This window comes from Dipteris shenzhenensis, chromosome 20 (assembly GCF_047967505.1).
Source record: "Dipteris shenzhenensis isolate YYH24624 ecotype China chromosome 20, Dip_SZ_1.0, whole genome shotgun sequence".
Classification (NCBI taxonomy): Eukaryota; Viridiplantae; Streptophyta; class Polypodiopsida; order Gleicheniales; family Dipteridaceae; genus Dipteris; species Dipteris shenzhenensis.
The window spans coordinates 13619910-13763975 of record NC_141615.1 but is presented as its reverse complement, the minus strand read 5'-3'; the positions used below and the strand labels follow the sequence as shown (position 1 = coordinate 13763975).

At 41.9% G+C, this 144066-nt stretch overlaps 3 protein-coding genes and 1 long non-coding RNA gene across 7 annotated transcripts; 1 reads left to right on the top strand and 3 right to left on the bottom strand.

The window, feature by feature from the left end:
• Positions 1 to 13797: 13797 nt before the first annotated feature.
• LOC147889307 (pentatricopeptide repeat-containing protein At5g13270, chloroplastic-like) lies at positions 13798 to 16050 on the bottom strand. The gene is made up of 4 exons (XM_087392041.1): positions 15530 to 16050; positions 15285 to 15412; positions 14940 to 15065; positions 13798 to 14396 (listed from the first exon to the last, which is right to left on the bottom strand). Exons 1-4 carry the CDS (start codon positions 16048 to 16050, stop codon positions 13798 to 13800), a joined length of 1374 nt encoding a protein of 457 aa, XP_087248167.1.
• A 45354-nt stretch (positions 16051 to 61404) lies between these two features.
• LOC147889306 (uncharacterized) lies at positions 61405 to 83888 on the top strand. Of its 3 annotated transcripts, none has more exons than XM_087392100.1 (7): positions 61405 to 67235; positions 67483 to 67763; positions 67902 to 68037; positions 68250 to 68454; positions 68576 to 68959; positions 69161 to 69906; positions 83023 to 83888. In XM_087392100.1, exons 1-7 carry the CDS (start codon positions 61962 to 61964, stop codon positions 83764 to 83766), a joined length of 7770 nt encoding a protein of 2589 aa, XP_087248226.1. In that variant the 5' UTR covers positions 61405 to 61961; the 3' UTR covers positions 83767 to 83888. The 3 variants fall into 3 exon arrangements, with proteins under 3 accessions (XP_087248226.1, XP_087248225.1, XP_087248224.1); XM_087392099.1 differs by having other exon boundaries at positions 68232 to 68454; XM_087392098.1 differs by having other exon boundaries at positions 68229 to 68454.
• A 16834-nt stretch (positions 83889 to 100722) lies between these two features.
• Positions 100723 to 130293, bottom strand: LOC147889304 (uncharacterized). Its single transcript, XM_087392040.1, has 8 exons — positions 130158 to 130293; positions 129923 to 129986; positions 129234 to 129423; positions 129000 to 129062; positions 128584 to 128843; positions 128315 to 128386; positions 126963 to 128154; positions 100723 to 103809 (listed from the first exon to the last, which is right to left on the bottom strand). The coding sequence occupies exons 1-8, from the start codon at positions 130291 to 130293 to the stop codon at positions 101167 to 101169; spliced, it is 4620 nt and encodes a 1539-aa protein (XP_087248166.1). The 3' UTR covers positions 100723 to 101166.
• On the bottom strand, positions 103789 to 104536 carry LOC147889305 (uncharacterized). Of its 2 annotated transcripts, none has more exons than XR_015542895.1 (2): positions 104044 to 104536; positions 103789 to 103962 (listed from the first exon to the last, which is right to left on the bottom strand). It is a non-coding gene; the product is annotated as an uncharacterized LOC147889305 (long non-coding RNA). The 2 variants fall into 2 exon arrangements; XR_015542896.1 differs by having other exon boundaries at positions 104068 to 104536.
• Positions 130294 to 144066: the final 13773 nt, after the last annotated feature.

Genomic DNA, 144066 nt, shown 5'->3' with positions numbered 1-144066 from the left:
GTCTTTTAAAATTTGAAGACTAATTTCCAAAACTTGCCATTCACCTCACATAAACCTCAGTTTTTCATGGCACTCTCCAAAATTGCAATCTCTTTGAATTACAGGTCGCTTATTTGAATCACGAGTCGCTTATAAAAAATGATGCTCCACAAACTGATCTCCCTTGTAGGTCTCTTCAACTCTAGGAGCTGAGCTATAAATGTCTCCTTCCTCCTCCCCATGCCATGGAGGAGTCTGAAAGGGCCCTTCCTTACTTCTTGATCCCTCAAAATGAGGATCACTTTCTATTTTGTCTACAAGTTTGCATGACCCGCCTCTCATTACAACCACTACGCGACGCAAGTGTGTGTTTTTGTGTGCATGTATACACGTGGGTATGTGTTGCGTACACGTGCTCATATGTGTATGTGTGTGGTAGTCCAAGAGCTTGTGCTAATTGATGAGTCCGAAGGGTGGTAATCCAAGACGTAGTGATAGTCTAAGAGTCCAAGGGTGGCATGTGGCATAATCAAGAGCTTGTCATAGTCTAAGAGTCCAAGGGTGGTAGTCCGAGAGGGGTGGTAGTCCAAGGCTTGTGATAGTGCATGAGTCTGTACAAGTCCAAGAGTCCAAGGGTGGCAATCCATGAGGTGTGATAGTCCATGAGTCCAAGGGCGAAACATGGTAGAATTTCCTAAGCTCTTTTCTTCTAAGCTATGATATTGTTAAAACATGTCATCGTTTTTTTGTCCATGGGTAATAGGTATAATAGATTTTGGATGGCTGTTTTCATGGTTCTTTACCACACAAACGGGAGGAATTATAATTTCTGATTCATGAAATTGTTAAGTGTTTGGCATTTAACCTACTAAAATTTGGAATAGAGTCTACCATTTGGGCATCGATGACATAGGAGTCAGTATGTCTGGGTAATCCACGATTAGCTACACCTTCGGGTCTCTATTATATAAGTCCTTGAAGCCATAGTCATAGTCCGCTTGCCATTTTTCTAGATAGAAGGGCCTCGTCCAAGCCCTTCACTACTCCTCAATCTAAAAGTGGGATCCCTTTGTAGTTTTCCACCTCCTTGAGCTTAGAATTTAGGATGGGAGAGAATCCATTGTAGATCACTTGGTCTACCACGAGAATAATGATGGGCATTTTATCCTCATCTCATCTATGTTCCATCCGTGTGCTAACCACCTTGGAAAAAACTAATGACAAGCAGCAACCCTTTAACTCACAAAAATAATGCATGGGTTTTGATAAATGACAAAAGCCTTACTTAACACCATTATTATACTAATGAAAGGTAAAAATAGCCACTTTTCTGATGAACTTATGCCCCAGGATGGAGGGAAAAGAAATGTAGTTTCTTTTACTCTAGCCAATTAGTTTACAATGTGATTACAGATAAATGCTTATCCCAGTTCAGAATGGGGTTAGAGTTAGAACTCTTAAATCATGTCAATCCCAAAGCAACGTAAACCATGTTTATGAATGTTGAAATGGGTACTAAGTTGTAGTTCACATCACTATTGGAAACTCAAAAAATGTTGATTACTTCTTAATATTATCTGGCAAGATTAATAGAGTCAATGGATGGGAGCAAAATGATTTTCAACAAGAGTTTTAGAGTTCTTATTAGTATTTATTACAAAAAAAAGCTAAATTTTAAATAGCAATATTATACGTTACTTAGTGATGCACCTAGGCTTATTGTCCATGTTGAAGCTACCTTCAATATCATGTTTAATATGGGGGGGGAAAAGAACCCATTGTGTGAGGGATGAGAACATGGGAGCAACGTAGTGTACTCCATCTCAACAAAGGTGCATGGCATAATAATGGAAACCCTTCCTAATTTTGAATTCTGACACTCCCTTCTCTAAGCATGATTTGTGACACATGCTAGAAATAGATGTATCAAATGCATGTCCTCACACTGTGGGAGAAACTAGTACATGTACTAAATCTTTTTAGGAAACCCACTTTTCTTAGTAGGAGTTCCACTATTACAAGAGTTTTGGTTTTTTAATCTAAGTTTAAATAGATATATCATGATGTTCTCTAATAATAAGGCTTACTTTAATTGCATAGTATAAAAAGTGTGTCAATAAGTGATTATCCATGAATATGTTATATACAAGTGAGTACAATATTTATTACTAGGTACTAATTGCTAATGGGTATTAGGAGCATAGTTGTTATTAGGACTAATTGTAAGTATGCTAAAAGTAGATTTATCATTGTATTTTAATTATTGTTTAGACTATTAAACCACTTTGGAGTATTAAATATCGTCATGCATTTATAGAGGTATATTTATTGATCCCATTTGAGACATGATGTTGAAAATTTCATCAAATCTTGTGCCTCTTGCCAAGAGAACAAGAATAGGAGGTGCCCTAGGGTATATACTCTCCTCTTCCAATCCTTCTATCAAATCTTATGCCTCTTGCCAAGGAACAAGAACAGGAGGTGCCCTAGGGATTATACTCTCCTCTTTCGATTATTCTTGGAATTGTGAACATGTTTCTCATCACTAAATGGGACAGGACTACATTTATGTGGTTATTGATAGACTCTCCAAAATTGTAAAGTAGCCCAACTATTCTTCAAGCATGTCTTGGTACTTTTTGGTTTGCCCACCTCCACTGTTGCTAATATAGTGTGTTTACTTTGTAGATCACATTGTGGCAATCTATGGAGATTCATCTCAAGAGTTCCACAAGTTGACATCCACCCACTAATGGTCATACACAGGTTGTTAATAGAGTTTTAATTTAGCTCATCAAGTTTTATGATGAACATAAGCTCAAGACTTGGGATCCCTATCTTCCACACACGTAGCATGCCTACAATAGAGTTCCTCATGCTTCCATTGGTAAACGTCCCTTTGACATTTGTCATTGCTTCTAGCCATGCACTAAGCGAAGAATGGTGTTCTTTCACTAATTGTAATCTCTTGTGTAGTCAAGGTAGAGTTGAACATTACCTTCAATAGGATGCTACACCATCCAATAAATATGGGCAAAATCCTCATCACTAGAAAAGAGGGTACCTACTCAAAAACTACAAGAATCTATAGATCTATTTAGAAAGAATTTCATGCATGGATATTATGCTTGCTTGGACTAACATCCAAGTTTGCATTTGATTAATGAGGTGAATGCATAAACTATTATATAATTCAAACAATGTAAAAAAAGGAAATGAACAGTTATGATCTAAAGGACACACTGATTCGTGCAAACGCTATGTAATCAGGAATTTATCTAATATGACGTAATAAGGTTTACCCTATCAAATTTCTATAGGTGGTGTTGGCGACATTCCCATGCCAATTAGGAGCAAGACAAGGCCTACATCGTCGATCAGTTGTCTTTGGATGTCATGGAGGTCAAAGGTTTTCATGCAAAGGAAACGTCTTACGACAAGTTTTGTAGTCGAACATGGGTTGGACGAGGGGCACGCGTGAGGACGATTTGTGCCTAATATTGGCACTGTTGAAATAAAAAAAGCTAGTGGGACCTGCGTGGCATCTGCAAGGTAGATAGGGTAGGGACGGAGGCTATGGTAGTAGCGTTTCAGGGACTCAAGGAGTGGGGGAGGCAAGACGCACACACACACACACACACAGGCGGGAGGGAGACAGAGGAGGGGAGAGGAGATGAGGGAGGGAGAGGAACGACATATGTATGTGAGAGAGAGAGAGAGAGAGAGACAGACAGACAGACATACACGGAAGGGAGACAGAGGAGGGGAGAGGACATGAGGGAGGGAGAGGAATGACATACGCATGTGAGAGAGAGAGAGAGAGAGAGAGAGAGAGAGAGAGAGAGAGAGAGAGAGAGAGAGAGAGAGGCAGGAGGGAGGGAGGGAGAGATGAGAGGAGAGGAGAGGAGGGAGGGAGGGAGAGAGGAGAGGAGGAGAGGAGGAGAGAAGGAGTCAGAGAGGCAAGAAAGAGACATAGAGAGAGACGTGGGAGGGAGAGAGAGGAGGGAAGAGGAGATGAGGGAGGGAGAGGAACGACATACGCATGTGTGCTACAATTGATGGCCCAATTGAAGCTCCAATAGAAAATTTTGGATAAAGATATTGCATAGCCTAGTGGCCAGTGCAGAGAATAACCTGTATAAATGACTAAGTGCTTAGAATGAAGCAATAGTATCTTTCTCATAGGTGGGATAGTTCATAGATTTTGCTCTTGACTATTGCCATGCTATTGTGAAAATGACCTTCGCTCTTTGATGCATTCATAAAATTCTTTATGGGAAAAAGTGTCTTTGTATAATTTAAAGAAAAAGTTATACATGATATATAAAGCTTCAACATTAGTACCCATGCGCAGATGATCTTGCAAACAAGAGAGAAAACATATGTAGAAACTTGGTAGATGGATAGGTAGCTCAATGGGAGCCAATTGATAGGTAACCAATAAGATCCAATTGGTAGACAAAATCCATGTATAGAGAGGTAGCCAAAAACATGGCCAAGTTGTAGGTGTGCAGCATCCAAAACTACTATGTATGTTGCCTATAAAAGGACTAGCTTAGTAGGTTATACTAGAAGGATAGCAGTAGTAACTGTAAGGACAAAAGCAATAATAGCACCTCGAGGTCTGCAAAATTTTCTTTGTTATCACAATGCTGCAGTTTGATGTCACCAAGGAACACTCTTCCTCTGATGAAGAGCTCTCTGACATCAATGTGCTTTGTCCTGGAGTGATATATGGGATTCTTGAGCCAATTGATTTTTACAGTGATTTTTACAGTATATTGTTGTTGGCTTTGATTCATCAAAGTTATCTGTTTCTGACAACAGTCTTCTGACCCATATAGCCTCGCATGCACCTATAGTGAGTGTTGAGGCTTAGGGGAGAGGGTGAGAGAGGGGGAAGGGTTAGGGAAGAGGAGGTAGGGGAGGGGGGGCAGACTAGGCTGGGGGAGAGGGTGGGGAGGGGAGGAGGGTAAGAGGAGGGAAGGGGGCAAGAGATGAGGGGAAGAGGGAGGCGAGGTGGGGAGGTTGAGGGAAGGGGGGCAAGGCGGGGAGGGAGGACCTTTTGTAGCATATCTAGCTACTTGTTCCACAATTAGCATTTGCTATTGCAATGGCATATTGTGTTGGTACTCTTTGGTGTTTCTGCTTGGTAAGGACTTTTGGTCTTCCTTTCCGCTTGATGGACCTCTTGTGCTTGTTGCATCAACACTCATTGGTCATGTTGCTCGAGCAATTAGAAATGTTGCATTATTTGCTTAACTGACACTCATTTGTCGTATGGCAATCAACCTTGCAATTGTGGCACCATTCTTCACCTTTCTTGGGGCATGTGAGAATATCACCTTTGTCCTTCTGTAGGTTTGTTGATCCCTTTCTTGATTGCAATTGATTTGTGGAGTAATTCATCATATGTCTCTATTGGCAGGTCATCTCCATGTTGCACAACTCCATGCCACTGGTGAGACTACTCAACTACCAAGATCACAATGCTATTTTGTCTTGCACATTCTATAGCTGATTGATTAGCATATGCACATGCACCCCAGAATCGTACACTAATGCACTTGGATTTAGTAGAGCTTCAACATGATGTCTTCCTTGCTAAACTCATTCTTCCTTCAATTCATTCCATGTGGTAAAGTGCTTATCAAGGTATTGATCAAGCCACTCAATGGCTTTGTCTAAGAACATGGTGGGGAAGTACATCAGGTACTCTTCCTCCTTATTTACTTGTAATAATGATCACTTCCATTCACAAAAATAATTCTAGATGATTGGGGATTCTCTTCCTCTTGTCTCATGCATGTTTGAAACTTTATCCTTATCTTTGGTCCTCTTGTTTCCTCTACATCTCTATGAAGACTTTGCGGTGGCCTTGTACCAAACTCTCCATTGCAACTCATATTGATGAACTTAGACTTTGCCTTGTGAGGATCCACTTTTTTATTCTTACCCAAAAATCGCTTGAATCTTCTTAAGGTGGGGGATATTGTCTTCCCCCCTTTGTTCAGTGTCATCCTTGTTAAATTGTAGCTCAATCCCTCTAGTCTGGGTCTCTCTTGTTTGGCTACTTCACATTGGGCTTCTATTATTGCTATTCACTTATCTCTTTGTTGTTGGGATTTCATATGCATGGGCTCATGCATCCCTTGTTTCTATCATTCATTGCAAGTTGATTTGCAATGTTCCCATTGTAAGCTTTTCCAGTGCAAATCACACTTCATTCCCAAGTAGAATCACCAAACTGTTATTCCTGGAACATAGTTGTGTGTAGGTGATTTAATTCATCTATTTGTGTGGCACCTTTGCATGTGCTCTAGGTGTGGAGTGCAAATAGAAATTTCTAGACCATAAAGCCCTTATCTTTGTCTTCTTCATTATGCCTTCAATCCCATTGCCCTTACTCTTGCTGTGGCTTCTTCATCTCTGAACCAGAACAGTATCAGACCCATTGTCAGAAAGCTTCTCCCTTGCATTTGAGCTCCCCAAATAGCAACTATGCTCAAGCACAACAAACTACATTAGTTTGCAAAGCTTCCATGGGAGGAAACGTGGAATGTAGTAGCCAAGGAAGAGATGATCAAATAATATGTGGTATGTGGCTACTGATCATAGAATTCTCATCAACAACCAGCACATTTAGATTAGCAAATCACTATTATAGGAGGTGTTCTTACTAGCTCTCAGCCCAAGAATGCTCTAAAGATGATGCCCGTGACAAGCAATGCTCACTGTGATTGCTACTTTGAAGATAGAAGCTATTCAACTTTGCAGGGTTGCTTAATCAATAAGACCTTGGACCAAGACACTCGTCCATTCGTTAGATTCCTCTCTGAGTTCATTGGTCTTAAGAAGAGTATTGTTTGTCACATAGCCATTACATCTAATGATGCATTATTAATTAACAACTGCATTTCAACCAAGGCCCAAGACCACTAGACAAAGGCTAGGTAGTAAAGCAAATGGAGGAACAAAGGGTTGGCTCAAAAGAAGCATGAAGTGAAGCACAATGCAAGTGGGAGGTGACCCCTTCATAGAAGTCAACACCATCTTCCCTTAAATGAATCCAAGATGACAGTTGTAACTTGTTGCAAAACAACAAGACAAGAATGGTGACACAACGATGAAAAGATTTGATGGCCATGCTAGGAGAGTCAGGATAGTTTTGGTGCTCAAGTAATGGCACCTATCCTTCTAACTAGTAATGGGTAGGTGCAAATGGTTGTAAATATGTGGTGGATAGCACCCACCATGCACTAATAGACCTCATGTATATAAGGTCATAGATGTTAGGACTCAGAAGTTAGGATCATCTTATTGCTAGAGTGAAGACCTAATTGTATATTTTCATTTTCCCATAGAGGCTAAGTAATGCTCCAACTCGTTGTGTACCTTTCTCTCTTTCCTTGCTTTTCATTTTATTCCTAAGTAACTTGCTACCCCTTTTCTCTATGTTTCATTTCTTCACTATGTACAATTAGCACTCATTCCTTGGAAAGCACACCGCCACTTGGCACAAGAGGCTTAAAAAAACACTAGAAAGTGTAGTACAAAGACTTTTCTTATTTATGAGGAACAACGACTAGTTGAGATGGATGTGCTATTGAAATTATTGTTGCATATTATGCCTGAACTCTAATCAACTACATGTCTTTTGTATGGTGGCACCTAGTTATGGCTGGATTTATATCCTTCATGTGGCAATTCCTCTTACATGCATCGTCTGAGTACTGTGATTAAATAGGTTGATGCTTGGTAAGGTTTTGCTTGGATCCCATTAAAGAGATCGGCTATTTGCAAGATGCATTGTTTCATTACTATAGACCTTGATGGGCTTGTAGGGACCATTCCAACCAAGCTTGAGATTTCGTTTTAGTGGACCTAGCTTATAAGGTGAGCATTCCCTTCTTTAAATGCTTTGGGATGATGTGTCAGTCATGCGAAGGTTTTCTTCTCCTTTGAATCACTTGCTGTAAGCAAGCTGCTTGAATCCTTAATTCATCTTATTCAATGAGTTCTTGCAATGTCAATTGATCACCTTAGGTTCTCCAAGTTGATGCTCAGTTGTGCTATTTGGAGACTCAAGACAAAAATTCTGGAGGCATCACAACTTCTAAGCAGAATGCCATACTAAAGGGAGCTAGATTTGTGGTTATCTTATATGTTATACGATATGCCCACAAGGCAACGTGCAGCTTGGTGTCCCAATCCCAACGATGCATGCCTATGAATGATATTCTCATAGATGAACTTCTGGAACCAAGTTATCACATATTTCCTTGGCTTCTGCGCACTTGGTATCATAATCCATGGCCATAATAATGTACTTGTTTTGTGTAAATTGAGCCACATTCTTGAATGGACCAATATAGTCTAAGCCCTATCTCTAGAATTCTTCCCATGGTTAGCTCAGTTGAAATGGCATGGCAAACATCGCTATCAACACCACACCATTCACGCGAATCTCATAATAGAGCACTCCATGCAAACTACTTGCAAAAATTTCCAAGTTGTAAGCTCTCCGTTGAAACTTGAAAGGGCCTCCAACAAGTGTGGTATGTGCCTCATTGAGTATTGTTGCTCATTCATCATAGCACCCAGCATTTTAAGGCCCCATCCCTTCCCTTGTGATACAACTAACCTCCAAACAAGCTATATTTCCAAGCTTTCAAAGCCAATTTCTTGAGTCCATTGCACACGCTCCAATGCTAGCATGTGTGTATGACAAGATGTATTATCCTTGGGCTACGGAGCATTATTGAAATCCCCACAAAGAAATGCATTTTGCCTAAGGATACTTTTGCATAGCCTACTGGATTAATGCTCTACAATGCAATGATTATGGGGCATAGACAAAGGCAAACTCAATTATCTCTCTTTGTAGAAGATGTTACATGACACATTAACCTTCTTAGTCATTGAAGACCACGATAGGCTAAAGGGCATGTTTCATAAGAACTTCCACATTGTTGTCACCTCATATAATATGTCGCCATGTCCTGCTCGCGTAACGGTGCCAATTATGCAAGGTGACTATATCATGGTGTAATATATTGACATACGCCCATACAATTTACCATTTTTGTAGATCACATAACCGATGTACATTGTAAGTCATACATTTTATTTGTGCCAGCGTATTAAATATATGCACACACTCTATCACACATCAAGATTTCATATCAAGATCCAAGACATGATCTTGATGTGACACCACATCCTATTGACCATGAAATATTAAGGCAACTTTAATTCCAAGAAAAGAGTATTATTTACATCATTGCAACCCAAGTAATGCCAATGCCAAAATTCTCAACAAGGGCATGTCTATTCGAGGATGCACCAATCAATGTACGAGATGGAAGGGTGCTCGTAAATGAGAGAATTTTTCTTGGAGTTTGCCAACCTTCATTGGAAATATTTTCGTCATGTTTTGCTTGAGGTGTAGAAGGCATTGGGCCATTACCATTACTAGTAGGAGTGACCTTGGCCTTTCCTTTGTCTTGGACAGCAATAGCTAGTTTATTGACTTTATTCTTAAGCCTAGAGGTGCTAGGGGCATCCTTGTTTTGCACTGAGGCAAGCATTACTTATCGAGGCATCTTGCGCGAAGCCAAGGGATAATGTGAAGCCATGCGGCCAAAATTTTAGTATTCAAAACAAGCACCTGCAAAGCGATCCCTTTTAAGCTAATAAAAAGCATTGCCCATTGCAACACTATTCATAGTAACTGGATAAGATTCTAGTGTGGGGGCATCCATGTCCCACAATATGCAAAATCTATTGGAGTTTCCATTTTGCTGGGGTAGACACTCCACCTTTCAAAAGATTCTCCATGTACCATAAAGAGGAGAATGTTCCAAAAGCACTTGCTTATTGATCATCTACGATAATAACTTCAAAAGACCTCTTGGCTATATAGTGCACTTTCTGTTCAAAGCAACTTGTCCACATCAACCAATTTCCCACATCTGCTGTAGTAGGCATTTGACCTGGGAAGAAGATAATAACAATATTTTTGGCATATTCCCTAAGCGTATCAACAATTTCATCAACCTCAACTATGATGCTCACTAGAGTGGCTCGAATCTTTCCTGGTATCTTCGAAGCCCATGCATCACCTCAAAAACTAGCTACGCCTCATTTGATGCATGAACAAGGCCTTCTTGGACCACTAGATACTTTTTTTTCTTATTTGGGAGATTCTTTCCCTGCTGTAAGTCTTGTCTATCTGATTGGCGACCATGTTGACACAGCAAACAAAAGCGATAGCAACTTGGTGGCAAAGGCTGTGGACAAACACAACAAGTGAGTACAAGTACTCGTGAGCACTACCTTCGATTGGTTTTGTCAAAGGAAACGATTGTCAAGATGAATGAATGATTAATTTGCAACACCTGTGATGTAAGGCCATGTATAGGAAAGTTCGAATGATTTGCAAACTCCGTGAGGGGGAGAGAGAGAGAGAGAGAGAGAGAGAGAGAGAACCAAAATAGTAGGGGGCCACATGGCGAAAAATGGGGTGGGACACTTTTTTAAGAAAAGTGTAACGATAGCTCTGCCTAGAAGGTAGTGCTAACAAACAAAAGTGAGTGATATGAACATCAAGAGCAAAGCAAGCAACAAGGGCTATGGATAGTACAACAAAAGTGAGGGAAAATGAACAACAAGAGTAGCCACACACATACACCATGGGCAATGGCAAGAGTAGAAGAGAAAAAGGCAACGAGAAGAGGGCAAATAAGAACACATAGGAGGAGATGGAGAATCGTGTGATAGAAAATGGCCTCCACAATTGGACAGCGTGCAACCCTAGGGGGGTTGTGGACCAACCCTAGGGGGGTTGTGGACATGAATGCATCAAAGGAGAAGGCCTTGAGGTGCTGCGGGACAATAGCAATGACTTGTCAAGGGGATAGTCATGCTGTAGGATCCCAAAGGGGCAAAAGAGTAGGGTTGCACGCAAGGGAGATCGGTTCTCCTTAGCTCTCCATCCTCTCCATGCCATCATCCCCCCCCCCCCACCCACACACACACACAAGGGAAGCCAATAGGGGAAGAGGATGATCCTCAACCATTGTTGGGCCGGGAGCTAGTAGGCGAGGGCAAAGAGTTAGCTTCATTGGACTATCTCCACCTTTTCACCTAAGAAATCCATGGAATTTCTCCCAAAAAATCAATTGAATTTCTCCATTGACACTCACAAATTGGTCTTTCTCAAAGTTTGATTCAAACTAGTGCCTCCATTCAAAGAGGATGATGGTGATTAGTTATGTGATCTTATCTTGGCAAGAGGGAAGGTGTAGAGTTTAAGAGACTAGCTTTGGTCTGTTGCATTCCTTCCGACTTATATTTGGATTTGTAGATCCACTAGGTTCCAATCACCTTCCACTTCGCTGGTCTTGGCACCGAATCCCACGTGCAGTTCTTACGATGGCAGCTATCTCAGTCTCCATTGCTTCTTACCACTCACGGACGTCCTTCGTCTCTTCGAAAGTCTTTGACTCATGAATCATCTTGATTTTAAGCCATTATCACGTACTTTACTGTTATCGCCTAATACTTACGTATGCTGCTGGCACTAATAGTTATCTTCCGCTCAACTTCTTCCATGACATGACCAGGATAGTTGGCACTAGGTGTCTATGGCCTGTTTATGGGCACACATGCAATAGTGTAGCTTATCAATAGCATACCCACCATGTTCACAACATTATTTATGAGCAAATGCTTGCCTCAATACTTGTTTCATGTGTATCCTTATATATCTAATACTTACATATGCTAGCACTGATTATATCCTTTCCTACTTACAAAAATGATGTCAACTCTCAATTTGTCTATCATCTAACGATATGTCTCTCTATATACTATCATCTAACGATATGTCTCTCTATATACATATTTCATGCTTGGTACTCACATGCCTATGTGTTGATATTAGTAGAGACATCCTCCAAGAACACCTCAAGTGCATCCCTTTATTAAGGAGTGGCCATACATTTGCAGAACACTGTATGTGATTGGCTTAAAACATGGATTTGCTTCCTATATTCGTATCTCTACTCAAGGGGATAAGCAGTATTTCTTGGTTTTATATTTTCATGAGTATTTGTGGCATGCATAGACCATACGTATTACTCACACTATGCTATGAATGTATTTAGATTTGCATAAGCGCTTGCGTGAATTACGTTATAATTTGGAAAGCATCCAGGTTTTCAACAGTCCTCAAATCGTTTTGAGGGTTATTCTATGAAGTTTATGCAAGTTTGCACAAGCGTTCGTGTGAATTATATTTATAATTTGAAGGGCATGCAGGGTTGCGTAAGCAATTGGATGAATCACATTATGCTATGAAGCGTAGTAGGTTTGCCTAAGTATTCAATTCGTGATGTATACTAAGAAAGCATTATGGGCTCGAAGATGGTGGAGCATGCATTGGTCTACTTGATCCTGACAACATATGGTTGTGCTGCTCCGACTATGTCATCAACATGACCAGGACAACCAAGAGGCTCACTGTTTTCTATTAAACCTCTATTCTTTCAAATAAACTTTTATCACTTGTGCCATTTCGGTGACAGGTCTCTCAAAGATGAGCATGATATTATTATTTTGGATTTGTGAAGATGCATATTTGCTTATGTTTTATGATAAGACTCTGAGGCTGGAATTTTCCTTCTTTGGTCCACTTTCTTGTTTGCTGAAGGCACCTTTGGAATAGGTTTTGAGGAGTTGTTCTAGAATTGTTCTTTGTTTCAAATCTCTCCAATTACTCATTGGCATGTGGCACAAAATTGTGCCAACACATGTAATAGATTCCATATCGAGTTTGTTGCATAAGAGTAGCTTTGAGAACTTTGGTGGTTGATTCATCTTACCCATCACACCTTTAGTAGTAGGTGGTTGCATTTCTATGCAGCACCTTGAAGTTTATGGGATTATATTTGAAAGACTTTATTCATGAAGTCCATAGCTTGATCATTTACAAACGCGATAGGGCAGCCAAAGAAACAAATAATGTTTTTAAATGTAAGTTAGACTATACTTTGGGCCAAACTATCTCAGAGCTCTTGTGTAGTCCATTTGGTAGCATAGCTACTTATTTCAAAGGAGAAACCATGAATTGGTTTGTGTAATATGGAAACTTCCATTTGGAAAGTTGGAATGCTTTGGTGGACAGGGAAGGTCGTGATGCTCCAACTTATCCTCACCATCTCCACTACAATCCGGTTCTTTCGTTTAACTACTCCATTCTCTGAACAAGACCTGGTGTTGGCCAACTCCCGCACCCTCCTTTGTACAGAATCTCACAAAAGCATTGAAAGAGAACTCTCCTCCTTTGTCAGCCCAAACAGTCTGCACTGAACAATTCAGATTCCTTTTCCACCATAGCACACCAGTCCTTGAATCAAGCAAAGGCTTGGTCCTTATGGACAGAAAGTACACCCATGTAAACTTGCCACAATCATCCACAATTAGCATGAAGTACAAGGCTCCACCCAGTGAAGGGGTCTGCATAGGCCCACGCATACGGGTATGAACCCACTCTAGTGGGTGTGAGGCCTGCTTGGTAGCCTAATTCGGAATGGACTCCCTCTGCTGCTTCCTATCTATGTACCCATTTTTCTTTGTAGCATTAGATTCTCCTGTGACACACAATGCAATCCTGGGACAAACACTTCCCCACAGTATTTGAGGGGAAGGTCTTCTACTTTGCATATGTGTTAGCTTTGGGAATGCCTTGTATCCCCCTCCGCACAGGTTTCCACATTTCATCAAATTTAGTCCACACCTGTCTTCAGTTCATCTCTATCCTGGCTTCTGCCATGCTTGTTCTTTCAATCTCATTACCTCGGCCTTCTCATCCGCCTGCATGTAAGCACCTGCATAGATGTTAGACATCAACACATAGGAAGCAGCATCCTTCTCATCCAATTGCATCACATGTTCAAAAGCCTGCCTTCCAATATTCACGTTACCCCACTTTTGACAAGCACCCAACACAGTATGCCACACTGCAGGACTAGACTGGAAGGGCATCTTCTTTGCCATCAACACTGCCACCTCTAATTGGCCTGCACGGGTAACAAGATCTACAACACAATTGTGGTGTCCAATGCTTGGAGTGATGCCATAGTCATTGCTCATGGCCTCGAAATACTTCAGGCCTTTATTCACTAGACCCACGTGACTGCATACAGTAAGAACAGTAAGAAATGTGACCTCGTCTGGTCTAACACCATCACCTCTCATTTCCTCAAGCATGTGGAAAACAATCTCACTTTCTCCTAGCTGGGCATATCCCATGATTACTGCATTCCAAGAGACTACATTCGGAGACAGGCCATCCTGTTGCATTCGCTTAAAACAGTTCAGAGCTTCCCCAGCAAGCCCATGTTGGGCATACCCTGCGATAAGTGTATTCCATGAGAACACACCTCGAACTGGAAGCTTGTCAAACACTTCCTGTGCTTTTGCAAGCAGGGCACATTTGGCATACATCTCAATCAAGATGTTGCCAACAAAAAGATCCCTTTCCAAGCCAGTTCTAGCAACCTCAGAATGTATTTCTCGGCCCTTGTCTACAGCTCCAATGCTACCACAAGCTTTCAAGCTACAAACAAATGTGACAACATCTGGTGACACACCCTCCAATTGCATGTGTTCAAAACAGTGCAGTGCTTCCTCACCAAGCTTGTGTTCAGCATATCCTGCAATTAGTGCAGTCCATGAGACTATATCCCGAACTGGAAGATTATCAAACACTTCCCGTGCTTTTGCAAGTGAGCCACATTTGGCATACATATCAACCAAGGCACTGCCAACGCAAGGATCTCTTTCCAACCCCTTTCTAGCAACCTCAGCATGTATTTCTCGGCCCTTGTCTATAGCTCTCATGCAGCCACAAGCTTTCAAGCTGCAGACAAGCGTGACAGCATTTGGAGAGACACCTTCCCGTTGCATCCAGTGAAAACAGTTCAGTGCTTCCTCCCCAAGCCCATGCTGGGTATATCCTGCAATTACTGCATTCCATAAAACTATATTTCGTACTGGAAGCTTGTTAAACACTTCCAGTGCTTTTGCAAACAAGCCACATTTAGCATACATGTCAACCAAAGTGGTGCCAACAAAGAGCACACTTTCCAATCCTCTTCTAGCAATCTCAGCATGTATTTCATAGCCCTTGTCTATGGCTTCTATGTTGCCACAAGCTTTCAAGCCACAAACAAAGGTGACAGCATTTGGAGACACTCCCTCCACTTGCATCTGTTCGAAACAGTTCAGAGCTTCCTTACCAAGCCTATATTCACCGTAACCCGCTATGAGTGCAGTCCACAATACTACATTTCGAACATGAAGCTTTTCAAACACTTCTCGTGCTCTTGCAAGTGAGCCACATTTGGCGTACATGTCGACCAAGGTACTGCAAAGGAAAGGAACTCTTTCCCACCCCTTTCTGGCAATCTCAGCATGTATTTCACGACCTCTTTCCACAAATTTCAGCCTAGCACAAGCCTTCAGTAGGGCCACAAAGGTATACTTGCTAGGATGTACGAAATCTTCTTGCATCTTCGGGTAAATCTTGAAGGCGTGCAGTGATTCCCCGCATTCAATATAACCCCTGATGAGAGCAGTCCAAGCATGCTCATTGGGATTAACCAACTTGTTAAAAACCTGCTGAGCATCGCACACGGTTCCACATTCCACCAACATTGGGACAAGGTGGTTCCCTAGAGGTCTATGCGCTTCCAACCCACTTTTGCACATGTAGGCATGCAAACGTTTAGCATACGCTAAATTTTTCTCCTTTCGGCAGTTCTGTAAAATGCACGTAACGTTCTCGACCAAAGGCAGATCAGGCATCCGTTCCAAAGAAGTGATCGCCTCATCTAAGCTCAGCATATTCCAGTTTCTATTCTCTCGCAGTTGTTGTGTCTTGAATCCATTCACCTGTATTCCAGACCGAACATTAGCCTTGCAGATGCTGACACTCTCTACCAAGCTCCGATCTTCAAAGTTAGAACGGCCTTGACTGCTTCTGAAATCCTTATTCTCCAGCATGTCTTTAACCTGTTCTGGACTATAGCAGCCGTATTTTTATCTGAATCCCTTCTGTTAGCTAACATGACTACAGCTGTACGTGGGCAAATCATTCGGTTGCACACTCATGTCCCACAGCTGGGACGGGTACGTGGAGTGTACACTTGCCATAAGCACTCTGAGGGTAAGCTAGCTGGGAAGCATGAGGTCTGTCCTTCGGACATTTTGTCTGCCTCAATCAATAGGATAGCAAATCTTCTCGCATGCGCATCATCGCCGCCCACAAGCATTGCTTCAAGATTTGGGTCAACCACGGCGGACCGCGGGACTCGAGGGAGAATACATATCAGAGGTGGCATCGACGTGACTGCTTTGCATTGGGAAACACACCACTGCCAAGCATGCTTCTGTTGCTGCCCAACGCCATCCATTGTTGTACAACAATAATGTCCAATGATTACTTTGCCTGTGTATAGGAAAGTTCTAATGATTTACAAATTGTGTGTGTGTGTGTATGAGAGAGAGAGAGAGAGAAAGTTCTTAGTAAAAGAAAGTGTGTGTGAGTGAGTGGACAGAGAGAACCAAAATAGAAAGGGGGACACTTTTTAATAAAAATGTAACTAGAGCGCTTCCTGAGGTTGAAAGGGAGTGCTAACAAAGGTGTGAGGATCTCTTTTGTTTCACTTGGTTATAATGCAAGGCACAATACAACTGGTCTTTGGTAGGCCGCACAACTAGAGAGATGTAACTTTATCAATGGAAAATAAGATGAATGCTCATAAATCATTCATAAGGCTTGCAAAATAGCGAGAAAGAAGAATTGGATGTGAAGCGTGGAAAAGAGGATGGAAAGTTGAGAGAGAGAGTGGTTGCGCGGAAAAGGGGGCTAAGAAAGAGAGAGAAGAAAAAGAAGAAGAAGGAGGGAGAGAGAGAGAGAGAGAGAGAGAGAGGGGGGGGGGGGGGGGGGGGAGGGGGAAGAGAGATGGAGGAATTCAAGGGATGCAAATAGCAAGTGCAACTTAGCCCAATCATAAAAATCCAAATGAGAATTTCAAAAAATCAACATTTTTTATCTTCTCAAAGGAACCTTTTCCCATGGGCAGGCCAAAAACACATCCTCTACTTAAATTCCTCTGTGTCTAAGTTAACATCTAGTAGTTGGCTTCACTAAGAAGCTCATATCTAGTACTTGGCCGCCTTCTCATATGGGGGCTCACATGTGGGGAATTGATCTCCCACATCTTAACCTAACAAAGAACAAGAACTTTTTTGTATCAACATCAATCTTTGTCCTCCATTGTAGCATTGGATTCAACATTAAATGTAGCACTAATAGCATTATTTCCCTTTCCTTGGTTGGAATAGCAATTTGAAGCTTATGGCCTTTCTTATGGCACTCAAGACACCTTTCCTATAGGCCGAGGAGTATATTTCCAAACAAGGTCATCGAATCAAATGATGAATAATTTTCACTACCTTAACCTAAATTTGTGCACCATTATTGACAAGTTATGCAAGTGATAATTAATCATACTAAAAAGGATGTCGGAAAAAATGAAGCATCTTCACTTTTTTTAAAATGTGTACTTTCTAAAAGGGCATATGAAATGGTTGTTTATTTATAAAAATAAAAGACGTTTTAAAGAAAAATACATATATGAATTTGCTCTCAATTTGCTAAAAATTTTATTGGGCAATGCTTAGCAGCTGGTAGATGTTTTTCTAATTAGCAATGCTCACCTGTTGCTCACTCAAGGAGCTCCTCACTTTGAGTGTGAAGATTCATTAAAGGCACTTACTGAATGTGTGGGGTAAGACATGCCTAACCAACATTGGCATTATCTAGGGGCTAAGAACCATTCCTTTAAACAAGCTGTTGGTAGAGTTTAGGAGAAGATAGTAAAATTACCTCTCAAGTCCAATTGGTGATATCTTTGAGCTACATACAAGGATAGAGAGAGATCTTCTCTACTACCGTTTGGCACTCGTGTGGATGCTTTTGGGGGAGCCTATCCCTCTAGCTCTTATTTTTCAACTCTATTTCAACAGAATGGCTATGAGGGGAGTTCATCTCCATATGCGAATTTCATTGTCTTGATAATTATTGATGTAGAGTACATGTACATGATGGAGTTCAAATAAATGCTTATCTAAGATTGTGACTCTACGTAAATGTATAGAGGTGGAATTTAAATCAAATTTAAATATGTATGGACTACATTCCTTGCACATGTTGTATGGGCTCTACTAAAGTTAATCGCTCTTAAAGCATCCTCCACCCTAATACCCTATAAAGTACAACGTTGATTGCACTTTGACATCCTTTTGTTTCAATTACTCCAATTGTCCTTACTCTAATATTTTGTAATGTGCCTCATACTTCATGGACATGTGGCATCTACAATGAAGATGCTCTCTCTCTCTCTCTCTCTCTCTCTCTCTCTCTCTCTCTCTCTCTCTCTCTCACTCTCTCTCTCTCTCTCTCTCTCTTTCCTTCACTTTACACTTGTTTTCCCCTCCCCTTCCTCTTTGTTCTGCTAATTCCACCCACTCCTTCCTAATATGCCCGATCCCCTTGCTTACAATGACGAAGTGCAACATCATCATATAAGTAAGTGCATTATAATAGTGTAATGACATAGTATGTACAACCAATTCAAGGCTTCATGTTTTACACATTAATTTAACATTTATGCTTGATTCAAATATACGACCCACAACACATCCATACTAATTATGCTAGACAATAAATTTAAATTAGATAACACATGCAACCATTTTATATGCATGGTACACAAATATTAGAAGCCGAATAAATGACTAAGTGTCAAAGCCTAGATAATTACATTTAACAATATAAAATATGACAACATCTAAAGTTGAATAACGACCAAGAGTTGAAGCCTAGACTATTATATTTTATGAGATGAGCTTGAATTTCCGTCCTTGTCCTTGTCATGGGCAACAAATGCCTGATCATTGCCAGGCATGGAGGTAGATTTTAGCAGACACCTTGGCAGAAGTTGCAATCTGCAACAGGCATTGCATCTGGTGTGTTTTTCTCTGGCAGGTGCTGGATGCACTGGTATAGGCCCTAGCTGGTGACCATTTCTTCTGGCAAGCTCCGGAAGCTCTTGGTAATATGCGATTTTGCTCTAACAGCACCTAGCAGCTCACAACTGATGATCTGGCTCCTTCTGGAACTGATTTGGTCAAATAAGAGCTCTGGGCCCTTTTTGTACTTCTGGCCTTTCTTTGTAACACAACTCTTGCATTCTAATACATCTCCACATTTTGATGTTCTCTTCTCACTCCCATTCCGAGTAGGTCGGTTGGTCGAACTTGGTTTGCCAAGTTTATGGCTGGAATGGCACATTGTTATGAGGAAGTGTGAAATGTTTCATTCACATAAGGCAAATTTTACCCATTTTACACAACATGTCAAAATATAAAGACTATAAATCACCAAAACAATCTAAGTTTGGGATTTGAATGCATGACCCATCCTTTAAAACTTTAGGTTCCATGACATAAACCACTACCTAAATGTCCATATCGCATGTTGGGAGATTATGAAACTTTTTAAATATAAAACACCTTTTGTGTATTAACCTTTAGGTCTTAATTTACTTCCTTATGTATATATAAATCCATAAGTAATGGAATTGATAAAAACCCATCTATTGAACTCTCATCTAGATGGTTCTCTCTTTCGATAGAGAGTCAAGATTTCAGGTAGACAGGGCCAGTGCAGGATGTGAGAGCACTTTCCTGGGAGGGAAGCCATAGGAATGCAATGAGTGGCCAGAAGGACACTAGCTACTTTTTCAATGGCTTCTTGACTAGAAATGTGCAATTGGAGCACTTTTTCGATCATCGAGGGCTAGTGAGAGGGGTTTTTACTAGGGACAATAGCGCTTTACCGAGCTTTACTATGGTAGTAGCGTGGTTGATTATGACATGGTCTACAATGGCAAGCATAGATGTCACAGATGCACATAGAGCTAATGAGAGCAAACGTAGCCAAACACAAGTAGCTGACACGTGAAGTGCAATTGATGGGAAAACGAGTAGAGGACGCTACAAATGGGGATAGACATGTGTGGCATGAAGAGAGCACTGTAGATGGGGGCAAACAAAGGGCAATTGTAGCTAGGGGCAACATATGTATTTCTTATTATAATATATGAAATTCAAAAACCTTTATGTGCCCACAAAATAGAACCTAGAAAACTTCCTATTTCTTCCTTTGGAAGTCATAATATTCTTACAACCTAAAGAACAAACTTCTCTTTTTTTAACTTCATTTTCAAAATTTTCGTGAACACTAGAGGATCTAACGACGCCTGATCACAAATTCAAATTATTGTGAACCACTTCATATACATATTTGTAGGGACTGAGATTTTGCTCTCTCACTCAAAATAGTGGCCTTCACCTTCATTCAATTTTCTTGAGCTATTGGTGCATGGGTCGCTTCGATGTGCGGCTTAACGACTTGCACATGGAGCTATTTTCCCTAACCACGATGGTAGCTTTGTTTGTACTCTTTAGTAATACGTGTGCTCATGGGTTGGAATCACAGAGCTCATTCGTTGTTGCCGGATGTTGAGAAAGGTAGCATGGGTCCCTAGAAATGATGAAAAAGTCTCCAGATCAAATGCCTTGGATGAGCACACCTTGTTTCCCTTGATTGCATAAATCAGGTATCCTCTTGCCTAACCTCACGTCATAGTAGTGAGTTGCAATCGTCAAGAAATAGGTTGAGTTATGATTGCTAGCATCTCATTTGAGAAATCAACATTTAATTTCTATGCATGAGAGCCCCCTCGGTGCTCTGCCAAGTATTCTTCCGTACTCCCCATTTTCTTAGGCGTTGCATCCATAATGGGTATGGTGTTAGCAGTGATGCAAAATAAACTTTACGGATATTCATAGGCACATCAATGGAGCTAGACTCACCTCATAGATATGGAAAGTAGCTCCTTATGCAATTGTAAAAGGAGAGTTAGAGTGAATCTTAATGAATCTTGCATCTAGATGCCCTTCTCCTCTGTTTCTAGGGCCGCATCTCTCTTTCAAATGAAAGAGAATCAACACTTTTCACACTTCCTAAGAACAATATTGCTTTATGGCTACATAATTGGAAATTCTTTGCAACAACACTAACCCAAGGATTCGAGGTCATTATCCATCTTTGTGGTTGTGTTTATAAAATGGTCAATTTTATCTTTTGTCATAGGCCTTTCACACATTTCACACTTCCTCAGAACAATGTTCAAAGGGGCCTACACTGGGACCTAGAAAAGGGCTAGTTGTAGGGCAACAATAGGATATGCTTCCCAGGTCAGTGCAGGGGGCTGAGTCGGCCAGTGGAAATGCCCTAGGGCTAGGGCTATAAAAGGTCCTCATTTCCCCCCCCATTCCTCACTCACTCTAGCCAATGAAGTCTGCAAGAGACAATGCCCATTTGGAGTCTTGTGAGGGGAGTTTTGCATTAGATTTTTCCCTCAACTTTGAGGGGCTTTTTATGCTCACATTTAGCTCAGTTTTCCCATAGTTCATGGATGAATATACTCTCAGTTTCTCTCTCTCTTGCTGTCCATATAGATTTCTATCTGTGAGTGTTTCCTAAAGTATTTCTGAGTGTACTTTAAGCTGAAGGTTGAGGAGAGGTGTGAGAGATTCTGTCCTCCTATTTCCAACATGGTATCAGAATGAGATTTAAGAACTTTTGGCACTACCTCAACTCGGGATTACCATCAAGGAGGAGGAGACGACTGAAGAACCCGAGGAGGAGGAGGAGGAGCAGGATGATCCAGTGCTAGCTCCGAAGGCATCTCCAACGAAGGCACCTCCAACAAAGAAGAAACCACCTCAATGGTATTTGAAGACTTTACCAGCCTCACAGATCACTAACATTCCCCATAGTAGTTCCGAAGTGCGGCAGCCTCAATGCAAAGTGAATACAACCTCCGTGAACCATGCAATGGGGGATCAACTTGAGGAGCCTAGATCCTTCAAGGAGGCGAGGGATATCCCAGAATGGCAAGATGCTTTGTAGGCAAAGATCGATGTCATTCTGAAGAACAACACCTAGGATTTGGTGGACAAGCCGCCCCATTCTCTATCTATGAGCCGAAATCTAACCCAGTGACAATGCTTCTGATTGCAATCAACTCCCACCCCTTGATTGTGCTTGAATATTTGAATGGCAAGATGCTTTGTAGGCAAAGATCGATGTCATTCTGAAGAACAACACCTAGGATTTGGTGGACAAGCCGCCCCATTCTCTATCTATGAGCCGAAATCTAACCCAGTGACAATGCTTCTGATTGCAATCAACTCCCACCCCTTGATTGTGCTTGAATATTTGTAAAGTAGATTTTGCATTTTCCAATTCTTTAAGGAATCATCGGCTTCAATGAGTGCGTACATCGCTTAAACACGTACCCAAGGAGTCACCTTACCATAGGTGTCATGTATCAGTGCCATTTCTTACAAATTGGCATCGGGTGGATAAGCCGACTCTACAAGTTGCTATTGGCTAGTCAACTTCTGTGGAGCTTCCTCTCCATCCCTTGCGATCTCGTAGTAGGGATCAATATCTCTCCAAGCTTGTTAGATGATCGAACAGTTATGTGTTTTGAGAGATGATGTTGCAATGGGTGGTAGCTTTTGGATTCCGTAAGCATATCTATTGTAGACGCACAATCATCCTCCGACACTATAAGCCCAAGCCTACGATTCGGGTTCGTATTATGTGGGACTTGTCCTTGGAGCCAGCATGATCCACTCATAGCAAGAGGGAGTTTGCTATAGTCAAGCATGCCTGGTGAAGTCACTATCGCCTGCTTGTCTCGAGATTTGTAGGAGCTAAACGGGGGAGCAGCAGGGTTTTGGTCCCAAGAAGACGTTTCAGGGGAGCGTCCCTATTAGAGCTGACAAGCTCTGTCGTCGTCAAGTACTTAAGGCTGCACGCATGTGGGGAGTTCTTGTTGTTCATGGGGGGACGAAATTCGAATACCTATAGAGGATGAGTTTCCTCTTTGCACCGTTGTACCTTACGTGATTTCACATTCATAAGGCCGCGGGTTTTTTCAAGCCTCAGTCGCCTCTGAGGTGGAGATGGGTTTTGTCGTGTGCATTCGGTTACAAGGGCAATCTCGTGCATTCTCTTCCATGCAGTGCCACTTTTTCAGTTGCGGAGGTTCTTTAACACCATTGTCTAGTGTGGATTCATTTTCTTGGTCTTAGTGAGTTGCTGATCCATGATGTTGAGACCATCACGGTGGCGATTCTAGGCAGAGTGCTCTATGTCCCTCGTGCTTAGCCTAAGGGCATGCATCTTATGGGACCGCTGTCCCCCTCTCACCTTGACCTCACGTTAATTGAGGGATGCGAGATTGCTATTGCTATCAAGTTCGGTGCTTTCCTCGATGCATACCAATGCAACAAGGTCATGAAGTCCATGATCCCGCTAGGGTGAACCAATCGGTGGAGGTGAGCCAAGAGCCGACAAAAGGGCCAGTTTCTTCAAGAAAGGGTGCAAAGAGAGGTACGAATGTTACTGACAGTGATTCTGGTCAACAAGCAAAAACCTAAGAAGAAAGTTAGAGCCAAGAAAACCACAAATGACATTGATGCTGTTGACAATGACAATGATACCAAGGGGGGGAAGCCATAATGTGGAAGGATTATTGGGTCATTAGCTTAATCCACGAGCGTGGTGACTTAAACGATGAGTTCAAGAAGCCAAAAAAATAAGGGATGGATCTATGGAGTAAAATTGCAAACAAGCTAGCGGCCACATACTCTGACTTCGACAAGGACAGTGAAGCGTGCCGTAAGAAGTGGGATCGTGTCTATGACCAATACAAAGCCGATCAACTTCATAATTCAATCTCAAGAAATGATGTTCAAAGGACATGCAAGTGGTTTCATGTTGTGGACGGGTACATGCATGCCCGTGCACATGTCACATTATATAGTCATGCCTCGGCCATTGGTGATGGGGTCCAAATGGATGATTCTCAGCTAATTCCTGGTTCACCAAAGGAAGGCAACTTGTCCACCCCTTCACAACAGAGTACACCTGCACTACCCCCGAGCACACACAATCGAGGTGGTAGAAAAGATGCACAAATGGATGTGTTCATCTCCCAAGTAACAACGAATGGGCATGGGATTCTCACTCATCTTGAACAATCTACAACGAGGAGGGAGGCAGCAGAGACTTGGAGGGAAGCCACTGAAAATAGAAGATTGGACATCTTAGAGACTCTTGGTTCTGTATTGGTTTGTTTTTTGGATTAGGCATCATAGAATTGAAACATTTTGCTTGTTGCGTACATGCAACAAAGTCTTTGATCATGTCATGAGTTGTAGATGGATGTAATGAACTGGTGCATTTTCCTCACTGCAGCAGCCAGTGAAGTCTTTGATCATGTATTCGATTCTTGAGTGGAAGATATTCAATGATGCTTTTTCCTTGCTTCGTACATCTTTAGGCATGCACTGGATTATTATGTTAAGTATTTGTGATAGTAATGAATTCTTAATGGCTGTGATGAATTCTTATGGTAAGTTTTAATGGTTGTAATGAATTATACATGGGTATAATGAATGATGGTGTGAGGTCTTTATGGTTAGGCTGTATGTACTGAAGTCTTTATGGCTGTTCTTATGGTTGGGCTATACGTATTGAAGATTTTATGGCTATAGAAAATGGTTTGTATGAATTTTTGTGTCTAATTTTTCCTGGTTGGGCTGCATGATTGTACAACACTATGCTACAGTAAATAGGACAGCTTGAAGCTCTGTAGGTTTGTTGCTTTGTGGGCAGCAAGATTCATGTGTTCAGCAAGTAAATAGGACAGACTAAGTCAGCTGAATTGGCAGGGCATTAAACCCTTTATCAAGAGCCCTGGGCATGGGCAGCTCTTATTCAATGTTTGGGAAATTCTAAAACCTGAGTTTGGGCTACCTATCCAGCAGCCCCTATGGTCCAGGAACACCTACATATCAGGATGCCATTATAACAGCAATGAGGACATGAATCACCATTGTTTGGGTTGCCTACCCAGCAGCAGGGAGGTCCAGGAACACCTACATATCAAGCTGCCATTACAACAGCATGGGGGCAATTGGCCAAAGCATGCCAAGGTTGCTCCCACCTTGTTTGGCTGCTCTGACCTTGTTGGAAACTAGATGGATGTGTACAAGTTGAGGCATGCTTTTGTCCCTCCCTTCCATTGGAGCTGAAATAGACTAGGGGACGTGGAAGGCTCCCTTGTAAGCTGCAAGAAGGTGAGGACAAGCAGGGGGAAATCCTCCTCAACCCAAGGTGCCTCTTGTGTAATGAATTCTCATGTAAAAATTGTTTACATGGTCTCCACTTTCCAGGTGCTTGTAGATTGGTAGGTAATTCTTAATGGCTGTATGGATGCAATTAAAAAATACTTACATGGTCTCCGCTTTCCAGGTGCTTGAAGATTGGTGATGGAGTTAACAAAGGAGGTGGCTATGCTTTGTGCCAACCTTTGTGTAGTGTTGATTGTATTGACCGCTTCGGTGGATCAACAGCATGAGATTGCTAGTTTGTCACAATGCAGGAAAATACTCCGGGCTCGACATAGGCACATCAACCATGCTTCTTGGGCATATGCCCGTCCATAAAATTACATGGAAAGATGCTTGTTTGGCTCTGACAATGAGGTGATGTTCAAGAGGGGTATGCGGGTGAGCAGGCAGACCTTTGAGTTCATTTGTAGCAAGGTTGCTCCACATATGATGCGACAAACCACATGGATGCGGAATGCATTTCACTGGAGAAGCATGTCTGCATTGCTCTTCATAGATTTGCCACAGGATCACACCTTGAGGTTATCGGTGACTTTTACGAGTGTGCTACTAGTACTGCGTGTGGCATTGTTCGTTCTTTCTGTAATGCAATTAAGGATTGTGTCCTTCATGACATGTATATCAAGTGGCCGGATGAAAGAGGGATGACCAAGATAGCAGCAGCTTTTGAGGCACTTAGGGGGATTCCTTTTGTGGTAGGTGCAATCGATGGTTCTCACATACCCATTATAGCTCCCAAGATTTTCCATGCTGACTACTACTACCGCAAGGGGTTTCATTCAGTTTTGCTTCAAACGACAGTCATGGTAGATTGCCGAGTGTGGGATTATGATGTTGGATGGGCCAGTTCCATACATGACTCAGTATTATTTTCACGTAGTACTCTTGGTAAAACATGCCAATCAATTGGGCTGGGCAAGTACTGCCTACTTGGTGATTGTGCGTATCTAGCAAGGCAAGTTGTAATCATCCAATTACATCGGAAGGGAGAAAGACAGTTGGATGGTTTCTCCCTCTTGAGGTTTAGCTAACTTACATGAAATGTTATAAGAGTAATATTATAGACATCCACATCAATTCCTTGGTGTGGAACTGAAACAAAGAAAACTAAAGCTGATTTTTTGAAGTGTCATAATCTACATGATATTAAACATGGACATGGAAATTTAAATAAATGAATATTAATTATACAAAGTTCTTTATGTTTCTATTTTTGCCTTGAGAACAATCATGGCTCTAGAGAAACAAGGTCAAAATTTTGCAAAGGCACATGATTATGTTATGTTCAGAACTAGTACAAAGTGAAAATGCAACATTTGCCCTGAAGACTATACAGGTTCAGGCACTGAAATGCGAAAGCGCTTCTTAGGAAATCCTCAAAAGAAAATAGGAAATTTTAAAGGGCCAAGAGTTGAGAGAATTGTTGCCATTATAGTTGGAGAGGCACTATAGCATGGCTCTTGAGATACACGGTTGAATTCTGACAAAGGCACAGGATTTTGTTACCATGTTAGTTGGCTGGCATTGAAGGTGCAAGAGTCATCAAGAAGAGTACACTTGTTCAAGTATGAGAATCAGAGCGCACTTCTTCGATGATATTCTTGAATTCGAAAGATATAGAGGGCAAGGTGTCGAGTTCAAACATTTTAAACAAAGAATCCAAGGGAATAGTTTCTTGTCATTTTCTCCAATTGTAAAAACCATAAGAAAACTTCTGAATTGATAAAGCTTTAACCTAGTTCACTGTATATGGGAATCCTTAATGACAACTCTTGGGCAATAAATCATTCTGTATTTCACACCTTGAAAATACTTTTCTATCTCCCCCCCCCCCCCAAAAAAAACAAAATTATAAGCAAGACATATTCGAAAGGCATAATAAGTTTGTAGTATCTTGTTCTCCCATCATCATGCCGATATCCCCACCATCAATAACTGGAAATCCATCATGACTACCTTATGCGTCTTCAAAAAACCCGGCCCTGCATAGATCAATCATTTAGAAGCAAACCTTCCGTCTCTCATGACATAGAGGAGATATTAAAGACTTGAAAAGGATAGTCAATTAGAGCAAAAGGTTTTCTCAATGTCATAGGCTCCTCGACATGTGTAAAACCAAACGGTTTTCTCAATGTAAGACCCACTAAAAGCACAAGTAGAAGATACCTCACCGAGCCATAAATCTGAAATATAAAGAAATCAAAAAGTCACACATCCTTAGCTCCTAGAAAGATTTTCCTACATAGAGGTCCCTATCCTATCTCATGATTCTTCTTGTAAAAAGAATATAATGTAGATGAAGCCTTTCACGATGAAGGGATCGATGTAAAACAATGTCATTTTAAGTCTTAAATGACTAGCCACAATCTGGTATAAAGGATTCTATAAACTTCAACTATCTAGGATTCTCCCACGAATCTTGACCCATAAGAAGATCATGTGGACCACTCATTGCAGCCTTCATTTCGAGGTATGTTGACTAAGGGTGTTCATGACTAATGAGAGATGTGGGGAATGTTTGTGCTTGCAACAACAAGCACTCTTAATACTTCATAGTTTTTTTCTCTTGGATGTACATCAATCCCCATGTTGGTATAGCTGTGTCTCCCTCCCTCTCTATTGCTATCTCCCTATTTTGCATGAATGCCTATAGCTTTTGCATGAGGAAAGACATATTGCACTGACAAGAAAAAGTAGTGTGCAGGTAAAAGATCATGTAAAGACAAAAATGGCATCATGATTTTTGCTGATACTACAATTAGGAATTTTTTTCGGAAGGGTAGCAACTCCTTTGTTACCAAGCTGCACAATGGACCAGTGCAAGTCAAAGCTAATAATGTGGTATCCAACATTTGACACACTCTCACACAAGTCAACTTGCCAAGGTCGGTGGATGGTTCTTTTTTAAAATATCAGCTCTAATAATGATTGGTAATTTTGACAATAGGCAAATTGAAGTGTGCATTGTTAATAATCGGCTAGAGCTATAGAGCTATTGGGGTTCATAGATGATGTGTGCGCTCTACAATGTCATGATTGTCACATGAAGAAGATAGGGTTTTTCCATTACACACTTGCCAAAAAGCAAAACACTGGAAGCACTATCACCCATGAGATCTAAGACAGGTTTGGATTACAAACCTGGGTCTCTCAAAAAAAAAAGATGTGTGTTAGCACCATAGAATAGGAACATCTGCATATATGGAGCATCTTGTTCATCCCTTGATGAGCCTCAAGTATGTTATTTTTTTGCAATACGAAGATGTCTTTGCTTTTGGAGCTACATGTTCCACCAAAGATATGTCAACATAAAGTTTCATTGATTTTGGATGCCAATTCAATTTGTCAACAACAATACAGGATAAATCCAAATTATGCCAAGCCCATCAAAGTTGAGCTTGATCAATCAATTTGAACAGGCTTTGTTTATGCAATCGGTTGGAGCAATTGGCTATTCCAAATCATGTTGGTGCCAAAGAAGAATGGAAAGCTCCGAGAATGTGTTGATTATAGGAAGGCTCAATGCTCAAACATTGTTGTATCCATTTCCATTCCCTTTTGCTGATGGTATCCTAAACCAAGTTGCAAGACACGAGATATACTTTTATGGATGATTACAATGGACACAATCAGATTTCATTGCTACCTAAGGATGAACAAAAGACTACATTCATTACAAAGTAGGGGGCATATGCCTGCAAAGGTATATCATTTAGATTACATAATGTGCCATCATTATTTCAAAGGTTCATGATTAAAAAAATTTGGGAGTACTTTAACCAAGTTCACTCCCATTTACTTGGATGATTTCTGTGTGTATTTGGCAAACCTTGTGCATCTCGCATGTCTTGAAAAGTTTTTGCCACCAGCAAGTGCAGGCATGTAGGAATCTCCTTGAACCTGGCCAAGTGTGTCTTTTGTGTACATCTTGGTATATTTCTTGGTCATGTGATTTCCAAGGAAGGTATTCAGACTGAGCCAAGAAAGATCCAAGCAATCAAGCAAATGCTAGAGCTTGAGAACCTAACACATCTCATATCATTTGTTGGGTTCACCACCTTCTATACGAAGTTTGTGAAAGATTTTGTTAAGATTACAAATCCTCTCTATAAGATGATAAAAAAGGATACTACATTCCAGGGGAGTTTCATGACCTCAAGAAATGAGCGATCGAGACACCACTTTTAAGGAAACCTAGGTAGAATGTGATTTTTCATGTCCATGTCAATGCGTCAAGATATGCCATGGTATCATTTTGGCATAGCCAGATGGTAGATTGGATTACCTAATCTATTATGCTAGTCAGCATATTACACCACCCACGTGCAACTACAACACTCCTAAGCATGATGCTCTTGGGGTGGTTTACAGTGTCCAAAAGTTCAGACACTATTTGTTTGGTAATTCTTTTGACTTTTATGTTAAGCACCAAGCTCTATTATATATGATGAGCAAAACCATCATCCAAGGATGCCTCGTACGATAGATATTGTTGTTCCAAAAATTCAGTCTCAAGATCATACATAAACTAGGGATGCCAGTTCAGGCTGCGTATCATGCCTACCTTCCCTTAGTCAAAACCAAGGAGTTTACAACCAAGCTCCTAGATGCTCAATTGTTTGCTATGGGTCTGTCTAAATTTGAATATGATGAGATCCTCCAGTATTTTTCGCAAGCCATATTTCCTGATCATATGCCCCAAGACAAGCATAGGCAGCTAGCTACCTTTGAAAAGCTTGGAATTGTAGCCAAGATCCAAGGGTAGTTATATTACTAAGGAGGAGATGGGGTCTTACACAGGCCACATGCAACCTTATGGGCATACCGTATGGCATACAAGGTAACCACAAACTTAACTCCATTCTATATGCCATTTGGTTTGGAAACGATAATCCCTTGTTTCAAGTCTACAAGTAGCTACCGAGCATCAAGTCAAAGAGCTAAAATCTATTAGAAGACGTCTGCAATAACTTGTAGATTTGGATAAACTATGAATTTGAGCAGCTTGGTTGCAATAACAAGTCATTCAAAGGAGAAGGAAAGCTTGGCATGTTAGGCACAGTGCTCCTAATTACTTGAAGAAAGGCATGCTCGTCTTGTTGTATAACACCAAGCTACATCCCCTCAAACCCAATCTCACTCTTGAATGGAATGGAGCATACAAACTTATTCAATTCTTTAACAATGGGAAAACACAACTGGAATATTTATAGGGATAAGTCATTCAATGGAAGCCGAGTGAATCCCTTCCAAGCAAAGACATGCCTAGTCATGGTAGCCATACCTTGCCTACCTACACAAAGTCCACATCAAATGACTAGTCTTAATCAAGAAGTATTAGGGGTGATTATGGTGGTGACATGAAGTTCACAAGCTCCAAAGCACCACATGCAACATCGATTTTGGCAGTGCAAATTCCAACATGACCAGTTAAGCTATGCAAACTCAAAAGAGCAATCAATTCTCATTTCCTCTCACTTTCTTGTGTTTTTACCTGCTCTAAAGCCCAAATACTTTTACATTGTCTCCTTAGTCTGCACTTCCATAGTCACACTCACACTTGCCATCTTCAGCCTCCATATTCTTAACCTCCCTACAATTGTAACGTTTGTTCTAATTGCCATGGCTTCTCCTAACCAAATCAACTTGATGTCTAGCAACAGAAGCCATGATCTCTCTTTGTCCCTCCTCACCTATGGACTTCGCATTGGTGAAGACAAAGTTTTTCCTCAAAGACGACCCCATCAGCTCACAAAGCTCCCACGTATGGAAGCATAGAATTTGGCAATGGAAAATGAGGGGATATAAAGTTACACCATTGTAGATCATATTCCATTCGGTATATTCTTCTCACACAGTAGTTCTATCAAAATATTTTAGCATTGTTGCCAGGTCCTAAAAGCACCACTTTACCCAATAATGAGCGTTGTGATGGTTTTTCCCAAGAAGGCAGTTATTTGTCATGATAAGGGTATTTGATTAGCAAGATAGTGAATCTAGAGATTAGGCTATTTTTCATATTTCTCTTAGACTTTATCAGCTTGAAGAAGACTTTTGGAAATATCCCTCAGATGTTTGTTGTGAGGGCACTTGGTGGATGGGAGGATAATGAGTTGACTAACAGGTTGGTTATTTTTGCCAAGAGCTTTGATGCACAGTTGCAAAGTGGTCACCAAGGCCAAGCTCATTGCAAGCTTGGACCCCACCTTTGTATGATTTCTTCCAGCTTTGAGACTATGATGAAGAGGTGAGAGACAGCAAAGAAAATGCAAGCCCTTTGCATCCCTTTACCCATCCACATACCCTTAAAGTATAGTAGGGTGGAAAAGGAGATGTCCATGCCACTAGCAAAGATAACACCACCACCAAGCAACCAAATGGAGAAGAGTGTGTTGCCTCTATGCAACATCATGAGGAAAGAGATACTTCCAAGGAACAAAAGGAAGATGAGAAAAGAGCTACTAAATGAGCAACCAAAGGAAGATGATGCCTCTTCTAGCTACATAATACAATAGGCAAGAGGAAGGCTATCACTAAGCAACCTGAACATTAGGAGTACCCTGAGCACCTATTAACTTAGCAATGAAAGGAAGTTGAGGCACACCAAATACAATAAGCAAGGGAGGATATCACCAAGTAGCCTAAACATTAGGAGAACCCAAGCCTTAGCCCAGAGAGACCTTGCAACAAACACCAGAGTCCTAGTGACAGTAGCCCCTTGTAGAGGAGGCCTTCATTGTTTCCACCACCAAATGTCCCAGCACATGAGTGCCTGAGATATTCATGATATTTGATGTACTCCAAAATGAAGCTTGACTATCCAACACATAGCTCAAAACATCTCTAGTTAGGTAGCATTTAACATACTACAGGTGAAGTATGATTCATTGAAAGTGGCATTTACCACCTTATCAAAGAGCCATGAGAGATTGCAGGTGGAGCATGCCATTCTTGATCTCTAGCTTTAAGAAAACCAAATGGCCATGCAAATTGTTGAATAGAGCTCGCAGTAATGTGAAAGTGGGTTAGGGAGCATAGGCAAATGATCTGAGAACACTAGTTAGCCCCCACTGAAACATTAGCTCCTGTTTCTTTGGAAGAGCTTAATATATATTGAGTCAAACAGGATGCCCTCTAGGATAGGTTGTAGAACTTGGAGTAGATTGAGCAATTATCAAGGTCAACCCGGCATCTAACGAGCCTCCAAGTAAGCTACCATGCCGACGTGGCCTAGATGACAAAGATCATCTAGCGAACCAAGGCTACTCATGGTCTGCTTTATAGAACCCTTCAAAGTCCCACACACCATCAACATCTACTAAGGCAATCAGCTCCAAGATGGCCTCCTCAAAAGGGAGTAAGATAATAGGGACAAAGCAAGTAGGCATCAAGCCCATATCAATAGTAACACCTAATTTCTATGATTGGTAGGCTCATTACCAACATGCTATTTTTGCTCAAATATAAGCCTCTCCCCTCGATGGGTTGTGCCTTGACCCTTGCATTATCCAAATGAATCACCATCATCAAGTTTCCCTTGACCTCATATCCGGTTGTGCCTCTCAACATGAATTCTTCCATAGGATGTCCGTTGTCAAATTTTCCCTCGGTTTCATCTCCCTTTTGCTAATCCCTCCTCTCTTACCAGCATAGATGTTTTACCATTAGACCTTTTGCCCCAATGTGCATTTTGCACGCAATCCTTAGCAAGCAAGAGTTTAATGTGTCTTGTTGCACCTTGAACCTAGCATCAATAGAAGCTCATGGTGAAGCTTTATCTTCCCACCTCCACATGTATTGACCACCTACCTATGTAATCCCTATGATTACCTCTAGCGCAATGTCTCTCTCTACAACTATGCCAACTACAATTTTGATGTGGTAGTTATATGGTGCAATGGCAATGAGTGCGACTTACAAGTCAAAGTGGCATGCCATATTGACCATAGTGTGTGAGCTTCCTCGGCCAATTGTAGTAACTTTGCTTGTGTATGATGTTGAGCTACTCTGACTTGTTGAGCAACTCCTTGTAAGGGCCATCACTAAATCCACTACGATGTGACATAACTTGTTATAAGTCCATAAAAGCCCAATCACCAAGTGAATTGAGCCACATGCGCATCACATAAGATATAAGTACAAGTGCACACACTTGGGCATCATGGATTCCATTGTGCTTGCCATCAAGAGCTCTTGAAGCACAAGGAATGAAGAATTTGAAGCTATCATAGAGATGAAGTTTCTTTCTTAAAATCCAAGACATCCTTTTTATGGGAAGGAAATCATAGGACAATGGCATGGAGGCAAATGGTGGTAGAGTACTCCAACGTTTATGACATACATTATGCAGGTGTGTGCACTTTTATTGATCCTCAATGAAATAGTGAGATAGGTTTGTTACTCAGAGCTCCTTCAATCATTGCACTTAGCTTTGAATCAATAGGAGCAATGCTATTGATTTGACTTTACCAAGGAGAATCGATTTGAATTCAATTGATGAGACTAGACTCATAAGTTGTAACATAACCTACCATTCCAAGCAAGTCACAATAGCACAATCATATACCTTTATGATGAGCCTCATTCTTTATATCTACTAATGCTAGGCATGATTGATAATTCCTTCGAATAATCCACTACTGAAACTACCAAAATGAGTCTGGAATTCAAAGGCAATATTCGAGACCTTGATTCAAAGTTCATCCATACGCCCGAAGTAGATGGTCCACACTTCAACACATGGATCTAATGATCCCAAACTTTAGCATCACGATTCGATTGCCACCTCATAACCAAAATCCATTTGCCAAATCAGAAGCCAAGACCTGATGGTCAAAATTAAGAGGTTAGCTCTGCCATACAAACATTTTCAATGCTGTGATTCAATAATCATTTGTAAAGACCAGATCTAGCTTCCATTTTTGTAGGTACAATTGTTATGGCCAACTTCGAGGTTTGCATTTGATGACTAATGTGCTAAGAACCTATGTCTAGGGAATCAATTGATTTGGATTCTACTAGAACACCCACACACTCATTGTACTAATGGTCTCTAGTGTCCTTATGAACTTTTATCACCAACACACAACACAAATGTTCTCGCATGTACCCCTTCTAAGAACCTAAGGAAGCAAAGGAGGATTCAATAGACTCTTCAGGCATAAAGGGAAAATTTTTGGATCAATCATCAGGCTACATGTTTGAATTGTCAACAAAGGGAGGTTGAAACTATCAACAAAATGTTTGAATCAATCATATGAAGTGTCTGATCGATTGTTTGCCCTTAAAGTCTTTAAGAACACCCTAATGTCAATTTTCACATAATATTAATTTTAATTATTTTACATTGCCAACACATCACACACTTGATTGATGCAAGGTTTGTATTGATCGACATAGGGTTCGAATTGATCCTTGGAATAAAGATTCTAATAGATCAAACCAATGTTTGAATGGTTTCTTGTTTAAACATGGGATGTTGGGTTTAAATGGTTGAAGACAATTAAGACTCGGTGATGATAGCTACCTAAGGCTTGGTGATGGTTTATCCAAATTGGAGGAAACTTGGTGACACTGTTATGAGTCCTTGATGACATATTAGGACTCTATTTCCACACTATAGGGTGGCATTGGATGAGCACACATTTATAGTCAAAAACTTCAAGACACTAGGTAGGGTCATGGGGATAATGTCCCTATCTCTCTCTGTGACTATGCTATTCCCATTGGGGATGATTCATCTTCCCCAATTCATTTGATCAAGAGAGATACAGCCCTTACCGTTCTCTTTGCAACTAGCAAGTTTGATGAGGATGTTGGTGAGCAGCCCGAGGGTCCTTCTACATCCACAAGTCATGGAGCAGGTCCATCAACAAGTGGTGGAGGAGATGACATAAACCTAGACTTAGAGCCTGAGGAGCAAGTTGAAAGTTGAGGAGCAAGTTGAAAGCGAGGTCATCTTATCATCATATCTGACTCGTGCATATCCATCCTCCACCTATAATCTAGATGAGGCAACAACCATCACTTCGATTGATGTAATTAGGATTGAGGGTGAGGAATACCTTACCCTATTAGAAGTGATGGAAGAAACTGGTCTCTGAGAGGATGAGGTGCTATGTCAGCTCTCGACTGACACCTTTGATGATGTCATTGACTTTGATGCTCCAGTCAATCCAGCAATCAATGAGATTGCATGCTTCAATGACTCGAGCCTCACCGATCTCTAGAGGCAATCCAACAAACACAAAAGGCAATCGAGGATGCCACACCAGAGGATGACATGTCCTATGAGGATTTCATGAATTTGCAGAGGGAATTGTTTGGGGATAGAGATGAAGAAGCTGGCACCTCAAGCCAGCATGAAGTTCAAGACCAACCACAGAAGGAAGTCTAGTTGGACACTGTAGGCTGACACACTCCACGATGAGGTAGAAAAGGTATGTAGCTTTGCTAGCTTCATCGTGTGATTCAAAATCATCAGTATAATTCTAGGTTCCATTTTAGCAACAAAAATCATTGCTTTGTCTTCAACTAGTAGGGAATAAAAAATAGGGGTTTAGGGTACAAATCCCAACCAACTTTTTTGATTCTAAACCCAGGCTATCATGCATGCATACCAGGCATGTACATTGATTTTCAACCCAAAATATTCCTTGGAAGCATGATATCCGACATCGTGTGACCAAGGCCCTATTTTGGAAAGGTCGCACGATGTCGGATATCATGCTTCCATGGCATATTTTGGGCTAAAAATCCATGTACATGCCTGGTATGCATGCAGGATAGCCTGGGTTTAAAATCAAAAATTTTGGTTGGGGTTTGTACCATACATTATATTTTTTATTCCTACACTTGAAATTGAATAAATTTGATTCTCCACTCCCACAACCCCCTCCAACTTGCCCCTGCCACTCCATTTGTGGAAAAAATTAGGGTTATGGTTTTCTAACCTAGGGAAAATAATAGGTTTATGGTTTTTATTCAGCCCATAGGGAATATAATTAATTTTAGGGTTTTCTCATAGATGTAAAATACTTTGTTAAAACAATAATTTCTGGGAGACCATTGAGACATAAGGAACCATGTGCATGATTTTAATGCAAAAAAACCACTTGCAAACCCTAAATTTGACATCGTGCGACTAAAGCCCAATTTCTGCACACGATGTCGGATTTAGGGTTTGCAAGGGGTTTTTCTGCATAAAAATCATGCACATGGTTCCTTATGTCTCAATGGCCTCCCATAAATGATTGTTTTAACAGATTATTTTTCTTCCATGAGAAAACCCTAATTCTTATTAATTCCTAAAAAATGATGTTTTCTTAATTTATATAATCTTTGGGGTTTTATGTGATATGTCAGTTGTAGGATATCTTATGGGTTGATGAATATGTTGGACGCAAGGGTGGAACGAGAGGGTCTTCTAGTGGGGGAATGGCTTTGATTGGCCACTACATCAACAGAGTGGCTCAACACATTTTGGACTTCCATCAACAATTATCGTCGAATGGAAAGCTAAATATCATGAAGTTCAAGGTCCTCAGTCGGATGGTGAAGATGAGGCCCATCTGTCCTACTACATATCGTGTTGTTTTGGTTAGGCGTAGTGTAGCTTTATTTTTGTTCTCGGACACATGATTCGGTCCTCTCCATAGTATCATAGGTATTGTAGGGCTACCTAGCGTTACAAATCCCCAAGCTATAGAGAATCAAATTGTGCAACCCTCTTCTTTAGCAAGTAAAAAAGGAATGTGAATCAAGCAAGAAGAAGCGTAGACTAGAGAAGCTTGTGCATTGAAGTGGGTGCTCTTTGCAATACCACTCTATGTCGATAAAGAATACCATTTTTAAATTATTTTCTCTTCTCGCTACAGAACATTGTTTCCTTTTCCATGTTAAATAAAATTGATTATTATTCCTTTTGCATGTTCCATTGAGATTTGATGTTAATTATTCATTTTTCACTTAAGTAAATTGAGATTGCATGTAAGTAAATTAATAAATTGCAAATACAATGAAAACAAATTTGAGATTGCACATACAAAGACAATGCAAAAAATGTGTCCTCTCCCCTGGGGGTGGACGCTGATTCTCTGCTCTTGACTTAGTCCTCTGCTCTATCCTTTGTTGTTGCTCTTCCTCACACTCCTCTATGCTCTCTAAGTCATCGGCCTCTGCATCGTGATCCTCTTGTGCCTTCCTTTGTCCCTTTATCTTCGGGCGCCCCTTGTTCCCTCTCTAGCCTTCAGAATAGTAGTTTCTCCCTTCGATGGGGATCATTGGGGGGAGGGGGGGGGCTATCATTCTCTATCTCTGAGTCTAGAGGTGGGTCTTGCTGTGCCTTGATCTTGGTCCTGGTCATGGGGGATGGAGAGAGTGTGCGAGAGAAAGGGTAAGGGTGTGAGAGAAAGGATAAAATGTCAGCGACAAGTGGGAGGTGGTGTGGGAGTGGAGAGCTCTTCAAAAATGAAATGAAAATGAGGGCCCATTCTTTTATATAGGGCCCCCCTAACTTTTAAAAATATTTAGTTTTAATAAAAAATCTAAAAAAGGTAAAATTGGTGCAACCTTGAGCTAAATACTTTTATCCAATAACTCAAAATTTCTCATTTGTACTGCAACTCATGGCCATTATACATTGGCTTTACTACAAATTAAAATTACAAAGAAATTCACAAACTTATGCACGGGCATCGACATTGGAAGAGTCTATACCATCATTTTCATCTGTCTCCACCCATATGCGCCCTTGTCTATGATGGGTTGCATGCCACCTTGCATGATTCTGTCTTGCATTTCATAAGTTGTATATTCTTCTTCGACATTCCACGTTAACATCTTGCACTGCATGGGACACTAAGGACTCTTTGAATGCTAGTGTTGCAGCTGCTCTTATTTCGATAAGCCTATACCACCATTGGACCAATTGAAACATTGGGCTTGACTTAGTTCTACCATCTCCATGTTGGGTCGCTCTATTATATGCACAACATGCTTGCCAATGCGATCCTTCTATGCCCTGAGTGGACCACACTCTAATGCTATTCCATGCCATGTATGGTGCATGAGCATATAAAATGTGGTGCCAAACAGAAAAACAAATTAGTAAGTATAGGACCATTCAATATGCACATCTCAATGTCCAAGTTAGAGATTACCATGTACTGTGTGAAATGATTATTGCCCGAAGCTATCTCCATATTTTGGCTAAAGTCATTCACAGCATTGATGAAACAAAGTGCATCATCATCTTCGAATCTTTTCTTTTGTAAAGGTACCAAGCTATCAAGAGCTAACCACACTCGAGCCTTTTCTAATCTTTTTTGTCCCTTCCCCCCTCATTCACAAGAGGCATTGTCTAACTTTCTCCATACATCAAACTCATTAGCACGTTTAAGCTTGTCATTCTTCTTCTTTGCAGAAAGGAATTTTAAAGCCTTGACACCACCAAAGCTTGGCTTTCAAGGAACATTTGCCTATTTTTCCAAAACTTTTCTCATCTTTTGTAATCTTTACTTGCCCAGAGTGTAGTCCCATATCTGAAAGAACCTTTTCAATTCTTGCAATCATTCTCTCACTCTCTTGTTGGGGCTTCAAGTTATATGCATCAATAATGTATAGATGCACCAACTTTTCAATTATTCTCACAATAGCATGAAGCACATAAATGTGTACTCGCTCAAGAGAAATTTCAAGAATTGGGCTCCATGATGGATTTTTCCCTGGAGCATCCCTAACCGATGCCTTAGTTTGATCTATCTTTGCAAGTTCAGAGGCCCATTGCTTTTGATTCTTTTTACCACCCTTTGCAAGTACTCTCGTTTGCATGCACACAGTGGATAAGGATGGCTTGCATTTTCTCCATGTGACACATTAAACATACATTTAATAGTCATGAGGTCAGTAGCTAGATGCCATTCTACATGGTAGGATCCATAGCCCTCAATTTCAAGTAGCTCACCATTGTTATGACCTTTGATCACACTTGGGATATCGGTTTGGTCAAAAAACCACTTCAAAATTGAATGTGACTTTTGGCACCTGCAAAAAAAACTCACATGTTATTTTAAAATATTCTAAGTCTTTTTACATTACTGCATTAAAATTCAAATTTCCATCATACCTCAAAGGCAGTCAACCACCAAATCTCCTATTCTGATTGCACACTAAACTGTCTTGCATCATCAAGCTCAACTTCAAGGTCCATAATTCTATTCATCATTGTCAAACTAACTCTTTCTAATTTTTGACCTTTGACCACCTCACTTTCATTAATCTTTAGTACAATCTTTAGAGTACCATTGCATTCCTCCATAGGCATATCATAAAACTTCACCATGGCTTGCAGAACTCTTCGAACATCCATCACAAAGTTGTTGTTAACTATCAATTCCAATTCTTTAGACTCTCAAGCATTTTTGTTCAAAGTTAGTGTACTACATACATGCTGGGGCTCACCAACTAAATCAAGTATGCCCAAATTGAGTGCATGCCTAGCCTCATCAACATTAGTCAGTTTAGGAAGAAGGGCTTTAACTTTTGCTCCCATAGAAAGACATGCTATTTTTAAGCTCTTAAATATGAGCCGATATGCCCTTGTACTTATCCTTATAGGATTACAAACTCCCTGTGTGCTAGTTGCATTGAAATGCTCCACAACTTTGTTCATTGACTCAGATGTTATCTCTGATTTAAGACTTTTGAATTTTGGATGTTGTATAACAAACTCCAACATTTTTTTCATAAACACTTCACCCATAGTACCATAGTGTTCATCATGCATAAACATGAGTTCTGAAACACTCCTATAAGCTCTGACTCAACGCTTCTAGTGACCACTTTTCTTGGATATTTCATCCATTGGACGCAATTTCCTCTTACATAGTCTTGGACCCATTTGATAATGCTTCATGAATGATAATGTTTTTTCTATCTTTTTGATCTCATCCTTCGGAGTTGTGTTTTGCATCTGTAAGTGAATTGCATTTATATTGCTCTCTCCTAATTGAGCATCTAATGTTTGAGCCTTTACCTGTAATTCCTTATTTTTCTTCTCTATGCCATCATATGCAGACATTTGAACACTTGTAGCTTGCATAGATGATACCAAATGTTGATTCCAAGCCTCCAACATTGTGATCCTTTTATCTCTTTTGCTAAGAAAAGATTGTTATTGGCTCTGAAGGCTACTTGCTCCATGACCAATCAACTTCTGACAATATCCTAACAAACCATTCTCACCCTTATACAGAAACTTTATTAAGCTGGTCAATCCATGGAATTGAGGAGTCTAACAAGTTTGTGGATCTACTGGATATATTTTCCCTTCTAACCACAAATCCATATGTGTTTTTCCTTGACTTCGAAGAGCTACTAAATCACTTTCACTTTCTAAGGAGGATTCGTTCCTCTTTAAACATGATGCATTCTCTGCATCAATTTGAAAATGGATATCCACCTTTTTTAAATTCCGAGGGGGTTGCATGATTTCATATACTTTCTGCCTAATATAATATAACATTGACATCAACAAACAATATACAAACATGACATGTTTTAGAAAAGTATCAAACTAAGCAAAATGAAAACCGCAATTGCATGCAAAATCTAACAATTGAAATCTACCAATTCAAAAAAACATTTGTCCTCCTCAATGGTCACTCTTGTAATCCAAGATGTTGAAATTGATGGATTTTTCTTCAAAACTAATTGTATGCTTCCAAACAACTCCAAATCTATTTCAAACCATCTTCTATAAAAAAACCTCAATAGTAAGAGTGTATCTTTTAAAACAAACAAATATTTCTTCCTCTTCAAATCATGTATTAAAAGAAAACAACACAATTACCAAAACAAACTACAAATTAACTGCTTTTTCAAAGTTGCATCATAAAATCTCGTTATTTTCATTGTCTTGCATTGTTCTAAAGGTTTTCTCACCTGAATTTTGATGCAAGTTGCTCTGACAGACCCTAAGTTAGGTTGAAAACTAAAAACATTCTAAAACTACATGAATGAACAGTACCTGATTCTTGGAGCAAGGTACTTTGAAAGAAAAATGTGATCAAACTTGTCCCTCCCAGTGGTCCCAAATGTGTTTTGAGAATGATGAAGTTGATGGTTCTTGCTTCAAAACAAATTATATGCTCTTAAACATCTTGAAATCTATTTCAAGCAATATTATGTAGAAAACTATTGATAGTAAGAGTGGAAAAGACTCATATCTCATGAAATTTCTTACAAAACAAACAAATCTTTCAACGTATTCAAACCATGTAATAAAACAAAACAACACAGCTACACAAAATGAACTATGAACTAACGGTTTCTTCAAAGTTACATCATTAGCAAACAAATCTTGTCATAATCACTGTGTTGCATTGTTCCAAAGATTATCTCACCGAAACCTCCATACAAGCTATCTGGATGGGCCCCAAACCTTCACAAATGGTTCAAAATCACGCACCCTTAGAGATTGCAACAGGGGAAGAGACTAGTATTGAGAGATGGCAAAAGAAAGATTGATTTTTATGCATCAACAAACTATAATGCCTAAAAGTCAATCTTCTTTTATCTTAAAGAATCTCGTCCAGTAGCTCCTTCTAAGCTCCAAACACCTTGAATCATTCATGGTTTACTCAGAACATTGATTGCCTTTTGTCTTCCTGAATGAAATGATTTCATATTGTGGGAGAATCTTTGATGAGAGAGGAAGTGGCAAGATTTGAAGGAGAAGCACCCAAAATAGAGAAAGGAGAAGGTAGGTTGAATCTTGAAAGTTTTGAAAGAATGAGAGTGAAATCGAAGGGAAATTAAGTAGAGAAGAGAAGTGACGAGATTTTGGCATGAGAGTCCATCCCATGAGAGGGAAAATAGAGAAAGAAGCTTCCCACCGCTCAGGAGCCAACAAGAAATTCGAAAAGAGGGTTGGAGCAAAGAAAATTCAAAATGGTGCTTAGAAATGAGGGTGAAGGAAGAGGAATGAGAGAGAATGAGGCCATTCTTCCTTAACATCATCTTCTCGCATTTTCTCAATGTTGTTTATCAATTGGTAGGTCTTGCTAATTACAGGAGCAGTGTGCTCCTTCCAAGAGGGATTCCAATTAGAAAATTCTCGAAGCATTTCCTCCTTGGATGTAATAAAAGCTTTCAAGCCTTCTATCATCACCTTTGGATTTCTTGCTGAATTATTTTATAGGAGCCCATTTTGGATGCATTTCTTTGGGTTATAGTTAAAAAACGTGATGGGAGAGTTGAGGTAGCAAGTGGGTGCTCCACATGATTGTTTGGGCCATTAGATAAAGAAATAGAGGTCAGGCCACTTCCAATATTCTATCTCCCTCCATCAGCCAATATTCTATTGGGTTTTATTCACCTTATTCTTCCATGTCACCAGCCCAAGGGCTCCCCTACAGGGCCCTTTTTGAGTCCAAATTTTTTGTAATGAACTCTCAAGGGGAGGTGATTCACATCCATTGTCACATTTGATCTCACCATTATCAGACCCCCCAGTAAGTGAACTGGAAGTCTTCATGAGATGGACTTGAGGGATATTTGGACAATCTAATTGGTAGTCCCCCTTCTGATTGCAACCATGACAACTTTCCCAATCCACCAATTGCCCATGCAACTCATCAAGTGTCTTCACAAGATCAGGAACTAAAGGAACATCAATAGGGATAGAGGGTGCATACTCTCAAGGAGAAGTAGAAGATAGGGTAAGAAGAGGTTTTGTCAAGGGCAAATCCACCATGAGCCACTTTGACACTTGTTACACAAGGGGAAGGAGGAATGACAACTCGATCACTAGACATTCTATCAAACTTCACTGCAATTGCCTTTGTGTGCTCCATGGTTGTCGAACTCTTCCACTTTAACTTTAGGCAAAACTCATCTGCTGCACTAAACACCATATGGATCAACACAAACTGAGTCATTCTAGCAATGAACCCCTCGTTATCTAGTTGCATAGCTGCTGCTAGGCAATGAAAGAGCCCGGCCTCTTGATCCACATATTGATGTGCCATCTCCCCTTCTTCTTGCCTCAACCTGGTTGTCAATAGATGAAAATTTTCAGGCTCCTCACCCAAAGTACGTGACCAAAGCTGTAGTCAAGTGTGGCTAGCTTTGTCAAACTACAGCAATTTGTTTCTCATACCACACCTTTGCAAAACCATCCAAGAACATAGGAAGCACCAACAACCATCGATCCTCAATGAGAATTAAGAGAAATTTACATCGGCGTTTGAAAGACACTAGGTATTCTTTGGGATTCTCATCCATCCGACCACAAAACATAAGAATATTGGCCATTATAGAAAGGGAAACATGAAAGAGAGGGGGGGGAAGAGAAGTGTGGGTAACCAAACTAGGAAGGAGCCACTATCATGGTACATGGTGTTGCATCAAATTATTCATCAAGAGGAAAGCCAAAACAAATGTAAGGAGTTGTAGATCTTGCACATCACTATCGGCTTCTTCAAGCTCTTGCAACCTCCATGAGATCTCTTCTAACAGGGGGTGGTCTAGCATTGTAACTTCTTCTTGTGGGCAATTCTACAACTTTGTTGATGATCGCCCGAAGTTGGTGAACCCATATGAGATACTCAAAGCATCTGGTCTCACGGTGGCCACAACCTCCATAATATTTATAGATGATGACCCTGATGTGAGCCGTTCGTCTCCATTGGGAGGGTCCCAGTTTTGGCTTCATAAATCACCTTGAGTTGTCTATGTAGGCTAGAATCCCCTTTTGGAAAGGTACAATCTGTTGACTCGCAAAGGGCACAGGCAATGGTATAGGCCACACTATTCTAGGCTCTTGGTATGTGGTGCACTTGGATCTCCTAAAACTCTCGGCAGATTGTGGCATGCTAATGGCATGAGACCAAGGTTTCCTTCACACCTTCTAATCACCACTTACTCGGTGGCAGACTTTGATGATCTGTTGCTTTTTTGCAATCCAAAGATAAGAGCTGAATATTATGCTTGATTGCACGTGTCTGTTGCCACAAGGCTACTATATTAGAATTCCACCCCTTCGGATGAGACAAAGGTCACACTGGCACCTGCTGTTTTGGTTAAGGACTTGAAAACTCTGTCAAAATGCATTACCAATGCTAACATTATCTGAGAACCAAAATGTGTACATCCCAAGCTCCAGGTATTCCAAGAATCAGAAGAATGAGAATGTGGGGTGAAGCGACGAGCCAAGCGCTAAGGATTAAACAAACTTACTATTCTTTGCTAAAAGTTCACCTTGTGGCCAAACAATATTACAATGTGCAATTCATGATGTGGAACAAAAGGTTGGTTTGATACAAAAGGATTTCAAGGCTGGAACATGTAAACCATACAAATGCGTATTATTTCATAGGAATTCAGATAGACCTAGCTTCTTAGCATGACCATAATAGTAGCTCTTGGGTTGTTCTGGTACCTTGCCCTTTTTCTTGACAACCTTCCTCATCTTGATCTTCATCTACACTCAATCTCCCTATGTCCCTTGATAGGAGATCCCATCCATCATTGAGATCAACCTTGGTGGACTACATGGCGCTGCAAGTTAGATGGTAACTCTTGGAATGCATCCCGCCAATTGTTCATAATTACTGGCCTTAAACTTCAGAGGAAGTCCTCAAAATGTGTGGTATCAAACATGCAAACTGGATGATACCAAATTTTTTGAACTGTATTTTGGTGCTATGAAAACAATTTTCAAAATCTGAACTCACAAATGAAAATTATATAAAAGAATGAGAAAAAAATCCAAGGTAAACTTTGCGAGATACGGTCGGTCAAAGTTTGAGGGAGGCACCATTGGCCATCCTCAATGTGAATTGTACCACCTACCCATTTTTTGGTTTTGAATAGCTAGTCATGTAGAGCTCAAGAAGCTGAGCACTTTTCCTTTTTAGAATACTTTGAAATTCTGCAATAGCCAAAAGTTATGACCATTTTAAACGTCCTATAGATAACAATATATTTCTAGCTTCTATAATAACTTTCTTTAATTGATTCATAGCTTGGTGGTAAATCATAAATTTTCCAAAATATAGGTTAAGGATGGAGGCTCCTTAGGGCCACATCATCACTATAAATTGCCACATCACCATTTTGCCATGTCATCAATATTTGCCACATCATCAGCCCGTGACTACCATGTCATTAATAGCCACATCACCAACCTATGACTACCACATCATTGATTGCTACATCATCAACCTATGACTACCACGTCATTTAATTGCCACATCATCAGTTACCGCACTTTGGCAATTACTTCAAACGGCCATAACTTTTGATCCTGAAGGAATTTCGTAGTGGTCCAGAAGTAAAAATGATCAACAGATCATGCTCTACATGGTGAGAACATCATATAGGGACTTGTGGCAGTGCGACAGCGGCAATGCATGTGGTGTTGTATGGAGAGGACACATAGCGGTGCTGCTAGCAAGGTCACATGAGAAGAGAGATACAGAGGTGAGAGAAGAGAGGAGAGCACATTGGGGGGTGGCCGCAAGGTGAGTGAAAGAGAGAGGGAGTGAAATAATGAGTTTTTTTATTTTTGAAGAAAGAGTTTAGTGAGAAGGCGACAAATCAACAATGGAAAGGAGAAATATAAAATAGCGTTGGTGGTGGAGCTATCTTCATTGTGGAGATTCATATCCCAACAGCCACACCACGACTGTTGCAGGACTTGAAAACCTCCAACATGGCATGATTGTGGGGCATTCATGCATACAAACCTCACGATGAGTGCGTAGAAGAGAGAAGATAACTCATCGGGACAATGGAAATTTACAAATGAGATAGGGGGAAAGGGGGAGGGGGAAATTGATGGACAAGAGATCTTATCGAAGAGTAACAAAGAAAGGGAGAACACCGAAATTGTGGGTGCCAACTCACCCAGATCAAGGTAAGCTCTTCTTATGTATGTATGGTACAAAGGAGTATATACTAGGCCATTGGCCTTTACCCCAACAACCTCTGACTTAAAGGCCAATGCACCTTTAAGGGAGAAGATGGGCATCCTAATGTCATTCGACACCCATCAATACTCTACAATGTGCAAACCGCTCTAAGGAAAGACTCTTTGTAAGAAGATCTGCATGGTTCTCATTTGTGTGAACCTTGACAAGCTAGATGTGCTTGTCCTCAATCACCTCTCTGATGAAGTGATACTTCAGATCAATATGCTTTATCTTCGCATGGAAGACAGGATTCCATGCCAACTAGATGGCACTCTGACTATCACAAGGCAAAACTGGAACCTCTCCTACAATGCTCAAGTCTCCCACTAGACGAGTAAGCCATATAGCTTCCTTGCATGCCTTAGTGGCTAAAACATACTCTGCCTCAGTGGTAGACAAAGCCATACATGGCTGCAAATGAGAGACCCATGAAACTGCACCTCCAGTGAATGAGAAAACATATCCTATAGTAGACCTCCTGGTGTCTACATTCCCTACAAAATCAGCATCTGCATATCCAACAACAGATGTGTCCTTCTTCCCAAAGAAAATGCACATGTTCTTTGTACCATTCAAGTATCTCATGATACCTTTCACTGCCTCCTAATGCTTCTTGCTAGGATTTGCCATATACCTGCTAGCAACTCCCACTGCAAAAGCAATATCTGGACGTGTAGCAACCATGGCATACATCAAGCTTCTATTGCAGATGCATAAGGTATCTTTGCCATTTCAGCCTGCTCCTCATCTAACTTAGGACTGTCTACTTGGCTGAGTTTTACATATGGAGGCAAGGGAGTACTTATGGAATTCCCCCTCTCCATATTGAAATGCTCAAGTACCTTGCTAGTGTACTCTTTTTGTGACAAATGAAGGAGTTTCTTGTTCCTATCATGAACAATCCTCATGCCAAGTATGTGACTGGCATCACCTAAATCCTTCATGTCAAATGTCTCATACAACCTTTTCTTCAAGGCATCCACATCCAAAGTAGATTTCCCAGCAATAAGCATGTCTTCAACATATAAAATCAAAATAAGAAGGCTGCCATTTAATGCCTTCTTTGTGTAGAGGCAATGATCTGTCTCCCTCCATGTGTACCCTTGGGATCGCATAAATGCATCAAACTTATGGTACCACTCCTTGGGAGCCTACTTCAGCCCATAAAGGCTTTTTTGAAGCTTGCAAACCATCTGTTCTTTGCCCTGCACAACAAACCCCTCTGGCTGTTGCATATAGATGTTCTCATGAAGATCTCCATGTAAAAAAGCTGTTTTTACATCCATTTGGACAAGCTCCATGTCCTCTCTGGCAACCAATGCAAGCACTATACGAAGGGTAGTCATCTTCACCACTGGGGAAAAGATCTCATCAAAGTCAATACCCTTCACCTGCTTAAAATCCTTGGCTACCAATCTTGCCTCTTATACTTACGCAATGCATCTATTGGAGACATCTTCAGCTTGTAAACCCATTTGTATGGCAATGCATGCTTTTCTTTAAGCAAATAAACCAAATCCCAAGTAGCATTCTTCATCAAAGAATCCATCTTTGACTGCATAGCCTTCTCCCACTTATGCTTGTCATTCCTAGACATAGCATCCTCAAAGCATGAAGGCTCACCATAATCTGTCAACATGACATAATCTAGAGATGGAGCATATCTTTGTGGAGGTCGTGAGACTCTAGTGGAACATCTCAACACTTGCTCACCATGAGCATCTTGCTATCCCAATTGATTTTCCTGCATAACCTGAGGTTGTCCACCTAGATGTGGCTCTCCCACCTCACGATCTATGGGTTGTCCATGCCCTGCATCATGTGGAATAGGTTGTGCATGCCTCTCATATGGTGGTTGTCCATCCTCTTGAAACACCACTCTGCGTATCTCAACAGTCTTTTCTCACTTTTTGTGTATCTTGTCCTCATTAAAGATAATATCATGGCTGCATACTATCTTCCTGGCCTCTGGATCCCATAATCGATACCCCATCTCGCCTGAATCACCATATCCAAGAAAAATGCACTTCCTTGACTTTGGATCAAGCTTGCTGCATTTTCCCTTAGGAATATGAACATAAGCTTCACATCTAAATACACAAAGATGCCCATAAGATGGTGGCTTGCCTGACCAAACCTCCTCTGGCACTTTCCCATCTAGTCCCTTGCTAGGCGATCTATTGATAAGATGTACTGCTATCTTGATAGACTCAGCCCAAAAGCCATGAGGTAGACCGGCATTAGAAAGCATGCTTATATTCCTTTCTTGAATAGTTCTATTCATCTTCTCAGCAACCCCATTCTGAGAAGGATTCTCAAGAGTATTCAACTCTTGCTTGATGCCACGTAGCTCACAAAAATTCTTAAATGCATGAGAGGTATACTCTCCTCCATTATCAGTGCATGAGCATTTGAGCTTCTTGCCTGACTGATTTTCAGTAAATGCTAAGAACTTTTGAAATGCATCAAAGACATCACTCTTCTTCTAGAGAGGATAGACCTACACTTTCCGTGTAGCATCATCAATGAAAGTAGCAAAGTAAGAAGCGACACCCAATGAGACAGTAGGCATAGGTCCACACACATCACTGTGAACCAACTCCAATGGGTTCAAGCCTCTTCTTGCCCAAAGATTTTTTATGTGAAGGCCGTGTTCGCTTCCCATACATGCAATGCTCACACATGCTAAAATCTGAAAAATTAAACACGGGAACATACTGCAAACCAAAAAGTATCTTCATTCCTATCATGCTCATGTGTCCCAACCGACGATGCCACAAAGAGATGGATGGTTACTTGGTCACATTGATTACATTATCTCTTATGCCTGACACATGTATTGAGTACAACATTCCATGCTTGGAGCCTCTAGCAATCACAAGTGACCCTTTGCTAATTTTCCCTGTATTGTTGCCAAAAAACACATGATAGCCATCATCATCAAGCTGTCCCGTACTTATCAAACTCTTTTTCAAATTTGGAACATGCCTAACACTCTTGAGTACAAATGTAGAACCATCAGGAAGAGACAAGTGGATATCTCCCACTCCAATAATGTCACATGGATAATCATTTCCAAGTCTCACGGTTCCTTTCCTTCCTGCATCATAAATGGTAAACCACTCCCTATGTGGAGTGACATGGAAAGATGCTCCTGAGTCTAGTATCCAATTCTGTGACAATGCATCATCACTAGTCACAAGAAAAGCATGCTCAAACATAGAGGCATAAAGAATGTCACCCTCATCACTATCGTTACTTATGGCATTCACTTCCTCTATATTGACCGTGGATTTCTCTTCCTTCTTGGGCTGTACATTAGCTTTGCCTTTGCTTTTATCATTCTTCCATTTGTAGTAATCCTTCTTAAAATGGCCTTTCTTCCCACAATAGAAGCATTCCAAATCCTTTCTGGCATGGGATTTTCCTCTAGATTTGCTTCTAGACTTGCTTGTATTTCTGTCATCGTGGTATTTCCCCCTAGAATATGATGACCTCCCTCTCACATTGAGAGCACTTGAACTTTTAGTTTCAGCATTGTTCTTTCTATTTACCTCCTCAGTGAGAAGGCTACTCTCAACATCACTGCTTGTCAGGTCTCTTGCATGGGCTGAATTGCTTATAGTAGTCCTAAAAGTGTCCCAACTTTCAGGAAGGGTGACTAATAAGAACATTGCCTTAACTGAGTCATTAAAGGCAATTTTCTAAGCTAAAAGTTGACTAAAATTTGTGCTAAACTCATTTAAATGGCTAGACATTGAAGTCCCTTCTTCCATGTGAAGATCTATGAGTTTCTTCAGCCAATACTCTTGACAAGCGGCACTCTGCTTCTCATAAATATCATGCAACTTTGTCCACACACCATGCACCACCTGCAGTATCTTTCACATTGAAATACATCGACTTTGAAAGTGTGAGCATGATCGTGGAGCATGCAAGCTCATCTAATTCCTTCCACTCTTCATCATCTTTCCAATCCTCTTGCTTTATGCCTTTGCATTTTATAGGCTTTACTTGCTTCTTCTACACCATAACATTGTAGATTTACTTCTTCCAAAGGAGAAGTTTGTGCCATCCAACTTTTCAATGTTAAACAATGCATTCTCTGATGCCGAAGCCATCACAATGGATCACAGAACAACAAGGACACACTGCACCAATGTACCAAACTCAAGCCCAAAAAATATCAACTACAATGACAACAGCCGCACTGTCACTGTCACAAATACATGTTCTGTTGTAAGTGACCTTAATCCCTATGTAAGAGAAAAGAATTTTAAACAAATAAGATATCATGTTCCCTATCATTTGACATGTAGAAATGGTATGTACTTTCTTATACTCATTAGACTTGATTTGTACTCAAAAAGTGTCCACAAATGGAGCTTCGCTTTCATGAGAGAAAATCCTATTCCTCCATGTCATGGAAAGGGTGGGTAGATAGTAGGCTAACAAGAATTAATAGCCATTTATATGCTAGGTTGAGGGTAGGCTTGCCATGGGTCATATGCTAGGTCAAGTTTAGGCAAGTTTTGGGTGCGTATGCATGGGAATTAACTTCACATTTATGCCACTTCTCCACCTTACATCTTGTAATATGGTCTAAGGTCTCACATCCTTTTTTAGAACATTGGATCGACTCTTGATCTATTGAGGACCATGGAGGAACATGTGGCTGTGGATCTCAACCATTAGACCTACACTACGATCAAAGGGCTTGCAAATGGTGCCTCTATTGGAGTGTTGATCTACTATCCTAGGGCGGACATAGCTCGCATCTTCTAGAGGATGAGATGTAGAGTTTAGTCCAAGGGTTCCACCCGAGATTATAGCCTTTGTATTTATGAGCCCACACTATGCATCTACCATGACAAACTACCACATGACATTTTGTTAATAGCATTGGATCAAGCAATGATGTAATGGCTACTAGAGCCATAGACCATTAGAAATGAAGTGTATCCATTAGATCATCTATGATCCAATGGCAATTATTGGGGAGATCATGGGGTTTCCAACATTGTATCATGTTTGATTCAACCACCCACAACGCTAAGAAAGCCCCATTACTTTGGTGATTCGAGCAAATTACTTGAGGGGGTTCACTATATAACAACGACCTATATCACATTCATTCAATAGAATGGTTTTGAATAGCCATTATGTAGGTATTTTTTCCAACTCCATGTTTTAAACATGCGCGATATCTTACATATACTTTAGTGAACCTCCCATGATAAGTTAGAGTGGGGCCATTTCTTTCCACCAACAAGTAGGAGGAACATCCTTTTAATGCTTGAGCCTCCTCATTCGCCTAGAGATAATCCATGTTTAGGCCCATGTTTAAACCCCTAATAGAAGATTAGGATTTTGATGAGTTCTAGATTACTAGAGAGAATTCGTGCACTCGTCTAGGCATTCACTATAGAGTTGGAGATCTTGCTCTATATTGGAATGGCCAATGAGACATTAGCTAATGCAATGAAAATTGTACTCTGATAGATATGTATAGGCATTTGATTATGTGTCACTGTGCCATATTTAGCTACTATTAGGTGTAGGTAAGAAAGTGTGTAGCATCTCAAGGAATTTGTGTAATCTTCAGTGGACTCATGTGTCTTGGGGATCTTGAAGGAATGTCGAGGGAACCTCTCCTCTTACTACTCCTTGTGGGAGCAATGCAAATACAAACCATCATCGATTATCACTCTCAAGACTCCTGGATTGTTGCAATATGTTACCATGAGAGAGAAAAGGGGATAGGGGAGATGGGAGAAGAGAGGGGAGGAGGGAAGAGAAGAGGGGAATGAAGGGGGATGGATTGGCAAACACAAGGGCACTATAATGGAGGCAAGAGAAGACTCAAACACCTTGGAGAGAAAGAGAAAGCTCTTAATTCCAAACTTGTTCATACAACAATGAAGACCAAAGTCATCATTTGGCCTTTTAAACATTCCACCTTTTGAAGGGAGGGCCAACCATATTCTCTCTCTCTCTCTCTCTCTCTCTCTCTCTCTCTCTCTCTATCATGACGGTCTTGCAGTGATTAGAGAATTTAAGACAAAACCCAAAGACCCTCAGTCTTAAACTGATGTAATGGCCATCCCATAGCCTAGTACCTAGTTCTTTTTATGTTTTATGTTCTATGTTTTTAGGTTCTATGTGTTTTGTTTTTTGGAGGAATCTGATGATACTCCTAGGGAGGTTGCCTATGGCCCTCTCTGTACTGATGTATAAGTAGGTCTCTTTTGTCCTATAGACCTTTATTAGGTCTCCAGTGGACATTAATAAACTTCTCTCTCTCTCTCTCTCTCTCTCTCTCTCTCTCTCTCTCTCTCTCTCTCTCTCTCTCTCTCTCTCTCTCTCTCTCTCTCTCTCTCTCTCCAAGCACTTGGGCCCATATGGCTCCAAGACGGCGGATCTCCCATTGTCTACCTCTCATCCTCTCATGCTTCTCCGCTTTATCTTGCAAAAAATTTGGCTACTTCTACTTGCATAAACTATTAGCAATGGTAGTTAACACAAATTTTATAGTCCCTTGGACTATAAGAATCTTTGTGCATTTGTTGATATGTTAAACATGGAGACTCTCATCCATACAAACTAAAATGTCTTTTCTTTTTTTTGCTTCTTTTTTCCTAACTTAGATGCACGAGTTGCCCTGATTTGCATTTTGGATGATGGTTGTTGTTGTTCTAGCTCTAGATCCTTCTATGCATGTGGTATTTGTCCTTCACTTGCTAGATGCATCCCTCATCATTGTGTGTGTCTAGTATCACCATTCTAGTGATAGGTTCAATCTGCTCTTACCCTCCTTTGATGCCTTCATGTCCCATGCCTCTAAGCCTCTTCTCACTCATGCTAGGAGAGAAACCAGAGCTCCAATTTAGCCCCTCAAATTCGGCATAGCTTATAGTCTTAGAGAGGATAGGACTTAGTAGACATGTGACTCCTAGATAGTCTACAAATTGGCTAATAGAGATTTCCTCTCTATTTTTTGGACTCATTTGACATGAGTCGCATATAGGAGGGTTTTCTTTGACTAGAACTTATTTTAGTTTTTTGTAGACAATCAAGTGCAATAGAGTATCTGGTTCCTCATTCTAGAGAGGGTCACATTTTTAACTCCACTTTAGGTAGCTTCTACACACATGGGAGTGAGATTTACACTCTAAAGATGATTGATTGTGAGATTTCTCAACAAACCATGCACAAGATGCTGACAGCTACAATTCATTGTCTGGAGGACAACATGAGCAAAGTGTGCTGGGAGGTTCTCAGGCTCTTCTGCTGGTCTTCATGGAGAAGATGCTATATATATTCATCAAGCTCGGGTCCTATGAGGGGACCTTGTGCATCAAGTGGAGGACTAAAAGGATCAGAAGAAGGTGCAGGAGTATCAATATACTCAAGAGGGGGATCATTGTAGTCAAGAGTGAAAGGGGAAGAACATTGATATCTGTAGATCATTCAATAGTGGCTTGAGTACTTTCTTGAGTTATTCACGAGCCGGGGGTGTACAAGAGTCCCATTAATGGTGAGTACCATTTCTATGGCAAAGAATCCAAAAGGAAGATGTCGATTTAGAAAATCATTACCTATGACCATGTCAACCCCTTGAGATTCAAGCTGATAGAAGTTAATGGTGGTAGACTTGCCTCCAAGGGAAATAGGAACTTGGGAGGAAAGGCGCTTGCAAGATATCACACCGCCGCCCATGGTGGAGCCACACATTTGATCATATGCAAGTAATTCAGACCAATAAGTTGGAGGAAGTGCTTTGTGAGTTCCCTGGACAACATGTTTACTTTTTGGGAGGCTACACATTGGGAACAGGAGAGTCAATAGGATATTGCAGCCTTATTTGTCCATTTTGAGAAAGCTTACAATAGAGTTTACAAGAGCTTCTTAGAGGGTACAATGAGGAGGTTGTTGGACTTTAGTGATAGATGGATTTCAAGGGTATCTTCCCTATATTCTCACTCGACCAGCAAGATGATGTTGTGTGGAGGAAGAGGACCTGCATTTTAGTTATCCATATTAGCTCATTAGGGCAATCCTATTGCACCATATATTTTCTTTTTGTGGTTGAGGATATGGGCTACTTTTTGGAGGCTACTAGTCAGGGCACTTTGGGGCTTTCTCTTATGGCATGTTGAAGCAGGAGTTATTGGATATAGAGTTGGCAAATGATACATCAGTGACAATCAAGTGAGATCTGCACAGTATGACTATCACTACTTCTTACATTGATAAGTTATGCCTAGCATCAGGAGGTTCAAATATAGGATTCAACAGGGAGATATTCACAATATACCCATGACTGTTCAGCACTAGCGGGCACATGGGATTACTGAGCAACTCCTAGCAAGGGTTTGGACCCATTTTTGGGAGATCAATAGAGCTAAGAAAGTTTCATAGTCTCTTTGGCTTACCATTCACTAACGCATCTCAGTGAACTCATGGTTACTAGTAGATGTGTAGACTTGCTCTTTGTATGAGATTTCAGCTTGCAAAGGAATCCTATAAGTATTTCTTGTGGAGTTGTCAGATTGCCATGGTGGTTTGGACCAATGTTTTTAAGATTGTTCTTTTATATCACAGCTGAGGCTTTCATTATGACATAGGGAGCAACTATATGGGGCAGAGGGTCTACCGCCTTTGCTTTATATGAGTCTATGGCTGGTGACCATGCTTTCTTTAGCATCATGGATTCGTGGGATTTGTTTTTGATTCCTATTCCAACTCAAGATTCCTTGCCTTCTTCACCAACTCTTTCAACTTGGGAGGTGGTATCCATATACATTGTGGTGGATTTCGTGTTCAAGATGTGCACATGCTTTAGGTGGCCAGCCATCCTATTTTGCTTATATATTGGGTTCTATTGGGTGAACCTTGTTTTCATCATCAGGAGTTAGTGGGAAAGATGTACTGGGCCCTCTGCAATGGTGCAAGAGACATTGGTCTTATTCAAGAGGACTTGGGATTGTTCCCTTTTTTTTCATTTGATGCCAGTTGGGATGTTGTGGCACTTTAGACCACGCCCTTAGCTTTTTAATCATATTATAGAGGTCTGGGATAGAGTTCTTACTCTCCCACCTCTTGTATAACTTGTCTTGAATGGAATATACCACATTTTCTAAACTTTGGAAGAAGGATAGTCAGATCTATTGCCAATGGTTGGATTTGTAAGAGACTGCCCACAAGTAATATCACGGATAAAGGATTGCATTAGGTTTTGAGAGAGGTGTGCAAGGGGAAAGAATGCATCATATGAATCCTATATTAGGTTAGTGATAGATTATTTGAAAAACATGATTGAGGAACTTGAATAAGTGAATATCTCCTTTGAATACATATGTACACATATAAAGATGAATATATTTATTTGTAAAAATATATTTATATACCCATAAGTATGAATACATTTATGCCCATTTTTCGAAGTATTCAAATCTTTGCACACTCGTGTATGCATGTTTATTTACATGTGTAAGATAGACGTGTATTTGTGTACACTAATGTATTCACATATATGTATGCATATCCTAATCTAGGCATATGTATTCACATATATGTATGCATATATCCTAATCTATGTTTTAAAAAATACACACATATATTTGTACATATGTATATATGCACAAGCATATCTATGTATATATTTGTGTGTACATATACATACATAACCCCTCAAACTCTCAACCCCTTGTAGAACTCATTTGCTAATGGAAGAGACTTTATCTTCCATGCTATTCAATAGCATATGTACACATTTACAATAGATTTTCATATAAAAATTGTTCATGCAAGGATGTCATTATCATATATGTAATACAAACACATATGTATATACACGTCCATGTATACAATTATATGAATATATAGTGGAAATAAAATCATATATATGTCGACTGCAAGTGTGGGGGCACACATTAGTAGACCACCATTTGGATGACATTTTAGATGGCCTTTCTACCAAAATGTGATAGATTATTTGAAAAACATGATTGGATAACTTGAATAAGTGAATATCTCCTTTGAATACATATGTACACATATAAAGATGAATATATTTATTTGTAAAAATATATTTATATACCCATAAGTATGAATACATTTATGCCCATTTTTTGAAGTATTTAAATCTTTGCACACGTGTATGCATGTTTATTTACATGTGTAAGATAGACGTGTATCTATGTGTACAACAATGTATTCACATATAATGTATATATTTGTGTGTACATATACATACATAACCCCTCAAACTCTCAACCCCTTGTAAAGCTCATTTGCTAATGGAAGAGACCTCATCTTTCACACTATTCGATAGCATATGTACACATTTACAATAGATTTCCGTATAAAAATCGTTTATACAAGGATGTCATTATCATATATGTAATACAAACACATATGTATATACATGTCTATGTATACATTTATCTAAATATATAGTGGAAATAAAATCATATATATGTCGACTGCAAGTGTGGGGGCACACATTAGTAGACCACCATTTGGATGACATTTTGGATGGCCTTTCTACCAAAATGGACAGCGCGTCAACGCGTTGTCCATTTTGGTGGAAAGGGAAGATAAAATGTTATCCTAATACAAGGCAACTACACAAGATGGCTTGACCTTTGTTACTCTTCATAAACCATGTGGCAGCACAGTAGCTCTTCACCATATGTTAGCTCTACACACGTTAGCCTGGTGTATGTAAACTGTGCCAAGTGTGGGAGCATGTCAATGTACTTATCTTCGACATAGTCCAAGTATTATGGATACATTTTGGATACTAATGTGATGTCCAATTTGAAGGAAAAGGCATCCAAAATGCTACCCGAATGATGGCCTCCTCATGAAGCAAAGAAGAGCCCAACTTTGATGCTTGTCATACCAAAATGGGCAGCGCGTCAATGCGCTGTCTATTTTGGTCTCAGAAGCATCAAAATCGAGGGCCACACATGAAAGACAAAATCGAGGATTTTGGATGCCCTTTCCATTGAAATAGGTAGTGCATCAGCACGTTGCCCATTTCAAAGAAAAGAGTATCTCCTCCAAATGCCTAAGGAAGAGCTCAATGGACGGAGGACAGGAGGGGCTTGGATAAGAGGTGAAGCAAATGCCTGATGCGTAAATGGACGGGAGGTGAAGCCAATGTATACATCTAAGATTAAAAAGGAGCCTTTGATTTGATTACTTTTCATGAAAAAAGGCAGCACGTTGACAAGCTGCCATTTCTCATGGAAAGTATATCAAAGAAGGAGCAAAAGATTTTGATTACTTTTCATGAGAAAGAGCAGCGCGTCACTCAAAGTACATTAAGAAAACGAGCCAGAGCACTTAGGACCTTACCTTGATTTCTTGAGGTCATGAGGCAGAGAAGTGTTTCTTGGACGGGAGAGGAGGAGCTTCGAGGACGAGAAAGGGCACTTCAAGGAGAGGCGTTGCTCCATGGGGAGAGCTAGTCTTCAAGGGCGTTGTTCGTCAAGGGAGCTCGGAAGGGAGGCCGGAGACATGGCATCAAGGGAGTGTGGAGAAGGCTGTTCGTCAAGGGAGCTCGGAAGGGAGGCCGGAGAGATGGCGTGAAGGGATCCCGCAAAGATGCAGAGAGATGGCACGACGTCGAAGGAAGCAAACGATGCTCACAAATAGACAGACGTGCTTAGAGAGAGACAATGCAGAAAGCTCACAGAGAGAGACAGACTATGCTAAAAAATAGACGATGCTCAGAGAGAGACGATGGCTTTCGATGCTCAGAGTAGGATTAGTGTTGGCATGATTACTGTCAGAGCTTGCATGAGAGATCTGAGTGTTGGAGCGCATGACATTTCATTTCCATTTGGCTTTCACAAATCTTTATTTTATTTCCATTCGGCTTTCCTCTGTATATTTTTAAGCTTCCGGTGCTTCAGTGCTAGCAAGTTACAGTTAAGCATTCAAACAATTCTGGCATGCAAACAGTTCTGGCCCTACAAACGTTTTGGAGCGCATGAGAAATCCAAGTGATTGAAGGATTGGGCGATTGAAGGGAATTTACGAGCGTTTGAGCATAGAAGGATTGAGCGATTGAGTGTAGAAGGATTGGGCGTAGAGAGATTGAGCGTAGAAGGATTGGGCATAGAGAGATTGGGCGTAGAGGATTAGACACCTTTCGTTTGCATATCTTTCTTTCGTTTGCACAACCATTTTGTTTCAGTGAGTATTTGCTGCCTGTCGAGACATTTTGTTTCGGTGAGTATTTGCTGCCTGTCGACGGTGAGTATTTTACCATAATTTGTGAGACTCTGGAATCCTATCTTAGTCTCGAAGAGATGTATTGTACAGAGAGAGTTTTGTGACAATCTAAAGCTTTCTTTACAAAGCTCTAAGATTCAACGACTCATCAACAATCGACTACTACAAAGTCTCAAAGGCTTGCAACGGCCAATTGCAGCACCCTACAAAGCTTGCACCAATGGTTGTGCCTCTATCCCAAGCTTACAAGCAACTAAAACTACAACTCCTCCACGAGATCAGTGGCTCCGCAACTGTGACGACGAACACACGATGGGCTCCTTTCAACGCAAGCAGTGTTCAAGGCTACACCCTTTCAGTGAGCCGCCTATCATGACAGAGAGAGTCTAAGAGACATATATTAGAATTTAGTACAATAGCGTACATCTTTGAATCCGTTCATTGCATACTACCACTACCCTTCCGAATCTAGAGGCCCACAGAGTCTCATGCATTGGTGAAGTTGGTACGTGCTTTTTATTTCATCTCTGCGTTACCATGCCTCATCTCATGCAAGATTGCCATGGCTGTGGCGAACGCTTGTAGGGGCAAGAAAATTGTTTGGAAGCTCACTAAGAAAAGCCCATCTTTGATTCTTTCCAAGCCAAGAGTCTTCTTCCACCTAGAGCCCTGTTCAACAGCTAAGTCCCTAGTGCAAGTCAGAATCAGACAAGAAACTATGAATGCCCCCCACTCTTACAACTTGCAAATCTTTTTCTCCCTCCCCTTCCTACTAATTAATGGAATTTTGATTTCACTGCTGAATGTGATTTTATCGTTTAACTCGATGAAAGGTATTACACAACCTCACCTGTGTAAAAGTCTTCAAAGCATTTCCCGGAGAAATCCAACTAATGCGGTCATGACTAGTTAGAGCTACGTTTGCAGCACATACATAGCCTACATAAGCCAAGCCATGTGTATCCATTGCAAGTTTATCGACAAAAACGGCTCTGTCGATGGTTTCTTCGGCTTTGTTGATAGTTTCTTTCAGTTGATGGCTACAAACTTTTTCGGGCATAGCACCAATGGAGCCCTAGGCTGCAAACTATTTCGAGCATAGGACTGTCAGGGCCTCTTGCAGTTGAGAAAATCTTCTCAGGATTCTTAGCAGCAGAATTTGCCATCTAAGTTCGGTCTTCTTGCATTTTAATGAAGGGCACTTGTTTGCAGTTTATAACCAAAGCGATGCAGAGGCTAATGTCTAAGATTGACTAATGTTCTAAACTAACCCAAATGTTGCTAACTAGACTAACCAATGCTATCATTACTAAAATTTAACACTCTTACTTGACTAACATTGTTAAACATTCTACCATTACATTAACAATGTAATTTAACACTCTTACTTGACTAACATTGTTAAACATATGTAAATGTAAAACTTGCGCGCAATGTTAGTTCTTTTCTGAATCTTATATTCTAATTACCACTATGTGTTTGTTTGTCTAAAAGCATGCTTGCAAAAGGGACAAAAGGGCGAGATATTTGGCCTCCATCGAGACAGCCGACCGCGTGTGGGCAGTTTGGCTAGTAAAGTATGCCACAGCATAAAATTCAGCGTGGCTGAGAAGGTAGAAGACCAAATTATGTTCAAACGCATCTACCATATAGCTGCAGAGTCCTTCGATGCAAACTACCTCCAAGAATGACGCACATCTAGAGCCAAAGAGACCGCAGTCAGAGACATAAAATTAGTACGAGAGAATTTCATAACCTTCTCATTAACCCACCACCTGAGATCAATCAAAGGAGCCAGCGTCATGCTAAAGGGCCAATCATGCCTTAAACATTGGAAAAAAGAATGCAGAAACCTCGTCTCCCTAGTAGATAGAGTAAACCAAATAGTGAGGGAATCCAACGTTAGCCATTGCTGCCGGCCAGGGTCCCATAGATCATTCCACGTGATTATACCCCTCTGATACAATCGTTTAGACAGCAGTCGAGGACTGACTCTTATTGGCGCCACACTATTTACGAAAGGAAATCTGTGAATCCAGACATTGAGAGACAAAGAAGGGTCCCCAGCCACATGGAGACTGCCTTGCCAGGAACAGGTTGCAAGACTTTTCTTCCATAAAATCACCATCTGAGACAAGAGAGTGGATGCTAGAAGACAAACCTTGAAAGGGCTGAGCAGAATTTTCTACCAACATGCTCTGAGAGCAGGTGGAAGTGCCTTCAATGCTTTCATAGAAGTAGAGAGCTTGATGCGTAAACCAGCTCCTTCATGGAGTGCTCTCTTCAAACATTGAGGCGCGTCATTGGTCACTTTACAGGCCTGAATGTTTGTTGAGAGCTTTGCATGAAGGAGCTGGCAACCTTTCATTGGGTTACCCACCAAGCTCTCTACTTCTGTGAGAGCATTGAAGGCACTTCCACCTGCTCTGAGAGCCACATGCCAGCTTTTTGATCGGGTGGAGCGAAATTCGAGCGGCTGTGGTGCAACCTGCAAAAACGTAGGGGTGTGAATTCTTCAATCGGGGGCATTTCAATCTGTCTCGTTTAACGTGCAACGTGCCACGAGTGCGGCACGTTCGGGGGTGCGAGTGCGGAATGCAGCCGAAAGGTGGAGAGGTTATGAGGAGTGGGTAGGTGAGAGGGAAGTCAAAGTGTTGGACAAGTAGAATAAAAAAGGGGGGGTATTATTAAAAGGTTAATTCAAAATATACAGTCATCATCTTCATCATCTTCTTATTGTTGTAGAGCAAAACAGAACAATTTTTTTTTTTGGGGGGGGGGGTTCTTCTTCTTCTTCTTAAAAAACACAGCAGCTATGGCGGCCTTTTGAGCCCTCCTCTGCTAGGTTTTCTCTCATAGCTCTCCTTTGCCTCTTCCATCGCTCTCGCCTCTTCATCCCCGCTTTTCCTTCCTTTCCTCCTTCCCCTCGCTCTTTTTCTTAGCATCATCGTTTTTTCCCAGCCTCCATTCGCAGAAAACTCATTTTGCAGCATCCTCGCCGCTTCTTTCATCCAGCAGCGCCGGCATCATCATCATCCGAAGCAGCAGGAGTGGGAGGATCGTCGGTCTTCTGTCCATCGACTGCGGCAAAAAGCTAGACGACAGCAGAAACAGCAGGATAAACATCGGAGAAAGAAAGGGAGAAAGACAGCGACAGACAGCTAAGCGAGACAGAGAGAGAGTAGAAGAAATCATCATCATCAGACGCAGCAGGAGGGGGAGGATCGTCGTTCTTCTGTCCATCCGCGGTAGCAGAAGAAGCATCACAGAAAGAAGGGAGAAAGACAGGGAGAGAGAGCGAGAGCGAGAGAGAGTAGAGAAGCACAAGAGGTGGAGCAAGGAGCTATGGCGCGAGCCAATACAAGCTCCTCCAAGTTCGTTTCCGTAAATCTCAACACATCTTATGGACAGCCTCGCTCTCCGGCAGCGAGTGGACGCAGTGGCGGTGGTGCTGGTTCCGGCTCCTCTGCTTCTTCGACTTCGTCTGGCATCAACCGATCCCGCTCGTCCAACAGCCATGGAGGTACAATCTTGCTTTCTCGCCCCCTCAGATCTCAAACCGTCTCTTCTACTTCTTCTTCTTCGATCCTCTCTGCACCTGCCAAAAACTCCAAGCTTGCAGTCCCTCGCCCTGTGAATTTGCCCTCCTTGCGAAGAGAGCATGCAGGAAACGATTCCACCATTTCTTCCAACGGAGGCTTGGGATCGTCCGGTTGGTCTAAGCAGCAGCTGTCGGCTCATCAGGGCGCCGAAACTGCTGGGCTGCCTCGGGTACATGCGGCCGAATCAGCCGCTGGTCATGTGCCATCCGCAGCACTTACAGCAGAATCAACTCGGGGTGCTCCTGTTCCTTGGGGCGGTTCCGTCTTCGATGGTGCCAATCAGAACGGAGACGGGAGGTACAATCCGGGTTCCCGGAACGGCAGACCAAATGATAGCCCGATCCCTACCCCCCTCTCGCAGCACCCGGTCGAGAAAGCTGTCGTCTTTAGAGGGGAGGACTTTCCTAGCCTGCTGGCCGCGGTCCCGTCGACTGCTGTACCTCCACAACAACGGCAAAGGGATTTACAACAGAAGCAGCGGGAATTGAAAGAGCAGCAAACGAAGTTGCATCAATTCTCTGAGCAGCATCGTGTACACAAGGCTGGAAATGACGTCTCACTGGCAGAGCGTCGTTCGGGTCCTCAGGCTGAACCTGCACAAACCATGCGGCCTCAAGGGAATCTCTCCAAGCATGAGGTGGGATCTCTGGATCGTAACGGTGGATCTGAGAAGGTTGCCGCCATGTTTCATAGACCTTCCTCGTCGAGAACGTCAAATTGGGGTGACGATGAAAGAGAGACTTTACAAAATTCCTTCCGACAGCAAATCGCTCATGTGGATTCAGGGAGGCCTAGGAATGGTTATATTTCCATGGGTGATTGGGCCGTAGATCACACCGCTGATGCTGTATTTGGACCTCCCGTGACTAGAATTGGATACAGGTCTGTATCAGGTTCGGGCAGGGAAGGAGAAGATCGCATGCCTGCGAGAAAAGTGGGCCTTGCGTTAGAAGATGATAAAGATGGGGCCAAGCCTAGAGACCCCATTGGCAAATGGGAAGGGGGGATTGGGAGGAATGACTTTTGGAAGAGAGGTTGGGATTCGATTGCAAAGGATACCGATTTTGACAGAGATGCACGGTTTGAAAACTCAAGTAGGCCATCTGGCTTCAGCAGAGATTCTTTTGTAAACAGGGACAATGGACATATCAATGACAGGATTTTCAGAGATGTTGGAAACGGTAGAGATACCACATACAGAAAAGAGGCCCTTGGCCGTGGCGTATCTAGTAGAGACGTTTACTCTCGAACTGTAGGACGAGGGCGGGAAAATGGGTTTGGGAAGGATGCTTTTATGAGCAAGCGGGGGGATGGTGTGAACAATCTGGTTGGAGGACGCACCTGGCAAGGGGATAGGATTGGAAGGAACAATGGTTATCAGTTTGATGGGCCTATTGCCTCTAACCATAGTAATTCCCATGGTGGTTCTAGAATCAGACAAGGTTTAACCCTGTTTGATTATGGAAGAGACAAAAAACCAAATGCTCCTTTTGGACAATCACATCTGGAGGATCCCTTTTTGGGAGACATAACGCACCCTAGATCCAATTCAGGATTTGGATTAGAACCACTTGCTGGTACTTATGGCCTGGAAGTCAAAGCTTTAAGGAGAAAGAAGGAAGAGGCAAACGATAACAATTTTCGTGATCTAGCAAGGGAGTCTTTCGAAGCTGAGCTTGAGAGGGTCCAAAAGATGCAGGAGCAAGAGCGTGAGAGATTAATTGAGGAACGGGAAAAGGCCATTGAGCGTGCCAGAAAGGAACAGGAAGAACGGGAAAGGCTAGTGAGGGAAGAGGAGGAGTTGCGCCTCAAGAAAGAGAAAGAGGTAAGAGAGGCTGCCGCTAGAGCACACAGAGAAGCAGAAGAGGTAGCCAGAAAACTTGAAGAAGAGCGTAGGGCCAGGGAGGATGAGAAGCAAAGCTTGTTACTGGAAGACGAAAGAAGGAAAGAAGCTGCAAGAAGGAAGCTTTTGGAACTTGAAGAGCGTATAGCAAAACGGGAAGCCAACAGAAGGCGAGAGGTGGCATTGCAGGAGGGGAGAGCATGTTCAGTGAGGGCAGCTAATGAAAGGGAGAGTACTCGGCTCCAAGATGATGCAATGGAGATTGGAGAATTGGACTGGGAAGACCAAGACAGATTTCTTCCAAACCTTGGTAAGGCTGAACGAAATAATGATGGTCGTACTTCCTTCAGGGCTGGTTGGCCTTGTCAGTCCCCTCTTGCTGGAAGTGTGGACCGGCCATCTTCCCTCCCAAGGCTTTCAGAGAGAGCATTACAATCACCTGTGGAAAGAACCAAAACCGTACAGGTTTGGAGAAGGGAGAACCTTGATAATGGGCATGGATTCCCTTCAGCATTAACCAAGTCATCTTCTCAAGATGACCACTTCCCTCGTCTGCAGCGCGAGCAGCATCCAAGAGAATTTTTTCAAAGGGAATCAACTCACCGAGCACCAAGAAGCTCACGATCTGGATACACACAAGAGAGGGTGCAGTCAGAACTATCTGCGAGATGCGATCAATCTTCACTTGACCAGGATCAGAGATGGACATCAGATGAGGACACAGGGTTCTCAACCAGATATCCTGCTGTCAATGTTGGTGTGGAGAGTGACAACGAAATTGATGCAGACAGGTTGTGGGGTAGGGATGGTCGTCGCAGGCAACCTGAAGGATTGACATCGTCCCCACTTTCTTCCTACCTTCATGGAGCAGATGCTGCTGATTATCCGTCGTTTGGACGCCTTCGTCAATCTTTACCCAAACCACCTCGTGTACCTCCACCTCCTGAGCGTGCAACCTTCCGTGGGCAAGCCTTAAAATCTGAGAATGCAGAGTTTCTAGCTTCTACCCTTCGTGATCATAATTCTGGAATTGCACCCAAGACCATTGGCAACAGTGCTGAGAGAGCAGACTGTGAGGTGGATAAACCTGAGCAGGTGGATACTGTAGACAAGCTGTTAAACAATGTACAACTTTCAGGGCGGCTGGTGCCGCCTATACCTGAAGATGTTTCTGTGCAACCACCATTAGAACCCTCCTCTGACGAGCTAATTAAGGATCATGAGGATTCTACACAGAGAGTGATTTTAGAGTCTTCAGATGAGTCAATTGACCCAAAGGTATCACCAGAAGAGTTTGAGACAGAGATAACAATTGATTCGCAACCAGCCAGGGTGGAAGAGACAGAAGAGAGCGACGAGGATTGGGTCGTACATCAGGTGGATGGTGATGTGGGAGAAGTGGGTGCGCATGATCCTCTTGTGCTGAGTGAGGTAGCTGATGATGAAGCGGAGGATCAAGAGCCTGGGAGCTCAGGCATGAATACAGAAGAGGATGACAGTGGAGAGTGTGCAAGCCAGTATTTGGTAGAAGGGGTTGGAGAGGGCAAAATGAGCAAGCAGACACATGAGCAGGAACATGAAGAAGCTGTTACGGACAAGCTCGACAAGCCCTTGTTTTCACCATCAGAGAAAGCTGTTGAGTGCATCCCACAGGGTGACCAAGAAACAGAAGCTGATTCTAAGGAATCAGCTTTACAGAAGTTAGTACAAGTGCCTGTTGTCCAGCCCTTATGGCAAGAGCCTTCACATTTATCTGTAAGTGTCACGGAATCTGTGCAGATGGGGCAGCCGCAGGGTTTAAGTTCCGGACAGTCGTTAATGCAGCAGTTTCAACAGCCCTTCTCCTTCATGGCAGTTCCACTGCCACAGTCGGCTACCTCTGATAGTGGCACACCACCTTCTTCAATGCATGGCCTTCAAAATCAACAGGAGATGCCTTTTCAGTTACAATTGGGTCTACTTCCTGGTTACTCTCTCATTCCCAATGCAATCCAGATTGGCTCGATACAGATGCCATTTCATCTGCACCCACAGATGCCTCAGCTTGCTCATTTGCATGGTCAACAGCCCCATACGTTCCAGTTTGGGCAGATAGGTCATTTGGGTCCATCAAGCCAACCTTTACCGATTGTGCAACCAGCTTTGCAGATGCATGCAATGGGGCAGCCTTTGCTACCTCAACACCACCAGCTGCAAGGTGAACCTTTAAGTCAAGCAGACACCAATGGCTTGCCTAAAAGCTCCCAACCTTTCCAGGCTGGAAATGAGTTGCCAGCACAGAGTCCAAGTCTTACCCAGGCAGAATGCAGTTATTCTTTAGATAGACGTGGTCAGTGTGAGGATTCTTCAGATGTGCCAACCTCACCATTCAAGGAACAGAAGTTGGAATCTGCTTTCTCTGTGGTTCAAGAAACTGCAACAGCAAAGGTGGTTTCTCATGCAGAGGTAATGGACTTGGAAAGTACTCTGGCTGATCAGGGCACTTCAGTTTGGCCCACAATGCCTGGTGGAAAGAGGAGGATTAATGGTTCACGTATCTATGGTGTCCCAGGATGGGGCCAAGGGAGGTGTCGTAGTGGGACCAATAATATTTTTGAAGCTACACATTCTGCAGCGTCAGAAATGGGAGTGGGAGAAGGAGTGGTTCGGAACAGGATGCTACGTTCGAATTCTCGCCGAGCTGAGTACAAAGTGCAGGATTCTTTCTCTTCCTTAGAAAGGGAGTCTGTAGTTGTGCACAATGATGGAAACTTTCAATCCAGTCGAGAAAGATCGCATGCTTTCGGTTTGAAGGTTTCCAGTGAGCTTGGAAATAGGGAAAGTAAGACAGTCATGTATGCTCAGAGCCACATGTACAACAGGATGCGTGGAGGGGAAATTCAGCAAAAGGCTAGGTCTATTGTTGGTTCCTATCCTGCTGACCATCCAAACAGTCAAACAGGGCATGGTTTAAATAGCAGTTCTCCATCCAAACAGATTGTCAAAAAGTCTAGGCCCGAGAGTGCTGAAAATGCACCTTTTGGTACTGGTGTGGTTCATGTCTTTGAGCAGCCTGGAATTGAAACATGCAATGATAAAGATGACTTTATTGAGGTAAGGTCAAAGCGACAGATGCTTCGAGAACAGCGAGAACTTCGAGACAAGGTGAACAAGTCAAAAAGAAAGGATTTCAAGGTAATGCTTTGGTTTTTCGTTCGGTGTGTGCTGATAAAGTGATCTACATTCTGTAGCATTATATGGTAGCTATCTTTGTAAAGTTGTTGGCATCTTATGTCCGCTAATTTTCCACGTGAAGGCAAAAGATCAATTTGGTTTTTTGTTCGGTGTGTGCTGATAAAGTGATCTACATTCTGTAGCATTATATGGTAGCTATCTTTGTAAAGTTGTTGGCATCTTATATCCGCTAATTTTCCACGTGAAGGCAAAAGATCAAGCCTCAAGGAAGCAGCAGAAGTTGTCTGTGAAGGCTGGGCAATGCAATGAGAATGCAGTAACCATCTCCAGTAAGTTTGATATGGAAAGGAGGTCTGGAGACAGTACTGAGACAGCTAGTAGTGCTATGCATAGTCTTTCTGCTGCAGTGGGCACTAGTTCATCGCAATCGTCTGTCATCACCATTGCTGCTCCAGCTCTTCCTCCCATTGGCAGACCAACAAATGTCTTCTCTAATGTGACTATTGGAAAAACACTAAAGGATGTAAAGTGAGTGGTGCTGCTCATGACCTTTATTTGCTGCATGCTTTTTGTGAATGATTAAAGCTATTGTCACATTGAGACTGTAAATAATCTCACTGATTTATCAGGTTTCCATAATGACTTTTTTTTCATGTATATGTAAAGGTCTGGTCGGGCCTTAGGTGCCACCTGTAATGTCGCTGGCAAATCGTCTGGTTATCTGCATGAGAAGCACAATTGTGCCTCAGACAGCTTGTCAAATGCAACTGCTGCTTGGGGTGGGCAACGCCCTACTCATGAAGTAAGATAAGTTTTGAACTTTGAAGTAAAGTTCATGTCTGCTCATGATTCTTGATTGTTATATTGTCCTTCGTAATTCTATCCCAATAGGTGTGTGCTAAAGATAGTCTCCTTTAGATCGCTGAATTGGGAGTGGCTCTAGATTGCACTTTTGAATAGTGACAATTGTTGGCTTAACATTTGTATTTAAAGCAGGTTGTCAGTTTAACGCAGATTCAACTTGAAGAGGCTATGAAACCAGCTCGATTTGATGGACCATTTGCACAGAAGGTACCCTCATCTGACGGGCCTAGTATGGTTTTGGAGTCACCGATGCGGGTTTCTGCCATTTCTGCTCATGAAGAAGCTTCAGTCGAAGCTCCTGTTTCAGCTTCTGGGCCCATAAGTTCACCTTTGGCAGGAGAGAAAATACAGTTTGGTGGGTCTCCCAGAAGTTCCTCTTTGTTTTTTGGTGGTTGCCTTTCTGTAACCATTTTTCTGTGAATGTAATTTACTATGTTATGGGCTCGTGAGATTGTTTGAACCTCTGTTGTTTGCAGGTGCTTTCACTTCCCCAACTCTCACATCATCAAGCAGCCAGCCTCAAACATCCATGCTTCTTGTGGGAGCAGGCTTATCACTGGGATCCAGATCAGATTTCTCTTGCAATCCTAATCATCTTAAGGGTAATGTAGGTCAATTCACAGAATTAGATGGTGATGTCTCTTTCACATCGAAGGGGCAGCGAACCAGGGATATCCATGGACAGGAGGTTGATTCTGAGGCAGAAGCAGAGGCTGCGGCATCTGCTGTGGCAGTAGCCGCCTTCAGTCATGATGATTCAGTCGAAAATGCCTACCATTCTATTGGAAGGAGTGCTGTTCTAGGTGGTGGAGCAACTGTTGTTGCAGCAAGCAGCTTCGATGCCTGTGCTGGCTCGTCTGGTAAGCAATCTTTTGCACTTTTGGCTTCCAAGAGTTTTGGGTGCTGCATGTTGGGGCAGCATACTCTAATCACAATTGCTGAGAAGGTAAAATAGCTTTCTAGCTTAGCTCTTTTAATGGGAAAAAGATAGCATATAATTCAATTTCTGAGTTTGTTCCCGTGCAGAGATATTTCTGAGTTCTGTTTGCATGCCTCTTCAGGGGTTCCAAGTACAAGAGCAGGAATCATGCAAACTCCAATGCAAGCTACAGTGATTGAAGATTCCATAGCTGTGTCTCTTCCTGCTGATCTTTCAGTTGAAACCCCATTACCACAGGGTTCTTTGTCCAATGGTCCAGCATCGTCTGGATTTATGGTACAATCTTTACCAGGTGGTGCTTCCCCCTTCCCTTGCTTGGAGATGGGAACTATGTTGGGAGGGCCGATTTTTACTTTTGGCCCTGAAGATACCTCATCTATGTTGCAAGGATCCATGCCTGGGGTTTCTTTGGAGCCAGGATTTGCAGCTATGGGAGCCACTGGTATGGGGGGTTGGCAGCAGCGGCATCCAAGTGCTGACTCTTTTTATGGTACATCTCCTTCTGGCTTCACAGGGCCCTGTATCGGTCCAGCCGGGGGAATCCAAGGCCCCCCTCACATGCTGGTCTACACCAACCCTTTTGCACCAGTTGGGCAATTTGGGCAGCTTGGTGTAAGCTTTATGGGAACCACATATCATCCATCTGGAAAGCAGCCTGATTGGAAGCACACACCTGTGACAACTTCATCTTCGGGAGGTTTGGGTCTTAATGATGGGGATGTAAATGCTGGGTTAACTGGGATGCTGGCTACTCAGCACAGCACTGGTGCTTTTAATCTGCAGCGAATTTCAGCTGCAGCTTCTTCAGTGATGCCAGCTGCACCTCTCTTAAGCCCATTCGATGCGAATTTTTCTGCTCCTTTTCAGGTATGGTGTTCTTGCAAATAACTGTCTGGTCTTAAGGAGAAATGCTGTGAAGTGTATGCCACCTTTGTATTCTTTTTGCCCTTAACTTTTATGGGAGGAGCACAGATTGCTACTTGGATAATTAGTAGTCTATGCTTTTCAATTTGATGCTCACAAGACTGCCTCCTGCAGTGGGCTGAACTGTTTTCTGTGTTTCGTCTAGGTTTACTATTGTTTATGCAGCAAAACTATCACAAAAAAAGATTTGTAGCTTAATAAATGCGTCTCTTTTAAGATCTCTACCCTTCTTCACTTGAACAAGTGACTGGTGTCACACACAGACACACACACACACACACACGCACGCATGCTTACACACTTATATGGGAGATGGGAGATGGCTGTATACTTGTCTGAGGGCCTTTTTTACTCAGAGTAAAGCTTCTCGTGTCTTGTATACACCATTGGTTCTACTCACAAGCTGGGCTCATTGCAAGCTGCTATTGTCTCTCCTCTTGAAGGCTTTGTTGGTGGCAAGGTGCCCTTTCCCTTACTACTATGGCACCACGAAGTTGAATGGCGATAGACATAGGCCTTGGAGGGCTGAAAATTCAGGGGGATTTACGTTTTAAGTTGTCCGTGCCACTGAAGATGACCTGTGGGGGCTAGATGGCATGGTGACTTAGTAGTCTATGCTTTTCAATTTGATGCTCACAAGACTGACTCCTGCAGTGGGCTGAACTGTTTTCTGTGTTTCGTCTAGGTTTACTATTGTTCATGCAGCAAAACTATTACAAAAAAATCAATGAAGATTTGTAGCTTAATAAATGCGGCTCTTTTAAGATCTCTATCCTCCTTCACTTGAACAAGTGACTGGTGTCACACACAGACACACACACACACGCACGCTTACACACTTATATGGGAGATGGGAGATGGCTGTATACTTGTCTGAGGGCCTTTTTTACTCTGAGTAAAGCTTCTCGTGTCTTGTATACACAATTGGTTGTACTCACAAGCTGGGCTCATTGCAAGCTGCTATTGTCTCTCCTCTTTGTTGGTGGCAAGGTGCCCTTTCCGTTACTACTATAGCACCACCAAGTTGAATGGCGATAGACATAGGCCTTGGAGGGCTGGAAAATTCAGGGGGATTTACATTTTAAGTTGTCCGTGCCACTGAAGATGACCTGTGGGAGCTAGATGGCATGGTGACTGTGTTTGCCCTTTCTACTGGTCGTCTTTACTAACATTCTTGTGGTAGTTGTTGAGAGCCTACCCTCCTTTGACTGCTTCGATGATGGCATTTTGCAGATGGGATGTTAGTCTTATGTTTTAAGCAGTACTTGTACGTTGATGATCTTGGGATTATTGTGGTCACATCCCCACCTAGGAACCCCCAAATGAGGAGCACATGGTGGGGTGTGACAGCAGCAGAGTGTGGGTCTGACAGAGGTATCAGAGATTACAGGCAGTCTGCCATGTAGGCAGCATGCATAGGTGCTGCAGCAGGACCTGCTAAGGACACCAGACTGGTACGGAACTGGTATGGCTGCAAGGCAGACAGTATGGCGCCATTCATGGGCCCATACCTGGTCGGTAGCATCATATACAGGTGGCTGGAGCAGGCAGGAGGCTGCAAGATATGCAGCAAATGACTGAAGCAGAAGGCGGGTCAATCCTGGGATTGCCATATGGCCATGCAGGGCAGTCCAACTGCAGCATGCATTGGGCAGGCTGGCAGATTAATGGAGCAGTTGGGTCAGTGCAGACAGTGTGCAGACTGCCAGGCGCCTGTCAGGTGGCAATCTTGCAGGTGAATAGCCTGCTGCTGGTTGGTTATCACAGACTGTGTCGGCCCAGTCTGTCTGCCTGCTGGTCGGGTTTACCCTTGTATGGGGTAGGCGAGCTCAGAGGGAAAACAGCCTTATATAAGGGCCCCATCGGCAGCCTTGCTATGCTGCCTCAGTATTGGCTGCACATTGAAGCAGCAGGGATCAGGGTCCATTGGACCTCATATGGCTGCTGAGAGCAGCAGCAAGGAGGTCTAGGATCTGCATGTATACAGTATCTGACCATTGGTTGCAATGCAATGCAGCAAGGAGGTCCAGCAAAGTGGCATCTGAGAAGCCCACCGAAACTCCATAGGAGCATGCAGGCTGACAAGTTTTGGAGGTGCTAGAAATAGGTAGATGATAGCTCTGAGGTGCCAGGGGTCCACATCTAGGCAGTACCATATTTACAGTGAGCACGTGTTTTGTATAAGATTCTGTCCATCTTTGGAGCAATACATGTCTATTGTTTCTACTCTACTGTGGACGGCTCAATATCTGTGTCGGTTCAATATCTGTGTCTGCATCTATCTGTATCTACATCTGCGTGCACAAAGAAAAGGAGTGAGATTTGAATTTAGAGCCATATGTTTCCTGGTCTACGTTTTTTATACATATGCGGCCACCTGAATGGTGGCTACAGAAACCAACCTTCGTCTTTGTTTTTTAACATGGTATCAGAGCCTTGTGGAAGAATCAGAAGTGCATGGAGCTTGGAAGTGAGAGCCTTGGGAAGAAGAACTCAGTTCGAGCTTGTGGAAATCATTTCCTATGTTTGAAGGACAGGTACCTTTGTAAGAAGGAAGGTGACCAAGAGTCAAACAGGTGTGCCTTGGTGGGGGATTGCTCTGTCGAGTTTATTCCAGGAACTTCAATTCAAATGGCAACACATATGCTGATTTGAAATTTTGGAGAGGTGGGCAAGCTGGATGGGGATACTAGCCTACCGGAAGGTGAAGCTAAGGAGTCACCTGGTGGCAAGGAAGTTGTGGAGGATAACTTTGGGAGAGGATCTAAACCTGAAAAAGTGGATGCGATAGGACAAGTAACAAAACGAGCTGATCAAGACAAGGTAGAAGAGTGGGAAGAAGGATACCGAAGTGTTGTCAGTGATCTCGGGAGGACAATAGATGGATTGATTCCGCACATTCAGTTGGTGGATCCTTTGAAGGAAGCATGGGACATCTTGAAGGAGGAGTGATTCTGCACATATAGTTGGCAGACACTTTGAAGGAAGCATGGGACATCTTGAAGGACCTGTAAAAAATGAACGATATGCCACGAATCTTAAACCTCCAGAACCAATTGTGCACCATGAAGACAGAGGAGGGTGATGCTATGCGGAACTACCTCATGAAAGTGAAGATATTGACACACCAACTCGGAGCAGTTGGTCATAAGGTGGAACCAGTTCAGTTGCCAATGCTTACGCTCAACATGCTACTGAAAAGCTTCATGATCTTTGTAACCAAGCCTTCATTATGCAAGACAAGAGTAAGGGCACATGAAAGTGCATGCCTTCAATGGCAGGCCCAACAAATCTGATGATGAGGAGAAAGCAAGAAAAAGAAATGTTTATATTGTGACCAGCCATGGCATTATGCAAGGGATTGTAGAAAGAAGACAGCTGATCAGAAGGAGTTGTCATTGTCGAGCAAGATTCAGAGGATTCAAAAGGAGGTGGGCTATCGTAAGGTGGTGGAGGAGTAGTCAAGCAACAATTAGAGGAGTCAAAACCAGCTGCAACTGTCACACATAGAGGACTAGAAAAAGACAAATGGCGATTTCAATGCGTAGTGAGTGCCAACCAATCTCTGAAATAAGCTCTCCCAATAGCATAATCCTTGCCATCCGTATCAACCATGAATAGTCTACTTGGATCCAATGTATGCAATATTGTTGCAGTGGTCACCACATGCTTGAATTCCTTAAAGCACTTGTTCAAACCACAAGTCTATACTTAGTTTTCTTGTACAAAACTTCTCCTTTAAAAAGATTAGAGAGTGGTAGCGCAAGACGTGCATACTCTTTAATAAATATCTGAAAAAAGTGAGCGAATCCTAAAAATGATCTCCCTTCTCTGATACCATAGTTCTCACAGGAAAAACTCTTCTCAAGGCATTTTTGCATTAAAAATCTCACGTGGATTGACGTGTTCTATATTGTCAAACAAACTTTTATGGTACACTAGAATATCATCTAGGAATACAATGATAAAATTTTCTGGATATGGACAAAAAATATCATTCATCATGTGTTGGAAGGTGCATTTGTGAGTCCAAAAGACAAAACTAAGACCTCAATGCCCATACCATGCACGGAAACCTATCTTAGGGATATCTTCTTCCCTCTTACCGATTGAAGATCAACCTTGGTGAAGTACATTGCACCATGCAAGCAATCAATGAGTTCCATAGACCCACGCATAAGCAACAAGTCCCAAACGTAATTAAATGCAAACCACAACCATCACTAAGACGAGTCAGAGGTATATAAAGAGGCCACTCTAGTATAAAAAGCACCATTCTTGATCAGCATGTTGGGGAATTAGGGTCACCTTGTTAGAAACTCACTGTACCCACCTGTGAGCCCCCGATTTGAGGGGACAAGGGGCAGTGAGAGGTAGGAGGGCTGGGAAAGAAAGAGACCCAGGCTGACATCATAGACAACCAGCACATGGGCTGGTTGCTGCCTGCAACAGCAGAGAAATAGGGGGGGGCCTTGTGCCTCCCTTGGAGGCGTCTACAGCCCCATGGACGGGTTGCACAAGGCACCCTTTTATAGGGGCCTGTGGCAGGCCCAGTTGGCCCAACCAGGGCCACCGACCAGGGCCAACCCTGGTCGGATTTCCAGGGCAATCTGGTCGGCCACCAGACAGGGTACCGACCCTGCTGGTCGGCCAACCTAAAGGGCCTGGGCAGTGCCTATAAAAGGCCCACTCTTTCAGTCATTCCAGCATCCAGTGCAGGACAGAAAGCCTCCTTCCTAGGCTGTGCTGTGCACTCAGAGCTGGTTCAGTTTGACAGAGAGTTCCATCAGTCCTATAAAAGGCCCACTCTTTCAGTCATTCCAGCATCCAGTGCAGGACAGAAAGCCTCCTTCCTAGGCTGTGCTGTGCACTCAGAGCTGGTTCAGTTTGACAGAGAGAGTTCCATCAGTTTTCCTCAGCACTTCCCTGAGTTTTTTTGTATTGCTCCCTTGGAGCCAGTTTCTGCCCACCTTCCGGTGGATGAATATACTCTTTCTCTCTTTCCGTTTAAGTTATCTCTGAGTGAGTGTTTATTGCATCTCTGATCAGTTATCTGAGTTGAGTGTAGAGAAGAGTGGGAGAGATCTTGGGTGGAGGTTTGAGTGATTCATTCCCTCCTATTCTCCAACATGGTATCAGAGCCATAGGTTCTCAACTCTTCTTGATCAAAGCACTCTCTGAAGGAAGGAGTCCCTTGGCAGTAAGGCGATTCTGTTTTCAGCTCAGGCTAGCACGGGAGGTCAGTACATCTTTTTTTGCTTCAGTTTTTTTTTTTCAGTTTGCTATTCATCAAGATGGATCAGCGTTCAGAAGCCTCTACACCCATTGCTCGTCCTTCCTCCTTCTCCAGTCATCTTCCTTCTTCATTTATTCCCAATTTTGGTGAAGCTGGAAAGCTTGATGGCACGAACTATCCAATTTGGAAAGTCAAGATCCGAAGCCATCTGTTGGCACGGAAGCTGTGGAAGATTGTGATTGGGACCGAGGAGAAGCCGGAGGACATTGTGGACAAAAGAGGTGAAGTTCTAGTTGAAGCAGATGTGGATGAACTCTGTGCATGGGAGGAGAGGGATGCTCAAGCCTTAGCAATGCTTATTGGCACGACAGCAGATGCTGTGATTCCTCATATCGAGTTGGCAGAGACGTCTTCAGAGGCGTGGGCCATACTGAAGGAGCTATATGAAACCGATAATACAGCCTGTATCATTACTCTTCAGCATCAGCTTTATAATCTTGATATGAATGAGGGTGATAGTGTGCATGATCATCTGACAAAGGTGAAAGTCGTGCGGGACCAGCTCGTAGCGGTTGGTCAGAAGGTGGACACGAGTCAATTGGTGTTGCTCACACTCCACAAGTTGCCACGGAGTTTCAAAAGTTTTGTGACTACGATCACTGCAGGTCAACGGACTAAGCCAATCACCTTTGAGGAGCTTGGCCCACTCCTGCTTCAGGAGGAGGCTCGAGAGAAACTCTTTACGCAAACTGACGAGAAGGCATTAGTGGCCAAAGACAAGCTTGGAAAAGGCAAGCCAAACGATTCCAAGAAGTCAGAGGACGCTGATTGTAAGAAGAAAATGAAGTGCTATTATTGTGAAAAGCTTGGCCACTCCGCCAAAGAACGCCGAAAGAAGAAAGCAGATTAGAAGCGGAAGAGAGAAGCCAAGAACAAAGAAGAGCCTAAGAATGATTCTGCCAATGTGATGACTGGACAGTTATTTTTAATCAGTGAACATTGTTCAGCATATGCAGTCAGTGAAGGTAAAGAGGGTTGGTATGTTGACAGCAGTGCTTCCAAGCACATGTCCAACAGAAGGACTTGGTTCAAAACCATGGAAAGTACACACCCGGATTCCAAAGTTTCTATCGAGGATAGCCGGACGTGTCCTGTGAAGGGTATTGGTAGCATTCCTTTCATTACAACGGTGGGTGAGGAGAAGGATATCTCTGGAGTACTTTAGTACCCAACCTTTGCAAGAATTTACAGTCTGTAAGTCAGATGGACAAAAACAACATGGCAGTTCTCTTTTAAGATGACAAGGTCACCGTGACATCCAAAGCCTATCGACTCTTCGAGGAAAAGGAACCTGAACCCCAGGAGGAGCCGTAGATTGAGGAGAATGAGATTGTTCAACCCCCGAACCCACCCCGCCCCAGGTTGATCATCCAAGAGGTGGCCAAAGCAGAAGTTGATGATCCACAAGATACTCAGGAAGAGCAGGATGTTTCGGAAGAAGTTCCAGTTCCTCCTCCCACAGAGAAGCAGAAAAAGTTGCCCCAATGGTACCTACGGACATTGGAAGAGTCTCGGGTCACTGAATTACCTGAGAGTAGCAGTTCCGGATTGCGGCGGTCTCAATGTCTTCAAAAGACCCCATCCGTGAATTTTGCGTTGGTGGCTCAGCTTGACGAGCCAAGGACCTTCGAGGAGGCGAAGGACAATCTAGAATGGCAGGTTGCCATGAAGGTAGAGATGGATGCTATCCTGAAGAACAATACCTGGGACTTAGTGGCCAGACCTCCGCGATGGAAAGTCATTGGCACTAAGTGGGTATACAAACTTAAATACAAACTAGACGGCAGCTTGGATAAGTATAAAGCAAGGTTAGTCGTCAAAGGTTTTGCTCAAACTGAAGGCTTGGATTTTGATGAAACTTTTGCTCCCACAGCCCGCATGGTTACTATCTAGACAGTGATTGCTCTTGCTGCCCAATTCCAGTGGCCTATTTTTCAATTGGATGTGAAGTCCGCATTCCTTAATGGAACCCTAGAGGAGGAGGTATAGGTGGAGCAGCCACCAAGCTTTCAAGATCCAGGGTCCCCATTAAAGGTCTGTAGGTTGAAGAAGGCGTTATACGGCTGAAACAGGTCCCCAGAGCTTGGTACCAAAGGATTGATGTATTCTTTCAGAAGATAAGGCTACGTCGCAGTCCTTCTGAGGCAAACCTTTACTTGTTCATTGAGAAGGGATTGCGACTGGTACTCATCCTCTATGTTGATGATCTTATCTTGACAGGTGATCATGTCAAGAAGATTTCATAGGTTAAGTAGCTACTCATGTCTGAGTTTGAGATGACTGACCTTGGGTTATTACATTACTTCCTTGGGATTGAGGTAAAGCAAGCCAAAGACAGGATCTTCATTTCACAGGAGAAATATTGCAGAGAACTTCTGAAGAGATTTCAGATGGAGGGTTGCAGGAGAGCATTAACTCCCATGGAGGTCGGCTCAAGCTAAGTGTTCACGACACATCTCACCCGGTCGATACTCCATCGTACCGACAATTGGTAGGAAGTTTGCTTTACCTTACTAATACTCGACCTGATATTTGTTATGCAGTTGGGCTATTATGCCAGTTCTCTGCTTCTCCCAGGAAGAGTCATTGGGATGCAGGTTTACGAGTGCTGAGGTATCTAAAGGGACTTGCACCTACGGGATCACCTACACCAAAGGCATCGAACTAGGCGGGTTCTGTGACAGTGATTGGGTGGGTGATGCTGACACCAGAAGATCGACAACAGGGTATTGTTTCTTACTTGCATCTGGTGCCATCTCTTGGTTGAGTAAGAAGCAACCCACAGTAGCCCTTTCATCTATAGAGGCAGAGTACAGAGCCGCGTGTGCAGCAGCTTGTGAGACACTGTGGTTGAGGTGGATTCTGGAGGACATGGACGTGTGTCAGGAGGACGCAACAGTGCTGATGTGCGACAATCAGAGTTGCATAGCCATTGCCAAGAATCCAGTGTACCATGCGCGGACTAAGCACATCGAAGTTCATTACCACTTTGTTCGTGAGCTCATCATCGACGACGTGATCGAGCTTATCTACTGCCCAACCGCCGATAATTTGTTTGACCTCTTCACGAAGGCACTCCCTCGAGAACAGATGGAGCACCTCATCAAACGCATGGGGATTGGCCCACAGTTGTGACATTGAGGGGGGTGTTAGAAACTCACTGTACCCACCTGTGAGCCCCCGATTTGAGGGGACAAGGGGCAGTGAGAGGTAGGAGGGCTGGGAAAGAGAGAGACCCAGGCTGACATCATAGGCAACCAGCACACGGGCTGGTTGCTGCCTGCAACAGCAGAGAAATAGGGGGGGGCCTTGTGCCTCCCTTGGAGGCGTCTACAGCCCCATGGACTGGCTGCACAAGGCACCCTTTTATAGGGGCCTGTGGCAGGCCCAGTCGGCCCAACCAGGGCTATCGACCAGGGCCAACCCTGGTCGGATTTCCAGGGCAATCTGGTCGGCCACCAGACAGGGTACCGACCCTGCTGGTCAGCCAACCTAAAGGGCCTGGGCAGTGCCTATAAAAGGCCCACTCTTTCAGTCATTCCAGCATCCAGTGCAGGACAGAAAGCCTCCTTCCTAGGCTGTGCTGTGCACTCAGAGCTGGTTCAGTTTGACAGAGAGAGTTCCATCAGTTTTCCTCAGCACTTCCCCCCTGAGTTTTTTTGTATTGCTCCCTTGGAGCCAGTTTCTGCCCACCTTCCAGTGGATGAATATACTCTTTCTCTTTCTCCGTTTAAGTTATCTCTGCATGAGTGTTGATTGCATCTCTGATCAGTTATCTGAGTTGAGTGTAGAGAAGAGTGGAAGAGATCTTGGGTGGAGGTTTGAGTGATTCATTCCCTCCTATTCTCCAACACACCTCCCCAGCTGTGAGCCCCCATGTGAGGACATAGGGGAGGTCGACCAAGAGCCTAGGAAAAATGCCACCGGGGCAAATCTGGGATGGCATGCAGGGCTGCCACATGGGCAGCATGTAGGCTGCCATGTGGGCAGTGTGGACAGCAAAGGATGCTGTCAAAAGGCTGTACTGAGGTCTTGGAGCTGGGACAAGACTGTGATAGATGCTGTAGCAGCTGCAAGCACAACCAAAATGGCCAGGTTATAGGCCTGCATATCTGTGCATGAGACAGTGCAGTTTGGAGGAATAGCAGGTCAGGGCAGACAGGAAAGAAGCAGGAGAACGGTGCAGACTGTAGGGCTGCCACATGGCAGCTAGGGACAGGTCAAAGGGAAGACTTGTGTCTGCAGACTGGCCAGTCAGTCTGCAGACTGAGTTGGTTGACTTTTGTCACATGCATCAGTGCCAGGCACAGGTGGCAGGTGATAAATGGCTGCACAGTCACCATCTCACATCCTTCAGCAAAGTCACCATCACGGAGCCTTCAAATATAGCATATTTCTGGAAACTTTGGGCCATTTCAGCGGCTGATATCAAGGCCAACTGGGTCACCCAGAGTCAGCCACAAAGGGTTGACCAGGTCGGGTCATTTGACCGGACCAAGCAAGTTGTTTATTTAGTCTGGTTGGTCAAACCACCAGCCATTCGGCTGGTTTTCCAGCCCTATTTAAGGGGCTGTACTTAGTTTTCTTGTACAAAACTTCTCCTTTAAAAAGGTTAGAGAGTGGTAGCGCAAGATGCGCATACAATCTGAAAAAAGTGAGTGAATCCTAAAAATGATCTCCCTTCTCTGACAGTAAGCAAAATTAGCCATTTGTTAACTACCTAAACGTATTTTGGGTCACCATCAACGGCAATATATATTGGTGAAGATACCATAGTTCTCAACGGAAAACTTTACTCAAGGCATCTTTGCATTAAAAATATCACGTGGAAGAATAGCTGAAGCTATCTTGGCGTGTGCTATATTGTCAAACAAACTTTTACGGTACACTAGAATATCATCTAGGAATACGATGATAAACTTTTCTGGATATGGACAAAAGATAGCATTCATCATCTGTTGGAAAGTGCATTTGTGAGTCCAAAAGACCAAACTAAGACCTCAATGTTCATACCATGCATGGAAACCTATCTTAGGGTATCTTCTTCCCTCCTGCCGATTGAAGATCAAGCTTGGTGAAGTACATTGCACCATGCAAGCAATCAATGAGTTTCATAGACCCGCGCATAATCAACAAGTCACAAATGTAATTAAATGCAAACCACAACTGTCAATAAGACAAGTCAGAGGTATATAAAGAGACCACTCTAGTATAAAATGCACCATACTTGATCAGAATGTTGGGAATTAGGGTCACCTCCCCAGCTGTGAGCCCCTATGTGAGGACATAGGGGAGGTCGACCAAGAGCCTAGGAAAAATGCCACCGGGGAAAATCTGTGATATCATGCAGGGCTGCCACACGGGCAGCATATAGGCTGCCATGTGGGCAGTGTGGGCAGCAAAGGATGCTGTCAAAAGGCTGTACTGAGGTCTTGGAGCTGGGACAAGACTGTGATAGATGCTGTAGCAGCTGCAAGCACACCCAAAATGGCCAGGTTATAGGCCTGCAGAAAGGCCTGCATATCTGTGCATGAGACAGGTGCAATCTGGAGCAGAATAGCAGGTGAGGGCAGACAGGAAAGAAGCAGGAGAACGGTGCAGATTGTAGGGCTGCCACATGGCAGCCAGGGACAGGTCAAAGGGAAGACTTGTGTCTGCAGAGCTGGCCGGCCAGTCTGCAGACTGAGTTGGTTGACTTTTTGTCACATGCACCAGTGGCAGGCACAGGTGGCAGTGATAATTGGCTGCACAGTCACCATCTCGCATCCTTCAGCACAGTCACCATCTTGCAGCCTTCAAATGTAGCATATTTCTGGAAACTTTGGGCCATTTCAGCAGCTGATATCAAGGCCAAGTGGGTCACCCAGAGTCGGCCACAAAGGGTTGACCAGGTCGGGTCATTTGACCCGACCAAGCAAGTTGGTCATTTAGTCTGGTTGGTCAAACCACTAGCCATTTGGCTGGTTTTCCAGCCCTATTTAAGGGGCTATTTATCCCTCAGTCTCCCATTCAGTTTCAGGCCTTCGTAGCCTACTGTTCCAGTCATCCAGTCGCACACTACCAGCCCTTGGCCAGCCACAATCTGGACAGCGGCAGTTCGAGGTGGTTTCCTTCTGTTTCAGCAGCATAGCTCCATCTCCCACAGTCGCAGTTAGGGGAGTTTTTGTGAGAAGTACTGTGAATAATGTAAGTTTCACTGAGATCAAGCCTGACCTCTTTCTTTCCCTTAAAGGCTCATAAGTGCTTGATTGACGTTTCAGCCATTTTGGTCCTTTTTCCTCATATCTTAAAAATCTGACACATAGACTTTGCCTCTTCAGAACAGGAGATCATTCGGAATTTATTTTCCCCATGAACTTCAATCATTCAGTTCGTGGATCATTGAGTGTCATGATACTTCTTGTGCTAGACATCCTAGTACGCACATTGGCTTTCGTCAAGCAGGGTCATTGAAACTGAGGATATAGTTATTAAGATCAGCAAAGATGAGGATGAGACTAGTTACACAGATCGGAGACATCAGGAGCATTGGGACACTGACTGTTGCAGCACCATGGAGTTATATAGGGGTGATGATTTTGAGGGTACTCGGGACAGGTGTCTGGTTTGCTGCAATGGCAGGCAATAACAAGAGGTGGTGACTTTGACTGGCAGTTTTACAACGGGATATGATCCGGGTTGGCTTGAAGAATTCAAGGACCGAGGATTGCTACATGGGCAGAAACAAAGCATGCCATGTGGGCAGTACATAAGGCTGATTGGAAAGCTATGTGGGCATACCCTCACTGCCATATAGGCAACTTAATGCGCCGCCATGTGGGCGGCATGACAGCCTGCCACATGTGCAGCAAGCTGACATCATTCTTAGGTTTGAGTTGGGCCCCACAGAACTGGGGAGAAGTACAGCCAAATAGACAGCCAAAAACATGTATATATAAGCTGCAAAATGGACTAAATCAAGTACATTACTGCTGCATAGCCTTTGGAAGGCTCTTGGTGGCTGCTAGGAGACCTCCTGGATTGCATGCTAACTGCCCCCATAGATGGGACTATTTATAGCCTATAGGTGGGCTACAACCCCTCATCCTTCCTGTTTAGGCCAACTATAGGTCAGTAGGGGTGCCTGACTAGCCAGCCCTTCCTAACCTTTATCTGATGGCCAACCAGGCCCAGCTATCTGGCCGATGACCCCGGTACTGCGCTTTCCTGCCAGCCCTTGTACCCCCACATTGAGGCCCATGGATAGCCCATACTCAATGGCAGTCCATGTGGACTGATCAACCCTAATTCCTGCATGCCTATTTCAGTATACTTCTGTGCACGCATGGAGTAGTGTGTGATCTGTGGGGTTTGTCTAATCTTCTGGTATACATAATAGTCTTAGAATTTCTTCGTTGTTCTTACTTTTTTCATTTTTGGTATGGTACAGTAGGCAATTGCAAAAGGTTCATAGTCATGACACATACAATTAGCACACATGCAGATGTTCCACTTGTTTGCAATATCCTTTTTGCTTTCATATTTTGTGAAGAGATCTCAGAATCTTTTGAGACTTAACCAGCTTACACTTAAGTAAATGTATGTAGCTAATTTGTTGTTTGACTACGTGTATTCTCTTAACTTGGGCTACTCTCTTCTCATCGCGATATCCCATACATCTGGGCTGACCTGCCATAGCGGTGTCTCTTTCCCGAGAGAGAGAGAGAGAGAGAGAGAGAGAGAGAGAGAGGGGATGTGGTTGGTAATTCTTGAAATGGTTGCAGATTGCAGATGCAGACGCTCCTTTGCAGTCACACTGGCGCAGAGCTCCTACCCCACTGCCTCAAAACATTAACTTCCACCCACGACATTCAAGTGCCCTTCATAGCCAACTTGGGCACTTACCCCATTTAATGCACGTTAGCAGTGGATTTCATCAGCTGCCTGTGTCAAAGCCTGAAGCAAACAGGTCTTTCATATCTGTGGATGCTGTTGCCCAATTTCCAGATGAATTGGGCCTTGGGGTTTCTGTCTCATCAAACACTGCTCTTATGATGGGCGATCAGTGGTCATCCAGCAAGGGACACGAGGGTACTTCTGCTGTATCAGGAATCAAATCACAGCGGGGTCGTCGTCTTTCTTGGAACACTTGCGGCAATAATAATAGTACAACTGGGAGCAATGGCAGGGATTCGCTGCTGGGAATAAGCTCCCAAAGTTTGAATGGAAGGCAATCTGCAACTTCCTATGTTCAGAATCACAATGTTGGGCAACGAGGATCACTTGCTCACAATTCCAACTCATTGACATTTCCAGATGAGAGGGCTTCTCAGCAGGTTCTGGCTAGGGTTAATCTGGGGACTGGATGGACTGGGAACAATCCTAGAAAAGGAGCTTCTGGACGGACAGTACTCGCAGACAGGGGATTGGTGGGAGAGAGGGGTTCTGCAGGGTCCTCAAAGTTGAAACAGATCTATGTTGCCAAACCAGCTGCTACTTCAAGAAAATTAGAAGCTGCTTGCAGCTGATTCTGAAGCAAGCATACTCAGTGGTCAGAAGGTAGCAGAAGCTGCAATGGTCGTTCAATGCGTAGACATGCAGCAATTATTCATGCATTTTACTGACCAGCTTGCTGTATCATTTCAGTAGTTTGAAGCCTCAGTATCTCAGCAGGTTCTGGCTAGGGTTAATCTGGGGACTGGATGGACTGGGAACAATCCTAGAAAAGGAGCTTCTGGACGGACAGTACTCGCAGACAGGGGATTGGTGGGAGAGAGGGGTTCTGCAGGGTCCTCAAAGTTGAAACAGATCTATGTTGCCAAACCAGCTGCTACTTCAAGAAAATTAGAAGCTGCTTGCAGCTGATTCTGAAGCAAGCATACTCAGTGGTCAGAAGGTAGCAGAAGCTGCAATGGTCGTTCAATGCGTAGACATGCAGCAATTATTCATGCATTTTACTGACCAGCTTGCTGTATCATTTCAGTAGTTTGAAGCCTCAGTATCGCACCATTTCTCTGTAATTTTCACGAAATTGTGATGTATTGTGTATTTTTGTGATGTATCAGGTGAGAATTTTGTAGACTGCACGAGTCCTTAAATGGAAAGGACTTGCTTATATATATATTTTTAAAAAATTTTCTAGGGTGGGAGATTCCAGCAATATCTAGAAATCCAGATTGGGCTTAGCTGGGGTGTTACAGTTCGTGTGTAAAAACGAGCCTCTCTCTCTCTCTCTCTCTCTCTCTCTCTCTCTCTCTCTTTCCACAATTGCAACACAAGCTCGAAGACTCCCCTCTCCCCCAAGTGCGTTGTTCCCCAAAATGATGTTCACATCTTCACACACTCCGAGACTGCACCCACTTGCACAATTTTGTAAAATGTGTGCTCTAGGGTCTGTGGTGTTTCTTGCGTTCTTTGTATTGTAGGTTGGTAAGGCAAGCATTTAATTCTGAAGTAGGTAGGTCATCACCTCCATTAGAAGCACAATTATTTATGTGACCAAATAATGCTTGTTAGAAATTGTTTGAAGAGCAATTGGTTGAGACATTCTATCCAAAAGGTCATTCTATATGTCTTTCATATGCGGGAGTGAATTTATGCCTGTGGAACATACGTGTAGGGATGGATGGTTTCACACTTGAGCCGACTTCACAAACTTGTACGAGATTTGTGGGAGTGAATTTATTCACAATGCCTGAATGCCCTCTACTTCCATGTGGTGCATATATGTATGTGCATTGATGCTTCCACATTCATCCCGACTTATAAACTGTTTTTAAAGTCCAGACATAAATGTCCAGTAATTGTTGGTGATATTGAGATTGTTCAGCACATTCCCCCCCCTCCCTCCTCTTTGCCCGTGTACGTGTTTACTGCTGCGTTGTTAACATATGTTTTTGCTGTGTTTTGCCATATAACATTGATATGGACTGCGAGGGGTCTCAGGACAAAACCCCAAAACTGTGGAGAAAACCTCTGTTATACAAGGCACAAACAGTGCTCCAAGAGATGCTCTACAAATGTGGGGAGGGGGGCCTATATATAGGCAGCCCCCCCCCCAAGTTGGCTGGTCTGTGGGCTGACCTTTGCTGTAGGTGGGCCGAACCTTGCAGTAGGTGCGCCGCCACCCTCTCCTGCCCTAGGGGCTGCCATGCAGCCTATTTATGTTATAGAAAGGATGCCCTTAATGTAATGGCAGAGGCCTTGAGATGCAATGGATACATGCAATGTGATTGTTTTCATCTTGCATTTATGACTCTTTTAGCATATTTACTTCATAATTTAATCCCCCTTGCCATCCACGACTTTCCTTCATTAATAGACTTGTTTTGCTTTATAAGTTTTGGCATGGATTATCTAAGATCTACTTTGCTTTTATATGAATTTCTTAGTAGCCAACCATTGTGCTAACCTTTGTAATGTAAAATGAAGAATTGGATGCACGGAGATATTTCCCTCAAATTTGTCATTTATAAATTCTCCATATGGGATCCCAATCCTTCATAATTTCTTCCATCACAAATGTCCCCTCTACTAGAAGTCCACACTGAAACAATGAATGCTCCTCTCTCTTGGACATGTCTGTTTTCGAAGGTAGCCTTCAAACTAGAAATAGGTGTCGGTATTAGTCACTTTGACAACAGACATATAAGTAATGTTAGCTCCCCAATGGTTTCAAAGCAAGCAGTATCCTCTTTCAACCACCTCTCCTATTCCTAGGTATCCTACTCTTTAAGGCTGCAATATGGGGAATACAAAACCCTTTAGGGCCGAGGGTGCAAAGGCTTTAATCAGGCCTAGACCTAAGGAGGAGCCAAATGATAAGAAGAATATGTATAGTGTTGAGAATAAAAAGGATTTAACTAGGCCTAGACCTAAGAGGAGTCAAATGATAAGAAGGTAAAGCAATTGTCTCAGGCTATCATTGAGGATAGGAATGTTTGCAAAGCTAAGGCAAATGCAAAGTTGAGCATGATTATTGAAATTGAAGATGACCCCATTTTGGATGACCTTGCAGCGAAGCCAAAATTTCACGATTACAAAAATAAAGGCTAGGGTGATGTTGAGCTTGCTGTAGCTTCCACACTTCTTGTCGTACTTGCTATTGGCAATACTTTTGTACTTGCTGATGTTGTTGGTGTACCAGTTGCAACATTCATGCTCTTGACCTTGCGGTGGATTTAGGTGTTGCGCAGCCATATTGCTGCCCACATGGTAGCCTCACCCCTTCCCCTACAGATTCTTCTACCCATAATTATGCTAAGGTGTCAACCCCCTAATCTCTCCTTGTTTGGGGGCTCATAGGTGGGACTCAAAGGTGTTCTTATTTCTCCAGCACCAACTTTGTCAAAACTGCTCCATGAGCTCCTTTGCAGATGCTCTGAGGAACATGTGGAGGATGTCTTCTTTATCTAGTCCACAATGTGACCCAACGCCAACTTTGTCAAAAAACTGCTCCATGAGCTCCTTTGCAGATGCTCTTAGGAACCTGTGGAGGATGTCTTCTTTATTATCTAGTCTTGAATCCCACACCTCCAGTATCTTAGGAACTTGCCCACATCTCTCTCGAACAACCGGCTCCAGTCTGGAACATTGGTACATTCTCTGGTCACGAACACTTTGGTCTTTTCAGTAACCCAGGGCACCAACTAATAACCCAATGGTCCCCATCAGAACATAGGGATGAACCAAACCCTACAAGGTACCAAAGATCTGGGATCTATTTCAACTTGACATATAACCAGTGTCATCCCCAACCTGGTCCCTGGAGTGAGATCCTAGTGGGTGGCCCATGTGATCCCCACTGGTAAGAATTCCTCTAGCCAATTGTGGAGCGAGTCTATCACCCACTCTACCATAAAGACTTTGACAAGATCGTCATCTAGTCCTTTCAACATCATGCAATTGGGCCTGTCAGGAGAAGCATCCTAATTACCTCCGTCGATCCGCAACTCAAACTTCTCGAGATCTTCATTGCTAATCTCAAGGACAATCTTGTAGCAGGCATTGAAAACCTTTGCAATTAGAGATCCACCTCTGTTTGTATAGAATTCCCCCCCCCCTCTAGTCTCCATTAAACTGAGAGCAAAGCAATCTATAAATTCTTTAGAAATACTCGATGAAAACACATACCCTGGATATTCAGTCTGGTGATTCTTGCTGTTGGAACAAGCTAGGTATTGACATGACCACACCTCTCATGCCACAACTTTGAGTGCCCGTGGTCACCATGTACAACCAAGGCACGTAACTGGTATAAGCCATTCTCCTTGACACCTTGGGCCACCACTTGTCCATTTTCCTTGAATATGATGGTGCTTCTCCATTTTTGAAGAGTACTGATATCTTATGCTTATCCATCTGACTCACAGAGAGCAGATTCTTGCAAAGATTTGGAACGTACATATTCATCTCCCGCTGTGGTGATGAGTTGATTTCCAGGTTGATTGGCCTATGGCAAGTGACCTCAAGACCCTCAAGTGTATGTTCAACGGAGGCAATTCGATATCTCCATGCCTTTACTACAAGGAGTCATCATATGTCATGGATCCTTAATAGTGGAGGAAGTACCTAAAAGAGATAAGGTTGACTAAAATTTCAAGGCCGTTCTTGATATCCCTTTGTGCAATGTACATATATGCACATTACACGATTTATGTCAGATCATTGAAAAGTTGGTATTTTTATACATTGGTTTTGCCCGGGAGCTTCATCCTGAAAAGCGTAGGAAGGAGGCACTTGAAGCAATGGAAAAAGCATTGTCAGACATTGGTCTCCATGGAGGAAACGTTCATATCACAACAAGCCTTAAAAATTCAAAAAATGGAACGGAAGTGCTCATCAAGCCATCTATTGGTGGAGTGAAGTATGGCATTTGGAGGAACATACATAATGCAACCAAAGATCATGAAACAAATGAAATTGTACGAACTGTTAAAATAGAAGTATGAAAATCCTTAGACAAGCTTTTCATACTTTTTGACAAACAGACTTGGACCAAGAATGATCACTTGGCATGGGAAGAGGAACTCAAGACTTTTGGAAAATCAATGACGGAAGCTAGGACAGCTTGCAACATAACACATTACATGGTAATAAAATTTTCATTCTTTTCTTATTAGCATTTCCTTATGTTATGTCGTAACAACGCAATGCGACTTCTTGTTTATTGTAGATTTAGCATATTATCTACAACCATCTTCCATTTATTGTCAAAAAATATGGATGCCCTTTAATTTGGTCCATTCAGGGCTCATTCCATAACATAAAATGCATTTTTCTTACATACACAACATTTTGGAGGAGCACAAAAGGCAAACTGTCTCAAAGAAGTTTTCCAGTGGCTCTATCGAAGTATGCTATAAAGTTTACAATGTGAGAAAAAAGTGGCAACATCACAAGTTAAACTAGCATTCAAGATGGCCCATAAAGAAAGAAGAATGCAAATCTTGGATAACTCAACAGCTGCACAGACATGCGGAATGGAGATATTCAAAGACTTCTGTGAGCGACTAGTGGACATATAGAGTTTAAAATTTTTGTAACAATATGTACAATATATAGCTTGATAGAGTAAAGCAGTGACTAGATTATGTAAACTTTGCAAATTCGATACCTATACACTTAAGTCCCTAGAGTAAATCAATGGCTATATGATGCAAGTGTTTGAAATTCAATACAACTATTGTCATTAATGCAATACGATTTAAAATCAGTGGCTACACTTTGCAAGAGTTTGAAAACTTAACGATACAATGTATAATCACTATAGTCAAAACAGTGACTATATGAAGCAAGTTTTGCATTGTACTTAACTAATTTTTCTCTACCTAAGAGTGAAGGTCCTCCTTGCAACTTTAATTGGTGACATATTTTGAAACGTAATCAATGGGACTACCTTGCACCTCTGACTTTTCATCTTCCACGTGCTTCGTCTGTTCCTGTTGAATTGGATTGTCTTCTTCAGATTGAATTGTCACCTCTTCTTGCTAAATTGGATTATCTTCTTCAGATTGAATGGCTTCATGTGCTAAAGCTGGCTCTCTAAACCTGAGAAGATGGTGTTTTCCATGAATATCTAAGTTGAGAGGGCTTGTAATTCCACTTGCAAGGGCATAGGCAGTGTAAGCAAGATAATATCCTGTCCTAGAGCAAATCTTGCCAAGACAGTAACCAGAAGTGTTGTGAGCAAAGATTTTTTCGACAAGAATGATCTTGTCCTTCTGTTGGTTGCTTTGATCAACTCTCAAAAACCCTAACAAAGCTTTGAAGAACTAAACAGTTGTCTCACCATCCTTGCTTAAATGCATGTGATAAATTAATATTTTTTCAGAAGAGAGCATCCTAATATAGTGAGAGAGGCTAAGGCCTCTCTCCCTACTCCCACCAAACCTCACAAGGAAGGAATCATCTTCAACATACAGCTCCATAAACCAAATCAAAACGAGATTTCCATTAAAGGCAACATGAGAACAAAGATATTAAAAAACAAGATCACTCAAATCAAGATGAGAGCAGAGATACCAAAAGAGAAGATTACTCACCTTCATATTCTCATCTTCCTCTAGATCCTTGTCCTTCCAAAGGAAGATGCTCCTCTCTATGATATCTTCTAGTATTCTTTTTTGCTCCTTTTCTCCGATCTTGTCAAACTTGAGGTCTCTTTGAATCTTTACAAATGTCTCATCATCAATCTCATAGTCTCCCATTCATTTATGAGCTTCTTCAAAGCACAAGGATAGACATTAATGTGAGTTGAAGTTGTCTTTCATGTCGTGGAAAGGGTCATCCTCCGCAATAGCCATATGGCAGGGCAATCATTACCAGTGTGTAACCCTCCCTCAAGTCAAATATTGCTTGAATGTATAAAGAAGAATATACTCCATATCTCCTATTTGGAAAGTGGAAAGCAATGGCACAGCATGGCTGCAACTTTCAATGTCAAGGCCTTCAATACTTACTAGCCCGTTAAGTGTGTCTGGCCTTAGTGCCACAAGGTCCAGTGCAATAACTTAATCTCTCTCCTTGATTACATCTATCACCTACTCTTCATCCTCCTTCTCTGATGCTTCCTCCTCCTCTAGGATTTTCTCTTTATCCTATTCTTCTAGCTCTTGATCCTAGGGCCTCTCTTTTGCTTCCTCATCCTCTTGCATGTCCAAGCCTTCCTTAGTGTCAACCTAATGATAGTTCAGGTATAGTACAAATGCCAAACATTCCTCTAGAAGTTTACACTTTCTATTGTTCATGTTGCACTCTACCCTAACATGCTTTAGTAAGAGGTTATATCTTTTGTGAATAGAAGTCCTCAACTTGTTAACTGTCACTAAATCCTTGATGTAGATGTAATACTTAATCTACAATACAAATCCTTCTCTCCCCTATGAGCCTTTGAAAGACATTGCGCTCTTCAACCAAAATTCAATGTGTTGATCAACCAAAGCTATATGATCCAGCTCTTTGTTGAACGTTTCATAGAAAATTTGGAAATCATGCTGGGCATTACAATTATGAAGGAAGTCAAAAGCAATTCATTGCATGATTTGCTTTCTTTTCTTGACTTGGAACCTTCCAAGGCACATGATGATGTCCTTTCCTTGGGGGTAATAGATACTGTTTTTGCAGTCCTTTTTCGTTTTCATACATCATTTAAAACTCTTCATCAATATCTACTTGTAGACATCAATACAAGAAAATCAAGGCATATAGAATGAAGAGTCTACTAGGTTTAGGATTCTCCATAAGGGCAAGTCAGAAGTGAATCCCACGATCCTCTTATAGGAAACCCTGCCCTTATCTTATGGATCTGATACAACAAACATATTTTCAAAGAGAGAGAACTTACAAATTGTGCTTTAAAAAAATAGAAGTTGAACTTGATGTGAGGCCCCTTGCAACCCAGATCTTCTATTTGAGCTCCCTTTGAGAATTATGCTTGAGAAATAAATTTTGGCTGTTGGGCTCCAACATGCCAAATCGCTTACTAAAGCACATTTTGACAAATGTGCTTAAGAAAGTCTGCATCCAAGATACTTTATTGGACTTTTTACATAGGAAAAATGCTTAAGAAAGTGATTTTGGATGTTCGAGGATTGTCCAAAAGCCAAATGGCTTTCTTTAGCACACTTTCTAGCATTGTGCTCAAGAAAGCGATTTGGCCTGTTGGCCAGACGTCCAATAGGAAAAATTGCTTGCTTAAGCACACTTTTACATTGTTTAGTATATACGTTCAATAGAGGTCCCCCCATTGCAAAAAGGCCTTCCAACATAGAAAAAAACTAAAAAAATACAGAGTGATGATTCTACATGGTCTTGGATGGTGGTCCCTGACCCAAACCCCATAATTTAATTCCATAGTATTTTCTTGGGATCTCTTACCCTTATCTTTTGGATCTGACAAAGCAAACTATTTCCAAAGCATGAACAACCAAAAGTGGAGTGGAACCAAAGCAAAAAATGTGCTTAAGAGAGTAATTTGGCACATATTAGACAATAACTAGAGTGTTTTTGAGGCCTTCTACATCCACGATAATACATTGGGCTTTATACATTGAAACAATACTTAAGAAAGCAATTTTGGCTATTAGAGAATTGTCCAATAGGCCAAATCGCTTTCTTAAGCACACTTTTCAGAATTGTGCTCAAGAAAGCGATTTGGCCTATTGGACAGACCTCCAACAGGAAAAATTATATTCTTAAGCACACTCTTACATTGCTTAGTATATACGCTCAATCAAAATTAAAACACCAGAAGTATGGGACTCCAGACACATAGAACAATGATTCTACCCAGTATAGGATGGTGCCTGGACACAATCTGAGAGGTGAAGTCCAGCCTCCTTTTTTGGGATCCTTTGCCTTATCCCTTGGATTTGAAAGAAAATATAACATTTTAGAGTGTTGAACCCAAGACATGACAGAAGCAAAGCAATCCTAAAAAATGAGCTTAAGAAAGCGATTTGGCTTGTTGGCCAGGTCTCTACAACCCAAATGATTTCTTAAGCACATTTCTAGGATTGTGCTTAAGAAGGTGATTTGGCTTGTTAGCCAAGCTCCACAAGCTAAAATCACTTTCTTAAGCACATTTCCAAGATTGTGCTTAAGAAAGCAATTTGGCCTATTGACCAGGCTTCCACAAGTCTTTCTTAAAGCACATTTTCTAGGATTGTGCTTAAGAAAGCGATTTTGAGTGTTGGTGTGGCCTCCATAAGCCCAAATTGCATTCTCTAGGTCATTTTGTGACTGGATACCTCCTGGATGCTACTCCACTGTGCTTGCGCGGCCGGCTCTGCTACCATTGTAGCCTCAGAATGGAGGAGGATGAACGTACATGTAAAGGATAATGAAAGTACGGTGGTGCTATAGGAGGTTGGAAGCAAGAATAGATGAACAGACGCAAAAGGTGAAGAGTAGGACACCAGAAGTGAGCCATTGCACCTTTCTATACCCATGGGCACAACTACCGAGGTTCATACAAATACCTGTACGTGGGACTCTAGTCTCGAGGTTGATGTCATTATTGTAACATGCTTCCATTTCTGGAAGGTACGATACTGATACGTGGGGTCTAAATGTGGCATGCTTTTATTTATAGCACACACATGGATAAGCTTTTCAAAGCCACAATATCATTTTTGGATGCAACTACACATATCTCTTGTGGGACCTCATGTGTTTGATTTGCTCGAGCTTGCTGCCTCTCCTTTCGGTTGAATCTATCGCCCGCACTCCAGAATCTATTGTCCACACTCCAGATGTCAAAGTGCAGGTAGACTCTACCACATAGAGAAGTTGATATGATGGAATTCAGTCTTTTTCTAGATCTAGATTGTTTTTGTATATACCACTCATATTAAAATGTGCTTAAGAAAGCAATTTGGACTGTTGGTGGGCGAGTCCCCAACACTCCAAATCGCTTTCTTAAGCACATTTCTTACGTTGCTCTTGCTTCCTACTTCTAGGGTGCTAGTTTATACAAAATTCATTCAAATGTGCTTAAGGAAGAGATTTAAGCTAGTGGGATTATTTCTAAAGCTCCAAATCACTTTCTTAAGCACATTTCTAGAGTTGCTCTTAGGCTTTCTCTCCAAGCTTCAAAGGGTAGTTATTAACTGTGGAAAGAGCACAAAATGCACTCATATTTGAAATCTAGGAGGCATATTTGAATGGTGCTTAAGAAAGTGATTTGTTCTATTACACCTATTACCAACATTGCAAATCGCTATCTTAGGCGCATTTACACAGTTGCTCTTATTTTTCGATTTTGGGTGCTGCTCTTCTCTTATAGCTTCTAAAAGTAGTCAGTAACTATGAAAGGAGCACAAAATGCACACATATTTGAAATCTAGGAGGAATATTTGAAATGTTCTCAAGAGAGTGATTTGGGTTGTTGGCATGTTGCTATCCTATTGCTGATGATGATGATGATGATGATGTTGAGGATGATGTTGAGATTGATATATAGTCGACCATCGACATGATTATGTTGTACTTAGGACTTAGTACTGCCATTCTGCATTTTTGCATTTTGCATTGGTATGGATGCTCGTTTAGTAGCTCCACTACCATAGCTCGTTGTATCAGGATTTTCATAGTCTCATAGACCATCGGTCTTTCGAAGACTTTAATAAAATTTATTTATTTCTTTCTTCTATGAAGGTGGATCTATCTGCTGCAGTCCGGAATTATAGCACCATAGGTCTTGTCTTTGCATGTCTTGTCTTTGCATCAGCCTTGCCCACTGTCCAGGCTGCCTCAAAGATGAGGTTGACCCCCATCAGTAAACAATGTTTGGGTATCTGCCAGCGTAGTATCTCCCATTGCTAGCCCTCGAATGAGGACATTTAGAGATTTACTATTTCCCTTCTCTTTTAGGCATCATAAATTACTTTCTTTTTTTGGGGCTTATGCCCTTTCTGACCACCCCTCTCCATTCCCTCATTTCTGCTTTCCCTCTCCATTCCCTTCCTGACTACCCCTCTCCATTCCCTCATTTCTGCTTTCCCTCTGTTTAGTTGTTGGGAGAATTCATCGTGTTTCCGTTGTATAGTGACTTTAAGGACAGCCATATCCTTCTTGACTCTCTCATTCTCCGTTTTGAGTGTGTTCAGCTCCTCATTGAAGGGTGGCTCCTTCTTCAAGTTGGGGGAGTGTCTTCAATATCTAATTTTTTGCTTTAGCTTGGCGACTTGAGTGTCCAACTTCTTTATCATTGAGGCATGGTAGCTGGTCTTGGCATTTACCATTATTGTTTACGAACAGGCCATGAGGGAGCAAAGGCACGATTCCAACATGCAATTTATTCAAGAGAGACCTTAGACATAATCATAGGCTAACTAATTTGACGTCAAATATTGTCATCAAGTTTAAAAATACCACTTCTATAAGAGATATGAAACTGATCCAAGGCTGTTTGCTAGCTTTGAGGTCATGAGGAGAGTAGGTGACTAACGATTCTTTTGTATGTTCTCAGGTAAGTGATTTTCTTGCTTAAGTGATGAATATGGGTTGAGTTTCTTGCTTAAGTGATGAATATGGGTTGAGTTTCTTACACGATGCATTGATAATCATATTTTTACAAGCATGTATAGAGTAGATTTAAAAGAGCAACGTCAAATTGAGATTCATGTACTTGATCCATGCATTTCTTCTTTACTATGAAATCCAAAGATTTCTACAAATGATCTTGCCAAGTGGTCTAAACATTGTGACTTCACGAGTGATCACTGTCATTCTCTTACCTTGTCACTCTAAGTAAGTGGATAGTCTATATTGATCTTCAACAAAAATAACAATTTTCATATGAACTACCTCTATGGAACACATAAGGAGCTTGAAAATATGTTTCTTTTCTTCACTATAGCCCTATATAAATAAAGCTCGGACTTGTTGCTTCACCATTGTTAATAATCGGATTAAATTTTGCAGAGGTGTGAAAAGGTTATTGGATGTCTTGGATTGTTGTCCTCCAAATATAGATGCTAGATAGTGTTCAAATCATTGACTTAAGGGTAAGGATATTTCTAGATGCTTAAATTTGTGCAGGCACAATAGCAGGAGGATGCCCATTCATGTGGGTGGAGGACAATGATCCATGCCAAGTATTTGTTAGATACTTACTTTGCAGATAAGAAACTAGACAAGGTAAGTATATAAATCTGTATATTCATAACAACTCTTGTACAAAGGCCATTGTGAAACAAAGTATAATCTAATATTTCTTTTTCTTGTCCTTGATTGTAGATTATAGCGGATAGTTTTACATCAGTGTATGTGGATGGATATAGATCCATGGTCATGGAAATGCTCTTTGGTTATGCTCATAAAGCATCCCAACTGTTGCTGAAGGAAAGGAGCCTACTACCACCACAAGTGGTATAAAGGAGCAGGGAGGTGAGGAAACCGTTATAGTTGAGGATAGTCCCAAAGTGAAGGAGAAGATACCTAGGGAGGGCCAGCATCCCACAGAGGAGGATCCACCACTTGAATGTGTCATGCCCATTGTGTCTTAGAAGAGGATCCATTGCTTGAAGGTGTCATGCCCATTGTGTCTAAGAGATTGTAGCCTCTACCTGATGATCAACCTTCACAACAGTCTCTGACTTCATTTGCATAGGAGTAGATATTGTCATCGTAGATTTTGATCATGACTCACTTCTTGTTATGATACAATACCTGTAATATGAGTTTCAATTTATCTCAACAATCCCATTCCTCTGTTCATGAATGTCATGACACAATTGGGCCAATGTCTTATTCAAATTACACTTACTACTATTCCATCTTCATAGACCTTGATCTCCAATACTTTGTTTTCTGGGCCAAACGACTTAAGGTCTTGTCCATTGGAACTAATTTATTCGCAATGAACCTACTGCGTTTGTAATAGAAAGAAAATATTAAATTATGGCTTGCAATCATATACTTCATGGTAATTGTACTTGGCACCACCTCAGAGTAGAACTTGCTAGACATTGATTTATCCCAACCATCATCAAGAAATCAAGGTTCTCTTCATTTCCAATTGCTCTATCGATGAGCACTGTTTTGCACACCTTGACGGGATACTTGTTAAACAAGTCAACAAAAACAGTAATTGGCATGCATATATTGATTTTTACAATTCTTGCAGCAATGCTTGGACGTAGATATCGTTGAGCTTCTGTATATATCATGGCCCTATATGTCTTTTGTCACACTACTAGGAGGCATTGGTTAATCTATCGTATTCCATGGCAGAAAATCTTGTTTCCTCAACACACCGTGAGTTGTCCAACAATTCATAAAAATGGTCATAGAAGAAGATACCTTTCTGAGCTAATTGAGTTGCACATCTACCTTGATATTGTAACTCTCCTATTGCTCCATGCAAGACATCCAAGAATCCCAAAATGCACTCCACCTGCTGCCATTCTTCATATGATGATGGATGCAAATCTGAAAACCAAAATACGTTTAAGTGACCAGATTCAGATTCTATTTCAACTATTTCTGATCCTACTAATCCACCAGGAATCGGTTTACATAATCACGGGTGGCTTATTAAGCAAAAAATAGCAATGTTTCAAACTACCATTGTGAAACTAAAAGGTTTTAAAACTCACAATTGGGCCTGTGCCGTGGAAGATAATATGGATAATCATGCAACACAAGTTCATTGTGCATATATATGTGCTCAACTAGTATTTCCTTAATACCTTTCTTACCATCTATTGTTTTGAAATCTTTGACCCTGTCTTTCCAAGAGGCCAGAAATATGTTATGTGATCGTGGTTTTTTCCTCCTCGTTGGCTGCATTTACACCCAACTGCCTTTTGACACAACCATCTTTTGCCAGTGACCATCTGCATTCACCCTATTGGCGAGCTCTATAGATGATATGCATGTTGTAGATCGTCAAGAAACAACTCTCACCTTTATGTTAAGGAATTATGCATTTTGAGTTACACAACACTTCGCATTGGGATGCCCTGGGTTGCTTGTGAAAGAGGACCAAACTTGCAAATGGGAGAGAACTAGAAGGAAAAGCAGGAACACAAGTAACAAAGCCCGTTTAGGTAAGAAAAATGCCCTAGGTTGCACCAAACTTGCAAATGGGTGAAGTGCAAGCAAGAGAACTATGAGGAAAAGTAGGATAACCCTAGACTCGAGAAAGCACATTTGAATCTTTGATTGGTACAAGCGGGAAAACTAGTTTAGGAGGAAAATCACATTTGAGTCCATTATCTTTCTTGAAAATGACTCCTTATAAGGTTTATACAGTCGCACATCTGTAAAGTTTTGTTTCTTTCTCTTATTATGTGAAATTATTTGGTATTTGCTTAATTTTTACGATGTTACGTTGGCCCTCTTGTGATTGGTGGAGAGGGATTTTTCATTTTGGCCAAAAGGTCCCAAAATGAGTTCCTTTTTGCCCTAATGACTCAGATGATTCATAGCCCTTCAATAGTATCTCCTTACCTTTATGCATGAATCTCAATACATGTGATTAAAGTCCATGGTGATCTCACCAAGAAACCTCAGCCACTCACAGACCAGAACATCTATGAGCCATGTCCCAAAACAAATAGATCTCCCTAAAAGGTATAATCTGATGACAACTGAATATGAGTGGCCTGGCAACAGTGCTTATTGAGAATGCTCCCCATTAACCACTTGAACTTGAAAGCCATGATCAATAATTGTAGGGTGTAACCTTACTGCTAAACAGATTTAGAATTAATAAAGTTGTGGGTGCTCCTACTATCGACCAGGATGTGAACAAGTCGTCCATTGATTGAACCTTTATGTGTGAGGGTTTGGGCACCTTGAGCTCCTATAAAAGCCTCTGCAGATATGTTGTACAAGATAGATTGGGTGTCCCAAAATAGTTCATCCTCCTCCACATAAGAGTTTCCTTCTCTATCTCTGCCAACCTCCACATATTCATCAATAACTTCAACTCTCCATGGTTGGCATTTCCTTCAGTATTTGGACTAGCAGTCGCCATTAATCATGATGTTACACAAGGTAGACCCACCTGGATCAAATAGAAAAGGCCCCCTTTTCGATCCATAAAACAGCAGCAGTAGGCCCAGCTAAGGGGCCTGCAGCAGGCCTATTTGTAGGCAAAACTCTCGGCTGTCTGCAAGGGCTATGGAGCAGACCAAGTCTTCCATGGAACAGACCGTGGCTGATAGACTAGTTGGCCAATCTATCAGGTCTGGGTTGCCCAGTCTGTCCAAACTGGGTCAGCCAGATCAAGGGCTATATAAAGCCCACTTTTAGAGTCATTCAACACATTCCACTGGAGGCACAGTCCTGAGCATCTCCTGCACACTCTAGCCTGCAGACCAGCACCTTGTTGGAGAGCATTGTGGAGGGCAGGAATGCAGCAGCAAGCCTAAGGGATCTACATCAGCATAGAGAGTTACTTGCAGAGCAGAAGTCCTTACGTCTGTGGTCATTACGTCTGCAGCACACGTACACACTGTAGCAGAGCATAAGGGTGCAGCAAAGGGAGCTTTATCTGCAGTACACATTTGGAGCAGAACTTTGCACGAGTGCTCACGCTAGAGCAGCTACTGAAGCCTACCACAGAGGCGTGTGGCAGAGAGCAAGAGTTTCCTACAGAGGGTGCAGCAAAACAGAGCCTATTATGGTAACTTACCATAGTGGTTGTTTCCAGAGGTTTTACACCTAAGGTTCATCTATATATTTTTCTATTTTTGACTATACATCTGATTACTCTTTCAGATCTGGATTGTCCTCTTACTCTCAAGTAAAGCACATGTATATGAGTTGTGTTCCGCATTAGTCCTTAGTATCTTGTGCTCTCGGGGTTCACCGTCCACTGGGGAGCAGTGTTGTCCCTATGCACGCAACCTACGTCTACGTTTTCTGATGTAGGGGACTGCCAAATGGCCACGCAGGATAGATGCAGACTGCATAAGACAGGTCGGCAGCCTGCTACAGGTGTGCAGGCTAATAGGCGCTTGCCACATGGCAATCCTGGGCAGGTGCAGACGGCATAAGACAGGTCGAAAGTTGCAGAAGGTGTGCAGGCTAATAGGCGCTTGCCCCATGGCAATCCTGGAGGCTCATTCATTCAGGAGTCTCATAAATGGCTTCAATTTGGAGCAGCAGGAAGGCCAGGCTGTGAGAGTGCAGTGGAAACTGAATAGAAAGAGAGAGCACACGCACCAGATAAACTGAACTGCAAAAGAGAAGGAGAGAGATTGCAAGGGATCTCTGAAAAAGCCCTCATTTTTCTGGGCAGAACCTCCAACACAAGAGAGGGTACAACAATGGGGGAAGGGCCCTTTAAATAGGGGTCCCCCTCTCAGCCAACCTAGGCCATCCAGACTCGCAAGGAATGCTTAGGGTAGAGCTCGGACTGATGCAGGCAGAGGGGGTGCTCGTAGAGAATGCGAGCTGGGATCATGGGTTTATCTTGAAGTATCCCAAGCTTTCCTTTAGATCGTGTGGGCGCTTACACGGCGCAATGACCTTCGAGCATGAGACTTCATCCAGTGTATCATACGGTGACCTGCCTTTTGTTCCACACATTTCTGGACATAGGAAAAAGAAACTTACAAACATTAGTATCTTATGAAGTAGAAAGAAAAGATTTCTGGATTTACTTCCCAATGATGTGAACTTCCAGAAAGAGACTCTTCTGCTACATCCATGTGGACATATGGTTGACCATTAAAGTTTGAGGAAACGTAGTAGTTAGGCTGATAACCCAATAGTTAGGCTGATAACCCAAAAATATGGACAAAGGTCAATCATGAGTTTCATACCCTTCATAGTACGCCTTGCGGACTGTAGTTGCGTCAGGACGTACTCCAATACTCTGCCCTCCATAGTAGTATGCCTTGCGGACTGTAAGTTACCATTGTTATAGGCTGTGCTATAGTTCGAGTGCAAAGCAGCTGTTATATGCCTGTTTCTATGCTCACGGACACTATGCATGAAGGGAGTCCACAAATGTTGACTATTTCAAGCAAGTTTAGTAACTTCTTCCGAGTTGGACCATATTCATATGCAGCACTTCTCCATTTTTCCTCTGAACAAAGCTCCCTTTTGGAGCTAAAACTTGGTAGTACCAAATGAAAAGATAGCAAATGATTGGTAGCCAAACTACAAGAAGAGAGAAATCCGATGGATGATTACTTATGGTGCAGTAGTAATTGCCAGACCCACCAAATAGAAATTGGCAAGCAAACTCACTGCTTGAATGGGATTTCTAGTGTGAACAAAATGCGAGTTTGTTTCTTTGTTTTTCCCCAAAAGGCAAGCTTGTTAAGGAGTGCCATGTTGAAACTCCTAGATTATATGTGCTTAATGCCAAATTTGTTACTGTGCACAGGATAATCATCAAAATCGTATAGGAATTGAGCATGATGATGGGATAAATAGTACTAACGGATTTGTAAAAGCATCAAAGTAAGAAAAAGGTCTGAAAGTTAATTCACAGAAATCACAAAACTTTTTAAGCCTGTTCATTGACAGAAATAGCAGCACTTAATACCAATCATGAATTGACTCACTTTTATCCTGCTCCTCTGAATACACCACACCATTCTTTCCACACGTTCTTCAGACATAAGGGACTGGGTGAGCCAATCAATACCTCACAAGTACATTTTCCTTGAACAATAAGCACATAATATGCCTCTGACAAAAAAAAACTTGCTGCTCTATCGTTAATATAAGTGAAGCTGCTGCCTGACAGTCATCACAAACTCAGATTTTTGAGAGCACATAGGGGTTTCCCCATGGGTATATTTGAGCTGGCACACCCAATAGCCAGCTTCTTGCTATGCCCACAAAACCCCACACATTATTGGATATGCCTTGTGAGACACAATATGAGTCTAGTATATTGAGGGAAAGGTTTGCATTATGTCTTCGTTTGGGGATGTCTTGTATCCCACTCCCCAGTTTCAATCCAATACTAGCCTGACATGTTCTTTCCTCTTCATTGCCTCGACCTTCTTCTCATCCTGAGCAGTTGCATAGATGTTAGACATCAAGACATAAGCTGCAGCATCCTTTTCATCCAATCGCAACGCATGTTCAAAGGCTCGTTTTCCAGTCTTCAAATTACCCCACTTTTGACAAGCACCCATCACAGTATGCCACACCGCAAGATTAGGTTGGAAAGGCATCTTCTTCACCACTGCTACGGCCTCCTCTAAGTTTCCAGCACGACAAAGCAGATCAACAATGCAAGAGTGGTGCTCAACAGTTTGAGTGATGCCATAGTCTTTGCTCATAGCTTCAAAGTACTTCTGGCCCTTCTCCAATAGACCAGAGTGACTGCATGCAGTGAGGACACTTAGGAATGTCACCCCGTCTGGCTGTATACCTTCTTCTTTCATTCTCTTGAACATAAGGAAAACCTTTTCAGTCTCTCCTAGCTGGGCATATCCATCCATTACTGCATTCCACGAAACCAGATTTGGAGACACCCCATCCCGTTGCATCTCTTCAAAGCAATCTAGCGCTTGATCAGAAAGCCCATATTGAGCATATCCTGCAATTAGAGCAGTCCATGAGACTACATTTCGAACTGCAAGCCTGTCAAGTGCTTCCCGTGCTTTGGCAAGCAAGCCACATTTAGCATACATATCAACCAAGGTGTTGCCAACACAAGGATCACTTTCCAACCCCTTTTTGGCAATCTCGGCATGTATTTCGCAGCCCTTGTCTATGGCTTTTGCACTACCACAAGCTTTCAAGCTGCAAACAAATGTAACAGCATTTGGAGTTACACCATCCAGTTGCATCTCTTTCAGACATTCCAGTGCTTCCTCACCAAGACCCTGTTCGGCATATCCCGTGATTAGTGCAGTCCATGAAACTACATCTCGAACTGAAAGCTCGTGAAATGTTTCCCGTGCTTTTGCAAGCCAGCCACATTTGGCATACATATCAATCAAGGAGTTTCCAACACAAGGCTCTCTATCCAACCCCTTTCTGGCAATCTCAGCATGTATTTCGAGGCCCTTGTCTATGGCTCTTAGAATGCCACAACCTTTCAAGCTGCAAGCAAAGGTGGTGGCATTTGGAGACACACCCTCCACTTGCATCTGTTCAAAACAGTTCAGTGCTTCCTCACCAAGTCTCTGATCTGCATATCCTGTGATTAGTGCATTCCACAAGACTACATCTCGCACTGGAAGCCTGTCAAACACTTCCTGTGCTGTTGCAAGCAAGCCACATTTGGAATACATATCGACCAAAGTGCTGCCAAGGACAGGATCACTTTCCAACCCTTTTCTTGCAATTTCGGTGTGTATTTCTCGGCCCTTGTCTATGGCTCCTATGCTGCCACAAGCTTTCAAGCTGCAAATGAAGGTGACCCCATCCGGAGACACACCCTCAACTAGCATCTGTTCATAACAGTCCATTGCTTCCTGACCATGCCCATGTTCAGCATACCCTGAAATCAGTGCAGTCCATGCAGCTACTGTCCGAACTGGAAGCTTGTCAAACAATTCCCGTGCTTTTGCAATCGAGCCACATTTGGCATACATATCGACCAAGGTGTTGGCAACAAAAGGATGTGTTTCCAACCCCTTCCCAGCAATCTGTGCATGCAGTTCTCGGCCCTTGTCTATGGCTCCTGTACTGCCACAAGCTCTCAAGCTGCAAAAAAACGTGATAACATTTGGAGAAAGACCCTCGAGTTGCATCTGCTCAAAACAGTTCAGCGCTTCATCACCAAGGCCATGATTGGCATATCCTGCAATCAGTGCATTCCATGAGACAACATCTCGAACTGGAAGCTCATCAAACACTTCCTGTGCTTTTGCAAGCGAGCCACATTTGGCATACATATCAACCAAAGAGTTGCCAAGAAAAGGATCTCTTTCCAGCCCCTTTCTGCCAATCTCAACCTGTATTTTCAGTCCTCTCTCTGCATCTTTCAGCCTAATACAAGCCTTCAGTAAGGCCAAAAAAGTATGCTTGCTAGGATGTACAGAATCCTCTTGCATTTTCTGGTACAAGTTGAAGGCGTGATATGAATCTCCACATTCAGCACAACCTGTTATGAGGGAGGTCCATGAATATTCGTTGGGCTCAACCAACCTATTAAAAACCTGCAGAGCATCACACATGCTTCCACAGATCACCAACGTTGGGACAATGTAGTTCCCGAGCGATCTATGGGCTTCCAACCCACTTTTGCACATGTATGCATGCAAGCGCTTGGCATACGCTAGATTTCTCTCTTTTCTGCTATTGTGCAAGATGCAGATAATGTTCTCAACCGAAGGCAGCTGGGGCATCCGTTCTAGAGAAGTGAGGGCCTCCTCTAAGCTCAGCATCTCCGAGCCGCTAGTCTCTCGCAGTTCTTGTGCGTTAGATGCGTTCACCTGTAGTACTGGAAACCTAAGACTCGCCTTGCGATTGCTGATACTCTCCAGCAAGCCATGGTCTTCAGAGTTTGATGAAGCCTGGCCATTGGTTCGCGAGTCAGTTTTCTCGAGCGTGTCTCTAACCCAACAGCCGCTTATCCAGAGCGACTGCTTAATACTTTTACTCTTGAAGTCCGGAGCCATTGGGTTTGCCTGTTGAAACTAATACGAGATTCGTCAGAGTAGCCAGCCAACATGACCGCCTTATCTTGTACTAATCGTTCTGTCGCACACTTACTATGCCCTTTCGGTTGTCCAACCACGGCGAGGAATTCCTGAAGTACCCTTGCCATAAGCGCTCTGTCATTAACGTACCTGCAAAGCATGAGCACAATGAAAAAAAAATGGCCAGTTTTTGAGAGTTCGAGACTGAATTTGAGATGTGTCGTGCAGCACCTGAACTCCAAAATTTCGACGCACTCGGAGAAAAGGCGTCCGCCAGGGGTTTAAGGGCAGGAAAGCTGGCGTCGTGGCGCACTAAGGAGCCACTGCCTCCTTGGGATAACCGCGGGTGAGCATTGGAGGAAGCCATGGCGATGTATGGAGAAATGCTTGTTCGTGTATTCGTTTTCTGCGCTACTAAGCTAGAGTCTTCTCTTCCCTTGTTCTTCTTCTTCTTCTTGTGATTCTAAGCGCTCATTCTGTGCGACCTTGCCAAAGCTCTCCCTGTCCTCAATCTTGCTCACTGAGAACGCTCACGCTGTGGCAGCCTGTTCATCATCTGGCGATCGGGAATGATCCCGAGGACTCCATTCCACCTCTGGCGGCGGCCCGGAGAGGTGTTCCTGCGATTCACACGTCGCAACGAGCGCGACCGCACTTCCACGAAGACGAAGAAATCAAGGGAGCATCAATTGGGCAGGATACGAACGGCGCAGATTCTTAGGGTGTTTACAGACTTGGGCACCATGAGCACCACCCCCACGGATCATGGACTGGGGGCAAGATTGCCTAGTCTGTAAACACCCTTCATCTCCGCCGACCACGCCTCTTTACGAAAAAGGGCAAGCCTGCCCACAAATTGTGAACAGTTGTTGCCACCATCAGCCCTTGCCCTTCGTCCCTTCATCTGCTCGTAACACCGATAGGTTCCGACCAACTTTCGATAGCCATCTGCCCCTAATTTCAACAACGCTTCATTTGCCCGTAACTCTGATAAAAACTGGTCATCTTCCGATTGCCATGTGCCCTAATTTCGATAAACATCCCATAGATAGCATTCCTAATCTCTCACACACATGTGCCCGACCTCGCCACGCGACTTTGAGGCTACCATCGAGAGTCCATTCAATGCACTTAAAAGTTGCAATGCCAAGCACTACCACAACACTAGGAGCCTCTTCCTGTGCCAAGTGCAATGCTAGTTGCACTAGCACAACACTAAGAGCCTCTTCCCGTGCCAATTGCAATGCTAATTGCTAGCACAACACTAAGAGCCCATTCCAGCACCAACACCACCGACTGCTCCGCCAAGGCTACTCTCACCGTTAGGACTTTCCCTCATATCATGTAAATCTACCATTGTCTAACATCCCAATTATTGCAACCCACAATACAACTTGCTTAGTAGGTTGCAGACACCCTATGACATTTCAACAAAAGTTTGACGAAAAAACTCGACATATCCATACCAAAGTTTGTAGCTTCCTTCAGCAAAATATCAAGGAGGTCGACATGGAAAAGAAGATATCTTGGACCAAAGACATAGCCTATTACCAGATCAAGGCGAAAAAAGAGACGCATTGTAAGAAGAGGAAAGTCGACATGTATAAGGGTGGAGATAGAAGATCCTCCATGTTAGGCTTATTGAATGCTCGTTGGTTTCGTTCTCTCTCTTGAGCTGTGCAAGTTCATGTTTTTGTCTTTGCATCTCGAGGGACGGCTCCAATTGTGACATCTGCTTAGGTTCCTTCTATCCGTAGCATCCACATTGTCACAGCACAAGCAAACACATAGTCACAAGTGACGAACACAGAGGAACAATCGACAACATACATAAACACAAAGCACACACACATAAGTGCAAGATACCAAGCTAAACAAAACACAAGCACACCAACTTGAATGTGACATACAAGACACACCTCTGCAATCGTGTGCGCTCTCTCTTAGTTTCTTTGTCTTTGTGTGTACTATAAACTTGTGATTTAAAGGGCTTCTACCAAGCCTTCGATCAAAGGGCATGCTATTATATATGGCCTCATAGGTTTTTGGAATGATTGAAAACATTTACCTACTACCCAGCACTTTTACCTAGTCACTCGCTCTAAAAAATTAGTCGATCAATTCGTGACACTTATCGCAATCCTCGCGATTAACATATTCACAGGCCATGCTTAATCACCCCTACCCTCTCTGATCCCTTGCCTCTCGCTCCCTGCTCCCTCTCCTCGCTCAATCTCCCATCTTCCTCTTTGCCCTCCTGCCCTGGGGGGGTTGGTCTATATGGTGGTGCACAGAAGCTTCTCGAGAAGTTGCATGTGCCAGAAAAATTGAGAAGAATAAAGAGCTGCAGCTGCTTCCGAAGAAGTCACGAGCGGGGTAAGAATCCAAAGGCAGATTAATCAAGAGGCATTAATTTGCGAGTATACTCTAACCGCGGCCGATTAACACCTCAACCTTACTTAAAATCTATCTTCTTTCGACGCTTGCAGCAACTAATTAATGGATTTTCTTTTTTGGAACATCATGGGCACCTATTAGCTAGCACTTTTTATTATAGTGTTCATTTGGATTAAGTTCTCTTTATTATGTTAATCCCTAAAACACATACATGCTAGCATCTGTAGATTGGAAAGTGGATAGAGAAATCTAAGAAACGTGCGCACATATATTAGGTGCTATGTGCGGGTGTAGATGGTATAGATGCTATTGACTATGCTAATTAGCGCTATTCATATGTGCTAATTGATATGCTCAGGCGATAATCAACATTCACTATACATTATAGGCATGAAATTTAGTCAATGATAGCTTTGAAAATCCTTTTGGACTAACTTCTCTCTACTATGTTAATCCCTAAGGTACATGCAAGCTAGGATTTGCATATTGGAAAGTGGATCGAGAAATCTCAAAAACACATGCACATGGCTTGGACTATCAAGCTCACAAATGAAAAGATAAATGAATAGATGACATGTCAACATAAAAGGGCATGCTTTGACATATGGCCTCATAGGTTTCTAGAGTGATTGATATCATTTTCAGTGTTTGTTTTCCTTTTAAAATGAGAATTTTGTTCAACCTTCAGTTGGTCGAAATTTGCTCTCTAGCTACTCACCCATATATATGCTTGCAACATTTCTCTTTCTATTTGTGTGCAAGCTGATGGAAAGCTCCAAAAGTAGAGTCTCTCAAGCTAGGCCTTAAGAAGAAGGAGTTCCATCCATAACTTGAAAGGAGTTGGTTTGAAGAGCTTGTAGGAGATAGAGTTGTCATAGAGGCAGTGGCTTGGTATCTTTAAAACACCTAGGGATCCCTTCTAGTATAGAATAAAGTGTAGCATTGTAAATCTCGAAGTGTAAAGAGATTTTATGATTTTCCCTAGTAAAGTCTACCGAAAGCAATGCCCTACTAACATGGTGGTAATTGTGGTCTTCACCAGGGCATATGCAAAGCAGCCCAGCTTGGTGGCGATCCAACAATGCAGATCTATTATGTTTGCATGAAATCTATTTAGTACATTGTTATTAGCACATCGATGTTAATAGCATCTGTAATTATTAGCACATTTCTTAATCTATAGTATCGGTACATCTATTATTTAGTATATTTGTGTTAATACCATTTTATAACTATTAGCATATTTCTATTAGCACGCCTTTGTTGTTAGCTATGTAGTCCGATGGTGACTCACGTGTCGTGGGGATCTTGAAGGAATGCCATCGAAGCTGCTACTCTCAAACAACTCCTTGTGAGAGCTCCATATGCGCAAGCCGCACACTTGTGTCACTCAAGCACCTATCAGATTGTGTGCAATTGATTCCACGAGGGGGAAAGTGAGAGGGGGAAAGGGAGAGGGAAAGGGAGAAATGGATGAGTGCAAGGGGGAGGGAATGGGGAATGGGAGAGTGGCAATCACAAGACAACTTAGCAAGAGGAAGTAAGAAGACTCAATGCAAGAGAATGAAGAGAAAGAGAAAGCTTCTATTTTAAAACTTGCAAGTACACAATGAAGACCAAAGTCACACTTTTGACCTTATATACATTTCCACCTTTTGAAAGGAGGGCTAGCCCATACTCTCATGTACCTCTCTCATTCTCATTTACAGCCACTTGGGCCCATTCAACTCCAAGGCAAATATCATATTCTAAGCCTCATGTTCTCTCCTATATCTCCACTTACTTTACATGGTACCTAAACTGGTAACTGTGGTGGTGGTTAACATACCCCCCTTCATGTTTACAATCCATCCTAGGATCATGTCGTATGCATGATGTCAGTTTTGAGGGTGCTATTCATGATGCAGTACCGATCGAATGTTATGTGGGAGATGCGGCGAAAGGGATGGAGTCCGGCCTACTGTAGCTGCTCCGTGTATGTCGATCATTCTCCGGCCACCATTTTTGGAAGCTGCGTTGGATAAGCTTAGGGAGAGCTCGCACCTCCATGATGTCCTTTCGAGTGAGGTAGAAACTCTTTAGCTTCCCTTTCCATCTATTGACGTCTGCCATGTCCTCGACCATTTTGAATGAAGTGATGGCATCGTACTAGGTATCATGGTCGAGAGTGGTGTCCTATAACTATTGGTCCTCCTCATCGGGTGGGTGCTGGTCCACTTCATCTTGAGCTTCTTCTTCATAAGGCCCCTCGACATCTGATAAGAGCATGGGTTTCAATATGTTGTAGAGTGTTTGGTCCCCATGTCTTCTGGTCCCTCCTGTTTGAGAGATTGATGTTGCGTGTCCGTTGTGGCATGCTGTGATATGGGGCTTGTGCTTGTGTTGGTTTGAGTGATGGTAGAGCTAGGACCTGTGCCAGGTGCTATGCTGAGATGTGAGGGAAGTGGTGGTTGTGGGGTGGAAGAGAAAAGTTCCAAGCCACATCCATATCATCAGGTTGCACCTCAATACGGTATGCCACATGTGAATCATCAAACTGACTTATGCTAGTTCAAATCATGTTGTAAGGGCTTGGATTATATTATTGTACAGGACAATGATGCCGATAGGGGGATATCTTTCACTGGCTTCCCTCAACAAGCGATGGAATATAAACTCGGCATCATTTTTACCACACCCTTGCAGCCATTCAAGACTTCTTTGGAGGATTTCTGGATTGCACGGTTGGTCTTCTAAAGCTGAGGGCTTGACGAGCTCTAGAAGAGGCGTGCCACATAGCCATGGTGAAGTCTACAGAGTCTTGCAACTCTCTAATGCACGCCATGAAGTTATAAACAATGGGGTGGTAAAAGAGTGTGAGGATGTCAATATCAACATCCAAGACTATGTCCTCATGGAAGTATGCCATAGTGATGATTGGATGGGCTTGGGTGGTGGTCTGGCGGAAAACCTCTTCAAGGTAATGCAGTATGAGAGTGTTGTCAAAAAGTATATCGTGTAGGTGAGAAAACATGTGTGCCTCAGGATCAATGGAGCGCTCTAAGGTGGATCGAAGCTGTGTGGAAACATGATGAAGAGAGTACTCATGACATGTACCTCAAGTCAATTAGGTTCCAAGATAGGTTAGCTTGGAACCATAAACAGAATCTTGAGTGAATGTGCATTTCTCTACTCAACAATACATGATAGGTCTCTTATATAGAGAGTGCCCTTAGAATAGTCAACACTTGTGGGATCCTATGATCCACATCTCTCCTTATGGATATCCTTGATCCACATCCTAGGGTGGCTACTTTAATACATTCCTATACCATACCTTAGCCTCTAAATATGTGCTCATGGCACCATATCTCAACACCTCCCCTTGGTGCCATGATCTATTGGCTCTCAAGGTGGTTAGATGTGAGTTTACATTCCATCACCTCCCCTTAGCGCATACCTTGCTACATAAGGTGGTCAAGTGTGGCTTTTACATGTCAATACCTCCCCTGGGTGCTTTCATAGCTACTCTCAGGTGTTCAGGCTTGATTTACAAATGTGGGGCTAAAGGTGGCAAGGTTGTTTGCTTCTCAATACATGTTGTTGATGGCGTTCTCTTCTTTGCTTGATGTAGCTTGATGCATGATGCTTTGTTCTTCCACGTGCCTTACTGCTTTATGTGTGGATGCCATGTTCTGTGCTTCATCTCATGCACTTGTGCTTTTGGCATGCTTATGACAGTGATGTGTGCATTCATGCTTCAATTTGTCATTTGTTGCAAATGTCTTACCAAGTGATTTCTTCAATATTGGTAGTGTCTAATTGCTAACAATGCTTCTGACTTGACATGTGTGTAGAGCTCGAAAAGGCAATCACTTTTCCTTTTTGGAGCGTGTTCAAATTCCTCCTAGATTGCAAGTTACGGATTGTCAAAGTTTTCATGAATAAATGGCCCTTTTGATGTGGTACAGGAATTCACATGCAGATTCCAAAGTGTGCCTAGCAGGGGGTTATGTGCTTAGGTGACACTATGCCACATGGCATTCCTTTGGTTGACCTTAGTTTCTTGAACAACCTTGGGTTGTGAATCCTAGTTACTTCAACAACCTTGGGTCACCTTCAATCTACCAAGTGTCAATTTCTTGACCAAGCCTCTATGGTTGCGTGACCTTGCAAATAAGGTACCTGCCACATGTCACTTTTTGAGAACCTTAGGAAGAATAAGGTTTTTTACCTTTGTCATTGAAGAGATGGGTGTTGCAGAGTCTTTCGCATGCTGTGGGGAGCGTGGCTATGTGGCAAGTCGTGTAGAGGTGCTTGGAGACCCGTTGGTCACGTTCGGTGCAGAGAGGCGTTTGAGTCAAGAGGTCGTTGAGTCACTCATTTGGAGTAGCTTCTTGGTAGAGTTGGGAGCCCGTTGGCTCTAGTAGGCTTGGGCTTCTTTGGAGACAAGCTTTGGAGGCATTTGGACGTAGACGCCCGCAGGTAGGTACTCCGCAGCTAGTTGGCTTCTTGGTAGCAGTCGTCGCCGCATAATTCTATTTTTTGTTGTTGCCCTTACTGTTGGTGGTGGTTGTGCTTTGTATCGTGTCTACAAATCCTCTGCAGTTAGCCGCAGGAGAAAGCAATTGATGAAGTTTATAAGCTCTCTCTCTCTTCTTGGCGAGGCAGTCTTGAGCCGGATGAAGGTGCGACATGGTGTATGAAGGAGGGCTGGTGAAGCTTGAGAGGTTGTTGCTCGTAGAAGCTTTGTTGATCACAAGGGCACCGCCACCGTAGAAGTAGCCGCAGGTGGTGTTGTGTAGTGCTTGGGCACTTGATTCATGGGGAGCCGGTTCAACGTAGGTCGATGTAGTTGTTGGCGGCCAGTATGACGGGCTGTAGCAGCTGTGTGAGGAGCCTTTGCGAGCCGGACTGAAGCTGGTGCTGAGCGAGGAGATTGTTGTTGTGACTATTAGCAAGTCGATGAGCATTGTCTTCTGTAATTGTGACGCTACGTTGAAGCTGAGCACAGTTGGAGAGGCGCACACATAACTTGGAGAGACGGGAGTGGGATGGATGCGTTTCTCTGCGAGGGAGAGGGCTAAAAACGTGGGTCAGAGTGCAATGGGGGTAGATGGTTGTGCAGAGTTTGTCTGCCGGTAGAGAGTCGATGGAGGGCCTTAGAGCCCTAGTTTTGCTTTTGCTCTTTATATAAACTCTCACACAGTTTCATTTACTTCTCCTAAGCCCTCCATTGATTCTTTCTCCCTCAAAAGCTCACGAGTCCTACTTCTCTCTCAACCCAAAAATCTCTCAAAAAATTCTCTTACATGAACAATCACTCAAGAGGCATGAACATGAATCTATCTCTCTCTCTTACACAATCAAAGAAATTGATCTAGCTCTCACAAGAACATAAATATCTCAAATTTTCATGGATGGAATTCTCTCAATCTAAAACTAAAACTAACCTAGGAGAAAACATGTGCTCCTAAGGCAAGGCCACAACTAATCTAGGAGACTAGACCTAAGATCTGATACCATGAGAAAACATGTGTGCCTCAGGATCAATGGAGCGCTCTAAGGTGGATGGAACTTGTGTGGAAACATGATGAAGAGAGTGCTCATGACATGTACCTCAAGTCAATTAGGTTCCAAGATAGATTAGCTTGGACTCATAAACAGAATCTTGAGTGAATGTGTATTTCTCTACTCAACAATACATGATAGGCCTCTTATATAGAGAGTGCCCTTAAAATAGTCAATACTTGTGGGATCGTCTGATTTACATCCCTCCTTGTGGATATCCTTGATCCACATCTCCACATCATGTAGTCCACATCCTAGGATGGCTACTTTAATACATTCCTATACCATAACTTAGCCTCTAAATATGTGCTCATGGCACCATATCTCAACAGTGGGAGAACGGCGGCAACTATTGTGTATAAAAACTAGGTGAAGATGTCATGGAATCTGCGAGAGGTGAAACAAAGGATGGAGGCAGGGACGACGCCTCCAACAACCTCTCATGGATTTGGTTGTGGAGGGGTTGACGCTCAAGCTGCATGTAGGTTCACTTGTAGACTTGTAGTGTAAGAATTTGTTGTTCACGTTGCTGGGTGGCTGCATGCAGTCGGGCAATCAATGCTGCATGCTACTGTACTTAAAGTTCTAGTGCTCTTTTTTGCTCTGCAACCTGGGTTACGCTGTTGTTGGTCTAGCGTGGCCTATCTTTGCAAAGCCCTGGAGGGTATCTATGCGGGATCGTTCAACAGCCAGGGCTTCTTGGGTGTGCTGCAGCTCTAGTTCCAACTTCTTTCCGACCTCAACCACTTGGAGCCCGCTAGCCTCTACCATTAGGTGCTCTGCTTTCTCCTTTTGGAGAGCCGCTTTCATCTGCTGGAGCCTCGTGTGGGTCTATAATAAGTCAAAGTTGTGCTGCAAGAAAATCTCTTGCCGCCATTGAAGAATGTTTTTGGCGGCTAACTGTTAGGACCTCGATGGAGTCCATGGAAGCCATCTCCTTGCTCGCAGCCTAGTTGTCTTCCCACTCAACATTTTTTTGTACCCCTCTTGTGAAGTGTAGGCGCTAGAGGTGTAGACCTCCATTGTCTGCTGCTGATAGACATTTGGGAGGAATGGGGGTTGGAGAGGCTACCTGCCTGGAGTAGATGTGGGCGATCGAGGCGGGTTGGACTCTTGTGGCTCCTGTGTGATATCAATTATGTCTTTAATCTATGCTCTTGATGTAGACACTCAGAAATATTCGCAGCCTTCTTGTGTTCTTCCTCTGCTCAGAGCCTCTCGATTTCTCCTTGCTGTTGGAGAAGGTCCTGTCATTGTTTTTTGGTCGCTTTCCTTTGTCTTTGAGCGTCCTCTTCCTCTTGGAGTATACGGGTGGCCTCTTCGTCCTGCTGCCTTTTTGCAGTTGCTTCTTCCTGTGCCTTCTGGCTTTGCTCTTCCCTTCTTCTCTTTGGCGATGGCTTTGTTGGTGTGGACCTGGTTGAGGGAGCTGCAAGTAGACCAATGTCTTTGTCTGCATCACCATAACCTTCCAAAATTGGATCATCAGATAGTTGATGTATGATTGGCATAAGGAACATTGGGTTGCTGATCCTCTAACCGTGCAGCTTATGGAGGTGAGCCAGGAAATTTGGAAGCACCACGTTGTGATGCTCTGTCAACTGGACCTGCGCTGGGTAATGTGATGGCGCAAGTTGTCCGAGCCAATGTTGCGTCTTTGATAGGATTGATGGGGAATCGCCCCCTGTGTATTTTGGAATTGTACTCAACCATCACGGCCAACCGCTTCTCCATGGCCCACAACTTGGCAAATGGTACGGGGGGTGCCGGGAGATTGAAGGTGTGTTGAATCCTGAGCTGGTAGTAATGATAATCGCTGTCACCATGTAGCCAGCTTGTGGTGCGCATTGCTTGATTGTATCGGTCTACACATTCGACCGCCTAGTGGAGATTGAGGTGGCATGGAAATCGGTCGGCTACCGACTGTAGTCCCAATTTTTGGAGGTAGGACACCACTTCTGGGTCTTGGAGCGCGTGGTAAGCTCGGGCATTGTGATAGTAGAGGTGGTAGTCTTTGGTATTGCATTTGAATTGCGAGTGGATAACCACTCCTTGTAGCCGTTCAAGCCAGTCTTGCTTGAGAGGTGAAAATTGGGTGACTTGGTTTGCATGCTTGGAAAAGATCTGGACGTCGGCAATGTCCAAGATGCAGCGCTTGCAGATGGTACGAGTGGTCAAGTGCTAGACTGAGGACTCGGGCTCCTGGATATCTTACTGAGTGGATTGTTCTTGCTCCATTTGGTCAGGTAGCGGTACGAATATAGTACGTGAAGATGAAGGGGTTGTAGATGGGGGATGACAGATGATACTTTGCTGGTGAGTTCTTCAGCAAAAAAGAGGTCGTGGATCCTGATGGAGTGCGAGGAGGTGGCGGACATGTAGTGTGATCGTGGGTAGGAGGGATTTCAAGGGCTTTTGAAGGCTGTTGGAATTTTGAAGAATTTCCAAATACGGTTTCCTTAGAGCCTACATAAACTGACTTACCAATCCAACAGCATAGCTTAAATCTGGCCTGGTAATAGAGCAAGTGAGGTCCTGCAGAATGAGGCTGGCTGTTTATATACATGAACCTCTTAAAGCAATGGGTCAGCTTTAGCAATAGCCCAGTGGACTGGCATTAATAAAGCAGTGTGGGTAAGCGTTATTATAGTAGTGGTTAGCATTATTAAAGCAATCATTGGCATTAGTGGGATGACATGTCACTATGTTAGACGTGGGGGCATTATCAGTAAAGCAGCGGGTGGCATTAATATGGCAACGGGACTGGCTTTATTTTTACCGCAGTGGTTGTGGGGTCATTTTCTTATCAGTATAGCGAGACTGAGTCAATCATCACATTATCAGTCATCGCTACGATATTTTTATAGCTGCGACTCAATTTTGGGGAGTCCTATTGAGGAATTTGACTGCTTGATTGACTTCTCTAGATTTCACCTAAGTGTGTGCTAGTGCACGTAAAGTGGTACGGATGATGCGGTGGTGGTGAAAGGTATTATGATGTGACCCTAGCCATATGCTGGTGAGTGAGTGACTTGGTGAATGGAGCGTGAGTGAGCCCGTGGAGCCTAGTTGCCTAGTGGAGACACACTGAATCCATATGGCATGGAGGACTTAGGATTTTGACAATGAATGGTATAGACTCATTTTCATTGAAAGATGATGTGACATGAACCAACCCTATTATCACCTATGACATTGACTCTCTAGTCCCATTTAGACCATGTGCATGGATGATGGACTAAAAACCTTAAGAGTCAGAATACCTTGCATCTCTCCAAGCAGTGTACTTGCTTAGCATGCCTATAAAGAACATTCGAGAAGCCTGTAGAAGTGGTGTCACATGTTCGTTGGTGCTTTCTTCAACTAATTATAGCACTACTTGAAGCTCGACATAAACTTGCAGAATCCATCGAGATCCAAAAGTTGTTGCGAGGGAGTTGGCATTTTCGTCTCATGGTTGTAGCATAGGAACAACGGTAGGTTGTTGTGGGTCTGTCACCTTTTTAGGGAGAGGTTCTTGTGGGTCTACCATGTTTAGTATTGTTGTCAAAGAAAAAGGCAAGGATGAAACCGCGGGGACACACTTTGGAACCCAGCAGGCCTCACCTTTCCCTTTGAGCATAGAAGGTTCTTGTGTTACTGTCCCCTTTCTAGGGATAGGTTGTTGTGGAATTGCCGTAACTGCTTGTGCCATTGATTCTCATAGCATGATCGTGCGAGGGTACAAGGGAGAGTCTCGTGGTCGTATATTTGCCATATTCACCTGTGAGCTTCCAACAGTATGTTCTTATGTATCTACCTCTTTTTTTGAGGCAGGTTCTTATGGCACTATTGTGATTTTTATTGCAGATGATGTAGGGTGTTGCGTGGTACATACCAGAGACTTGCACATTCGGGGCACCATACATTATTGAGATTCTTTAGGAACATGGGTTTTGCCCACCACATCCCAAGAGTTTCTTTGACACCTTATATCACTATAGTTTTTGCAATCGATTTGGGAAAAAAAAAAAGCAACCAAAATAGGAAAAAACATTAATCATAAGTATTATAAAAAAGGAGGATTCCCCTTACATACATGTTAGCTTACACACATATCTATATTTCCTTTTAGCTTTTTTGAGGCACCACTTTGCATTTATTTTCAAGATGACACAGGGAGGCACTATCTTCCCCATTTGACATTGGAGGATACTTATGAAGACTTGCCCCAACCCCCACTTCAATACCTCTCTTCTTCTTCTTGTGAGTAGGCCCACCTTTGTATTTATGTATAAGATGACACATGGGGGCATCCTCCTCCTCATTTGACACCTGAGTTTTGATTGATTTCACAAGTGACTTGAGAGGAGACTAGCCCTTTTTTGCTAGGAGAGTTGCTAGGAGTTGCCACATCCTCCACATCAACAACTTTCCATTCAAGATAAAAATGTGTTCCTTTTCTGCCAAGGAATGTCCACTTTGCTAGCCTTAGTTGTAGGAAACGAAGGGGCAGCTCTTTCATGGGTGGGTAAATGCTTTGCTAGTCTAAGTTGTAATAAATGAAGGGGAAGCTCTTTCGTGGGTTGGTGTATGAGTTTTCCCAAACCTGATGTCTTTCTTAATTTCTATGTCTTCTCACTTGACAATTTTCCTTCCTTGCTACCACTTGTATAATTTTTTGACAAACTATCTACCAATGTGTCATCTTTATGGGCACTTTGATGCAAGATTTGATAAGGTATTAAACATAAGGTTAAAAAAGATACAAACACATAGTTAAAAATTTACCAAACCCAAGACTTTCAGTTTGGATGACAATAAATTAAGGAGATCAGGTCCTAAGCATAAAATCAGATACACCACAAAGTAAACAATATTATATATACTTTTCTTCTTCTTCTTAGGATGTTTGCCTTTGCATTTATGTAGAAGTTGACATAGGGTGGAATTCTTGTCCTCATCTGACACCCGAGTTTTGGTTCACTTCTTAGGTGAATTTGGAGAAGATCAATTGTCATTTTATTTTCCAGAAGAGTTGGCCTGACCTCCACATCAAGAACTTCCCATTCAAGATTATACGTGTTTCTTTCTACCTTGGAGTGTCAACTTTGCTATTCTTAGTTCAAGGAGATAGTGTAACCATATCTCCAAATCCCAGGGATGTCTTTCTTCTCACTTAATGCATTCCCTTCATCTTTGCTACCACCTACATTATTTTTAAAAAGGACCACCACATACATAACCATGTAAGAATGCATATCTTTGTCTTCTCACTTGATGCATTTCCATTCTTCTTTGCTACCACCTATAATATTTGTAAAAAGACCATCCACATACATAACCATACAAGTATGTATGGGACTTATTTGTACAAGTTACACCTTTATATATGTATGCTTCATTCAAGGACGTCCTTATTACATCCACTCACCTTACACATGCCTATCTTGTGGGCACTTTTGCACACAATACATCAAGTGATACACATGATCACAAGGCAATGAGACAACTTCAAGACCTTCTTCATCAAATGCAAGTGCACATCCACAACAACTTTGACAGTCTCATACAAATATTTCATCATCATAGCAAACAAAAATGGATGAGAATGGAATTGGATAAGCAGGAGGAGGTTGACCAAGCTCATCCTGACTCATCATCTAACAACAAAATTCCTGCACCTAATTGTGCTGAACATGCAACTTCCACCAAGTGTGCCTGAATCCAACACATGTCGAAAACCCAATCACATGTGTTGCATATGCCCATGGCAATGCAAATGCACATGGCGATTTGGATGTTGATAGCACAAAAGAGATGCTCAAAGCATGTACTTACAAGCAATTTGAAGTCGATAGAATCTAATGTTTTTTAAAGAACAAGCATATTTCAGTGTACAAATTCGAGCAACCAAACACTATTGCACAATAAAAAGGCTACCGGCTTATCTAAAAATGCTCTGCTACAAAGTTCAATAGGAAAATATCAAAAGAACATGTAGTTTTTGACATGAAAATCACAAAAAGGAAATATTACAACAAGCACATGCAGTGCATGGCATCACAAAGAAATTGTTGGTATAAAGCACTAACAATGTGCTTAAAAGTAATGAAATATCTGCTTTAAAGCACTACTTGTTGCTCTCAATGGTGATTTCACTATCCACATGCTAAAAAGCAAGGTAAAAGCTCTAAAATATTTGCTTGAAATCACTTCATGTAGTGCTTGACATCACAAAGTACAAAAAGGAAATATCACAAGCACATGAAGTGCATGAAATGCAAAGACACTAGATCATTAAGGGGAGAAGCAATATCCATTGTGCTATGAAGCACTAACCAATGTCCTTAAAAGCACTAACATATCTTCTTGAAAGCACTACTTGGTGTGGTTAATGGTGATCTTTACTATATCTATCTAACAAAACACATTAAGTTAGTACAAATTTGTTGAGCATATTGGGACTACAATTGTCATAAGGTTCAACTACTTGTTATTGTAGTAAGAATACAACATACTCATAATCTAAATTAAACAATTGCTGCAAAGTATCCTAAAATAAACAAGGAATGAAAAAAGGTGTAGATTAGGAATATTGACTTTACAATGATACTCTTACAAACTCGGCTAGTAAACGCAATAAATGCCACACATAATGACATGCACAAAAGGAGTTAAATTCCTAAATTGAGCTAAGTGAGCTCCATACTTTAAATGAATCCATTAAAATTACATATAGCCAATTATTGGAGGATACATAATATTTGTAATAGCCATGTCTAAGGCAACCCGATGGGGAGAAATATGTTAACATTCAAATGGGGAAAATAAATGTGGCTACCCTTTTGGACATGCCATGTCGATTGCAACAGGAAGGCTTGCAAACATGTAGAAGGTATTGAAAAAGGCTTTTGAAAAAGTTCAAAAGGCTACACAAGTGCTACATAAAAGAAAGGGATGATGGAAATGGCCGTAGGTCTTTTTTTGAGATTCAAGCGACATTGAGGTGGTTAAACACATAGGAGCGACATTGAGGTGTTTGAGAAAAAGTTGGTGATGACATTCTTTCTAAGTTGAGTCCTTCGAGACATTTTGAAATGTGAGAAGAAAGTGTCTGATGCCAAGATAATTTTCCATTTTGATATAAATGCTATTTTTTCTTTACATACCATTATAATTTGTTCGCTTTAATTGGTCATGTTATTTCATCATAGCATACTAATGATTCCCTCAGTTTTTGAGTTGTTTTTGCTTAATAACACAATGTCCCATCCTATAGATGAATAGGAACATCCTCAAATAAGTGCCTATGTGTAGTTTTTGACCTATATGTTCTTTCTATCCTACACTATAATACGTGATAATATCTATAGCTTTCATATTTCAAGCATTACATATGCTTTTGATCTTCTACCCTTGTACTTTCTAGCATAATAATGGACCTTTATTTTTAGTAAAAAATTGCCACTTTTAGCCTTTGATATCTCCTTCTGTCCTTCCAAGCATAATTGTTCATGTTAGCGTGAGGGGTCATAGATTGTGCTTTTAATATATTTGTGCTTTCTTGCAGTTTAGTATATGCTTCTAAGCATTTCTTAACCACATTTTTATGTTCTTTCAAGCCTATATGTCTTTTCTTTCTAGTATACCTATTTGTGCTTACTACAATTCACCTTGCTTTTTAGCATGTGGATAGTGAAAATCATCATTAAGCACACAAAGCAATGCTTTGATGAAAATATGTCATTGACTATGATTTTAATTTTTTAAGCTTTCAAGCACTTTTGTATTTACTTCCAAGATTTTCTGCTTGATCTCTCAACCACAATTTTATGTGTTTTCAAGTATATCTATTTCGCTTCCTAGTTCACCTATTTGTGCTTAGCATAGTTGACCTTGCTTTTCAGCATGTGGATAGTGAACATTATCATTGAGCACATCAAGTGGTGCTTCAAGAAGATATACTACTACTTTCAAGCACATTGTTTAGTGATTTATAGCACAATTGATATTACTTCTCAGCTTGTGCTCTAGTCTCCTCAGGCACACCTTGGTTTCTATGTATGAGTGCTAGAGGCACAGTTAGGTGCCCATAAGCACAGTTAGGTGGTGGTAGAAGCCACATAGGATGATTGAGAGAATCTAGGAGTAGATTGAGGAGATGATTGTGAAGCTCTGAAGTCATCAGTGATGTCAGTGAGCATGTAAGAGGTGCCTACATAAGGACCTCACTCTTCTTCATTCTATAAGCAAGAATTCTGAGTTTGTGTTCACTCCATGCTTTCTTTTCAGTTTACCAACACATCTTCCCAATGGAAGCAAGTGCATCTGCAATTTTCTTCGCCTTCATGAGGGAGTCATTGATGCTCATATTTTCTCTCTGCACATTGTGCAACTCCTACTTGAGCTGCATTTCAAGTGGACGTTTCAGTGCTTTAACCTTGCTTTTCAATGTGTGAATAATGGAAACGACCATTGAACACATCAAGTGTAGCTTTTACGAAGGTATGTGAGTGCTTTCAAGCACATAGCTTAGTGATGTATAGCACAATGGAAATTTCTTCTCACATCTATGCTCCAATTTCTTTGTGATATCATGCATTGAATGTGCTTGTGATATTTCCTTTTGATGTCAAGTGCCGCATGAAGTGCTTTCAAGAAGATACGTCAGTGCTTTCACCTTACTTTTCAGCATGTGGATAGTGAAAGTCACCATTGAGCACACCAAATAGTGCTTACAAGAAAATATGTTAGTGCTTTAGAACACGGTGGTTAGTGCTTTATAGCACAATGGATATTGGTTCTCACCTCTATGCTCCCCTCTCATCATGCACTGCATGTACTTGTGATATTTCATTTTGTGCTTTGTGATGTCAAGCATTGAATTTAGTGGTTTCAAGAGATATGTCAGTGCTTTCACCTTGCTTTTCATCATGTGCAAGTAACAAGTTTTAACCTTTGTAGCACAAACTCTCTGTGCTTTCAAGCAAGAAATGCAAAATGTGTGTGTGTGTGTGTGTTTGTGCGCACGCGCATGTGTGTGTTTTCAATCTTGATCTATGTGCTTTATAGCTTATACTATGTGCTGTAATGCACAATCAATGTGGGTTTAAATCATAATCTATGTGGTTTATAGCACAGTTTGTGTGCTTTTAAGCATGTCTAGGCATGTTTATATGATTGTGTGCATGGATAGGAATGCATGCGTGCCTTCGTGAGCACACATGAGTGAATGCACATGCGCATGCGCACAAGTGTGTGTATGTGTCCATGGGCACACTTGTTCATGCTTTATAGCACAAACTTCTTATTCTTTCAAAAAAGACTTTTGAACTCTGTGTGTTCTATATAGAGCAAACACTTTGTGCCACACATGGCTCCATTGTATTTGTGTTTGGAGGGGTGCTTTATAATACAAACTTTGTGTGCTTTAAAAGCATTGAGCTCAGAGGCATGTAGCTATGGAATAAAGTTAAAAATGACATTGAGGGGAAGGCTACCACAGCTCTCGGAGGGGGTGGCATGCACATATGAAAGAATCCTCAAGCAAAGCAATGAAATGCACAAAAAATGACACAAGTAGGTTGTTCACAAACCCTAAGCCTACTAAAAAGAGATTACAACTAGTTATGGGAGTGTTATATATGCATCGTCGTAATATGGTATGGTGTTATAGATAACATCATGCACTTCAGAGGACAATTGTCATGTCTTACAATCCTTGTCCACGTCCTGCATTGGAAACTTAATAGGCTTTATAAGATGGGATAGCAGTATGGCAACCGGTTGGTCATCCAATAAACAATACATGTGATCATCTAGCTTCTTTTAGTACCACCCAATTACATAGTAGATCCCCAAACACATGTCCCCCACCCATATTTCATTTTCACTTTAGCAAGTTGTCGAAGGCTAGAACATTTTCCAAGGTAAAAAACCACACCTTCACCATTCTTATTTTTTGTAGGTACAACAAAGGAAAAAACCAACCATACAAATCAACAGTGCCTTAGGTGTTGATCATGAAAAACATAATAGAAAATTTGGTTGAAAGGGAACCAAGCTAGTCCCCCTCTCTGGTTGTTACCCCTCGCTCTAGAGCTTCCCTAGGCACTGAGCTCGGTTCTCTTGAAATATATATTCAACGAATCGCTTGCAACATGAAAATGTAAAATGTATATGCAAGCCAAGCTTTGCGAAAATGATCGCCCCTTTCAGTAGTCGCTCTCGATTCTGACCCTCTATGCTCCCATGTGGCATGCAAGGTGTAGATGATATCCTACCAAATGGAAACCAAAGTGGCCATGGGTGAAACAAATTTCTCACCCATCAATAGGCTGTAGCATGCAACCCCATCTTAGTTGGATTTAAAACTAAATCTTTCCATTTTCCATTTTGATACATATCCATTGTTTGAACAAGATCTACAAGCACCATGCACACAACCATCTTGTTCTTAGTGCCACATCATGGACCTATCTACATCACCAATGTTTATCCCCTAAAATATCTACGATACTTGCCTTTCTTTTTGGTAGTTGCTACTCGCTGCACTACTAAGTGTATCCTTTAAGAAAGACACAACATATGCTACATTTTGCAACACGGCTCATGTGTGAGTGCCCTTTTCACAACTGTACTCGCTTTATCATGTTCACCTTTTCCATTCCCAGACCTGAAAAAGTTCCAACTTGTCTCTATACCAATGAGATCATAAAACCATGGAGCAAAATACAATGGTCTAGTTGACTGGAACTATGTTGTACATCTTTCTGACCATACCCAATGCTCTGTAAATGTCAACCCTTGTTCCTACAACCACTTGTTATGTGTTAGTAAAGGATGTTGCACAAAGAGAGTATCATGATCATTGTCTTTTGAAATGTTAAAATGCATGCCTTGGATCACACTCTCCTCTCCAGCCTTGTAGTAATGTGTACCAAGATTATCACTTGATCATATACCAATGTATTGATCGTATCTTATTCTACTCCTTAAAAGTGTAGTTTTTAGCAAAATCTAACTTGAACAATTTTATCTTTTGGAAAATTCACTAAGCATTCTTTGAATTTATGAGCTCGCCATCTATATACAAAAGTATGCTTCATGTAGTCTATAGGGTACCTCTTTGTAAGATGCCTTCTCTTCTTTATCTTCTCGTTTTCTTAGATCGTTCCCTATTTGTTGGTGGTGTAATCACATCGTGAAACAATTGCACATTGATACGTTTTGGTATACTAACACTTGAAGTCGATACATGATAGGTTTCTTGGTTTGACCACCACAAGACTTACATTCAATCGATCGTAAGCTGAATGTATATCTTTGGGACAAAGATGTGCTTCCCACAATTGTGTTACTCCTATAAATACATGGTTTTAGGCTCCACATTTGCTAGTATCTAGAGCAGAAAAGTGTACACTAGAAGTACACCTACATGTTCCTCTATGAAGTCCAACAAAGGAAGATCGTACTCAATTTACAGATTCTTTGAGGTTAGTCATTTGCATGTACTATACACAGCAACAATTGTTCATGTCCTTTAGTTTTTGAACAAAGAATGGATTTATATTTTCTAAAATACACTGCCAAATCCCAATTTGAGTATGTGAAGCTTTGAATCTCAAGAAAAAATATGTTTCCATATCGAAAACGACAAGATTTGAGGTATCCCAAAAATGTCACAAGCAATGGCCATGCTCAACGAAACATTATACACTAAGGATAAATCACAAAAACAACAAATCTTATAATTTTTCAATACAAAACAATACTTTAGTGACTAACAAAGCATGAAATAGCTACTTTAAGGTAATGGCAATACCACGTGTAGCACTCTGTGCTTTAAAGCACACAAGATGTGTTGCACCATCTGTTGTGAAGCACAAACTAGTGCTTCAAATTCCTTCGTGTCACACCATGTGTTGCAAAGCACAAAGAAATGCTTCACATAATTTGTAATTAAAAGCACCTAAACCCTTCATGAGGTACACATTGAAGAAATTCTTTTATATGGATTTGATATGGGCACTTGCATAGAAAACGATTGGTATTTCAAAGAAAAAGCTCTAGCAACTCTCTTAGTTGAATGAAGCAGTTTCTTCTCCTTTGCAATTTGTCATGTTTTTTAAATTAAAGGAGAGAATACTTTTTGCAAATTGTAATACTAGACATTTTTAGGTTCTGCAATAAAATATAAGTAATATTTTATGCATTCTTTTTTCACAATTCTAGTTTTTTAATATTATTGACATGAAGCGTATATTTTGTCCCTACAATTTTTAAAAAATATAAATTTTTTGGGGATTTTTTTCAAAAATGGAGTTAGACTTGTCCTTTGCATGATTTTGCTGTTATTTTTTATGACTCAGTGTTTAATTTGTCTCTAATGCGGGGGTGCAATCCTTTGTAAGGATTTATGATTTTGATATTTAACATTTAGTATTGTTTGCAACAAATAGGCTGAATAAATTGTGCCTCGAGGGCTAAGAAAGACAACTTTGGGCAAAGGGAGATCCCTTGCTATAGGTGGAGATGCTCCTCAAGGCTTGCTGGTTTTCCTTAGAGCTATTGGAGGTTGTGTGCTACTAAGGCTGCGAGGGCTCACCATGCATAAATAGATATTGGAGTGAGAGCTCAAAATGCACAAGTAGATATGACAATTTTGGCCAAAATAGAACCAAGAACCGATCTTCACAAGAACCAAGGTCAATTATGCACCACCATTCATTGCCACCAAGTCCAACTTTCGTACTAGTCCATCCTCCCTAAGCCCATAGGTTTCTTTGCAACCAAATTGTGATATCTATTTGTGTAGTGTGAGTCGTAGCTCCAAGTAGAACTTGTTGCCTTTTCCCGAGTAGCAACTAAATGCTCATTAAACTCCACCCGCATGGCAATCTTGCAAACCTCGTGCACTGACAAAAGCTAAAAGCCAAGATATGGGACATAAAGAAACTTGGGAGGAACTCTGCCAATTGAGAACAATCTCCAACCTGCCCTCACTATGAATTGAGATAGTGGACATGCCAACAAATGTGACACGTTTTCCTCCGAAGGTCCTACAACATCTCTCGGGAGGGAGGCATGTTCCTGGAAGCACCACTGTTGGTGGACTTCTCATCAACAAAGATGTGACCTGTTTACCTTCAAAGGTCCTAGAACATCTCGAGAGGGAGTCATGTGCCTAGAAGCACTACTGTCTGAAGTCCACCGAGACCTCAGGTGTCCATAATCTCTAAATGCACACAAGTTGGACTCTTCGTTACCGAGACACCCTTCTTGGTGCTATTGTATGGACATTTCCTCATGTATTGACCCTTTTGGCCACATGGTTACACGTTGGGCCTTCAAGGCCAAGTCAATTTCCACACTGGAAGCTTCCAATTTCCCTTCTTCTTGTTGTTCCAAACTTTCAGCTGCTAAAGGGGTTGAGTCTCCCACCCTAGCGGTCAAATGGGAATAGAAGCTAAGTACTTGAGAGGATAGACGAGATGTCAATGTAACAGCCATGTCCTCCGATGATCTCTCCTTCTTAGCCTCATCACAGGCCCTCCCTCTCCACATTATGGGACAGGCAGGAGATGAACACAAGAGGTGGACGTGCGTGGGAGGAGTGAAGGGAGCATGTAGATGGAGGAGCAGGAGGAGGTGTGTGGAAGGAGGGAGGAGGAGCATTGTGGAAGGGAGAGTGCGGCAAGAGGTAGTAGGAGGACACGTGTGGCATGAGGAGGATGGTGGAAGAAGGGAGGAAGGGGAGGAAGCAATTTCGGAAGGAGCGGCCCTCCCATGGTGATGTGTAAACTTGACAGGTGGTGGTTCAATTAACTCACCTCAACTAGGGGGGTAGGCCTCCTTGGGAATCCTCTCTAATCCATTCCTTTCAGGCCCTTTTGAAATCCCATTTCTCCCCTATGAAACTAGGAGTCTTTAACTTTAGGCTTGAAGTCCCAATAGGTGCCTTTTGTTGAGAGCGTGCAAATGGTGGGAGAGGTGAGGGAGATGGAGAGGAGGCGGCAACCTCATACACTGTACGTCCGTACACTCTAATATGCACACTCTATTGAACAAAATCAAGGGTATAATGATACAAAAACCTAATGGTCTCTTCACTCTCAACCTATACATTTGACACATTCCCATTTTGAGACTTGTACAAGTAGCTTTATATGCACATAGCACAATTTACATTCTCAAGAACCCCATTCCATAAGAAGAAGGTGAAGTTATATCATTTTTTTAAATTTTGATTTTCCTTCTTAGGAGCAAAATTCAGTCAAAATAGAAAAATGGAAAAATGCACCCATCTCCAACCAATATGCTACCAAGTGAAGAAAAATTACAGTATGCGAGCAAATTATCCATACATTTTGTCAAAAAATGCCCCCTCTTGAAAAGGAACTTTAATAAGACCCAAGGCTACAAATAAAAAAGGAGTCTTAATGAGGCGAAAAAGCAATGCTTGGAGATGAAGCAAACTGTCATACGGTTACACGAGTGTATTGCAAGATTGTGGTGTGATTGAGTTTACGGATAAGAAACTTTGAGATTGTTTTAACTGACATAATTATGTACTTTGTGCCACAACTGAGATGGGTCATGACATATGATGGTGACAGCATAGCAGCATAACTTTTAGTGAACTTTGAAAAATTAAAGTGTATGAAAAATGGATCCAAGGGTGAAGTGAGCGTGTTCGTCACTCAAAGAGGCATATTCAAAATATGAGAAGCACTGTGGCTGTTGGTATTGTTCAATAACTAATTGATTTTAACTTGCTTCAATCCTCCTGTGTCTGGTATTTAGCAGAAATATGTCAAACAAGAGGGACACTGAATAGTGTAGGTGCGTTAGCATCAACTAATCCAAACACACCTACACTCTGCTTGAACATGTAAACATGATTTTCATCTCTAATTCGCTGCTCTATCCTTGTTATAAATGTAGTGGCTGCATGATGTTCATAGCAAACCTGGAAATATTTTGGGCCAGGTAGGTGTGCCCCGTTGGGTATTTTGAGTAGGGCGCACAAAAAAAACAGCTTCTCACCAGGCCAACATGACCTATCTTTCTTTGTATCATTGTACAGTGCCATTATACATGGTGCAAATCTAGGACCCATCCTTACCCCGGCATTATTAGGGAAAGGTCTTGCCACATTGCACCTATATCTTTGCTTTGGAATGTTTTATATCCCCCGCTAAAGTGTGCATAATTGCGTCAACTGCAGTCCAATTGTGTCCTGGCCTCTTCCATCCTTGTTCTTTCACTCTCATTGCATCAAACTTCTCCTTGTCCTCCTGCATGTAAGCACCTGCATAGATGTTAGACATCAATACATATGCTGCAGCATCCTTTTCATCCAATTGCACTGCATGTTCGAATGCCCATCTTCCAAGGTCCACATTACCCCACTTTCGACAAGCACCCAACATAGTATGCCACAATGCAAGATTAGGTAGGAAGGGCACTCTCTCCACAATTGCTGTCAGCTCATCTAATTGGCCTGCACGGCCAAGGAGATCAATAATGCACGTGTAGTGCTCAATACTTGGAGTAATGCCATAGTCATTGCTCATGGCCTGAAAGTACTTCTGGCCCTTATCCACTAGACCAGCATGACTGCATACCGTAAGAACACTAAGGAATGTCACCATGTCTGGTTTTATGCCTTCACTTCTCATTTTCTCTAGCATATAAAAAACAACTGCACTTGCTCCTAGCTGGGCATATCCTGCCATTACTGCATTCCACGAGCCTACATTCGGAGGCACACCCTCCTGTTGCATCTGTTCGAAACATATCATTGCCTCCTTAACAAGTCCAAGTTGGGCACACCCTGAGATCAGTGCAGTCCAGGCGACTATATCTTGAACTGGCAGCATGTCAAAGGCTTCCCAGGCTTTTGCAAGTGAGCCACATTTTGCATACATATCAATCAAATCGATGCCTACACAAGGATCTCCTTCCAATCCCTTTCTGGCAGTTATGGTGTGTATTTGCTGGCCCTTGTCTATGGCTCCTACATTGCCACAAGCTTTCAAGATGCAAATAAATGTGACAGCATCCGGAGAGACACCCTCCAGCTGCATTTGTTCGAAACAAGTCAGTGCTTCCTCACCAAGCCCGCACTCAGTATATCCCCCGATTAGTGCAGTCCATGAGATTGCATCTCGAACTGGAAGCTTGTCAAACAACTCCTGTGCTATTGCAAGGAAGCCACATTTGGCATACATATCAACCAAAGTGCTACCAAGAAAAGGGTCTCCTTCCCACCCCTTTCTGGCGATGTCATTGTATATTTCTCGTCCCTTATCTATGGCTCCTATGCTGCCACAAGCCTTCAAGCTGCAAACAAATGTGAACGCATCTAGAGACACCTTCCAGTTGCATCTGTTCGAAGCAGTCCGATGCTTCCTCACCAAGCCCGTCTAGGGTGTATCCAGCGATCAATGCAGTCCACGAGACTACATCTCGATGTGCAAGCTATTCAAACACTTCGTGTGCTCTTGCAAGAAAGCCACATTTGGCATACATATCTACAAGGGTGCTACCAACAAAAGGATCTCTTTCCAACCCCTTTCTGGCAATCTCGGCATGTATTTCACATCCCTTGTCCACAGCTCCTATGCTGCCACAGGCTTTCAAGCTGCAAACAAACGTCACAACATTCGGAGATGTACCCTCCAGTTGCATCTGTTCAAAAGAGTTCAGAGCTTCCTCACCAAGCCCATATTCGGCATATCCTGCAATCAGTGCAGTCCATGAAACTACATCTTGAACTGCTAGCTTGTCAAACACTTCCCGTGCTTTTGCAGGTGAGCCACAATTGGTATACATATCAACCAAGGCACTGCCAAGAAAACAATCGTTCTCCAATCCCTTCCTGGTGATCTAGCATGTATTTTCTGGCCCTTGTCTATGTCTCCTACAGTGCCACAAGCTTTCAAGCTGCAAACAAATGTGATATCATTTGCAGACGCACCCTCCAGTTGCATCTCATAAAAACAGTTGAGCACTTCCTCAGCAAGCCCGTTTACAGCATATCCTGTGATTAGTGCATTCCACAACACTACATCTCGAACTGGAAGCTTGTCAAACACTTCCTGTGCGTTTGCAAGTGAACCGCATTTTGCATATATATCCAGCAAGCTGCTGCCAACAGAAAGATCTCTTTCCAGCCCCTTTTGGGCAAGCTCAGCATGTATTTCTTGGCCCCTGTCTAAGGCACCTATGCTGCCACAAGCCTTAAAGCTGCAAACAAACGTTACAGAATCTGGAGACACACCCTCCAGTTGCATCTGTTCAAAACAGTTCAGCGCTTCCTGAACAAGTCCATGTGCGGTATATCCTGTGATTATTGCAGTCCACGATACGACATCTCAAACTGGAAGCTTGTCAAGCACTTCCTGTGCCTTTGCAAGCGAGCCACATTTTGCATACATATCAACCAAGGTGCTGCCAAGAAAAGGATCTCTTTCCAACCCCTTTCTGACCATCTCCGCATGTATTGTACAGCCTCTTTCCCCCTCATTCAGCCTAGTACAATCCTTCAGTAGGTACACAAACGCATATTTGCTAAGATGTGCACAATCCTCTTGCATTTTTTGGTACAGCTCTGATTTCCCACATTCAACATAGCCCCTGATAAGAGATGTCCAAGAATACTCGTTGGGATCAACCAACCTGTTTAAAACTTGCAGAGCATCACGCATGCTTCCACATTCCACTAACATTGGGACAAGGTAATTCCCAAGAGACTTATGAGCTTTCAGCCCACTTTTGCATATGTAGGCATGCAACCGCTTAGCATATGCTACGCTTTTCTCTTTTCTGCACTTCTGCAGGATGGACATGAAGTTCTCAATCTTTTGTAGATGGGGCATCCGTTCCAAAGAATTGAGTGCCCTGTCTAAGCTTAGCATCTCCCAGTCTCTGGACGTTCTTGAGCTTTAAATGCCTTCACATGAACTCCAGACCTAACGCTGGCCTTGCCATTGCTGACATTTGCCACCAAGCCATTTGACTGGGCTTGACCAGTGGATGTTTCGTCCTGGTTCATTCCCTTGCTTCCGAAGTCCATTTTCTCGTGCATGTTCTTAGCCCAACCTTGGTTGTACCATCCGTCTATCCATAGCGGCTTCTTTATAATTTTATGATTGAAATCTGAAACCCTTGGGTCTACCTGTTAAAACTCACAACAGACTCCTGAGACATGTCTACATGGACGAGTATTTCTTCAGCTCTACCTGTACAAATCATTTCGTTTACACACTTAGTTTGCTGTTTAAGTTATCGGAGGGATCAATGAAGCACTCTTGCCATAAGCGCTCTGTCATGAGCGTACCTGCGCAGCGTGACGACGGTGAAGACCAATTGCCAGAGGATGGGCCTAAAATTTGAGGTTTGTACTACGGTACCTGAACTCGATTCGGTTGAGGAAATGCCATACGAGATGCGGACAAAAGGTGTGAGGATTGGGAAACTGGCGTCCTGGCGGACTATTGCTCCAGTGCCTCCAGAGCACCAGCCAAATGGAGCCTCCCAGGAAGCCATTGCTGGGGAAGAGGTCGTGATAAGCAAACCCCCCCCTTTTACATGTTCCGAAAATTTGAGAGTGTTTTTCAGCATTGCCTCCTTAGAAAGGTCTTTACACTTATAAGCGGCTAAAACGTATGGGTCTTGAGATCAAGCCCCAAGGGCAGCTCAGGATTTTATGTTGTTCACCCCTTATGGAACTTTCAATTTCTTTCAGTACAACACACAAACAAAAAGAGGGAGAAAATATCATGGAGAGTTGGAGTTAGATTTCCACTTGTAAGAGAGCGAGCGGTCACACGAGCCATGTGGTTCTGGAATCCATCACGATGCAAGTCTCCTCACACGCGCTTAAGCGAACACTCAAAAAACTGCTCTCTTCGAGAACCATCGCCGCTCCTTTGGAGGATGAGCGCGCCTATGAATTGATCATCACCAAATTTCAATTTATTCGTTTTGCAGGCATGGCCGTGCCCATGCTACCTACTATACGTCACAGCGAACTGATTTTGTGAATCAAAGCGATGGCGTGACTGCTCTCTAAGAGCAGCATGACTCAGGTTGTTGAATTTGCATTAAATGGGGCCTCAAGTCGTTGCAAAACTAGGTACGGCTAGATTTTCACTCATCCGCGAAAATGATTAAAAAGGGATCTCCACCTATATGATTTTAGAGACACTTTGAAGGTGTTTCACACACGTCTGCAGACAGACCTACGTGGAGGGGAAAAATCATAAATTTTCTTGACCAACCTCCCAAGGCCGTCCATCAGCTTGGGCACCCGGAAAGAGGCAAACCAATTTGCTAGAATTAGGATAGGAACCCTAGACATCTTGTCCACAATCCAAAGGCCCTACCACAAAGCTGGTGAACACTAAGTGGAACATTTATTATTTGTTACGTAAAACTCCTCGGGTCGGATTAGATCTAATAGTAGGTGTTAGATCTTGGCATATTAGGAATGGGAATCTCCTCTCCTAATGACTAACCAACCCACAATCAATTTAATCAGCCCCCACAATTAATTTAACTAGCCCACAATTAGCCTCTTAGTTCATTTAGAGAACAATTTTACCTTAGGTTACCCTTCCGAAGGCCTTTCACGTGGGGAATGAACCATGGTTGGATTGTCCTAGGAGGAAAGTCCTTGGAATCCGGCTCGTGGCCTCTGGCCACTCGCCAATTCCAAGGACTTCCAGGAAAGTCCTCACATGGCCCATCCCCTATACAAACCTTTCCTCCCATTTGTGCATCAAGTGGCGGACACACCTTCAAAATAGGGCGGACATGCTCTCTCCCAACCCATCTTGTCCGTGCCCGTTGTGAATTAGCCCTAAGTGTAAGCGAAAATAGCCAATTAGCTTCACTCATTAATGGAAACTCTTGGCTGCACGGCCTAATGTAATTAGTATTTTTAAGTTTAAAAGCTAAATTAAACCATATGCTCTAAATATGATTTAGAGGTATTCTATATACATAAGGTATGCATGCTTTCCAATATACTAGGAGACAATGTCCACACGCTTTTGTGCACTCTTGCAACAGAAGGTTTGCCCTTTGAACTCCATCGCCTTTGCCTTACAAAGGTATTCTTTGTTTTCGAAGCTCTCTGTAGATCCACCAGCCAACTTCCTTCTCCGTTTACCTTCATACCTCAACGACTGACAAAAAAGGCTCGCTAGGACAAATGCCTCATTTGGTTGATTCTTGGCTATAATCTTGTGTTACACTCACTCTCCTATCGCTTGTGGTCTTGTCAATACCTTTGATGGTAAGGACTTTATCAACCCCTACCTCCCTTAGTGCAACTTACCACCGATTTTCCTTCACCCAATAGCCTTTCATTTCTCCAATACCATGGCAGTTGCTTGGACTACTTAGAGTCACATAGTGTTTCTTTATGTATTCACTCATGCATGCTTGTCAATTCTTCCACACAAACGACATTCCATTTTTCTATTGTTGCACCCTAGTGTTGCACAATGCAACTCTTGTGCCTTTTTATCCTATCTCCATTACCCTTTGAGGGCTTTGACTTCATCAACCCATTACCTTTCTGCTACTTAGACAAAATAAGTAGCCAACGCTTTGCTAATAATAGCTTCACTCCTCTTATCGTAGAAGGTTCTTTCGCATTCACCTTGTCATTGTTGTGAAGACGAATACCTTAACATTTCTCTTAGAAGTTCATCTATAAGGCTAGCCCCATTTCTTCTTTTCACTTCTTTGATTGGTTTTACCACCTTCTTCATAGCTTGGCATAAGGAATTCCACTAGTACGACTGCTTTAAGACCGAAGGCTAGCTAGCATGTGGTGTGCTTTGTTGTGACCTTGAATGTTGTTCGATAGGCCTGTAGTGTTGTTTGGAGCTTGTGATTCCAATAGTTTTGTTTCTCATTCACTGTCTTGTAAAGAATCGTTTTGAGCACTTTGTTCATTGATTTGGCCTGACCATATGCATATGGATAGTAGGCAGTTTTCTTATCCTAAATGAGGAATTTCTTCATCATGACCTTGATGACTGAATTAATGAAGTGAATCCCTTAGTTGGGACATAATCTCAATGGGACACCTGAATCTACAGATGATATTCTCATACGAGAATCTTGTGGTGCTTCGCAATGTTTTGACACTTAGGGCTTTCACGTTGACCCGTTTGGTGACATAATTAGTTTCCACCATGATGTATTTGTTTTGGCCTAGATGTGTGGCCACCTTGAATAGACCAATAAATCTAATCCCCATCTCTAGAATGGTTCCCATGCATAGGTTGGCCTCTCAACTCATTGATACACATCACAATTTTTGCATTGTTTGCAAGATCCACATAATATATGATGCTCGACCATAATCCCATACTTATTATTTTTCATACCATGACTTTGTGGAGAAATGACTACCGACTACCCCTTGATGGGCTTCATCCATGACAATTACTCTTTTATGCAGAAAGACACGTCGTTGGAGGACCATGTCTCCCCTCTTTTGATACAAGTAGTTTCCTATCCATGATGTTTGCTCTAGGCATGATTTTTCTACTTTTAATTTTGTTAATAAGAGAAAGTATTATAAGTCTTATGAACGTTTATACGCTCCTTTTGAAATAAAAGCTTAGTACATTTACCAATAAAAGAGCTAAGTTTAGCCTTTAATATTATTAAATTATAAATAAATTCCATGGAAATTTGCCAAACTTTTTAATTACATATATATATATATATATGAAAATTTTGCAAGTATATCAAATATATTTTTTGAAAGCTAGGCTAGATCTATACACTAAAGCCCTGTGACTTGAAGCGGGATGCTTGACCTCATAAAAGCCCCAAGCCATCTAGAGAGATGATAAGGCCTGCCATCTGTGAGAACCTAATCCAAGGGTGGTTCCATCAATTTGATCAATTCTTCTTTCACATCTTCTAAGGCAACTTACCAACTAAATCTTATGATAATTTCGAAGGTTTTCAACCATAGAGCAAGCGGATCCTCTCTCCCATTATGCATGTAACCAAAAAGCACCAAGAGGTCTGCCATGATCAACAAGTATGAGGTCATTCCATGTGACAAACTTCCTATCAATCTCTTCTTAGTGAAGAGAGAGGGATACTCCAAACATTAATCTTGAAGCTGCCCTGAGCTTTTACTATCCACCCAATCACCACTTGAGGAGGGGGAGTAGGACTATAAGCAACGAATATAGAAATCTTTCCAAGGCTCCTGTCCTGGCAAAACCCCTTGACTACAACCTTGCAAAGGAAGCTGCAAATTTGGATCAATCATATTGAGTCCCCCTTTTTGTGTGTGGAGAAATTAAGGTCTCTAAGACACTCTGGCTCTTGTAATAGTAGAACCATCAAGTTGCTCCGCAAGAAATTCCTCGTCAACATTTTGAGATCAATGATCCACTCCCTAGAGTGGTACAAACATGAAAAAATAACCCAAGCTATGGCCAACAATACATGGTTAACAACTACCACTTTGGATGTGAGGTTAAGTATAGATGATCTCCAAAAAGGAGTTTTCTACACAAGAGCAAACTTCTACAATGGGGGATACTAACATCAACCTAGTAGCCTCTGATAGAGAGGCCTCTCCGAATCCAAGTGAAACCAAAATCAATCCCCTAATCTAATCTAGGGTTTCCTTTTCACTATTCCAAAATCCATTGGATTTATTTCAATTGATATGTGCACGTGAGCTATAGAAGAAAATAAATCCAAGGCTATCCTAAAAGATGTGAGAGCCTAGGAAGTGGTGTCCAAAAAAACAACGGTGTCATCAACAAGCTCATTGTCTAGGATCTCCTCATCCTACCTCAAGAGAAGCCTCAACCCAAGAATGTCAACCTGAGATTGCATAAATATTGTCATGGCTTCAACCACCACGAATAAGTACAATAAAGGGGAAAGAGGGCACCCTTGTACCACTAATTTCAAAATTGAAAATCTCTCTCTCTTCTAACCCCTCTGACAAACACCTAGTTATGGGCTAATTTCTACAACAAGACCCCTCTAGTCAAAGCATCTAAAAAACCAAAGCATAGAAGGGTATCCTCCAAGAAACCCCACTCTACTCTATCCTAGTATTTTTCAAAATCTAACAATAGAATGGCTAAACTCTAGCCACTATGCATAGCCAACTTCAAAGCCTCCCAAAACAATAAAAAATGATTTGGCCATGCACAAAGCCCATGTACATGTCATGAATAAAATTTGGAGAAAAGATTGCAATAAAAAATTTATAGCTTTTGCCAAGATCTCATTGAAAGTGCCTCAAGGAGCTGTTGGCCTCCATTGGGCAACCAAATTTTTGCACCCCTCCCCTTTGGGATAAGATGAAACGAGACCCTATAGAAGTGAACTATGCATAGAACTAGAGTTCCAAATGCCCTCTAGGGATAAAGTGACATCCTAATAATCATGTACCAAAAACAAATGAAGAAGCAGGGGGTCAACCCATCTGAGTTTGTCAAGACACTTGCCTTGGTGAAGGGCAAAAAATGAGTCTTAAATTTTAGATTGGTAAAAGGTGCATCAAGTAAGACTCTCCTGGTTTCACCAATTTTAGAATGTCAACCAAGCCTATGTCTAGCATCATCTTGGTAGACATGTTAGGATTTGCAAAAAGAAGGGAGGCATAGAAATAAGAAGCAATACATAAGATGGCTTCAAGATGTAGCTATAAAACCCCGTTAGATCCAAGTAGCCGAGAAATGCTTTCTCTACCATGTCTCGTACACAGAGTAGAGGAGAAATGTTTATTGACTCTTTCTCCCATCTTAGTCCAAAATCACTGTCATGCATGAAATGCATACTCTACTCTCTAATCCAAAAGAATTTGTCGATGAGCCCTTGCTGGAGCAAGGTGCTCTTGAACCCTTGCTGATGAGCCCTTGATGGAGCAAGGTGCTCTTGAACCCAAGCATATGTGAGATGCTTCTGCTCTTCCCTATGTAGGGCTACTAACTTCTGATCGAATGCTAACCACCCATCTAAAAATCTCATTTCTCTTGGTACTAGGAATAGAGGGAAAAAAATCACTGATACTAGATAGGGATGTTGGCACATATGAGATGAGAAACCCAAATTTGTAACACTGCCTCTATAATGCCCTCCTCTACATACAAAGAATTTGGAGACTTGATACTAGCAATGGATCTCAAATGGGGATAAAAAATGATCCAACCCATAAGTACCCCCCCCCCAAAAAAGATTTTGGTTAGAAGCTATCACGTGTTCTTCGACTTATGTCTTGAATAGGTGTGCAACTAAAGCATTAAAAATTATTAGGCTTGGAATGGCTGGAAGCCTGTGGATGTTTGGCATATGCTTTAGTGTCATCGTCACATAGGCACAAACTACAAGACAAGGCAATCAAGTAAATTTTTATGGGTTATAGTACCAACCATTGACAGGCAAGATAATTGTCAGTAGGATGTGTTGTTTGCTAAAATTGCAAGTTACCCCTTGTTATAGTGCAAAAAATAGCCTATTTGTGGTTATCCTCTTGTCTAGGGAATTTTCCTGATTGTTTATCCTCTAGTCTAGGGCATGTTCCTACTATCATATTGTCTCTCTTTTATGTTTGTGTGTGTGGTATTGAGTTTCTTGCATTCTTGCATTTCTCTTTGCTTTCTTTATTGCATTTTCTTATGGGTGGACAATCTCATCTTCTTCATTTAGATATATTGTTGTTTATTGAAATGTTTGTTGAGATGTTCAACATGGTTAGACAAGATAATGACATATAAAATGAATGGTTTAAGAGTAGGACCTTAGAATGCTAGTAAGATAATATTATACTGTGCCTTAAACAACCTTGATGTTTGCATTTTGACTCTAAACAATCTTGATGTTTGCATAATATTATATTGTTCCTTAAACAAGCTTAAACAACCTTGATGTTTGCATTTTTACTCTAAAAGGGTATTTGTGCAGGTTATGTAGAAAAAATGAGAGTTAGTCTTCATCTATGAAGATGGGGACTTGTTTGTAAATGACTACACACGTGAAGATCACTACGCTATTGCTAATACAATATGAAACAAACTTTTAATGCAATTAGGAGATCAAAGAGTGGCAACCAATGCTCATGTGTGATATCAGGATAGGTGCCGGAGAAATCGTCAATTTGATCAATGAGTGATGCCGTTTTCTTAAGTTGTTAATTTGTCGAATCTCTCCCATCCACCTCTTACAGTGGAGGTTGCTAATATACACATTCTTTGTGCTCACTATACCAGTAAGTTCCTTCCTCTGTTATTTTATAACTCGTGTTGATTGTTTTCATGTATTTTTGAAAAGTTTCTCATGTGATGTGTAGGTCTATTATCACCTATCTTGGACTTGCTCGATTGGCAGTTGGAATAAATATTTTTATGGAATCAAACTGTATAAAAGAAAAGTACATGCAAACAATCATGTCCAATGGTGCTTGTTCTTCCTCTTATTCACCAGGAGGGTACCACTCATAATGGGTATCTCATTGTTGATCATGTTGTATCTTTTGTGAACCTACTTATTATCATTGTTACTTTGACTGACCTGATGTAATGGAGATTACATCTAAATGTAATCAAATGATTGCACTTAGAGTTTAGATTCCAATTTGGTATGCACCCAATATGCTCGTCTACAATATCAACTTACCATCTGCACTAATGCTGCATATTCCATCCCACTAAATCTTATGAATGGGTTTATCCTTGATCTTTATCAAGTTCAAACAAAAGCATTGCATTATGATAGGTGAGATATTTTCATACTCTCTATTTTTGTTAGTCCACTAATATTGAACGCATTATATGATAGGCGAGCTGTTTTCATACTCTTCATTTTTGTTAGTCCGCTTCAAAAAAGAAAATGGAGAGACTTATAAAATCATCTCACCTATCATAATACAATACTGTTGTTTGAAATTGATAAAGATCAAGGACAAATCCATTTATGAAGTTTGATGGCTAGGGTATGCAATCCTTCCCCAGTGCATTAGGTTAGTCTAAGTAGCTATGTGGTCATAGGCAAGTTCTCAAAAAATACAACCTCATAGACAATGAGATACCCACCATGGAGGACAATGTGGTAGCCTCTTTTGGAACAAGAGAAAGATCAAGTGCCATTTGGTATTATCATGCACTTATCTTCCTTTTATATAGTTTGAAAATGTTTATTCTAACCGCCAATCAATGAGGGCCAAGTTAGAGGATAGTTGACTTGCACACCATATAAGAATGCTTCCAAAAAGGCAAAACTAACCAACAAGTTTTGTAAAATAACGAGAGCATGAATGCTCAAGCGCATGCCTCCTAGTTTGTTGGGATATACATGAAAAGTTTTCTCATTTGTTGCTACAATAAATGTAATTAAGATTTTGTCCTGGATTACTTTTTATCCAAGAGGAACAAACACATTGAAGGATGCATGATTAGTTATTATTTCTATTCAAATGATAAGTTCAAATTTTGGGAACATCTATCATGGAGTTGAGATGAATTATTGCTCATATTTAGCATAGATTCTTTTGTTTAGTAATGACCATTAATAGATGGGACTTTGAAAAAATGATGAAACCTCTAGAACAATAACATGATCTCCCAAAGGCCATTCAAGTTGTGGAAACACTCGTGCGAGTGAGATATTCATCACAACTCCCTTCACCGAGAAATGTTTGTAAGCAATCTATTAGTTATTTTATTATTACTTTATAAGCATGTGACAAATTGTTGGATTATTGTAATTTAAATTTGAGTTGATGTCAAATATGTTTTTGTCAAGAACTTTAAAGTGTCAAACAGGTAGTCACTTTGCTGTATATTGGTATTTGTGACACAACATAGAAGATGTTGATGTAAGACACTATTAATTAAATTCATGTTCCTCCATAGGATTTTATTATTTCAACTTGATATTGTAGATGTTTTGAATGAGCCATCATTGTTTATAACAATTTTCTATGATTTTGTAAGCAAACTATTATTTAAATATTTTATATACTAGGTATGTATGATAGCATGCCAAGATTATACCATTTTGAGTATTTATAATAGTATCTATCATTTAGTATTTTGTTTAATTTGAAATAATTTGTCACATTTTTTAAATACAAATATTACTTTAACATTTCTAAGTGTATAACACGAAGTATGTGTGATAGTACTCCAATAGGCAAAGAAAATGAAAAAGTAAAATCATATGATTTTTTAGCATCTATAATAGTATCTATACCTCATGTTTTAAAAAAAAATTAAAAAATTTGAACCCATAGCATAGCATTATAGTCTTCAATAGATAATTAGTCAAAATAACATATAAGGAAGTCTTCCAAACTCAATACTCCAAGGCACAACGTTGGTGGCATCTTGTGTCCAAAAATAGGAAGAAATTAAAAAAGTAAAACCCATAGCACGTCTTCAAAACATGGTCAATCAATATACCATATGAGGAAACCCCTGTGAGAATGCTTCAAGGTAAAAAGCTAGCATATTATGCTAAGAAACATAAAGAAGAAACAAAAAAGAAACTAATAGCCAATTATGCATGGTCAATCAATATACCGTATGAGTGCAAATCCTACAAAAAATACTTCAAGCTACAAAGTTGATATTTTCACACACACACACACACACACATGTGGTGTGGTGTGTGTGTGTGTATGAAAAAAAAGAACGCGGTAGTCATGGTGGCTGCCAAGAAGGGGAAGGGGGGAGGGAGAGAAGCCAAAGAAATGAACATGGGGAAGGGGGGAGCAAAATGAAAGGAGAGAGAGGGGAGGGGAGAGGAGAGAACGGGAATAGAGAGTGATAGAATGAGAGAGGGTGAGAGTAAATTTTTAAGTATCAAAAGCCTAAAACCCCTCCTCACATTTTGAAGCCCTAAAACCGCTCCTCTCCTTTCTCGTTCTAAAATTCCCCTTCCTTTCCTTCTCCTCTCCATCCCCTCCCCTCCCTCTCCCCTCACCTCTCCCCCTCTCCTCCCCTCCCTTGTCTTTCCCCTTCCCTTCCTCCCCTCCCCTCTCCTCCCTTTTGTTACCGATGCGACTCTGGCCCCTTCCTTCCCTTCCCTTCCCCTCCCCTCCATTCCATCCATCCCTTTCTTTCCTACCCTTTCGCTAAGCATGGCCATTTCTTTTAATTTTAAACAAAAACAATATATCCTTGTGCAAGGACATTGATTATAGTCATCCTTCTTATCCTACTCCCTTCACATATTATATGTAAGGCAAGGGTGTTGATTATAGTTATCCTTCTTAGCCTACTCCCTTCGCATATTATATGTAGGGCATGGTCATGAAACTTTGCAAATATATGTACCATGCTTAAGTCCTAATCATTAACTTTAAACCATATACCTAAAACCCTAACCCCTAGACCCTTAAATTCGAACCCCGAAAGCCTAAACACTAAACCTAAACCCTATACCCTAAAACCTAATCCCTATATCGTAGCTCCTAATAAATTAATAAATTACTTAATTATTGATTATTAACTAATTAATTAGTAAACATTTAATTACTTATTTGCATAATTTGTTATTAATTAACTTAATTTGAATATTTTATTTTTAAATTATTTAAAAAATTGATTGATATATTTAAACTTTGACTTTGTATTTTCTTACAAAACCTTTGTAACTATTGCAAGGTAAAATTGATAGCATTATAAAGCCCTTTGAGATTTTATTTTAATATTTCTTTTTGAAACTCTAAAAGGTGTTTATTAACACTGTTATTAACTCTTGGGGATTTTAGAGGACTCTTATGGTAAATTAATCTCGTGCAATGTCATCAATGCCTTTTATAATTTTACTTAAATGCACTTAAAAAAACTTTCAATTTGTACTGAATTTTTTGGAGATTTTTTTTGTTTTTAAGAGCATTAAAAACTCAACATATAAAAGGAAGTGAAGGGAGCAAGGATGGAGTTTTGTCCTTGCACATCAAAACAAAAAACAAATGCAAAATTATAGTGTCTCAAAGTTAACTTTTCATTTGGGAAGGATTTTTGGGCTTAGTTTAAAAAGGGGTGGAAAGTCTAAAATTAATAAAATGAGTGGTTTTCCTATTTGGTTGATCATAGCATGTATTTGTTTATCCCAATAAAATTTTGTTTTGAAAGGTAGCTTAAAGAACCATTGAAGCACAATATTCAACATTTTTGGATGTTCTTTATTCCAAAAGTACTTTACACAAGTTCAAAAATGTTGAATCGTGTTTTTTATTCCAATCATGTCATATATATTTTTTAAACAATAGAGAAATTCGTGTAATTATCAATAGATAGCATAAGTATGTGTTTGCTGTGGTGTAATGATTAGAAACACTATTTTTAAAAAGTTGTAACCTTGTTGAAAATAAATGGACTAATTTTTTAATTTGTTGAAGCTGCTCTTGCTAGTTACTTAGCTCTCACAATTTCCTTTTGTTATGTATGTCTACTCTTAGCTTCTGAGGACCACCAAAAATTTTAGGAAGCTACAAAAGAATTTGTAATAATTGCAAGCATCTCTTCTTGGAGAGCCTAGAATTAGCTAGTTATTGCCATGTCTACTCCATAAGGTCAATACTACAAAAATATATGAAAATGACATGACCTATATTATGAGAAAATAGAAAATTTATAGAAAACATACACAAGAGACTTGGGCTTCTTCAAAAGTTTTACAAAAACCCTTTAAGAGTTTGGACTATCTTTTCTATTTTTAACAACCTTCCTTTATTTGAAAAGATAAACTTAGCAAATTCATAATGTGAAATAAGGGAAATCAAAAGCTTTTTGATTTCTACGTGTATCACCATGATCAGTCTAATACATCACACAAACAACAATGTGCAATCAAAAAAAATAAAAATGTAACAAAAACACTAATAATTACACACATATTCAAGCTGTCTACTACAACGGGACTTGTTCAACATACATTCCAAAGCCCTACAACATGACATGACGTTTTTTATGCCATCTACCACTTCCAAAACATACTAGACATGATTGATTCACAAACTATAGAGCCCATAATCGTTGCTTCTTTGACCAATTGAGTCTTAAATGAATTACAACAATGAAGCCCTTATTCTCACAGTTGAGCATAGATATTGCAAGCATGACCAACCCATGTGGGGTCAGTGTTCTTACTATGTCTTTAATGCTTTATGTGTAGATGCCATGATCTGTGATATGGTCATCTCATGCACTTGTGCTTTCGGCATGCTTATGACATTGACGTGTGCATTCATGCTTTGATTTATCATTTATTGTTGCAAAGGTCTTACCAATTGATTACTTTTGATATTGACAGTGTCTAATTGCATGCAATGATTTTGACTTGACAAGCACATAGAGCTAAAAAAGGCGATCACTTTTCCTTTTTGGAGCGAGAGCAAGTTCTTTTTGGATTGCAAGTTATGGCTTGTCGAAGTTTTTGATCGAGAAATGGCCCTTGATGATGTGGCACAGGGATTCACATGCAGAATTCATATTGTTCTTAACAAGGGCCTCTGTGCTTATGTGGCACTATGCATTTAACTAACCCCATAACCTAACCATGGTTAATGTGGTTGACTTCACCAAACCTGGGTCCTATCTGATACATGGCAAACTCTTAACTAACCATACTTAACTTTACCACACCTAGCCTTATCTGCCACGTGGTCCTTGAAGAATTATATAGAAAAACAGAGATGGAAGGTGTGGAATATCATCGGTGCTGGAGCTCTAGGCGTTTGCTGTGCTGTTGGAGGCACCGAAACCAAAGCTTGTCACTGGGAGCTTTTTGAAGCTTTGGAGTCGTGGCTCGTTGGCTATTGCAGGTGGGAGCTCTTAGGTCATCCCATTTGTCTTGTGGAGGCTAGCATTGTGTTGTTCACCTCTTGCTGTGTGCTGCTCGCCTGAGAGGGCCATAACGCTCTGTTATGCTGATGTGAGCATCGGTTGTGGAGTATTAGAGGCGTTGAGAATCGAGGGCGTGGGCTATGGACGTCACCTTACTGCCGCTATTTGCTTACTGCCACTATTCACCTACTATGCTTGATCACATCTTGCGAGCAGAATTCCTTTGTGGTAGAACCTTCATTTGCAGCTGTGGCTCTGACATGTGTCATTGCATGTATCTTCTGCCAATGCGAATTTCAGAGCTAGCCCTGAGTATGACTCAGGAGGCTCGGGTATTGTGGACACAAGCATGAGTGTGCTTAGGAGGAGAATTCAATGGGTGTGAATGCAAGAATCAATAGAAGAATTGCTGGGAGAAGTTGTGCTACCCATGCTATCAAGCGGATGTAGGTTTTATGTTGGGTAGACTGCATAATCAATTGCTCAAAATGCATCCGAGTGTATTCTCCCTATTTTTAATTGCTTTGACAACCATGCCAGTCGCTGCTATTTTGTTGATTTGGTCGGCGTTCCACAGTTGGAGTATGCACTGGCTGGAGTGGTCGGGCTGTAGAGGCTAGGTTGTAGCTTTGCAACTTTGTTGGAGCTACGCTCCTCCATGGTAGCCCACAGAAGAGACTCTCAAAAAAGACCTTAGAAGAGTCTCTCAAAGGTATCTCTTTCTCTCTCTATTGCACACAGAGAGAGTCTCTCCCACTTAGAACTCACTCAACTAGAATGGACATAAATCTCACAGTCTCAAATCAGGAAAAAATGGATCTCTCTCGAAGGACTTCTCTCAGAAAACCTCTCATTGAAGATCATATTCTCACAGAATAATGAATGAACTCTCAATGAAATAAAACTCTCACACATCAATCCTTTCTCCTTAAAGATGATACTATTGTGCCATTTTTCCTTTTTCTCAACTAGGCATACCAAAAAATGAGAAACAACAATATACAAACACACTAATCTACAAACTAGACTTAGTGGATGACCCGAAGTTTTGATACCATGTTAAAGAGAAAACAGGTGATTGCCACTAAGCCTAGTGTGTACAAGATTAGCGGAAGAACTAAGGAGGCTCAAAGCACATTACATAAGACATGAGAGGGAGACAACCAATGCGTATCTATATTCAATAATACAAGATAGGCTTCTTATATAGAGAGAGCCTTTAGAATAGTCAACACTTGTGGGATCCTCTGATCCACATCTTTCCTTGTGGATGTCCTTGATCCACATCTTCACACCATGTAGTCCACATCCTAGGGTGACTACTTTAATACATTCCTATACCATACCTTAACCTCTAATCTATGTGCAAATGGCACCATATCTCAACATGAACCACTTAGGTGTTTTTTGCTACATAAGCATTGCACCTACTGCTGCATCAGAAGCATCAACAAATACCTCAAAT

Coding starts and splice junctions, on each gene's coding strand:
- LOC147889306 (XM_087392098.1), top strand. CDS start 61,962: ATGGCGCGAGCCAATACAAGCTCCTCCAAGTTCGTTTCCGTAAATCTC. Junction 68,038..68,228: donor GGCAACGCCCTACTCATGAA/GTAAGATAAGTT, acceptor TTGTATTTAAAG/CAGGTTGTCAGTTTAACGCA. Junction 68,455..68,575: donor AGGAGAGAAAATACAGTTTG/GTGGGTCTCCCA, acceptor TGTTGTTTGCAG/GTGCTTTCACTTCCCCAACT.
- LOC147889307 (XM_087392041.1), bottom strand. CDS start 16,050: ATGCTGGAGAATAAGGATTTCAGAAGCAGTCAAGGCCGTTCTAACTTT. Junction 15,413..15,529: donor GATTTCGTACATCCTAGCAA/GTATACCTTTGT, acceptor TTTCCTTTGCAG/TACCTTGGTCGACATGTACG. Junction 15,066..15,284: donor TTACGGTGAATATAGGCTTG/GTAAGGAAGCTC, acceptor TGTTTGCAAAAG/CACTGGAAGTGTTTAACAAG.
- LOC147889304 (XM_087392040.1), bottom strand. CDS start 130,293: ATGGCTTCCTGGGAGGCTCCATTTGGCTGGTGCTCTGGAGGCACTGGA. Junction 129,987..130,157: donor CTCAACCGAATCGAGTTCAG/GTACCGTAGTAC, acceptor TGATTTGTACAG/GTAGAGCTGAAGAAATACTC. Junction 128,155..128,314: donor GCCGAGATTGCCAGAAAGGG/GTTGGAAAGAGA, acceptor GGGCTTGGTGAG/GAAGCATCGGACTGCTTCGA.